The sequence below is a fragment of the Xiphophorus couchianus genome, chromosome 24 (genome assembly GCF_001444195.1).
Source record: "Xiphophorus couchianus chromosome 24, X_couchianus-1.0, whole genome shotgun sequence".
NCBI classification, from domain to species: Eukaryota; Metazoa; Chordata; class Actinopteri; order Cyprinodontiformes; family Poeciliidae; genus Xiphophorus; species Xiphophorus couchianus.
The window spans coordinates 9581568-9725746 of record NC_040251.1 but is presented as its reverse complement, the minus strand read 5'-3'; the positions used below and the strand labels follow the sequence as shown (position 1 = coordinate 9725746).

At 38.1% G+C, this 144179-nt stretch overlaps 2 protein-coding genes across 6 annotated transcripts; one reads left to right on the top strand and one right to left on the bottom strand.

Annotated features, from left to right (window-relative positions):
- The first annotated feature begins 8072 nt into the window (after positions 1 to 8072).
- On the top strand, positions 8073 to 21017 carry znf217 (zinc finger protein 217). Of its 5 annotated transcripts, none has more exons than XM_028011392.1 (6): positions 8211 to 8395; positions 10861 to 12195; positions 12320 to 12427; positions 13725 to 15023; positions 15149 to 15277; positions 19673 to 21017. In XM_028011392.1, the coding sequence occupies exons 2-5, from the start codon at positions 10899 to 10901 to the stop codon at positions 15259 to 15261; spliced, it is 2817 nt and encodes a 938-aa protein (XP_027867193.1). In that variant the 5' UTR covers positions 8211 to 8395; positions 10861 to 10898; the 3' UTR covers positions 15262 to 15277; positions 19673 to 21017. The 5 variants fall into 5 exon arrangements, with proteins under 5 accessions (XP_027867191.1, XP_027867193.1, XP_027867194.1 ...); XM_028011393.1 differs by lacking the exon at positions 19673 to 21017 and adding an exon at positions 15407 to 16564; XM_028011390.1 differs by lacking the exons at positions 8211 to 8395; positions 19673 to 21017 and adding an exon at positions 8073 to 8193 and having other exon boundaries at positions 15149 to 16564.
- A 43580-nt stretch (positions 21018 to 64597) lies between these two features.
- tshz2 (teashirt zinc finger homeobox 2) lies at positions 64598 to 119608 on the bottom strand. Its single transcript, XM_028011513.1, has 2 exons — positions 118871 to 119608; positions 64598 to 68355 (listed from the first exon to the last, which is right to left on the bottom strand). The coding sequence occupies exons 1-2, from the start codon at positions 118908 to 118910 to the stop codon at positions 65315 to 65317; spliced, it is 3081 nt and encodes a 1026-aa protein (XP_027867314.1). The 5' UTR covers positions 118911 to 119608; the 3' UTR covers positions 64598 to 65314.
- Positions 119609 to 144179: the final 24571 nt, after the last annotated feature.

The following is a 144179-nucleotide window of genomic DNA, read 5'->3' as shown; positions in this document are numbered from 1 at the left end:
TTATGTTGCCTTCCAGACTCTAGAATGACACAATAACAGTTGTGATATATTAGTTTATTTTATAAATCAAATCAAAATAGTTTATATCTTTATCTGTATCTGTAATCATCAAATACTAAGACAGCTGTTAACAGTTATTTTTAATTGTTTTAACAATTGTTTAATTTTTTTAAATTAAACAATTCCTTAATTAATTGTTTGTTTGTCTTTCAATACATTCTGACTCAAATTGCCTTTTGAGAACATTCAGTATCTTGATATGGCCCAAAATGAAAATGACACTCCTGGTCTACTGCATTGAGTCATTAACTGCGCAGGAGTCACTCATAATAAGCATGTGTGTAGTTGCAGTGGATAGGAAAACTTCCCTTTAACAGGGGATTTGAGAAGACAGAGCAGACACACATAAACACAGAAGAACTGATCCAGGAATACTTCAAAAAGTAAAGCTTTAATAGCAGCAGGAGCTCATTTAGCGGCTTCATCAAGGAGTCAAAGAGCGCTAACCAAATGAGCTCTGAGCCTGTAATAAAATCCATGCGATACAAAGTACATAACAGTTAGTCACAGCAGCTCCATCAGTTGCTTCATCCAGAAGAAGAAAGGAGTTAAATACAGAAGACAATCAAGTGTATCATCTAAGAAAACATGGAGTTATTTGCAGCAACAGCTCAGCTGATGCCCCACACTAAGAAAGTATGACAGCTAAACAGAACAGTGGGCCAGATGTAGCTTCTATGAAGAGAAAATACAGAGAGAGATCATAAAGTTTATGACAGTAGAAACTGCAGACAATTCATAGTTAGAGTGTTGCAGTAGGAAATAGCAGAGTGAGGGAAGTTTGTCCTCAGACTGCGTAAGCCTACAGTAGCATAACTATAGTGATGACTCAGGAGAACCCTCATAACTATACTTATTAACTAAAGAAGATCTGCTTTGCCTTCTGCTTTTAGAAATATGACAAATTCTGAAGAAAGATAACACCAAGCATATTTACATTTAGTACAAAGTCCAGTAAGTGACTGATTAAGCAATTTGTTTTAAAGAGGCTATGATCCAAAGAAGAAAGAATCCCCCCTGCCCATCCTAACCCCCCCAAAAAAAGCAAAATCCAGGTTTACATGTCCTCTACCAGAGGCATGGGAGCTTACCAAAACTCACAGTACTAAAACTTTAGCTGTGCTCTATGAAATAAAAGTTTAATCTCTTTAAACACAAAAACATTGACAAACAAATTTGTGAAAATATTTAATGAAACACAAACTACCATCATTTCTTATGAATAGTTTAGTTTAAACCTGTAACTTTAACAGTGTTTTATATTTGTGACAGATATGTTTGATTTTAACTCTAAGGCAGACTGAGTTGAAAGCCAGACTTTCAAGTGGAGAAAGAAAGCAATGGTATGGTAATGTGACCTGACAATTATAATAAACAAAGCAGCAAATCTACAACACAATAGACGAGAAAAGGACTGAAATGTGGTAGGAACTTCAGGCATGTGTGGTGAACAGAAACCTCAATGATACATTGTAAAGAGTGCAACAATGTCTCCACTGCAATGTGAAAAAGCATACAGATGATCACTTCTACAAGCTACTGAATTATAAAAGGTTTGCTGATGACTGTGTGTTGTGGAGGCACAGAGCTGGGAGGTCTGACAGGAGCTAAAGCATCAGCTTGTAACGATGGCTGTGTTGGCTGCTAAACAATCTGAGGACTGAGCAACAATTCTAATCTGATTAGCAAACTAATGGCAGAAAACATGCATACCATCTGTACTCCTCCATAGTTTTTCATATTACCGCCACAAATATTTATGTATTTTATTGGGATTTTTTGTGGTTTACTGCTTTGCATAATTGTGAAAAAAGCATGTGTGACATTTTATGCCCTAAAATGGTAAATGCACTGCAACAAACACAAAATGTTACCAAGTATTTTTGGTCTGGTTTCTAGTGCAAATATCTTTTAGACACACAAATTTAGACAAAAATAACTTGAAAGTAACTTTTCAGAAGAACTTCTTTTAAGTCAATAATTCCTTAATATTGATGAAAAGGTATTAGTTCCACTGACAAATTATTTCACTTATAGCATGGGAAAAATGTCTTGTTATAAGTGAAATAATCTGCTATCTTAACTACTACTTTTTTATAGTAGACGTTAAGCTGGCAGATTAACTACTCTAAATCAATAATTAAGAATAATTATTGACTTAATTATTATTAACTCAATAATAATTATTGACTTTATTATAATTTATTATTAATTTTAATAATTAATTATTAATTGGTAATAATTATCAGTTATTGTTGATAATAATTAGTTATCAATAATAATAAATTATTGACTTAATTATTATTAAGTCAATAATTAAGAAATTATTGACTTAAACAAGCTCCTATATCTTCTGAAAAGCTACTTGTAAGTTAGTACACTTTAAATAAGATATTTACACTAGAAACTAAATCAAAAATACTTGGTAAAATTATGTGTTTTTGCAGTGTAGGCTGAACTTGGGGTTAAGTTGGGGTTAAGTGCCTTGTCCAAGGGCAGATTTACATTGGGGAAGTTGAAGTCAAATCAATAACTTTCCAAATTTAAGATACTTTTCTTCCACTGACCCACACCATCCATTCCCTTCAGCAGTCATCTAATTAGTAAACACCTGTGGGTAATTTAGCCTCAATTGAGCTTTGAAGCCCCAGAGGTTTGTTGGAGAACATTGATGAACAATTACCATCATGGAGACAGGAACACAGTCCAAACAGGTCAAGATGTCAAAGTTAAAGTCAGGATTCGGTTCAAAACACAGCATCGCAGAGACAAACCTACAAAGCCATTGTCTTTCTAAATAAACAGAAGACCATTACTCATCCAGGCAACCATGAGGACCATGGCAAGATTTCTGGATTTTTAGAAGAAAAGCACAAGAAGTTTGTCACATGCAAAGTAAAAGGCGATTACTGACATGTGGAAAAGGATGTTCAGGTCAGATGAGATGTTTTGGTCTACAAAATGTTACGTGAGGTAGAAAACAAACACTACCTCACAAACACTGAGGTTTTCTACCTCAGCGTTTATGAGGTACAACACAAACACTGAAGACATCAAACCCATGTTGAAACATGGTGGTGGCAGAATTATGCTGTTGTGAAGCTTTTCTTCAGCAAGAAATGGAAGCTAATCAGAGCTGGTGATTAGACAAATGATAAAATACATCAAATTCCTGGAAAAACTGTTAGAGACTGCAAACAACATCCCCAAAAATACAGTCAGAGCTACACATCCTTGTGATACCAAGAGTTTAATCTTGGTAAAACATTAAAACTGATAATTGAAAAACACCCTGTCCACTTCGCTTTGATGAGAAAAATAAACAACATTTCCAGTATCTAGATTTGCAAAGCTGACAGAGATATCCTCCACAGACCTGCAGCTGTAACTGCAGTGAGGGGTGTTTCTACAAAGAGTTACATTAAGGAGTGGAATAAAATTACACTCATATTCCAGATTTTTATTTCCACTTCATTATCATGCATCCCCCTTGCTATCCAAATACGTCAAATCCCAAGAAAATACTGTACATTGTATATATTTGCATCTTAACTGACAAAATGTGAAAACGTTCAGAGGGTGAATACTATTTAAAGATCCTGCAAGTGTTTTCAAACACAGCTCTGTCCGCTAACTGAGAGAGAAGTCGCAGTTCCATTCAGTGTGTGTTAAGGAGACATACTAATATTCTCACTCATATTTTTACTCTGATCATATCTTTCAGTTGTAGCTTCAAGCTGCTGGAGGAACAGGAACTGTCTGTGGTTAGAATCTTTGAATGATTGCTATTTTGAACCTCTGAAATGCTGCCGTTTTTGAGGCACACAGGTACATATGTAAACAGTGCTTCTGGAAAGTATTCAAACTTTTCTATGTTTTATGTTACAACCTTACTGCAAATTGTATTAAATTAATCACAATTCTTCACACAAATACTGCATTATGACAATGTGGATTTTCTTTTGAGTGATTTCTTGGTGTTCTATTTTTAATAAATCTGCAAACACTCAAAAACCTTTTTCCACATTATCCTAATGTGGACAGAATCTCAAGGCAGAATTTTGCCTTGAGATTAATTTAATATAATTTGGAATGAGGCTGTAACAGACAAAAATGTCGGAAAAGTGAAGCACTCTGAATACTTTCCAAATGTTCCGTATTGTAATAATAACTCAAAATCCCTTCACAGTAAAGTCAAGTGCTTAGATGCAATTTTTTTGATAATTATGGGCTGGATTAGGACTTTTACAAAGTGATGTCTGCCAATGCTGTATGGTGCTTTGCTGATACTTCACATTCTGAGATGGTCTGTTGTTCATATAATTATATGGAGCTCTAGGACTCTGCCTGAGGATTACAGGTTTAACTTGTTTAGCTGGGGCTGTTTGGCATGTCTAAATTCAGGTGTGGTTCTTGTACTCTGACATATTCAAAGAAATATTCAAATAACACCACTGTATTTTATTTATAAGTATTACTTTGCCTTTTAAATTGTGTCTTTTAAGAAAACAAGTCAACTATTTGATTAAAATAAGCTTTTTTATTTTTGTATAAAGCACTGTTTGCAACTTAAAGCTTTTCCATCAAAGTTGCTCTTTGCTTTCCCTGTCGTTTGTTTTCTGTGTAAGTTCCACATCAACTTTCTAAGAAGTCACGGTGGCACAGAAATAGTAAAAAAAAAAAAAAAAGTCTAAATGCCAAAAGAGCAAAAGACAGCAGGGCTCTTGCAGCACAACAGAGGTACCTTCCTTCCTAACCTCTTTTAGACAATTTCGCCACATGAAAGAGAGGAAATGTTTAAACTGTGAACTTCTTAAAGAAGGAGCACTTTTTGTGTCTGCTTAAATTTCTCCTCTTTTTTTGACCAGTAACTCCACTGCCCGGTAGCTTTGAATCAACATCACTGGGCCAGGGGTGAGAAAGGAGATTACATATTATCAGAGTCCTTCAGAAGCGGCACCAGGATTATGAAAGAAGCCAGGCTGCGAATCTGGAGAAGAACAATGCAGTCAGCTGCTCCTGACAAGCCGAGACAAAAACAAGCCATTCCCCATTCGTGGATCCAATCCCAATCAGGGTGGGTGTCCACTGAATGCATAATCATTCATCTGAGCAGTCCGTTTATATCAAGCTAAAATGTTGCTAAATGCAACATGATACTCAATGCACATGTGTACTTTTAAAAAACACAGGAGAGCTGCACAGCTCTGGTGAAATGTCCCCCACCAACAAAAGGTAATCCAATCAGTTAAAAAATAAACGCTGTTTCACACTTGTTGATTTCATTACCAACACACGGTGATGAATTTTAACTAAACAGCTGCAGTAAATCAATAAATTCCTATTCCTTCACAGTTAAAAACAAACTATGCCCAACTGTAACTAAAGTGTCTTGCAAAGCAAATCTTTTGGCATTTTTGCAGTCCTGAGGGATCACACTGCTGCTTTAGATTGATAGCTTTTCTCAGAGCCTTTGTGGTCACAGAACAATAGGAAATGAGCGGGAGGCCTCGACGTGTCACATGCGGTGCCTTTGATTAACATACTAGACTTGTTTGTGTAACAGGATCTTGGGGTGAGGTAGAAAAAAAATACTAAAAACTGAATCACAGCATTGGAGGGGGTAGGAAGATATTTTAATTTGACTCAGAGACAGAGAGTGAGTCAGTGTGCCGAACTATTATTTTAGAGGTTCTGCTTTAGACTGATTTGAGGTCGAGATTGAGGAGAAAACACTTAAAAAACAAACCTCCGAAAAGTCATTGATGCTTTGGAATGTACAGTGAAAAATGTTTGCTCACTTACATTTTCTTTATTAATAAATCTTCCAAATTTAACCATTCAGAGGGGATTTATTGTTACTGTGTTTGGGCTTAAATTCACAAACTCACTGGCCATTCTCCATTCTGCAGCAAAATTCACAGTTTCATCAAATATTTCAAGTTATGCAAGTCCTGACCTGAACTGAGGCAAATCGATTGGTGGCCCTGGATTCTTGACTTCTTGGATCATCCATTATGGTGGTGCTGGAGTAATTTTGGATGGATGAATCCTGTTCCTAGAAAAGTTTAGCTAAATGTTGTGTCAATTTGTTTACATTAAATCTGACTGTAGTTTGCTGGAGCCACAAAAGTTCAGAGATGACTTTTGTTGCCCATCCTAAACTGATGGATGTCAGTGGCTTTGTTTCTCAACTTTTCTTTAATTTCTTCCAATCAGAATATAACTTGACTTAATGTCTTGTTTTGATTGTTGATTCTATGTTGCATTGTTTCTGTGTTTGATATGATGTAAAGCACTTTGAAATGCCTTGCTGCTGAAATGTGCTATACAAATAAGATTTGATTGATTTTGATTAAGTGGCTTTTTGAGAGCTTTCAGTCAACTTCATGTTGTCAGACAGGTTTTAATCAAGGGAGCTCTAGATTCTACAAGCCAGGCAGTAACCAGACCTGGGCGGGGCAAGTGAAATTGAATTCAGCTTTTCCAAAAATGTGGTTAATCAAAGTTAATTAATGATTTAACAAGGAGGCACAGTTGTACTTTTACTGCGTTGAAGAGCTTTTTCCGCTTTTAATGATACATTATTTGATAAAATAATTTAAAAAGTTTTTATATATGTGTATATTTGCTCATTGTTGTCTGGTATTATGATTTGTTTGACAATCCTAAACATTTAAGTGTAACAAAACAGCTTAAACTAAAGAAATCTGTAAACGGGCGAATTTGTTTTGTTTTCTATTTTATTTATTTGTTTTATTTTTTCTTAATCTTTTCACATGCTTATTTTTCGGTTACACATTTTGATGACACTGTTTACCCAGACCTGTAAACCTACCCGTGTTTTCACTACCTAGTTGACACAGCATTGTCCCCACCTGTAAGGTAGCAGCAAAGAAACTCCAAACATCTTTAAATATATCTTGGCAAAACAGGAGGCAGTTTAAGAGCTAGCAATCCTCAGATAGTTTTGCCAAATGGAGTCTTTGTTCCATGTTCTACTCGGGAGTGGTTACAGATAAAAGTTTTCCTCTTTTTTTTTTTCTCCTTTCGGGGGAGGGAGAGGGTGTCTCCGTGATGAGTTTACACTACAAGTCTACTGAATATCTCCATTGACTGAAAGATGTTGAGCTAGCATCAATGTCTTCTTTGGAAAGTTTTTTTTTAGAGGTGGAGGAGGGGCGGGTTTAGGCTGCATGTGATCTTCTTTATCTCAAAACATCTGTGTTGCAATAGTGATTTCTCTGTGTTTTTAATATGTGTGACATATGTTAATGCTTTTTCATAATAAAATCATCCTTTATCATGCCCATTGTGTAAGGAAGTATATTTCTGTGTGTAGAATCACATTAAAGTGGATTTGTAACTGATCTCCTTTGGGTGGGTTAGGCTGATGAAATAGGAAGAACATGAAATTTCCCACAACTCAGCCAACCTGCTTCTGCATCTGCATTATAAAAAAAAAAGAAAGAAAGAAAAAGAAACCTCATGTAACAGTGAAAGGTTTAAGGAACCCCTCCCCCACCTCCACATGGTAGCTGATGCATGACATGAAAATGGAGGAAAGGACTACAGTTTAGGTGAGTTACACCTCAAAGTGTCACGTAGCCTCGTGTCAGCACACTAATTCACTTTATTGTGACAATTTACCCCTTTTTTCTTCTTAAAAACGGGACGCTTTAGCAGCATGCAAAGTCAAAGCAGTAAACAATGCAGAGCTCATGGACGCCACTGTATAGAGGTGTAACTGTTATAGTGAGTTTTGGAAAACAATCCGATATAAGTGTAAAAAAATGAAATCTTACCTGCGCCATTATTAAAGAAATGTTTTATAGGGATTAATATTATAACAAAGAGATAACTACTCCCATATTTTTAAGTGTGTTTTTTACAATGTGTCATTTTTCTGTCATTCATGGCCACGTGACTGTCGTGTGGGATTTTTTTTTTCTTCTTCTTTTATGGGGAAGGGGGTGACGCCGTGCACGCGCTCTACCTCCCCCCCACCCCGCTACCTCGAGACAGAAGCTGAGTGGCACAGCGCACGCGCCTCAGAACTCAACAGCTGCACGCAGTGAGGAGGAGGACTCGCCAAGTAGAACAAATATGATTCACATTCAAACAATTGATTAGGTGAGCCGTCCACCAGCACACACACACATACAGAGAGAGAGGGGGCGAGCGAGAGGGAGAGAGAGAGAGAGAGCTCTGAGTGAAATGAAGAAGCTACCCGACACAAACAGCAGCAGCAAAAAAAGCAGCGTGGCGGCTCACTCCTTCCTTTTCGCTCGTAGTATATCACTATAGTTAATACTAATCCGGAAATTCGGACTTGGTAGGTATTGTTTGGTGAGTTTCCACAGTTTGCTCGCAAGTCGTGAACAGCAGACAAGAAAGTGGTGGTGGTGGGGGGGGGGGGTAAATGTTTCCTAACTGTTTCTGGTATGCTCAAAATTACTTAACACGACGGGTTCATAAATTATGTCGGTGACCTTAGCGTGTTGTTGTGGTTCAAGTTTTAGAACAAACGGTTTAATGTTGCCATGGCATGCGCGTTGTCGTCTCTTTTGAACTGAATTCTTTGTTGTTGTTGTTTTTATTGAAGTTAAATTGTGACACAAAACTGTGTGGCTTTTTAAAAAAAACCAAATGAACTCCTCGTGTTTGACTTATAATGCACACATAGAAGCGTAATAGCCAGACTGTTAAAATAAAACATTTATTTTTGTTTGAGTTGTATAAAAGTTAACTGCTACTTGTAGCATCCCCCCCTCGCGACTCGATAAACGTTGAGGGTCTCTCTTAAACCACATCTGTGCTTTCTTGAATAACAAGGTGACTAACAGGAACACAAAGCCTGCGTGTACTTAAAAAAGCAGAAGAAACTAACAAAAACGCTCAAGGTCCTGCTTGTTATCGAAAGTATACCCTGAGGTCAACTGGATAAAGTGGCATAACATTAAGTTATAAACTTCGTGTCAAAAATTATTAAATATTGTCTAGATTTGATTTAGTTTGGATTTGATCTTAAGCAGAGTTGGGATTTTCCTGTTAACCTCATTTCCTCTTAAATAATGATTCATTTTCATGCAAGGTTTTGCTACATTAGGTTTTGCTAGCAGGAACAATAAAACACTTAAATTAAAATTGTTTTATTATAATGACACATTTAGTTTGTCAGTCTTTTGATGAAAATGTAATTTAGCTTTAGTCCTAATTTAATAATTTGTTGTCAAGCTGTAGCCCACTAAACTTTTATGTTTTAACAACAAACTTTTTAATTTACTAAATTTTAGTCATAATTTTAGATTTAAGTTCTGCCTTACAAAGCATGTTTTTAATTGGGGAAAAAAAATATTTGGATTTGCTTTTTTCAGTGCATTGTATACAAACTGAACAAAATTAATTGATAAGCTAAGAAAATGCTAAGCTACCTAGCACTTGAACTAAGCATTTATCATAGTAAAAGTTAGATTTTAAAGTGTCTTTAAGATTGCTCTGCCACTAAATGTAATCTTAAAACATTTTTTTTTAATTAAAATAACTTTTCAAAAATATTGAATAAAAAAGATATAAGCTGAAAAATAAATAATAAACTCCTAAAATAGCATTTATCGTAACCTGTTAAAAATAGGAAGTGGAAACATTCTGCTAAAAAAGTTTTAAATTTCACATATTTTATAAAATAGTTGGGTCCTTTCCCCCCCACTGATCAGTTCCAGTAGAAATCTTCACTTTAAATTTCAGATTTATAATTAGTCACTATGATTGCTTGGATGACTTTTCTTTTTTATGTCTTCTGTCTATCTCTCATCTCCTACTTCTTTGCATAAAAAACAAAGCAGTGAGAGATTATCTTGTGCAGTAGTTGCATTTAGTATTCAGTGTTCTTGGTTTGCTGCTCTTCAGAAGAACTATTTTAGCTAATTTGCAGCATTTAGAAGAAAGATTGAAATAGTTTAAGATTCACATGCTTTTTCTGCATTCTGTTGACCACTGTTATCTGAGGAATCTGTAACTCACAAGACAGAGAAAGAAGAAAATACCAGCACCTACTGGTATTGAAATATTCTAGTTATTCAAAAAATGTCATATTATTGGAAAGCCCATAAGAAATTTGGTCATGTCTGTGTTTAATATGTATGAAATGGTTTACATGGTTGATCCAGTTACTCCACATATCAACCACTCAGAGCAATAATAGGAACTTCTTCATACACTGGACCTCCATATACATGCTGTAAAAGAAACAGAGGATTTTAATGTTATACATTAGCGGACCATCCCAGATGGGTCAGGAAAAGCCTCTTTGTGTTGCTTGTTTTCATCTTTTAGGAATTTAAAATAAGGAAATCCATGTAATAGGTGATTAAAACAAGAAACAAATTACATGAGCATGAGAAATGATAAAGAAAGAAGATAAACTGGTGATAAATATTCATATTTTTAGTATTAACAGCTGTAAGCTAATTGGTAAACCAAACAGTTTCCTGAGATTAAGGCTACATTTTATGTTAACACTGAGTCTTTCAGCTTAGTGTGGTGCTTGATGTAGTTTTCAGACACTAACGTTAGTTTTTCTGGTTAGGGGAATGTCTGCTGTGACATAAAGAAACATTTAGTTTTTATCAGTGGTCTGTACAGAGAGGAAATGAGTTGTCTGTGTAGTTGATTGCTTAAAACAGATGCATTTCCTGTTTTCAGTATTAGAAGGTTGTTCCTATATATTTAAAGTTGATTATAGGGCAATTAATGGGCCAATCTTGTTTCAAAATGAATAAAATCTTAAATTTTTTTTAGGTTCCTCCTCTGGACTGTGTGCTGAGCCTCAGAGGAAAATGCCAACTCACTCTTTACTGCCGTTTGTGGACAGCCCAGATGGCCTTCTCCAAGATATCCTGATTAGTAACAATGCAGGAATCCCAGGGCCTGGTTGCAGCATGACACCGCAGAGTGCTTGCACTGCGAAGGCCATGTTACAGTCTGAGGACAATGTCCAGCTATCTTGCATGTTTTGCGACCAGGTTTTCACGCATCAGGATGAGCTCGGCCCGCACGTGCTCACACATCACCCCACTACGTTCTACGAACCCACGGTGCTGCTGGTCGATGCCGAGTTCAGGGTCCCCGGGGAGAGATCCCGGCCCAAACCCAGTGTCCTACCTGTGCAGGAGGAGGCGGCAGCTCCTAGCTGCATCGTTTGCGGTCAGGTGGCACACGATGCCAGTGAACTGGAGACCCACATGAGGAAGCACAAGGACTACTTTACGTACTGTTGCAACATTTGTGGACGGCGGTTCAGAGAGTCATGGTTTTTGAAAAATCACATGAAGATGCATGTGAAACCGGGACCAAAGAGCAGGGCTGTTCTGGACCAGGAGGCCCCATTCACCATTAATGGCATCACCCAGGAGCCATCTTTGGAGCCGGTCCTGTCTGTTTACAAAATGTGCATGGTTTGTGGGTTTTTCTTCCCTGATCATGACAGTTTGGCAGAACATAGTAAGGTTCACAACCGAGAGGCAGAGCTAGGTAAAGATGAAGGCAAGGAGAAGATTGATGGTGCTACTGAGTCCCACAAACAGAAAACTTTTTTATGTAGTCTCAACCTGCAGCCTGCCTCTGAAAATAAAAGTTTAAACAATGCAAGATCGTCTAAGTGGATTCCCCAGCTGGATCCCTTTACTACATATCAGGCCTGGCAGCTTGCGACAAAGGGCAAGATAGCAGTTGGTCCTAATAATACTAAAGATATCGGTCAAGAACTGAGCACAGACAACGAAGACTGTGGCTCTGATAAAGAAGACATGAGTGTTATATGGTCAGAAGGTCAAGGAGACAAAACTGTGAAAGAACTGCGGTCTCAGCCGCAGTCTGCTACTGAAACCTCCAACCCACCGCGGAGGTCACTCATGCAAAAACATAAGGACAAAGAGAGGCCAACCACTTGTGAGGAGTGTCACAAAACATTCAGGACCTATCACCAGTTGGTTCTCCACTCCAGGGTCCACAAGCGTGAGAGAGGTGGCGAAGATAGTCCAACTTCTTCTGCTGATGTGAAAATGCCAAGAACAGTCTCACAGGACCTGGCAGAGGAAACACACGAGGAGACCTTGGAGGAAAACTTGATTTCAGGTAAAACCGGAGCTCTGTTTAGGCTGCTACAAAGTGCTCCATCTGCTGACAAGATGGGTAATTGCACCTAACTTTTTTTTGGTTATATATTCCTTTACTGTTTTTGTTGTTGTTGTTTTTTCAGGTGAGGATGGTCTTGAGCGATCAAAATACAGGTCCAAAGAATGCAGCTATTGTGGCAAATCATTCCGTTCGAGTTATTACCTCACAGTTCACATGAGAACTCACACAGGTATTTATATATCAATTTTGCTTTAATTTGTAACCTTAAAATATTATTGATACATCTTAAAATGTTCCACATTTTGTAATGTCACAACCACAAACTTGTAAAAGTTTAAAGGTTTTTAATGAGAGTTTATGAGAGTGTAACAGAAAACATTGATGAAAATGATACATTGTTTTTTTTTAAGAAAGAAGATTCTATGGCATGCTTTTTTAGCATCCCTGAGGCAGTACTTTTGGTGCAGCTATACCTGGCACTTTTTGGTGCACATCTCTATCAGCTTTGCACATCTTGATACAAAAATATTTTGCCCATTCTGCTTTGCACAATAGCTCAGTCAGAAGTGACGAACACCAGTTTGTTTATGGCCTTTATCCTGCTAGAAAGTGAACCTTTGCCCAAGTCTGAAGTCTTTCACAGCCTGTAACTGTCTTTCTGCCAGGATTTGCCTGTTAATTTACCATTAACTTTGAGCAGCTTTTCTGTCTTTGCTGAAGAACAATATCTCCACCACATGGCATTTTGAATTTTTACATTGGTCTTGTTTGTCAAGAGCACTTCCACACATTTGCTATGTCTCCTGTAGTCCCTGTGGAAACCTGCAAACAATGATTTTGTTCTTGCTGCTTTTTCATAGTAGCCAGATTTGGAGATTTCATAACTAACCTTCGTATTGCCAGCTTCTATCACTTGAGCTAAGAGTCTCTGAAGCGCCTTCAGAGTTGTCAGGGTCTCTTGATATCTCTTCTCTGATAAATGCTCTCCTTTCCCAGTTGGTCAGTTTAGATGAATGGCCATATCTTTATAAGTTTGCAGCTTGGCAATACTTTCTCCTTCGTAGTTAGATTGAACAGAGCTTTATCAAATATTCACAGTTTGGGATATTGTTTATAACCAAGTCCTACTTTAAACTTCTCTAATGGTTTATCCTACACGGTCTGTTTTTTCACAAAGCTGTTTTTTCTCAAACAATTTAAGGCCTGAGGCCTTCAATAAATAAACACAGACTTTATCAAACCTTTAAACTTGATAAGTGCTGTACAAATGCAGGCCATTTATCGTTAAAGGGAGCTGAATATAAATGTATGCCTGACCTTTGAAAATTTTATTTATAAAAAAACAAAGTTTAAACATTTTTCTACTGCTTGGAAATTATGATCTATTTGTATGGGTCTCTTGTCTAAAATGTATCTAAATTTGTGACAAATCATCCCTTTATGTTGCATGCAAAAAGGCATGATTTTAAAATTAATCTGCGGTTCCTGCAATCAAGCTAAAGCGATTTAATTTGCATATTTTCCAGGTGAGAAACCCTATAAATGTGTTTATTGCAACTACGCAGCCGCTCAGAAGACTTCACTAAAATACCACTATGATCGTCGCCACAAAGACAAACGATATGTGGAAGCCTCCAGCAGATCTGTACCTTTACTACCTTCTCCTGATGGTAGTCCAGCCCCAAGCAGACCTAAACTCTGGGATTCAAAAGCAAATGGAAGACCTGAGGTTAGATTTGATAGCTTGGACATCAAACCAGACAAGCATATTGTGCAACTAAACACAGAATGCAATGATGTACAAGTAGAGCAACAACTAGTGGTTAACCTGAAGAAGGAAAAGGAGGAAAAGAACGAGAACGCTGAGGCCCCTTTAAATCTGTCGTTGAAAGTGTCTGTTTCTATAGCTGCCGAAGCCAGATGTGCATTGACGCCAAATTTATGCTCATTTTGCACATATAAAACTCTTTACCCTGAGGTTCTGACAATGCACAAAAGGTTGATACATAAAGACAAATCAGATGACGCCAAAAAGAACGAATATGGAGGCAATGTGAAACTAAGACGTTATACAGGTTGCCCCCCTGCTCTGGAGGGGAAAGACGTTACTCCTCTCCAGATCACTGATAGACGCCATCCTCGCCGGACCAAATCCCCGCTTCCACAACCCTCCAAACCTCCAGAAGGTCTCCCAGTAAAACAGCCTCATGGCCCAAAGTGCTCACCGGTCCCTACAGCAGGCCGAGACGTCACGCCAGGGTTTCAACCTTACAGACAAAATGCTGAGTCCCATGCCAACCAGGAATCCTCCAGGTACACAGAGGTTACGAGGAAAACCAACACAGGCAGTAAGTATGTAGCGGACAGGACAGCTTCTCTGGACAGAGTGGGAGTAAGCGAGAGGAGCTACCCATCAAGGAGCGGCGCCCTTTGGCACTCAGATGCTGCTCGCCTGTGTCTGTCGAGCAGATTTGGGAGCCTCCCTCAAATGGATTTTGGTGACCCGTCTGGCAAGAGATTGAAGCTTTCTGTACCAACAAACAGAGCGATTGAGACTGGTGAGAAAGCGTCTTTTAGAGCACCGCCACTAGACGGACCCAGTAGGCTGCTACTTCCAGGAAGAAACACATCGCAGGGGCCAGGCCCATCCTCGTCGTCCGAGGCCCTGTATCCAATAAAAACTGGGTCTGCATCTCTGGGGGGAAGTTTGGAGTCGGAGTGGAACATGATGAACTTTCTGCACTACACACCAAATGACCTGGCATCCCTCTACCACAGCACACCAACAAACCCCAGTCACGGAGGACTGGCTAACCCCAGAGTTGGTATGTCTTTAATTTGTACACTAAGAGGGAAACTTTGTACATTTTTACTGAAATTAAACATCAGTGTGTGTGTATATATGCATAATCCATGTTTTGAAGAACTAATATTAACTATTCTTGCTCAGGGGCCAGAACTCTACTGTACCAACCCTTACCAAGCCTACCCAGCCTTCCAAGGAGAGACCCCTCAACCTCTTTCCCACACCAGCGCTACGGGACCACTGACAAGAACTCCTAAAGTAAAAAGCAAAAAGGTAAACCACTGGAAAATATGTGCAACAAATTTGTTTTGAACTTCAAACCTTTTTTTCTTGCTTTTGCTGTTGTCCTTCACTGGATTGAAACTTGTTATTCGCAATATAATTTTGTTTCCCTTTTTCTAGATGTAAACAGAGCTGCTACCTTATTTTGGAAAACTTTATCGAAAAAGTATTTAATTTCTGCATTTATAAAAAGAGACTGTGCTCAGACTGTGCCTTTGTTGCCTTTAATTTAATGTAGATTCAATAGAAGACATTTTGTGTTGTATGGATATTTCAGGGGCTGAGAATTTCATTATACAGTTATTTTCTTATCCAAACGGGATAAGCGCACAGATATCTCTCCACTTGGTGTACACTGGGATATTGCTATCAATTTAAACATTTATCTAAAGTCATATTCTACCCACACTAATCTTTAAATATCAGGTTATGTTACAACAAAAGCAGTGCTTAAAATTAGATAAAATCTGCCTGTATGTGAGACAGGGTTTGTGTGAACATGGCGGCTCCATTCGCCTTCAGGCAGCGATTAAACTATTTTGTTTTTGTCTCTTCCGAAGCATCACAGAGTGAGAAGTTTGATGGCCTTGGTCCATTAGATTACAAGCAGGCCACAGAAACTGTTTCCTCTGGATGCTCTACCTCATGTTGCTTTCTGTACACTTAATTATTTTTAAGGCTGCTGTTGCTATAACGTCAACTGAGCTTGTGTACCTTGATAAATGGAGTATTTCAGAAATCGTCAAAACCACACGTAACACACTGACGCACAACTACATCTACATTTTTGGTTGTGGATTAACTTCATATGCTTCAAGCAGAAAATACTTTAGTTACAAGATTCTTTTAAAAGAGTACATTTAATCATTAACCTCTAGTGCCTCATATCCATCAGCTGCATACCATGGTACGGTTTGTAACGAAATGATCAAACCTTGTCATTTGATTGGTGCAGATTCAGTCTTGAAAGTGTGTAGTTTCAAATGACCTTTTATGTGTGTGCCTGGGAAAAACAACAACCTAAAAGCAGCTGTTTTGATTAATGATTCAATTAAATGTGAACTGTGAAGAAAAGAGTCTCAGGTTAACTGCTTTACTTGATGCTCAGGCGTCGCTTGTGTAATTTTGTGTTTCTGTTGCATTGAAATGCCTGAGATAAATGTGGGTTTTTGTATTTGGCTTGCATGTAAACTTAATGTAAAATTGATACTATTGTTTTGAGATTTGTATGACATTTCAGTAATAAAAATGAGAGGCAAAGAACTTGTCAAGGTTTTCCTCCTCTGTCTGGCCTTTCATTTTCTCTTGAGATACTTTGAGTAGCAAAGAGCTTTACATTCATTCATAGGATAAACTTGCAGCAAAGCAAGGCAAGTTTATCCAAGTTCAGGCAGTCACCAGTTTTATGCATTCTCCTAAATTGGTTCATCTCAGGAAATTTGAATATATTCAAACTGTTAATTTATTTCAGTAATCCCACCTACAAAGAGAAGTTCTTACAACGGCATGTTAAGGCCATTGTAGGAGTAAATTTCTGCCAAAAGTTTGCTAGAAAATTATCAGAAATTTTGAGATTCATCTCATGAATTGACTAGAAAAAACTTGGAAAGCTCTGAGTTTCATAAGTTGAACAGTTTTGTCTCCAATTCACTTTAACCTTTACTTTCTTGCTTTAACCACCAGAGGGCAGTATTTATTCAGTCTAGATTGTTGCCTTCGGTGATATGTTTCTTGAGCAGAGTTGCAGTGCAGTTGTATGCTGTAAAATCCTACAGAGTGACTAAGCTTCGAGTAGAATTACAGAGCAATGGGGCAAAGTGAATCATACTGTATATATATCTACATACATATGTCTGCCTTCATTCTGAAAAGTAAATCTTATTGCAAAAAAAAGAAAAAACTTAACAGATTATGGTAATGCCTACGCCCAAAGTGCTGATGTCTCATATGTGTTACAGCACAGCAGGAGAATATTATATTTATTTATTGAATTGCTATTTGTAAAAGCAAAAGGAAGAAAAATAATCTGATAAGTTTGGAAAAAGCCTCTTCATCAACGGAGACATCAGTACACTATTGTTGACTTTTCTCTGTAAAAGAAGACGACTGACAAAACTTATCCCTGCTGTGTATTCTGTAAACAACAAACTGCAAGAGACAATCTTCTGCGCACTGAACATTTTAAACTTCGATTCTTCCTCTCTCCCCTTCATCAACCCCTCCTCCCTTTTTGAGGAGACCACATCTGTTTGCTGTCTGTTCCCCTGGGCCTGCACTGTGTAATCTATTGCATTAGCTCACATTAGTGCATATCGCCCATGGGCCTCGGTAATCACAAACGCAAAATGAGCATTTCACTTAGCATCACCCTCATGTTTCCTCACACTGTGGCAGACCTAGAGCAAAGGCGTTCTTGAGGACGCGAGTCAACAACAGCTTATGACATCCGTCCTGTTACACCCGATCCCCACGTCAAAAGAGTGTGACGGTTTTCATGTAAAGCTTTGTTAATAGGCCAAAATAAGGAACACTTTGTTTCCCATCCTCTGCTTACTTCCTGTTCTGGATCTTTTTCTGTAACACGAGAAGCTTGAGGAGAGGTAACGTTTCTCCCAGAATCTTGGTCTGACTTCAATCATTTTTAGACATCGCGGGCCCTTCTCTTCCCTTATGCTTTGTTTTGTCATTCTGCAGGAAGCAGACTTTTATCAAGTTTTTGATGCACATTTAAAATATAGATTAAAGAAATCAGTTTCACATGTTTGAGTAAAAACTTTGTTTTCAATCTGGTTGTTTGTGCAGGCAGAAAAAGTCCAAGGCATAAGCAAATGAAGCTGCTGCTACAGGCATCCAGACCAGTAGGGGGCACCCAGGAACACCCTACATCTCAAACAATACTTTTCATAAAAAATCTGCATTGTTTGTGAAGCTCAGGCCTACTTTTTTATTTGCTTTTAAGGGTTATGAATAGCAAAAATAAGAGCACTATAAGTATTGTAATTGTCATGTGTGCCCTTCATTTGAAGACCAAAATAGGGAAGAATAGTTTTGTTTGCTCTTTTTTTTTTTTTACTGTAGTATACAATCTCCAGAAAATGCAATATTCCTGCCACAATTTTGATCTGAATATAATTTTTCAGGGACTGAGTGCAATTCTATCATTATTTTTACTGCAAAATAATTATTGTTTGTACTGGTCAACATCATACTTTAGACAAATTATTTAGCAATATAAATATTAAACTTCATGCTTGATTTATATTTTAATTCCTAATGGGACATCTGTGCCAAGAGAGACATTATAACCAAATAAAATCTTAGCTTCTGTTACAAAACCTCCAGCCATAAGAGGGCATCCAAGAACACTCAATAAGAATACAAATTTCAAAACATTTGTCAAAAACTTGATTCTGACTTTTAAAATTTTCTTTGCCGGTCAATGAAAGTGAACTAATTTACTAATGAACTTAGTAAAAAGACAATCAATATGTGATTTAAAAAATCATATCAACATTACTCATGAATAGCTATAATTTACTGTTTAAAGTTTAGAATGTATTGTTGATATTTTATAATTTTTTTAACTTGTTCTGCTTGTGTCAGCTTGAGTCAGTGTTCTTGAACACTAATGTGGCAAATTTATCAATAATATAACTAAGCTTGAATCATTGCCTTTCAGTATTTATACAACTGGAACTTTTTTAAAGTTTTGTCACATTATAACTGAAAACTTTAAATAAAATTTTTCATTTCTAAAAAGTGTTGGGTACATTTGTATTCAGCAGTCTTTCCTGTAATCTTGCCTTTAGAAATCACGTAAATCAAGTAACGAAAGTTCAATTGTGTCAAATATAAGTATGAATACAGCTGTTCTATGAAGACCTCAGAGGTTTGTTATGAAAGCTGTGGCCTGTGGTATTCAGAGTGAATTCTTTGTAGAAGCACCTTCTGCTGCGAGTCCAGGTCTTTTGGCTTATGTTTCTACCAGCTTTGCACATAAAGTGTGATGACGTCTGTGCTTTATTTCTCAAATTGGTTGAATTGTATATATTCTTAATGTTTGTTTTTGTTATTGTTGTCCATTTGTCTTGTCCGCTTTGACATATGCTGCTACCTTTCTTTCACCCTGGGAAACAGATCTGGATCTCAATGGGTTTTTTATCTGGTTACATAAAGGTTTATTAACAATAATAAAAAACAGAGACTGACATTTTAACCTCCGTTTGGACACAGAGTGTCAGTAAAAAGCAATTTTCAAGTTTTGCTATTACATACTAGTCAGGTTATATATCTAGTAAGCTATTCCATTGCATCTGTGGCTATGTGTTAAGGTGAGCTCTCTCCCTGAAAGGTGAACCTCTTCCTTCTGTCTCTTATGTTTTTCAGTCTCCAATAGATTTCCTGTAGAATTGTCTAGAATCTTCCTATCAACTCTGCGCACCTCTCCTGACCCTGCGGATGAACAACATCCCCACAGCATGATACTGCCACCACCACATATCACTCTGGGCATGATGTGAGGCTACAGAAGGTCAATGTGCTGACATTAAATTACACAGAAGAAGCAAGTTAAAAGGAAGCTTGTTGTACTTGTTTTAAATGATTCCTAAATGAAAATAATATTATAAAAGTAAAACAAAAAAATAATTGTGTCATAAACCATTCCAATAAAATTTTGCTTGAAGCCCCATAATACCATAGGGGTGAGTGTTATGTGCAATAAACTAAGACAAAAATTAGGCCATGTTGAACTACTTTCTCTTAAAATTCTAGGCATTTGCATCAAATACTTACATTTTATTTAAGAGATTCCTTATGTTGGAAATGTTTTATGCTGGATTTTTTATGTTTGATTTTATAGAAGGTTATGTTTAAGACTTGCAGATAGAAGCATTTGATATTGAATATTTTTTATATGCATATGTGGCTGTATGTTTTTCTTCTTCCCCTTTAGTCTTCTCAATCCTTTTATCACTCATAATTGTTGCCTCCAGAACGTCAAATTGCTTGAATTAGCAATTGGGCCAGCACAGCAGTTATATGGTCAATTGTTGAACATCCTGTCAGACTTTGAGGCTAAAAGTCTGCTGTGTCTGCGATCGCTCATCATCGTCACCCCATTCCCTCTGAGGAAGAGGGAGCGATGTAACGGTTCCCACAAAAACAGCCCGTGGCCTAAGGAGAGGGATTTGGGTGTCTGGAGACAACAGAGGCCATATGGAGCGGGGCTGAGATAGCAAGGCGCATGTACAGAATAATGGATGATGTGTCATGTTTCATGTTGCAGAGAAGCCATCAGGAGACTTGGGTTGGGGGAAATCAAAAGGCTCACACACAGCACAAGCGACTGTTGGACCATTTAGCATTTTTTGATTATTTTCATGCTGGGAGAGCGCCGAACATATAGGCCTGATAGATGAGGTCTTCTGTTTTCAATACCTGTGGTCTGTGTAGGTTATTTATGAGTGAATACAGTCAGGATTCAGAATGGCTATTATATGCAGGACTATTGGAATGATGACTTTACCAGTCTGATGAACAGATCACCTGTGTACTGAATCTAAAAACTACTCAAGCGAGTCACAGAACCAAGAGCAACTATAAATAGAACAACTTTATCCAAAACACCAATCAACCAATCATATATTTAAAAGGCATTTTTATACAGTCAGCTGTAACACAAGTTGCTATACTCAGGTTATAAACCATAAAAAACATGCAACAAAAACACCAGAAAATTAAAATAAAAAAAAAATTAAAATAGGACAACAATAAAACATCACCTTGTAGAGCTGAGCACCAGATACTGATTTAAAGAATGTGAAAATAAGAAAATCTAAAGAAAATCTATTTTTTCCATGTGTAAATATATATATATATATATATATATATATATATATATATATATATATATATATACAGTACAGACCAAAAGTTTGGACACACCTTTTAATTCAATGAGTTTATTTTCATGACCATTGACATTGTAGATTCACACTGAAGGCATCAAAACTATGAATAACACATGTGGAAATATGCACTAAACAAAAAAGTGTAAAACAACTGAAAATACCCCTTATATTCTAGTTTCTTCAAAGTAGCAATCTTTTGCTGTGATTACTGCTTTGCACACACTCTGCATTTTCTTGATGAGCTTCAAGAGGTCGTCACCTGAAATGGTTTTCACTTCATAGGTGTGCCCTGTCAGGTTAATAAGTGGGATTTCTTGCCTTATAAATAGTCATGAAAATAAAGAAAACCCATTGAATTAGACAGGTGTGTCCAAATATTGGTCTGTACTTTATATATATTTATATACAGTATATATATATATATATATATATATATATATATATATATATATATATATATATATATATATATATACAGGTATATACACAACAGTAATCACATTGTAATGCAGCACCTTCATCCCTTCAGTAACAGCCCTGCAAAGGACAGGGTGGACACAGAAAAGAGGAGCATATGCCACCACTGCAGTGGAGATAAAACCTCCTCAGTCCAAGCCGATTGCCACAGGGGCCGTGTATACAGAGTCCCTCCCCCTTCCCTTTTTTATCAGCCCTACCTGAATGTGAAATAAGCCGAGCACCTCCTCTCTGTTTTTCTCCCAGTGTCAGAACTACGTTTAAGTGCTGTTTCCGATACCCATGAGTAAGCCCCATAAAAGCCGCCCCATCGCCGCAGCGTTATTGTTTCTTGCGGATGATTGATTGATGGATGAGGGCTGACACTTCAATGAAGCCATTTCCACTGGCATCTCTATCCGATGATGTGCAGCGTATATTTTCCATCCACGCCTCATTGCTCGCCTGTGTCATTCCTGGAACTTCATTTACACCATGTTCCCTGAAGGACCTTTTTTAGCCCCATCTTCCTTTCTTCCCCCCCCTCCTTCTGCCTGGCTCCTCTTTTTATCTCTTTCCTTTTCTATGCCATAAAATAATGCCGTTTCTTGTTGACACTGGAGGGCCCTGGAATCATTCGCACAAAATGATAAAACCAAAGGCGTGGAGGGGTTATTTACAGCATGCGTAACACTGACAGAGTCCCACTGTTCTGCTTTTTTGCTGTCAGAAGCCAAGTCCATGCTGAGGCGGAGCAGAGTTGTGATAAACATATCAAACATACCTGCACCGTATACACAGGCGCATTCATTTGCTGGTATCTCCTGAAGGCATGCAGTGGCCTCCAGCGTTGCAGATTCAGCTGAGAGCCTGTCCGCAGCAGCCTGAAAAACATGTTAAAGTGTATTAGTTCGATGACAGTGTGAGGTGGCTTTTTTTGAGACAATTGCCTGTTTTTGCTCATATGGGGAGCAGATGGTAAGCAGGCATCAGTGCGGCAGGCTTTCTGGGAGGACAGCCATGAGATTTCCCCCTCAGGTGCCATTGGAGCCCCTTTAGAGGAGGAGAGTGATTGGTAGGACATGGCACCCCTAAGCAAAGGCGTTTTTCCCCCTCAAAATTCCCTGTGTTTTACAGTTTTAAACAAAAACCCATTGTGTACGACATGTACAACATGACCCAGGCTACATAAATGTTTAAACTGTAACCGTTGGCTTTATTTCAGGACAAAGATGTATTAAATAATTTGTTTCTTGTATTTATGTAAAAATTGGTACCTTTATTTGGACCAAAAAACAGTGCTAATTGGGGTATTCTTTATTATGTTTTGCGAAATTAATAAATTAGGTTTATAATACCTTCATTGTTGCAATGAACCAAGCCAGTGGTGTCCAAACATTTTGCCCCAGGGGCCAAAACTGGTAAACTTTAACTTCTGGTGGGGCACAAGATTCATGAAATTAAGCATTTTTTAAAAAAAATAAAAAAATTTAGTTGCATCTGCTCAACAACAAACAAAACTTTTATGGAATCTGTATATCATAAAAACAGAAAAAGGGTTACAGTTATCTACCGTAATTTTGAATAAGTCTGAGGACACTACTAAACCTGGTTTAATGTAACTGGGTATATTTAATAAATAATTGATATTTGAACAAAACTCATATCTTGATTTTATTTGCATATTTGTGAATTATGCATAAGTTTGAATATTGCTTCATTTGGAAACATTTGAAAGTTTCCTGACATGTATAAATAGCTTGATAAAATTACTTGGAGAGTGAGTTATGTGCAAGATTGTTCTGTCAAGATGTTATAATGGAAGTTAGAAGGAGAGCAACTTTTATCTAGGAGATGAACTTTGAAACTGGACTGGTCTTGTGCTTTTAGTCATAATGTTTCATATCTGCTCACTTCTGGTTTGTTGCTCTCATGAAACCCTCCAAGGTCTTCACAGGTAACAAATATTTTATCAGTTATCAGCTACAATGCATTCTGGCATTGCTACTAAATGTCTAAAAGTCGGTCTGCTAGATATCATTGTGCAGAAAACAGTCAAAGAGCTGCCCTTAGGCCATTTTGGGATCTTAATGTGTTATTTCTTGCCATCACTTTAGTGTGAAAAAGCATGTGAAGCATCTGCCTTTCAGCACCTTGAGATCAAAATGTACCCTGTAGTAGACTGCAGGGAAAATCGGAGGACACAATGCACAGTTTACCACATGATGCATTTACCAAAGCCCTGTGTGGGTCGGCTTGGGTGTGTGTGTGTGTGTGTGTGTGTAGTCAGTGTACCTGACCTTGGCTGCTATAGGACACTTTGGTTCATCAGGAAAGATGATTGTTTCCTTTAAAAGATATTAGGAGGAAAACGTCTGAAGGAAACTGACATGGCTCCCTGCATCCCTGATGGTTTCCACTCCGTTTCTTTTATAGTCCTTCAGTAGGTGAGGGAATAGTCTCCCGCCACTGTATTTATATATTAAGCAATGTCTTTCCCTGCAGAAACAAGAGTGTAATATTTTCTACACGAACATGTCATCCTTTATCAATAATCACCTTGGAGGGAGAGCTGCTCTTGGTGAACAGATATTGACCTCTGTGGTGATGAGGGTACATTACCAGTGGTGATCCTTCACCACAACACAGAGAGCAGGGCGACGGCCGCAGGAGCAGGTCGCTTATCGACTGTCACTGGATCACAGCAGCACCATGCTACAGTATATCACCATTTCAGAAAATTAATCTTAGATGAGTGAAAAACCTTCATACAACTTGACAATTTGAGCTTTTTTTCCTGTTTTTTTACATTTTGTCCCCCCAAAAATCTCAATATATATATTTTTATTGTAGTATATGTGATCCAATATTTTACTTTTTTTTAATATATTAAAAATCTGAAAAGTGTGGAGGACATTTGCATTTAGATCCCTTTGCTCTGATACTCCTAAATAAAATCCAGTGCCAGTAATTTCCTGAAGAATTTGCCTAATTGGTAAATGCAGTACACGTGTGTGTGATGAATTCAGTCAGTCATGTGAATACAGTCAGTATAAATACAGCTGTTAGAGAACATTGAGAAGGAACGCAGATGATAGGTTGGGAATAAAGTTTAGTATTAGATTTTTTTAAAATATGCAAAACTTTTCAAATCTCAGAGCTTTGTAATATCCATCATGTCATTATGAATGTATTATGACAGTGTTTTTCAAATTGTGTGAGACCAGTAGGGGGCAATAGGGGCGATCAGAAAAATGGAGGGAAGATGAGGGGGGGGGGGGGAAAGCAATATTTATATATTATTTATATATATAAATAATAATAAATTTTTTTATCTGAATTTTTTTTATCCAATCTATTTTTCATTCAGTATTATAACATAATACGTTGTTGAAATGATATTTGCCATGGTGATCTTTCTGATTGCCAGTCAAATTTATGAAGCTTCTTTCTCAAGCTAGCATAGCACAGCCAACTAAAATCAAAAGGAATGAAGCAGCATTTAACTAAATGAACGTAATAATTATTGAATAGAGAATAAAAGAATAAAAGTGACAAAATATAAATAAAAAACCATTCTAAAAGTTCCTTCACATATTTTTTTTTTGAAATGTGAAAAAGTTCAAGCACAATATTGCATCACTCAGCATAACCTGTTTGGTTAAATAACCTGTTTGGTTAAATCCGTCCCTTTAAGCTATTATCTTCTTAAAATAAAGAAAAGAAAAAACACAATATGTGCATGCTGGCTCTGTGAGAAGACGAGCCAAGAAGTCACAAAGCAATGGCCCTTCTTGTCTAATTCAACGTGACACTGAATAGTACACACAGAGAAACAAGTAACCTCAAATTGGGTTATTCCTCCTACCTGCCAGTAATCCAGTTGATAAGCACTATACATGTAGATTTCTGAGGAGCAGAGAAATCAGATTACTCAGAGCTGAACTGGGATTTTCAGTCTAAATTGGCTGTTCTTCCAAGGGCCCCCTCGTTCTAACAGGATGAATGAGGGGAAATAAATGACTTGACTTTGCTCAGATAAATAGTCTGCAGAGGAGCTCTGAGCAACGGCAAGCAATGCAGGCTTACTGAGCATACAGATATTCAATGTGTAGATACATTTAGTAGAAAAACTATCACATCTACAAAGCATTAAAAGATTTGAGGACTTAAGATGGATGTTGGAAAGAATTTTCTGCAAATCAAAAGAAGCTGCACAGCAACTGAAAACTGTTTCTGAGAACAATTGGGGAAAGTAAACCTGAAAAAAAGGGACTTAAGAAAATCTCTTAGGTCTGTTTCATTATTTTATCATAATCGCTTAACACAACTCTGAATTGGAGGTTTTGTGAGCTTGTAAAGCAAATATTTCTAGTGCTTTCATGTGAGGTTGTCATTTCAGCCTAATTTACTGACATAATGTTGTGTAAAGGTTTTAAACCACCCCTGTCTTTTTTTTCTTTTATTCGTTGCTTTCGAGGAGCCAAAACGTTTTGTAATCTTTAGCAAAGTGATTCTGATCAATTGGTTCCCAGACTTTGTGAAAATACGTATGCTTTTATTTTGGAGGAAGATGAAAAGTCTGCCGGGCCTTGAAAGAACCAACAATACACAAACTTAAATTGAAAGCCATGCCAAACATTGTTTAAATCTAGAAATTGTGATTTCAAAACTAAAATTAGACTTCTGCATCATTTAGTGTTTTCTTAAAACAAAAGAAAAATAATGGGGAAAAAAACTTTATTCATAAAATCATGTAACAGTTTTGTCAACTGCAGCGAGTCAATTTCTCTGTATATATTAAAAAGAAAAGGAAAAAGCTGCAGTCCTTTCCTTTAGCAAAAATATCCTTCATTAGTGAGGTGCTGATGTCACTTTTTCACAGTTTGGTGGCTCAGTGCTTCATTCTTCACTGAGGCTGTTTTTTAAAATAACTTCCCTGCTCGTGTTAGTCATCAGTTCAACATTGCTTGTAAAAATAAACAAATGAATAAATATAATCTCCCTCTGAACAGCCGTCTCACCCAGGGTGTGCACCCACATTTTGACACCAAGCTACCACAAAGTGGCTTAAAAAAACCCACAACCTGGATTTCTACACGAGTAATTTGGATTAAAATTAATGATCATTTACCATCTGTTCATTTCCTTATACTACCTTTATCCCTGTATTAGTTGCTTCTGATTTTCAGTGAATAAGAGAAGGGCAGTATCTTCAACAGATGTCCGTTTTTGTTTTTAAAGAGAAAATTGAAACCTGAATTACTTGTTAAGACATACAACGTTTTAAGGAGTAAGGTTACGTATCACAACTTGTCCTTTTCTCACAAATATGGAAAAACAATAATACATTTTCCAATGTAAAAAATAATATTGCTGCAGCTAGTACAAACCTGTAACAGGGCTTTTATTCACATCAGCTTAAGTAATGAAAACAAAGTGTTGCAATAAATCAAGAAAATGTTCAGAACGTGATTTGGAAAAGAGCCAGTTTCAGTCAGGAGTTGAACAGCACAGAGACGGTTTAACAATGAGATGATCTGTGTATATATGCTTTAAGTTAGCATTTGTAACTAAAAGCATATATGGTTTTAAATGTACGTAAAACGGTGTTACATTCTCCTGTAAGAAGAGATTGTCATGAAATCATCAGCAGAACTTTTAGGAACTTTTACTGGTGAATCAAGGTTTACCTTGATTGTTAATTTAAAAAAACATTGTCTGGGTCGGTTTGGAAGTTCTTTTATTTCTTCAACAATTTCTTCCAATACTCAGTGGAAAGAATTTACACTCATCATGGTAATTTTGCTCTTTTAAACTTCCATAGTGAAATTATTTAACACAATTCAACTTCACTGAGTTTTAAAATCAGGAATTTGGTGATTAAGTTTAAATTTTTTGTGAACTTCACAATATGGAAGACGATTAGAGCTGCTGAGAAAATAATCTTACAATTTTGAGAAAAAAAAGTCAGAGTTCTGATTGTTTTTTTAAACCAGAATTTAGAGATTAACTTCAGAATTCTGAAAATACTTTTCAGAATGTTGGTAAAAAAAATACTGAAAGAAATAGAATTCTGACCTTTTTTCCCCCAGATGTTTTAGAAAAAACCCAGAATTCTTTCTTCTTTGCAGGGCTAATATACATACATTCGTAATATAAATAATGTGTAGATTTAAGTTACATTTAAGGCAAGGATTTATGAAAAAAATGCCCTATAAGAAACAATGTTTTTCAGACAAAAAAGACAAAAGGTCAGATTTTTTACACCAACCAAAGGTAAGTTGTAAAATGAAACTTTGAAGAGAGGCAATGTATATTTATATTGGGAAAAAGGAGCAACTAAAAAGAGAATCAAAACATAATTGACTAGACCTTAGCCAGTTTGTGTCTGAGTTTCCATGGAAACTTTGTTCAGACCTATTTAGGCTTGCTTTTTAAAGAGAATTGATTGGGAACAACCCTGACCTCAACCTATTGATTTCCAGTTACTAAGGACCACAAGCACAAAAGAGATTTACGGCTCCTATCTTTACCAGCATCCCACTGCATGTGTTCTAGATGTGACCTTTTGAGCAGCAGCGACACTTAAAAATGCACGCCTTATTTGTAGAGTTTTTTCTCTATTATGGTGCATTTATTATCCAGCGAAAAGCAGTTTAAGCAAGAGCATCAGAATTCAAGCAGTTATGTGGCACTCGAATCCATCCGTGTGTGACTTGGGTGTTAACACCTTAGCATGATTTATGTCCCAAGCAGCATTTCCTTGCATCGCAAATAGCAAGACTTTCAGCTTCTCTTCTGCTGTTTTTGTATTTTCTCACATGACACATGAATCCCCGGTGGCCCTGGAAATCAGACAACCCAGGTGCAACACTAATATCCTCCCAGTATCCAAACATTTCCTTTAAAAATAACTGGCACATTGGGGCCCATAAATTAGAAGTGAACGCTGCTCAAGACGTCTGGCTTCCAATAAGACCATACCCAGAGCAATAAACTTTGACATTGGTGCTTGAAAAATGCCTGCCCTTTTTCATTGTCAAGTGTTACAAATTGATGAAATGAGTTCATCGATGTTCCCTGGTCATTATCTCTCCAGTGGCACTTTGTTTTACAGACAGAGGGAAAAGGAACAGTGCAGATTAGAGGCCCAGGCACAGTTTATCAAACAAAATCTAATATCATCCATAAGAGAAGAATCTGGAAATCAATACTTCATTACTAAATTGTTAGTGGGGATGAAGAGTAATTGTGTGAGTTCAGAGATGTGTCTCGGCGGCCGGGGCATAGGAAGTTCAATGTCACCCGGGAAGTGATAAGTAAAGGCACTGATGGGAAGAAACATTTCTTTAATGGGGGCTACAGGAGGAGGGCAGTGGCCTGAGCACAGAACAGACAATAGACACTAGTTTGCCATTGATTGGCTCGACTATAAAGATGAAATGGCTTAAAGAGCAAAACTGAGAAAAAGAATGAGATGAAATAAGAAGGAAAAATAGAATGTGACTGAGTACCACCTTCTGACTTCAACCTTCTTCAGTTTTTTATGCATTCAGGAGAATCTTCTGTTTTCTCATCAACCAAACAGAGATGCAGTGCAGTAAAAAAATAAAGAGTTTTGCTGCTTGCTACACTTAAAGGTCCCAGATAATCACACAAATTTTAATGCCAGACAAAGGTAACCTGACACTATGTTTCCAAACCCTTCTCCATGTTTGTTAAATCAGGGATTAATTTAAACTCTTTGTTTCAGTTTCATTTGTCCTTCTACCGTCAGACCTACTGAATGAAAAAAATCCATTGAATAGAAACTGTATGGCAACATGAAGTAGGCTAAGGAATCTCTAAAAGGAAAACAACAGAAAAAACTAATTGACTAGTTTGTTTCAGATCATTCTTTCATTGAACTGTCTACTTTTTACACGTTCCAAGATCTACTGAAAGATCCCTACATAAACTGGTTACTTGTTTGTATAATGTAGCTCTTTGATACAAATAAAACAGCCCCAGAACCATAAGGAGTGTGAGTCAGGAGATGTTAAACAAGCCTTTCACATTCCACAGCTAACCAATGAGACAGAATTAAAACAATTCTGCAAAGAAGAGTAGTCCAAAATTCTTCTGCTGCAGTAGCAGTGGCTACAACCATTTATTAAATGTATGTGAACTTTTTCTACTTAGTGACAGGTTCATTTGGCTAACTTTTTCCTTTACCCAGACAAAGTAAGTACAATGAAAAGTGTGGAAAAAACAGCAGACCACTTCATGACACAGCTATAGCCATTAGCAATACGTCCGTCTTAAATATGGATCAGCGTTAATGAACCCTTGCAAGTAACTTTGATGAAAGATCAAAGGCATACCGGGACATTCTGCACTGTTTAGAGTGCCGAACATTTGGCTTTATGTAGCCCTCTGGCTCCTCTTTTGTTCACCGTGCGTAGGGGGGCACATCAGTGCAATGAGCACATCACCCCTGTGCAGCTCAGCATCGCCTCATCTGTCTAAAAGCTTGTGTCTGGAGTCCCTCTGACCCATTCCCCTTGCTCGCCATGTTCAACCATGCAAATCAGAGTGCCTTCAGTTTGAACATTTATAAGATGAACCTGCAGCTCATGTCTGGAGCCACTGGGGGGTTCAGAGCGGTTGCTTAAAATATGACAGGAGAATTTGCAGTTTTGGGAAAAAGACATAAAGTGAGGCCAGGTTTATGTAAAAAATTGACTCAGACATAAAATAATAATGAATTTATAGAATTCAATTGTTTTAATTGTTTTAGAAAAAAAACTGGTGGCTAGTATTTATGATGTTGTCATATACACTTCTGTTGCAAAAAAAAAGAATTGTCAACTTAGTTTAATATATTTTGCTAGCAGCATGTTTTATTATGCTAACATAATAGTATTGGTTGGTATTTTTCCTTTAAGCATTTGCTGGTATGTTCACAGTATTTGAATCTAGTCACTCTTTCCGTTCTTAATTTTTGTTGCACCTGTTAGCAAAGTTGGTATTTCTGTCTATGCCTGCATTAGTCCTCTATCACTACTACAACTTGTATTATTGACACAGAGTGTAAAAACAACCTACCTACCAAACCTATGTATTTATTATCAATATGCAACATAGAAATATTGTATCTATGCAGATGATACTGAGCTTTGTTTACCTTTCATACTTTGATACAGAATGTGTGTAGATTAGCGGAAATGATTTTCGATCATTAACTTTCCTAGTATAGACAAAAAGCACACAATACAGGTACAAATTGACCCGCAGTCGGTGACATCCTTTGGTAGATGATTTATTTTCATACCCGATAAAAGTTGGTAGGGAAAAACCAAAACTTCAGAATTAGAAAATGGCTAACTGCAAAAATAACCAGGAGTTGCACCAATGCAACACATCAAGTGTTCAGAAGATGATGCCAAAGACACAACTAACAACTAATGACATAAATCAAATAAAAAGCAGATGAAGTCAAAACAAGGATCCATGTTTTCCAAAAACTTGTCAACATTTTGACAACTCTTCAGAGTTCTACATTTCTTATTTGTACTCTTTTATTTTTGGCAAACAGAAAACCTGTTTTGTACAGCTTACTGTGCAAAACTGTAATACTCGACTTTGAAGCATTAATTCTGATTCACAAAAACTTCTAAGAAATGAACCATTTAAAAGGAAAACTTCTAAAGTAAAACAAATGGGAAAAAATAGAACTGCTACAACTGCCACTAATATACTTTGTCAAAGTTTAGAAATAAAACTGCTTAGTTAAGCGAAAGCAAAAAAAAAAAAATCTTATGCTTATGAAAAGATCATGATTTTGCATAAAGTACAGGCATTTAAAACTCTGCACTGGTCCTTAGTGTGGGAGCTACTGGCTGATAAATGCTGTCATGACGCAGAACTGTGGTTCATAGAAACGTAAAGTAGCAACTCTTTTTCTGGTGATGGGGCAGAGTCCCTCATGCCAATCAGGAGAGTGAACATTCAGCCCGTTAACAGAGGAAAGTTTGAAATCAGTTCTCTGCAGGATGAGGGGGAAATAAAATTAGGTTTGGAAGACTTTTACATCTGCAAGGCCAGAACCATGCTGAACAACACAGAGGAGATCTAAAAACTGTAAACATGCCTTATAAAACTCCAGTGGAATTTGTGATGCAAAAATTTAACACCAGGAAAAATCATTCCAATTTTTTCCACCTTTAAAACTCCTGTTATGTTGCGGGTCAAATTGACCCGTCTTAAAGTTTAAACATTTTTTAAAAATACTGTAGTTGGAAGTATTTTTTTTTTTTGCATGAAACTTTTTCTATTTGTCTTAATAGGTGCACTCTACAAATAAATTGAAAATGTATTCATTTTACACATTTGCAACTCACCCTGCATCTACTTTTTACATAGATACTGTTCGGGTCAATTTGACCCAGCAGTCAAGTTAAAGTGCAGAAAAAGATAAAAAAAAAAATTCAATTCTATATGTTTCCTTGCAGCTATGAACCATATTTCATTCCCACACACACAAACACCAACACAACACACCAACATACATACAAGCCCACTTTCTCACTACTCTCTTTACTTCATTAGGAAACTGCGAGAAAGCAAAGGTGTTCATTCAATTTTTGTCGGGAATCTTTTCTGTTTCCGTGGACAAACTCCACCCACACTGAGTGACACTCAGCAGAAGTGGAGAAAAACATAAATACTCTCTGCATGACTCATTTATCTTGATTTTAATCAGCGGGTCAATTTGACCCTGAACACTATGTGTGTCTTAAGTTCAATTATAAAGATCACCCATTGAAAAAAAAAAAATCAAAGTGTAATATAACAAAATTTACCAAAGATCAACTGCAAGAAAATGATTGTTTTTATGTGTCTAGTTTTTTTTCAGTGGACATAATGAAGGTAAATTCCATTTTTTATATCCAAATGAGTAAATGAGTAAGTTGTCGTCATTGATCCTTAATTTCTGAGAAATAATAAAACATCATTGCACAAATATTGATTGAAATGGTTAGTATTGGAGTTAATAATCAGATACAAAAATGTTTTGGAGGAATCTTTTGGTTTCTGACACTATTGCATGATTAAACACTCCCTGGGTCAAATTGACCCACGAACATTATTGCTGTACCCAGAAATGAACATAACAGGAGGGTTAAAGTGGCCCATATGCTGCACAGTTTATCTAATACACCCAATCCATACACTCAAATCAACAAAAGAATGAAATGAAAAGAAAATGAAGGATTTGGAGTACCCGGTACCAAAAACCACAACTAGGTCTGCCAGGAAATCCATAGAGCAACCAGAAGATGGCTGTGGACAACAACATAATCTGAGTTGAAAAACTTTATTGTGGATTACTACCAAGACTGACAAATAATTACTGTAAAGTTGTGCACACCTTTTCCACTGCACCATTAATTATTCCCCTCAAACATAAATGTTTTATTTAAACCACACATGAAATATAAAATATTAACAGTAAAAAATGTTAAATGAATTTTCATGGTGTATGTTTTTTACATAAAAGATTTAAGAGAGCTGGTTACAGTTGTATATATACTGAAAAATGATGTAAAGCCACATATGGTGCAATAATTGCTATGATCCTTTCCATCCATCCATCCATCCATCCATCCATCCATCCATGTTCTAACACCATTGTCCCTAGTTGGGTCAGGAAGTGCTGGTGCCTATCTCCAGCTAATGAGAGGCGAGAGGCGGGGTCATCCTGCGCCAGTCTGTCGCAGGTTACTATAGTCCTTTAGGGATAGTTTTATTAATATCACCTGAACAATAAGAAACTGTATTTTGCACATCTGTTTGCACAACTGCAACAGCAAGAGTTGCAGAGCTCCATCTTCTTCTAGATTCTATGTTCAAATTGAGCTCAAACTTGAGAAAAAAACATAACTCATGTTTCGGTTCTTTGTTTCAGTTTAATTTTGTTCAACTGTTACATGATCTCAAGTTTTTCAAAGCTTTTTTGGATTTCTTCCTGGATCCATCCATTTTCCTATTTACTACAACCAGCTTCCCTGCTCCCTCTGAAGAGAAGCATCTGCATAGCATGATGCTGCCATGACCGTGTTTGCACTAGATTTATTTAGGGGCGGTTAATGAACCCAAATGTACACTACCATCAAGTTTTCATTTGGAGATTAATTTGGTCTGCCACATAAAATCCAAGTTGAAAACATTCAAGCTGACGGTTCAAAATGTAAAAAGCTTCATACTGTATGAATACATTTTATGTAAACACCTGCAGCAGAATTTTTTCTTTCTAATTAAGCCACCACCTTCCTTGCACAACAAATGATTTGTGATAAAACAAGCTGTAAGATCCACACGCTGCCATTTCTAGAGATGATATTTGAATGTTCAGCAAGTATACTGCTCCTTTTAAAATAAGGAGCTCCCTGTTGTTGACAGAGAAAAACATTTTTTATTTTTTTTTTTTGTGCAGGGCTTTGACGTTGGTGAAGTGAGGCTGACAGTCCAGTAACAGGGGCCGTTTGCTAATGATTTTTGAGCAGCCCCCAACCGAGTCCTAAATGTCTGCAATATCCATAAACAACTCTATACTGTCCAATTAGGCAGACAGAGATGTACTGGGCTGTCAGACAGATTTGCATGGCTAAGCACCTGAGATCCAAAGGATGATGAGGGGGATGGTTCACCGGCCAGAGAGAGAATGTGCACAATGGATGACTTTCATTACAGCATTACCGCTTTACATACACACTCATCCAATTACTGCCTGGATTAATTGATCGTCGTACCTTTCTTTTTCCTAGCAACAGCGTCGGAGCTGCTGTGTTTTTCTCCTTTCTGCTCTGCGTCCCCTCTCCCAGGTTTCCAGTGAGAGCTCTTCATAAGGAAAAAAAAAAAAGTCTGCGGGGACATTTGGAGAATGGAGTGGGGGTTTTGTTAGAGAAAGCCGTCATGAGCCACCACTGTGAGGACGGCCATTTGCAGGATCGCATACGTTGGGAATAATTAGAATTTATGTGTGCTCGTCAATCCCGCCTCAGCCTCTTTCGTGCTGTAGAAGAGCCATCAGTGGTCAGAAGGGTTCACCGGAGCATGACTCATCCCTGAGCGCGTTTGATCAGAATGAATTATGCCTTTTAGATTCATTATGGCACTTTATTTCTCCTCTCTGTCCTCCTTCCTTGTCCGTTCAGCATGGGGAATGAAATGTACAAGACAGCGTACATATTTTATTGTATGCATGCTGTCATGCACGCACGGTTAGGGATAAGAAGTAGGAGGAGGCGTTTCGGCCTAGCAACCCATTATAACACATTTTTCTGAACAGTTTTCTTTTTTTTAAAGGAGAGTGGAAAGTTTCACAGAGCAAAGGAGATGTCTGTTTAAGCTGAGAAGCAGACAGTTAAAGAATAAAGTAAAACTAACCAACAGGAATACTTCAGTAGGACATCAGGAAGCTGCTTTTTTATTCTGTTACGGGCCTATAGCTGTTAATGGGAAAGGATAAATGCTTCTGATCATCAAACAGATTTTAATATCTGACAAAATAAAATGAATACAGTATGTAGTTTTCAAATATTATTTCATTTATGACTGGGAAAAGCAATTCAAAGCAGCCTGGCTTTCTGTAAAAAATATAATGGAATGGAATATAATGGAATAAATGTTATTAAACACAATTTCACAGTCTTTTGATCCAGGTGTGATTACTCCCAAAATCCAAAAAATCACTTAACAAAATGTTCACCCTTTCCTGCTATTAACTTTTTACTTTTTATTAACACAGAAAGTACTCCTACATCAGTTCTGTTACTTTGTGTGTTTCTGCTCTGTCTTCTAAAACCCCCAGTTGAGGGTGGGACATGGCCACTCACAGTGAGTCCGGTACTGCTGGAGATTTCGTCCTGTTAGAGGGGTTTTTCCTCTCCACTGTTACTGCATGTCTGCTCAGTATGACAGATTGATGGAAAGTCAACAACTCAAGAGATTGTCTACTGAATGCTACATGTGAGTGGCTCGATGCAATCAAGTCAAAAACTTTAAACTAATTTCAATAATAAACTGAGCTCATCAGCATCAATTGGAATGTATGGGTGAATGAACTGAAACTGCGTTTTATTGTAAAATGCCTCCAGATGACATTTGTTGTGAATTGGCGTTTGCAGATGACATCATCATCATTGGTTTGACAGATGGTCAAGGTGCTGCTACCACTGTGAAGATAGTGAAATGCCTGCAGCTTTTTTCAGTGCTGCTGTTAGCCTCTGGGAAATTTGTACCCTTCCCCTGACTGATACCTTGACAAAATGGGATCATTTTGGTCTTTTGTGCTCTTACTATTACAATTTTCCCCCTTCAACTGATTGGTTTGTTTTCAGCTGAAACAGACATGATAAATACACAAGGCTGGAACAGTTTTCTATTTTGAAAAACCAAGGGTGTGTGCGCTTTTGAGATCTTCTTTCTGGAGAGCAATATAAATCAGTGTGTGAATGCATGGGTAAAATAAACGTCCAATGCTCAACTGTCCACCATCTTAACACAGTTAATACAGATACAGTGACGCATATCAAACATCCAAACAGTAAGACCACAACATCATTTGGAGAGAGCTGATTGCATCAACTCATTTCTGCATTTTTAATTGTTTTTTTTTTTTTTCTTCCGTGGCTCCACTTCCCTCCAGGGACGGAGCCGAGTCTAACAGAAAGGTTAGTAATCTCTGATGCAAGCAAGCTGCTAGATTTCAGATCATGTCAAGTCTTTCTCTGTTAGCGTTTTCTGCCTGGTTAATAATGTAGCTTCCCATTCCCCTCATTCATTTATGCAAGCCAGCAATACCTATCCAGATGTTAGGGGGGGAAAAAGTGATATCTGAAATAATTACTGCTACCAAGTGGTCAATCTTCTCTAACTGTTGTTTTCAGCCTCTCATTCAGAGCTTCATCAGTAATCAAGGGTTAATTTCACACCTCAGTGGATTGCCTGCCTTAATCTCTATTCAGTGTAATTAAATCTGTCCAATAAAAGGGAGCTCTTTTCCTCTTTGTTCTCTCACATCTCCTTCTCCTTTTTTTATTGTTTTACACCCATCACATCTCATCGTCTGAACTACAAGCCATCCAGTCTCGCTTGACAGGCAGAATCTATCCCTAAAATTAAAACATTCCTGACCGAGATTGTAAGAGAGGAAGAGTGGGAGGGAGGGGAAAAAGGGGGTGTATGCTGAGTTCGGCAGAGGGAAAGGAAGAAGGGAAAGCGAAAGGAAACTGACACATCTTGTGTCTATTTTACTTTCCTTTTTTTCTTATTTCAGCAGAGTGGAATGTGAAGATATGACCCTGTCAATCAAGACTTGTGACAAGTTTAATCACGGTGTGCCCTCCACAAAATCAGGGCTAAATAGAAATGCAAATAATAGAGCGCTGGGGCCTCTTATAAATGGTAATCAAGAGGACTAATCAACTGACAGATCCACAGATCTGGCTTGCTCAAGGAGTCACTCAAACTTCTTTTCTTTTTAAAAAACATTTTTGTGCAGGGAAATTAAGCAAATTAACATCTCCATTTGAGTAATTTTTACTTCAGTTACTGCATTTTATTAACTATTTATTTGATTAATTGACTGCCTTTTTTTCCCTCGCTGAGGAGGTGACAGAAAGTTGCACTTAAAGCTCCGCAAACGGGTATTTTCCTTTGAGAGACAGACCAGGCACCAGATTTTCTGAACAATGTAAATGAGCCTTGCCAATACACTCCTCTGTGATCTGCCACAGAAGTCAAGGGCTCCATGACGACTTTGAAATGTTGATTCAGTCGAGAGTGGTGACTTCCCTTTGCACTTTTAAACATACAGCTGATCTGAAGTTTCATGTGTGCTTGAAACTTGTGAAGGTTGCCTTTCTCCCCAATTGTCAAAGATGTCAAACTTAAATGTGAAACTCTGTCTTGCCCTGACTGCATCAAAAGTCAAAGCAGTTCTTTCTTACGGAGTCCATAAGATAAAAGATAAGGGGAAAATCTATTATTTTGCCAGTTCTATTTTTCTTTCATAGCACGCCACATACACAATTAGAATTAGATACTGTTAAAGCTTTAGGCAGCAGTGGTTAATGCATAAATTGTTCACTGGGCGAGTCTCACCCAAGTGCAAAAGTAGCACAAATTTGAGGTGTTAAAGTTTGGCTTTATATTTACATTTATACCAGTGATTTATCCAATGAGGAGGGAAAACCAACAGAGATGCTGTTTGAGAGAAGAAACTTGAAGACCCAACAAACCGGCACCTATGATGGAGACACTTGGGTGCAGCACTGTACACAGTTTACATGGAGATGTAGAAAGCAAATAAAGTAAGTAAAGAAAATGACTTTTTCTGTGAGTTTTGTTAAGTGGAACCACAAAGAAAATATATTGCAGAAAAATATATTCACAAATCACAACAAAACAGAGGAAACAACTTAGCACAGCGCCTCAGCAGAATCAGAATGTTTCAGAATACTTGGCTGAGTGCTGAGTCAGCTACTCCTTAGAAAATGAACATTTTCTGTGAGGAAAAACTAGGTCTATGGAAAAATTATACCATTTTGCATATTTTGTTGGAAGCATTTGCAGAACATTATTTTTCAAAATAATAGCAATTTTGAAAAACCTGGTTAATTATGTGTTCTAATAGAGCATAGAGTTTTTGCTTTGCAAAAGTGCAGGCTGAGATGAATATATGAAACAATGTAAGACGGATTACAGTATAATGGCAAAAAAAAAGAAAAAAACATTTAAAGTTATAGAGTATAATTAAAGATGTTCCAATTTTTATTACTTGACAGCAACTCAGAGCAGATGAGGTTTTGCCTTGATTTAAATGAACTCAGTATTTCAGCATTCTTTCAGTTTTCTGGAAGTTTGTTTCAGATTAGAGGAATAGAAAAACTAAATGCTGCTTCTCCAGGTTTGGTTCTGATTGACTTGAAGCAGTTTTTCTCCCTTAGTTAAAGGATTTCTCTACTTTGCAAAGTTATGACTGTAATTTTGAAATTTAAAAATTACAAAATAAATTGGAAAACATAAAACAAATGTTATCTGGCTTTTGCAAGGTTGTGAGTTGTCGAGGACCCAAATGAGACTAAAACGATTTTATGATTTTATGACGTTTTTGGTATTAAGACTGCCTTAAAATCACAAAAGCATTACAACAATGTATGTACAAGTCAAACCTGGACTGGTTATAGTATTTGTGATATAGTTTGCAAAAAAGGGAGAATAATGCTAACAATCTAGTCTCAATGTGTCTAATGAGATGGATGCATCATTACACTCTTACTGTTCAGTTTAGAATAATCCAATTCAGTTTTGACCAAATAAAGTATATTAGCTTTTGAGTTTCAAATTCTGAAATGCAGCCTAGCTTCCTTACAAAAATTGTAATAAGGCCCTTTAATTTAGCAAATCATCAGAAACTTCCAATCAGAAACCAGCTTTATTAATTTCTGTGTTTTCTTTAAGCATGTACAATATGCACAACATACAGTGAGCTCAGTCCCCATTCACTGGGCATGCAAATTAGCAAAGCAAAATTTAGAGCTTTGGCTTTATGTTATCTTTAATTTACCAATTTGGTGGAAAAATAAATTCAAAGAGAGTAAATTGGATTTTCGTCAGCATGATCATACATCAGTTTCGGTGGTTTGGTTTGTCACTGAGAATAAAACGAGTTATACGGCACGTCAAACGGATCAAACATTTTAAAGACTTAACACTTCCTTCGATCCCTAATGATGGTTTACAGGCCAATTCTCTGGGGGGGAATCTAAGTGCTTCCAAGATATAACATCTTCACAGGCAATCCACATAACCCAGAGTGGCAACGCCAAAGGGAGACTTACACACAAGCCAAAAGAGTGACTAAGAGACATGTCAGAAGCGCACATCACATATAAATCTCTGCAAACAGAACATTACAACATAAAATCCTCTTTCACCTTCGCGCAATGACTCATCTCTGCAAATTACAAAATTTAGGCATAAATCTGAAATGTTAAGGTTTTGCTCTAAAACCCATAACTGCTCTCTTTCCCGTCTTATTGGTTAGCCAATAATGCACATCCAGCATTTCATTTCACATTGATAAAAAACTAAATCAAGAATTTCATCTGTGATGTTACAGAGGACATTCAGCTCATCCAGCCTCACCTGCAGAGGACAATCAACATCCAAACAATGGAGGAGCCAACAGCAGACATCATTAGGCTTCTTAACACCTCACAACACACAGACGGATTGACATCCAGCCAATTTGGCCATGAGCTGAGAAAAGCTACTAGTAGAGTGCTAGCTCACAGTGGAATAATGATGGCCTAGGCCTGTCTTGGCCCTTCAGAGGCCTTTTTTGATCAGCAAAAGCAAGAATCCAGTGTGACGTGTAATTCAGTTTACATTCATGCACATTACTTGTGGCAGATGATCAACACAGATGTTATTAAATGTGATGCACATCAGATTTGCAGAACAACACCTGTCACCTGTCAGTCAATGCATTCTGCAGTATAGCGCGCGCTGAGATTAAAAGCGTATAAAAACAGGGACAAAGAGACTTATAAAATCAGCATTTCAGAATGTATAATTTGCTGACAACAAATTACACCATCAGTTTAAATTAAGAAAGAAACAGCAGAGATCATTTGGCACAGAGCTGAGATCTGCTCAGGCCTGTACACAGCTGGATGGACAGTATGAAGACAAATATACAGGGGAATGATGCACGTTATTTATAGCATCTAGATAACACATGGTTTGGAAATTGACAGGCCCCCCTAATGATGCTCCTCAAAGTGGCATGGATGCAGACGAGTGGACCTCTTCAAATGGGAGGCCAATCCCTGCTGACACAGGGGATAATAGCCCAGCATTGAGCCCATTGTCTGGGAACCACACACCAAGGCATTTGGAACCGAGCAGCTCCTGTTCCTGTGGACAAATGATCCGCACTCTGCCAGGGGATGTCAGCCATCAGGACTCTCCGTCAGTCTGTTCACATGAGGAATGGTGGCAGAGGCCACTTTCCTTAACCCTGTTAGTTTATGAATAAATACCTGTGTAGAACCAAATATCCATCTGTCTACCTAGTTACCTAGCTACCTACCCACCTATCTTCTCTACTATTGTAGCAACAGATTATGTAATTAGTTAATCTTCGCTGTTTGGGTTCGTTGTCCAGTTGTATGATCCAATTAACCTCTAAAAGTCAGACAGATGGTCTCACATTTGACTGTAGCGTTCAAGCCCAAATCGTGAAACTTCCACCACTGTGCTATAAAGTTAGCAAAAGATGTTTGCGCTGGTATACTTTGTTTGCTTTTTACCAAATATACCACTTTGCATCATAACTGATCATCTCAATTCATTTCTTTGAAGCTAATTGACTTGACTGTACCCCCAAAAGAGGAGATCAGAAAGAGTGTAGAAGTGCAGAAGGGTCAAGATGGTTTCCATTGTGTACTAACGCATGTTTAGGTAAATTTGGGGCTTTAACTATTAGCGTAGGCAGCTATAAGCATTTTTAAAGGGGTTCTCAAGTATTTGCAGATTCCAGCTATTCATGGGTGCTTGAGAAAGACTGTAGCATTTACTACACTGAAAGTTTGTATCATGATAAATACAGCACTGGGTTCTTTGGCATGTCTCTGACCTCTGTGCACTCTTAATTTACTGGGACCTCCATTCTAAATGTTTGTGAACAATTTTTTATACTGTACAATACGAAGCTCCAAATAGTCTAGAAATAACCTCATAAACTTCTCATGACTGTTGGTCATGAATAGCTTTGTCTAGTATGTACCACTTTTTATCCAAAACAAAAAACGGTACTTACATACTTAGACACAAATATTAAGAATAACACACCAGCAGTGAGGCACGGTGGTGGTAGTACGTTAGTAGGGCTTGCCCAACTTCATTAGAATCTTGACAGCTTGCCATAAATGATACAACCTCAGCTTCTGCCATTATAGAATATTGTGAATTAGAATGTCTGGCCATCAGTTTGTGACTTTAATCATGAGCGAACGTGGGTTATGCAAGAGGGAAATGATCCAAAGCACAATATTACATTTGTCTCTGAATGTCATGTTAGAGTGGTCTAGTCAAAATATATACTTAAACCTGACTGAGATGCAAGTGTTGTACTTTAGACAGACCATTCATACTCGAATCTCTCCGTTGTAGCTGATTTATAACAATTTTGCAAAGGAAAGTGAGCCAAAATTATTCCACAGAAACATATTCAGTTGTTCCTGATATTAGCTTCAGACACTTATCACTCTCTTCAAATAAGGCCAGAGTTACTAAAAAATATATTTTGCAAAGTTCATTTTTCATATTTTCTCAAGGAATCTTTGATTTATTTTAAAATTTGACTATCTATCTATCTATCTATCTATCTATCTATCTATCTATCTATCTATCTATCTATCTATCTATCTATCTATCTATCTATCTATCTATCTATCTATCTATCTATCTATCTATCTATCTGTATCTGTTTGTCTGTCTGTCTAAAGCTGGATCTGTTATAATTGCAAGTAAACAAAAGAAACACTCAGCAGCCATTATAAACCCACCCACAGCTGCCACAGGGACCTCCATTAAGCCCTGCGTTCCTGAGATGCTCTGGTCTTATCTGATTCATCAACAAGACGCTGGCTGGCATGATTTATCTATGCCACTTACTTGTTTTCATTTTGCCCGGGGGCTGCTGCCAGCATCGGGGGCTTCTTTTTACAATGTGACAGCTCCATCTCAAGAGAAAAGACTCCCTGTGCAAAAACAGTGCATCAAAACAAATAAGGCCCAAGCCACTTAAGAGAAGTGGCTGGCTCAGGACCCATTTTCACTACATGTCAAGCAAATGATGCAACGGCACGCGCAAATCTGCATTACTTCTGTGCTCATTCTCTTTGTCTGCAAATTCCCCGTATGAGCCCGAAAATAGGGTTTGAAAATAAATACCCCAATATATGCCTGCTTCTCCTGTTCATTCAGACAAACAATGACTGGAAAAATTGCAAATTTGTTATTGATTATCTGTATGTTTTTGTCCGTACAGCTTTTTATTTCTTATGAAAATTCCCCACCTTGTAGTTTACATCTCTCTTCACCTCCTTTGCTGCTTAAATCTACAGGCATCGGGACACGCTTGTACATTAAATAAGAACTGTCACCCTGGGCAACTTGCAGCAATGAAGCATTTATTCTGCTTCACATTTCCTGGCACTTAGAATTATTTCCTTCATGCCTGATAACCAAATTACAATATGGCAGGTCTCCCCGGAGCCACGGGATTGTTAGTGCCAGCTCACAACATACTTTCAACTGATGTGGCATTTCATGTACAGCTGCCAATCAAAGGCAGCAGAAGGCTGAGATGTAAATGAGGGCGGGCCCGATGGTGTTCAATTACTGCTCTGAGCTCTGCATAATCCCCCTTCCTACTGACTGACTGACTGACAGCTCCACATTCCTCCTCATCCCCAGCTTTCTCCCTAATTTCTCCACCTATGTTTGGCCTCACATTGGGACACGGAATCAGACGTTGAAGGGAATACTGTCATTTCCGTTTTCATTCACGATCCTGCATAAAAAATGTATTGTCTGAAACGTGAGGAACAATAATGGAGAGGAAGGAAGAGCACTGCCAACAACAAAAACCACACAATCTGTGAGCTGTAAGCTAAAGACCGATGCATGTCAATAAATCAAAATTTGGTCTAAGAGGTAATTAATTTCAATTATGCAGTGGACGTCATCGTTTTTGGGGTTTGGGCTTTTCTGTGGAACGTAACTCCAAATTATTCACAAAAAATGTTCCTATTGAAGGATTTTTTCGTAAAGGATATCTAAGATATTCTACAAAAAATGCAGCTTGTGAAGCTGAAATACCTGGGAACAATGCTACTTGACTCTCTAAGGTAGCATTGTGTTTGTAAAGCAGCCAAACCTAGAGCTGCTTTCCTGATTGGCCATACTCCGAAGAGCTGAGATACGGAAGGCTGTGTATGTTAGCTTCTGTGGAACAGCCAGGGTCATTTCCACCGTGTGTATTAATGCATATTTTGGCTTATATATCTGTGGATTTTCAGCTATTTGCAACACATTCTGGTCCCTAATCCGTGTGAATACCAGAGGTCCACTTTATAGGGGCACTCTAAACCTAAATAGCTAATGCATATAACAATCTATCAAGTTTTTTTGTTTGTTTTTTTTTTACAATTACTTTCATTTATATAAAGATACCGTGAACTGTGTCACAAAAATAAACATCTGGCAACAAATCATTTTCTTTTTACATATATTTTCCTATTTCTCTTCTCACTGCCATCATTGCCTTCAGCAGAGCTGCGAGTTAGCACACAATCCCAGAATGCAATGCAGTATGACTTCAATGAGCAATTAGCAGTTGCTCCATTTCACTCATCTGCATTGTTGGATTTTGTCTCTCTAATATTTCTCCCATAAATTATTTATTTCAATCAAGCCATCACATTCATTTGTAAAGCACATTTCAGCAACAAGGCAGTTCAAAGTGAAAACATAAAAACATCATAAATACATCATATAGTCAATGATTGCGAAAACCAGTAATAGACGTTGCATTTTGTCAAGTGTCATCATTAAAACCATCATTGCACGTCAAATATGTTGGTCACTGTTCCTTTTGTTGTGGTTCAAAACCAGCTCTAAACAGGGGAGTTTTTGGTCAATCTAGCACCACGGCACCGACGTTACTAAAACAGGCATTAGTACATCTGGGCATCAAGACTTCCTGGAAACCCAATGGACTTTCTTACAAGTACTTTTTTATTTATCAAACTTTATCCTTCCACTAAGCTTCCCTCAAATATGCTTGGATCCAGCCCTCTTTAAACAGCAAACATTTGAGGTTTTCCTTTCCTTTGGAGGGTATCAACTAAAGTCTGATGGACAACTGTCATGTCACCAGACTTTCTAATGATTATGTAGGGCATGTAATAGTTATGATATCACTTTATCAAAAGTTATCTTAATTGGTTTCAGTGAGTCCTTTGTGTCTCCAAGTTTAAGTAGTTATAGAGAATGGATGGATGCCTAACACATATATATTTGTGTAAGTAATCTTTATAATATTTGAGCTTCAGTTTATAAATGTAATAAATTAACTACATTGATGATATTCTACTTTACTGATAGTCACCATATGCCAGGTCAGAGTCCTTTTGTTTCCAGAGTATAATTTTCCTTTTTTCATTTTGGAGAACAACAGAAATTGCAACAGCTGAGTGGGCAGAGACAGTCTTAGCATCCTACCCAGCATCAACCTTTGGTAAATACTCAGATTAAGAAGGTCCATGAATAGTGCTGGTATCTTCTGCTCTTTCTGTCATAAAGACGCCTTTAAATTCCTCCTAATCCTCATGTTAAAGATGTGCCAGCTGAGTGGCTTAGGCAATGTTCTGGTACCGACTGACAAATGTTGTCATTAGACCTGCAGGATTCAAAATGCTATGCTCTGCTCAGTACTCTTTTAATACCACAATGCATCATGGGCTGTAATTCTATACAGCTCACCTAGCTTCGTTTAATTTTAAAATATCAAATTGTTTTCCTCCACACTCTCTTGATTTCATCTGCAGTCGTCATCGCCGGTTCCCCCTCTCCATCGTCTGTCTAAAAAGGGGCACTTTTGTTGCATTCCAAGAGGTTGATAAATCAATCCATCAAAAAATTCTTTGCGGTGAAACTCAATCAAGAAAGGTCATGTCGGCGGGAAAAGAACAGATTAAATTAGCATTGAATTAGACATGGAAAGTGAGCTCTGTCAAAACCATCACTGTGCTCAGCACAATTAGAATATGTTAATTATGCATTTCATTAAGGGGCCTCAGTGCTCTTTGAATGTGAGATGAAATGTCACTGGTGTAGGCAGCCGAAAAATGGAAGATTGCCAGGCACAACTTTCTTTGTGCAATGTGTGACACCTTCATTAACATCAGTGATTGCTAGTCTGATTAGACTTTTTGTATTAGTTTAAGCCTTTAGGCTTTCAAATGCTATGCCTTTTTTCTCCTTTTTGATGTGGCAGCTAAGACCCTTCTCTGTTTCCAAGCAGATATTGTCTGTGGTTCAGTTCTTTGTTTAAAATCTCAAACATAATGCCATGACACAGGACAAAACAGCACATTGTCTTCAGGTGGATGACGGCATTTACCTCGTCTTTGTTTCTCATAATCTTGGGTCACTTTCAGAAATGTGGGAGTTTGAGAATTCCTGTACTGAATATTCAGTATCAGGATTCTGGGGTAAAATACAATGGATATTGATAGGAAGAAGGGTATGGAAGAATGGTAGGTAAAAAGAGAGGGAAACAGGAAGGTACTACAAGTTTTTAAGGGTTAAAAAACATTTCTAGAAGCAATTCAGGGTCAATTATTCAACTAGAAAGACCACTACTGAAGATCATCCAAGACGATTGCCAATTATCCCCTGAAGTGAAAATTCCAGCAAGTTTATCACAAGGTAAGACGATGCATTGCTGAGACAAACTGAAAATAAGAAATAGCATTTTGGCTTAGAGTTGCGCCAGTTTGAATAAAAATACCGTATTTTCCAAAATGACATGCCAACACACACCTCACCTGGATTTTCTAGTAGTCACAAGATCCAGGAACTGTGGTACTGACCAAGAACATCAAAGTATCCGATACGTATCGGTCTAACAGCTGAAACTAGATGCATTTATTATGAGGATTGCATTTCTGATGTGATTACAAGCTTCCAGTCAGGATCCCGATCCAAGCATTTATTCATGCGATTAAGAATTAGCAAATTATATCATTTAACCTTCATATTCAGGGGGTAAAAATTATCAGAAAAACAATTGGTCAGTGTACAAAAAGTAATGATGAACTAGAATGTTTCCAAAAAATGTAGAATTGTTACCTTCACCATTTGAAATTATTATTTCCATGAGAGAATAATAATAATTGTATATTTTAAACTACGAGCAGAATCAGCAGAATGCACTAGCAGAGTGCATTCTGCTGATGTAATGAAGAAGTCAAATCTCATCCTATTAAAGTGATTTTTGAGAGTTTTTCTGTTGCTTTGTATATTTTTTGGAATGGAAATGAAACAAGTTGTTGTTTCCTTAAATATAATAAATTATTCAAAGGGCACCCCATGGCCCAATGGTAGAGCAGGCTAAACCAGATCCAGAAGCTACAGTCTTCAATGCAATTGTCCCTGGTTTAATTCCCAGCCCCAGCTGGATTTCCTTTCTCTCTCAGACCTTCTTCCTGTCCAGCTACATTTGTAAAAAAAAAAAGGTGACTAGTACCATAAAAACCTTTAAAATATATACGTATATACAAGATCCATTTAGGATCGTTACTGGTTCTGCTAAACTTTCTTTATCTTCTTGTTTTACTTGTTTAATATTTTATTTTCTCTTTTTGTAGCTGAATTTTCTTGTTTTTTACGGCTCTCTGAATGGAAGGTCTGACTTGGTACTGTTGAAAACATGCTGGTTTAAATGGTCAGACCCCATTTGCCAGTGCAAAGTTGCAAAGGCTAGCTGTCTGATTAAAGGTAGTTGGATCTTGAGGTTGGGGGCAGAATAGAGGTGATCAAATGTTGTGGTTCAGTACCATTCATACCATTCTGAGTGCAATTTTTTCTATTTAGCTCCACAAAGTCCTTTTTGTGCTACATGTGAAGAAAACTGACATTAGAAAAAATTTCACTGAAATCTTTGTGATATTGTGTTGGTGTCCTTTTAAAAGTCTGACCCTCCTGATTCTGGTTCTGAGCAGTGTTTTCTATGCTCAGAGATAAAACCACCATCACATGATAACCTTGGTATTCTTTTTGTACTACGTACATGTATACACACATACCTATTGCCCATTTTGGACCATAAAGTTGGATGGAACTGTATTTGAAGTCTTTTCTGCAACCCACCCTAGGATGTCTTTTATCTGGTAATTGGAGCTAAATAAGTTCATGTTAACATACATCTACTATTAGCTCCAGCGTTTTATTTCCCAGTGTGGCCCTCGCATGTGAAGATGTATTCACATAACCGCTGTTTAGTCTGCTTTAATCAAACTCTGGTTCATTTGCCTAGAAAGTGATGCTCACCAAATAAAAAAAACCAAAACAACTCTGGTCCACCTAAAAACCTAGGTCTGAACTCCGGTGCAGTTTGAATGCCTATTTGAATGCCAAGCGGACCAGAGACCATTCCAAAAGTAAGAAGTGGACTACAGCACAGGGTGTTCTGATTAAATACAACCAAAACAAACATGCAAGTCTAGCGTTAGCAGGAGAAATAGCTCTTGGTCTTTTGCCGAAGACAAAAGACTGTTAAAGTCTGACACCACTCCATTTTTGTTTACATTTCATAAAGCAGGAAGTTGCACTGAGTGTCTTCTGCAGAGGTTTTTGTGTCCTTTCCTTCAGTAGTTCTTGGTGCATCGCTACCACAGATCAAGGGTAAACAGGTTTTTTCAAAATGTTTGGTTTATTTAACAAATTAGTGTGAAAGCAAACTGCTCCAGCTGAAATTGTATCAAATGTTACAAATTTTGTCCCCAATGGAACAAAGTCTACATGCTTAGACATCTTGTGCACCATGAGATGATATTCTACATAACCTGATGGAAGAAAATGTTCATCTGATCTTTTACATCACCAGAACTGCTGCTCACTGGATATGTTTTCTTTTTTGGCAGACTATTCTATGTAAGCCAGAGAGATGGTTGTGAATGAAAATCAATCAAAATAAGATTTTTAGTATTAACCTGTTTACATTTACTTATTGTTGAGATTGATATTGCTTGTGCACTGTTCTACCAAACTTTCAGTCTCTTGTATGAGGCCAAAAAACAAACACTGAACATTGAAAACTGAACGTAGATCAGTGGTTCCTGAATAGTCGCTTAAACTCCTTTCTGAACTGAATGCATTATGTTACTGTGATTTGATTCTGATTATTTATTTTGTGTTAGACAAAAAATTACATCATTAAACGTGGTGTTCATCTGAAAACAGACAACAAAATTTTACTTTAAGATGTAAAAACCAGAAGGCTATTTTTGTTACATCCTAATGCAAAACACCAGACCTTTTTCATGTGCCTCCACCTAGAGATACTATTTTTTGTTTCTATCATTAACTTCCAAGTGAACTTCAAAAATATACCACACATTGAGACAGCTGACAGGTCATTACACTGCATTTTGTGGCAATCAAACGGAGAACATTGTGATACGTAAGTGAAAGTTGCCTCATCGCTGCGGTTTCCATTACAGATCAACCAACTTTGAAAACTTCATTAAAACAAAATGAAAGCATTTCCCCTTGCACTTAAATGAAATCGACATGCTTCAGGAAGAAATGATGAAAGCTAGAAGTGGGAGCTGTCTCACAATCTCAGCGCCCACATACTTTGATGGCATAAGACAATCCTTGCATGCCGGAACTTTATTGTAGGAATGATTGTTTCTGGAAGACCCCATCTCACAGATGTAATATAGATGTCTTGAATGAATGACTACCTGCTGGTCTATCTCTGTACTCATAACTGTGAATATACAGCACCTGTGGAATAGAGCTCCTACATCAGGAGCTACATCAGAGGGTGAGGGAGGTGTGGATTAAATTCTTCATGCCTTTATGGGTTATTGTATACCGGTTAATGTAAAATCATTCACCGCTGGCATATTTTAGACGAATATCAAGACTTCCTTTTCTTATCAGCTTAACCACAGAAAGTGCTCTGCGGAGCCTCATAGCTGGTCCTGTGAGGATGCATTACAACGTTTGGCAGTTCATATTTTCTGTAGCTACTGTTCACTTCAACCGCCCCGCACGGTCAGCATTACTTTCCACATGAGAGATGGTTCAGAGACACCCGCCATGGTTAGGGTCCTGTAAACGATGGACTCAGATCATTCATTGTCTGAGCTCAGTTCCAGTTTTCCACTTATTGGGATCCAGCCGGAGCATCGAAGGCTCTGGCAGGAGCACAGCTTCCATCTCAGGTGGGAGAAATTCAGTTTGTTCACAACTTTTCCACAGGTGTGTCATTTGCCTTTCTTGTCTTCCTGTCAAACGCTTGTCACTTTAAAACCTCAGCTGCTCCGACAGCCGCTATCCTCAGAGAAGTGGACTAATTAAAAGGTATCAATCATTTGTTTTGGGTCTTTTTTTCCCCCTGCGTTTGATCTGATAGAGGCGTCAATAACTAAACGAACAATGAAAGCGTCATGTTAGAAAATAATCTACTTACAGGTCTAGAACTGCAGAGTAGCGCTCAATCAAAAGTGAAAAATGGCCGACTCTGTCCAAAGCCTTAAATGTATTCCATGGCCGGAGAATGAACTCGCCGGCCATGTGACACATGATTTACACAGGAAAAGGCCTGTGACTCTACCATGATAGATCTACGCTCAAGTCTGCCTGGGCTCACTCTATGACATATAATCCTTCTCTTTTAAGTTGTAAGATAAAGATAGATAACAAAATGCTGTATTGATTTCCCTGTCTGCACAGTAGCTGGCTTTTTAGGACTGCACATATGTTGCTCTGAGTCTTGACCACAGTGATTACTTCTTCTGCACTTCATGCTTTAGTTGATGTTTATATTTTCAGCATTAGCGTTAGTTTGATGTAATGACATTTCATGTTCAAATAAAAATTAAATTAATTCCAATCTATTTAACTTTCGACAGACGCAAAACATTTGTGTCACCACCGATGCAGCTTAAAATTAGAGAGGTTGCCTCAGTCTGACAATAGTTTTTACGAGGTCAGTTTGTTCTAGTTGTGGGATACAATTATAGAAATTATAATGTAAAAAGCTACAGTTTTCGGTTTTGAATTTTTCTGTTAGGTTTGGTGGACTGATTCAGTATGTAGACATATGCGAACAATCACATCAGAGAACAGAAAGAAAAACAATAGGTTCTAAAAATGTAAAGGACTCTTATCTTTTCAGATTAAGTTATTTTTTTTGGAAGAGTTGAAGCTTTGTGGATTCTGTCATGCACTGACCAATCACCAATCAGGCTTTACCATAAATGTAAGCGGGTTTGTGGAGAGATGATCAAACACATTCAGTCAAACACTTGAAATTATCCTATAAAGAGTAAGCTTTTGGTTTCTGACTGTTTTTGAAAAGTTTTTTGAAAAGTTATTAGAACCAGAGCCATGATTTCATGTTGTCTAGTATCTCTTAGTATACAGAAATTAAAATCTGACCAAGACGTCATCATTATCAATATTTCTACTTTGGATGACTCAGACAAAAAGTGCATGCTCTGCCAGATAGATGTGATGCATTTTAATCTTCTAAAGCCAGGCTGTGTGTGAATCTGGGTCTGGAAAAGTGAGCAGCGGCAGGATGTCATGTCACATTACCATACATGATTGTCATTCCGCATTTAATTAGAGTTATATCACACCAGAAAAAAAAAGCATTAAAAAAACATGCCTAACCGTATTCTAATGCTGGCTCTCTCACGCTCTTATGGGTCATTTGACAACATCCAGTAGTCTTTGGGTAAGAGATGGGCGGGTATTTTAGCTTTTCCTTTGCTTGGGGCCCACAGACGCAGGCTCTGTTTACAGGCTGGGAGAAATAGCTTAAATCTGCTGGCGTCAACGCTGATTCATGTCAAACTGAGTGGCAGGTGACCCAGGAGCCGGCAGCCAGACACTGAGACGGATTACAAGTGAGCAAAACGCCAACAACCTCTGGCCTGCTGTGGGGCAACAGATGACTGTAGAAGAGGGCAAAAGGTGGAGTCCCCCCTTCCAACTCTCCATCTATCCATCAACCCATCCCCCTCTTGGCCACCATCCACTCACACTGACTGATAGACGAGGGAAAATGAGAGCATTCACTTGTTAAAATAATACAGCTCTGTCAGTCACTGGTCACATGTTGCAGATGCATTGCTCCACTTTGCAACTGCATTTTATTGCATTTGGAGGGGAGGAAGTGATCTCAATATTTTCACAGCTCATATACAAAGCACCTGATTTCTGAATTGTTCGTCAATCAAAAAGGGCTATTGTTTCCCCGACCGCTGGGTGCTGTGGGAATTACACTCCAGCTCAGGCCCAAGTGGTGAGGTGTTTCTGGCTTTAGGGCCAGCGAGGCTGCAAGGAAATAATCTAATAATAGGAAGGTGTGAACAGCTCACACTCTTGGAGGAAAAATACAGACCAAAATAAGAGGGGGGCTTCTGCCAGCCTACAAATTCTTTTTTTACTGCAAGAAGAAAGGGGTGGATGTTCTCCGGTTGACATTTGGCAACAACAGAGCCAACAAACCAGAATCCTCCTGACGGCGTCTGAGGGGACCAAATCCAACCCATTCCAGTTCCGGTTGTTAGTTTCACAGTCAGGACAGCATTGATTGTGTACCAATTTTTCAGCCAGTTTTCTGCAATTTTTCCCTTTTACTTGAGTATGCAGTTATGTTGTCAAACAATTAGTAGAAAAATGACGATTTGAAACAAGTTTTAGATGTGTTACATTTTGTTTCTCTTTGGAAATCTAAGTGATCTCCCCAGCAGTGTGTAATTCTGATTGCTAGTTATTAGACAAGCGCTAATACAACAGTTGCCCCCTGAAAATAATGATTTCAGATTTTTTGGGGGGTGGCAGGGGTCTGACATCCAATTCCAATTTTTAAAAGTACTCACACTCCTTGAACTTTTTCACATTATGTCTTGTTTATTGGGATTTAATGTGCTATGTAAACAAAGTGTTTACATTTTGTTTGCATAGCAAAATGTAAACATTTTGTCACTGTCATTTTTCTACAAGTTGTTTGACAACATCACTGCACACTCAAGTAAAGGGAAAAGACCATGAAAATAGTACACATCCAAACTTTTTCACCAATCACAAAAGTATGGCATGCAATCCAGCCTCCCTTACTAACTAATAAAAAAAGTCAATTTGCATCAAATTTACTCTCAGTATGATTCCGGCTGTTCTGTGAAGCTGGAGTATTGAACAAATAACATAATGGAGTCCAGCAAACATGTTGAAGAAAGTGGTCTAGAAAGTACGGTTGAAATCTGACCCCAAAAATACAGAAGCTTAAAGTTTGGATGGTGTTTAAGTCTTCTTTGCCTTAAAGGAAGACATTGCTTGAGACTCGATGGTTCCATCTAGTTATAGGACTATCATTCTGTATTGACATAGCCATATGTAGGACCGTACTTAATCCTGTTTATGACTCTTATTGATCTTTATGCTCCCTCTCTTGATTTCCTCAAAGGAATCCAAGAAAGGAATCTGTGGCGTTATCAAATTAAAAGCAGTGGTATCTGTTTCCTACAACAGCAAAAAGTATTTTAGCTTGTGAAATTCTGCTTTTTTATTCTTCAATCTCTTGCATTTCTTTCCATTTGTAGATTTGATCAGTGCTCTTGGATATTGATGTCATTAATCTAGAGAACAGGATGTTTGCAGGGATTTCAGTGTTTGGAAGGAAAAGTCATTTAAAAAGTTTCTTCTAACTTTGGCTTCCAGTTGTTATTTGATGGACACAGAAGAACCAGTGCTGGTTTAAGAATCATTAAGTCGCAATAAAATTACAAGAATGACGATAACATTACTCGATGTTTGCAGTCTAGTCAATAAATGGGATGTAAAATGTGACCTTTGCACAGAGGCCGTTGGGTGCTTGCTGATGCCCAGGGTGGGACTCATCTCTGTAACCACATTAGTTAAAGACAAGCAGAGAAGGGTCAGGAGGTCATCGTCATTTCACATATTTTTGTGAAACAAAGCTACATCAGTTGGATTACCACTGTGATTATGACTGGTGAAAAAAGGTGAATTTTGCCAGTAGCAGAAGGCAGATAACTATTACAGTTTATCCTCAAATAATATTTAAATCCCTTTTGTCACCAGCACACTCATAGGTTGTGGCATTTTTTCATCCTTTATTAAAGTGAGTTTCTATATTCTTTAACTCTTTAGGAATATCTAAGGAGATGAATGGAACATGATGATCTGACACTAAATGAGAAAATCAAGCAGTATAAAGTGTGACTTATTTAAATAAATACACACTTTCAGTTGCAAATAGATTGTTTATTGGGGAGTCAATTAATCTGCTTTCTTTACGTGGAATAAATATTGATTAAGTAAAGAAACTCTGGCTTTCAAAGTTAGCAGCGTAACAGGCTTACAGGTGCTGAATAAGATTATATTTTGACATTTTCTGCAAATATCTTAGTACACTTGAAATAAGACAAAACTAACTTACAAATGACTTTTCAGCAAAATATAGGAGCTGTTACAAGTTAATAATTGATTATTATTTCACTTATAACACAAGCATTTTTCCGATGGTATAAGTGAAATAATCTGCCAATGGAACTAATACATTTTGATCAATATTAAGCAATTATTGACTTAAAACAAGCTGTAATCTCTTGTTGAAAAGTTACTTATAAGTTAGCTTTTAACTTAAGTCAGTTTATTAGATCTTACTGCTCTACCTGTTGTGATTCAAAAGGTTTTGTAAGGACAACCTTAACATATTTTCTGTTATATTTAAGGATTTAAAAAGAACTGTATGGTCTCCTTTAATTTGAATAAATCAAGTAATTGTCGCTTCTAGAGCTCAGAAATTATCTTGCAAGAATAAATAAAAACACATTTCACAAATTAATTACTATTAATTAACACGAGGTGCTCCAAAACCAACCTGCTTATTTAATATTTTCCCATCTCATTTTTAGGTGCAGCTGTTTTATTGTGGGTTTTATTTGTTGCACCTCTCAGCGTAAAGCATTTGAATAAGTGAGTGACTCACTGAGTCAGATCTGAATATCCTCTCTGCTCCTGTCACAAGATCCAATATGATCAAACATGCTTCCAGATATAGAACTTATTTGCAGCTCATTTATGGATTACTCAAAGCACAGGCCTGTTAAACGAGTTGCATGTGTTTGTAATCTCATAACGAAGCCCTCTAATAAGGGAATGTGTCACCTATGTCTCTGGTGTCTGGTCATTTTGCCTTTTTCTCTGCTAGTCCACAGATGCTCGAGAAGCACAGGCAGCCAGTCGGCAAGAATTAGAGCAGCGTCCATGATTGTGCTGACGTCTGCAAGGGGCCGGGTTGGAGATTAAGCCCAATAAAAATGTGTGATTTGTTGCTTTCATATTTGGAGGATGTCAGCTTCAATTTGAGCTAGCACACTGCCTCGAGGCAGGCTGGGTGACAAACATGAAGGATGCACTGATGAACTGCTGGCAATCAACTGTTAGTTCTCTCATCCACTATACGACGGCGGTGAAAGCCTGCACACATTGTTAAACAGAGGTTCGACATCATTTTATTTGAATTTCATGTAATAAATCAGTTAAAAAGCAAGGAAATTGGATTCAGTTAGTCACCTTTTGTTCATCTATTTTGCTGCAAATCAGAAGCCATTTCTTTGCTTTTGTCACACTATTCTTCCATAAGGAAAAACATGCAATTTCATGCTGTTTCACAATCTTTATTCCACATTATATATTGTTAAAGTCCCTCAGTTTAGCATTCATATACAGTATGCGATCATTTCATGCACTTTATATGACAATCGGATGCCTATAAGGATGTTAGGATATTTTAAAGGTGCACATATCAGCACATTTCAGAACCAGAAAACCTCAAAATATTAAAAGTATAAATCATAAATCAACCACATTCAGGTTTCCATAGTTTTGTTTTTAACAGAAAAGAAATGTTAAAACACTATTTTCTAATACAAAGAGCCTTTTGAGTCATGATCACTAAAACTGGTAGGCAAAACCACAAAAACATGTGTTTTCTTGACAACGGAGACATGTTGAATGGACTTGTGACACAGTACCGTGGCATCACAGAAAATGATGTAATGAGAACTTTTAAAGATCAGCTATAAAGGACATGTGGAAGAGCTCCATGAATGTAAACAGGTGAAGAGGCTGGATTTCATCTCACACATAGTAAACAGTCTCTATTTTGGAAACAATTTTTTTTCCCATAATTATAAAGTCTGTGGAATCTTGGATTTATGGAAAAGAACAAACCTGAGGGAAGATGACTCAACAGGCTATATAGTTAGTTGAGTGGGTAGAAAACAGCCAGACCACTGTCACAACCACAGCTGTTGTTTATGAGCATTTTCTTTATTACATAACAATGCGCTTTCTTTTACTGCCATTTTTACTTTTTATGTTCGTTTTGTCTGCAGGTCAATTTGGCTTATTTTATAACAAATTATAATATTATTGAAAAGTTCTTTAGCTTAGCTTAACTGATAGCGTGAAACACATCAAGCAGATCGTTGCTTGCTGTTATATATGATTATATAAAGCTTACATGACATTTAAATTAGAATGTAACATCAGGCCAAAAAATTGTTACACAGAAATGTGGGCTTTATAAAAGGTTTGTTTAATTCCTACTTGATTTTTTTAAAAGGTATTTTAATTTGAAAAACCAGCCTCACCCTTATTTTAATGACTGTTTACAGCAGCTATTGAGAACTTTACAAAAGTAGGAAATTGAACTAATCATACAGGCAGCTTCACTGTCAGCTACATGCATTCCAGATTTATCCTAATTATTAGTATCAACTGGTAAAATAAATAAATAAATAAATAAATAAAGGAGAAGTGGAAGAGACAGTAGCTAAACAAAGATTAGCTACTGACTTGCAGCAATCACTTCTCCTGAATGAGCCTGCAAGAGTGGACTGTTGAATATATTGAATCGATAACTTAGCAGCAATCCCTCATACTGAGCCTGCATGCAGCATCAGCAGAAAGGATGAAAACGAAACATCCGCTAATATATGGAGATTCAAATAAATCAATGCTGAGTCTTTCAAAATTATCCTCCTACATGTCAAAGCCATGTTAACTAACTTCATTTGTGACATCTTTTTCTCTGTGTCTGAGTCAAATGAACGACAGAGTTTGACTGCAGTTGCAGCGTTTCAACATGCCTAACATCCATTATATTATGGCTGTTGGCTGGAAGTGATTTTTTAGGACCAAATAACATGTTGTGTCGAAACTGACTTCTAGAGATCCAGTGACACAACAGACATATTTGAATTATATTTCAACAGTTATATAACTGGACCAAACTTGTACAATGTGGTTCACAGTTCAGATGGGTTTCTACAAAAATATGATGATACGCCTTAACAAGCCTATTCAGAACCAGAGTAACTAAGTCTATTTTAATCCTACCATTGTTTTTGTGTTTTGAGTAGCAAAAGAAAAAGCAGTCCTTCTTTGTGGATGAATAAAATATAGACTGGGCTAATGATAAAAAAACAAAACTTTTAAATTCCTCTGTGGGATGCCGGTTTGTTTGGTCTCCAACCTACTACTCTCAAACTACACTTCTCCTGGCTTCCTCCTGGTCAAGTTATAAATCTTCACTGTATGAGCCACAGTTTGAGCTGTGGAATTTGCAGTCACTACTTTTACCTTTTGTGGACATTGTGTTTTGTACCTACCTGAGTTTTATGCTCAATGTAACCGTGTTACTCTTTAGGGAAAGTTCAGCTGCCTTGTACTTTTTCTTTGTACTTTTCTCAATTTCAGTCATGAAAATTAATATAATCATAGTAACAAACAAGCCTGAAGACAACTGAATAATAAAAGTTGTAAAAAATTATATGTCAAGTATTCAGCTGTTGTATTTTACCAATACAGCTGAGTCTGTTTGATTTACTAGATTGTCATTTATGTTACTAATGTGGAGATCATCATAACAAATCCATATTTCAAGTGGTAGAAACATTTATTAAATGTTTATGGCATTCAAATCTAAATTTAAAAAGTAAATGAACATAAAAAGGGCCTGCAAACTGAAATGCAGCCCTCAGAATCGGGCTTACTGGCAATGATTCAGAATTTAGAATATTAATCAATAATCCCTGTTCGAAGCGTGGCAATAGTGAGCATCTATAATTATTAAACAATCATTACACAAGAAGAGCAAAAGGCCAGAAAAAAAGTGAGGAGAAATAATTAAAAAGCCAATCAGGCAGAGGGTCTGAGTCATCTGAACACGATCGGGAGTGAGGACAGACGGATGGATGGACTGTTTAAGATTCTGGAAGTTTGGAAATATCTCATGCATTATAGCTGAAGCCCCACCCCTGGTTCCCCTAGTTTAATCCTTTTTGCAAGTGCTTCATCAACCTTCAGCTTTTCTGACAAGACAGAAGTTTCAGCATGTATGATTAATAAGATACAAATGTGCAACTGATATTTGATAAATGACTTGGGTTTCATATTCATGATGTACAATGAATATGCAGCACCAGGGGCTTAGGCCTACTTGATTGATCAAATGTATTCCATTCATCACTTACTTTTGCTTAATTAGCATATTTGGAGCAACACCATTAACATGGGAGGACTATGGGCTATTTGGTAGATATGATGTATGTAAAAGAGCAGACATACATGCAGAACTCTTTGTCTTGTGGCGCTTCTGTTTCCAGCCGGGAGAATACATTATACAGCAGATTTGTACACTTTCTTATTAAACACAAAGCAGCATTAAAATATACGGTTTTCCACTGTATTTGTTCAGCCACATTTGTGACTAAAAATGATGTCACTCCATCTTCAGTAGTTCAATTTAGGACAATAAAATGTTAGATAACTACTTTGCGAACAGGAACAGAGAGATTTAATGCTCTTTCTGGGATATTTCTCAGAGGGGCGTAATAACCTGGGGACTTTAGGGAGAATAAATGGGAGAAAGGGGAGTTAGGATGTGGGTCATTATAGCTATAAGTTCTAAAGCCCTTCATTAAACACATGAGCTAGTCATTACCCTGCTGCAGCGTGATGAACATTTTGAACCCGTCTCCTGCCCCACCTCCGGTTTACATGCCAGATGATGCAGTGAATCCATGCCTGTCTGGCACAGGGCAAAGCTAAGTCAGGCTCAGTGTAAATGTTTCCTGCGTATCCAAGCAGACAAATTCTGATGCACATTTGCCCTATTACAGCACATCAGCGTCAGCCGGATGCATGCTAGTGCAAGCACGGAGCGTACACTTTATCATTATTTGATAGTATTTTTAATGACAGACTGACAAAGGATTTGCAAATGCGAGCCGCCGTCAGTTTTCGTGAGACTGGGTTTAACTCAGACTGCAGAGCGAGAAATACCCACGTGAATAATCTGATTTTTCAGCCAGGCAGCTAAAATGGCTTTGAAAAGTTACTTATTGGAAACAGCTTTATGTTTTGAGTTAGGCTATGTGAAGTTTTAGAGGTATACCACAAGACATCGACATCATCAACATAAGGTATGCTGCAGAATACAGACTTTCTCTATTCATTTTACTGATCATTTTTCTAGATATAATCACAAATAAAACTGTCTAAATCAAGATATGTTTTAAAATACATTTTTCAATATATACAATTAAGGGACTCTTAAGGGATTCTTCACATGTTAGAATGATATTGGAAGTAAATTTAATGTTTGAGCTCTTGTGTTTTGAAAATGAGAAATGTGTCTTGGCCTTGATACAATCGATGGGACGAATGGGGAAAATAAATAATTTTGCGCTTCTCTACATTAGGAAGAAAATTTGATATTTACTGGAGACCAGCTGTTTCTGATCTAAATTTTATTTTATCATATACTTTTTAGTCAAATCCATATTCCGTGGAGTACTATCAAATAAATCATAAAAAATACATCTAAAAGAAACAAATGTTTCTCATCAGATATGACAACATAGCAATATAACACTGTTCCATTTATAAAACCAGAACGGACATATAAATTAGCTTAGTAAGAGAAAGTAAAAGTTTATAACAATACATTGTTTTTAATGTATACCATTTTTAATTTGTATTTCTGTCTTTTCTTTCTGATTACCGAAAGCATAGCTTCTTTATTATAGACACACAGGAGTCTGTTTTGTGGGTTTACTGGTATTTCTGGTTTCCAGTTATTAATCATGGTGATGTGATCTCTCATAGTAATGTCAAGTACCAGATTTAGCCAAATGACACTTCTTGTTGCACCGCTGTGATACATTTTGTTTTTTAATTTAGCACACTGTAACAGAGTGTTTACTGTTGGTCACTAATTGATTGGTACAAAGTTATTTTTGATGATGTTAACAATAGGCTTCAGCAAAGAGTTAGCTTGTTTGGAATTATTCAAACAGCAAATTAGCCAGTGTCTTGACCATTTTGCAGCTGCATGTTGGAAAAAAATATATTTCCTCCCAATTCAGTATAAATAACAATACTTATATATTTTAACGAAATGTAAAAAAAAAACAAACAAACAAAAAAAGGTACAGGTTAGCAAGGAAATGTTAACGGTTAAGCAGAAAAACACCTGGCAGGCCTAACTTTCAATGGAAGACAAAACAGAGAAACAACAGAAAGTTATTAGAAGCAATAATTGCACAAAACAGATACTGGAGCTGAGTGAGGAAATTGAGCTTATTGAGTACTAGGGGTTAAATAAACTTATTAATATACCAGTTGATAGAAATACAAACAGTTCAAAATTTAAACCTGTACTACAATTTTGATGCAAGTTAAACGTTTTACATTGAGATGTCTGGTTGATTTTCAGGTGGTTAGTCCTAACTGGTAATCTGCTTATCAGAAACAAAACAAATCTGATCTTTTTTCTTTAAATCTAATTAAGCTATTTAGGAAATAAGCTAATTTTAGAGTCAGCTGGTTGTTTAAAAATGAACTTTGTAAAAAAAACCTTCTGGGATAGAAAAACAACTTTATTATCTGCTATTCATCCAGATTACCACAAAAGTAGTATAAATCCAGCAGGAGACGGCTGGACATTTTGCAGCAAAGTGGTTTTGTTTTTATGCACTAGCTGGATCTGGAAATGTTGACAGCTTTTTGGAAATCTGAGGGTAAAGGTAAGGATCTATATTCTCTGGGGGATACGTACAGGAACTGGGATGAATTCAGCTGCTAATGCTAACAGCCTTAATTGCAAAATATAAGATGTCAAAGACAGCTTAAAATGTCACCTCTATGATCATTTTATCTTTAAAAATAACAGCAGCTCCTTTTAAAAACACATAGTGTGTCATCTCTCTGTCTAATGTAAATAATATTACACTTTAACTATGGAAAAGCTTCTATAGGGCTCTAGATTGGTAAAATGACTGGATAGAAAACATTTTATAGCAAATCAGAGATTGTTTTGCTAAATATACATTTAAAAACAAAATATTTTTATGTTTTAAGGTGAGGGGAAATAAGGTCAGAAAGCTGTAACCTGTCCTAATATGAAAAGGAGAGGCTTAATTTGTACAACTATCTCTGTAAAATTGAGCTGTTTGGGAGAAAGTAGTTTTAGTTCAATAAAAACATTTTGTAAAGATAACTGATTTGATCTTTTAATGAAAGCTTAATTTTTATACAAAGTAGACAAAATATTGTTGATGTTAATTGCAGTTCTTTAAAAGAAACTGGAATAAACATCTAAGAAAAATTGAAGATCAAAACCTGGACTTAGATTCTGTGACCCATGTATCTCCAGAAACAATGATCTAAGAAATGCTCAGATATATAGAAAATTCACAGTCATGGTAAAAATGAAGTAAACCTCAATTAATTTTAGAATTTCACATAATTCTAACAAATTTTGCTTGAATCTTGTGCACTCCAAAAAACATCCAAAAACTTTTCCATTTTCACTTCTTCTTTGATAAAACGACAAAAAAACAACAACCCTAGAATGACTTGAGGGTGTATTGTCGGTTTATAATGACTCTACTTTTAAAAAATGAAAATGAAATACAAGAACTCAAATTGAACTAAATACAGTAGTTTAGTCAGACATTGCATCATTTCTGGAACGTATTGGCAAATGTATATGTTCATTACAGGATTTATGTTTTTCCCCTTTTTTATTTTGACAGTATTTGTTTTCCATACATTTGTCCCATCCTCTGCTGTGGCTGCAAAAACGGATCCATTTTCCTGGTTTCCTCTGAACTGTGTTATGTCTGTTATTGATGGCAATCAGTTTGTGTTTGGGCCTTTGTGTGCCCAAAGGAGGCTGACTGTGCTTTGTAATTAGCCATGACATGCTTTATAAATGGTGCAATTAACAGCGTTTATATCCAAACATCCTAAATCAATTAATATAAAGCACACTGAGAATTATGAGCCTATTTCACTTGATTTTACGCAATGTTTAATCTGAAGTATTTTTTTTAAAGATTGAAAGGGAATGTGTTAATTTGAGAGGCAGATCAAACTACTATATTTGAAACAATTGCTTCAATAATTCACATAAATGCTATTGCTTTACATCTGTACACCGTTTTGTGTACAAACAGCAGATTTAATCAAAATTTAAATCAAAACAAGGTACATTTTGACAACATTTTGTTGTCAAATTCTCTATGCATGATTAAGTGTTTATTTCTTAATAAAATCAAACAAAAAAATTTTATTTTAATATGTTGTGTGCATCTTATTTTCAGTATCTGGTGCATAAACCCGACTTGAAATGTAAATGATTAACCAGTAACAGCCACAGTTGTGATCCGTTCCTGGACCAAGCATTCTGCTGCAGCTTAAGAACAATGCCTGCTTCAATATAAAATAAGTTCCTCCTCTAAAACATAATGGCCCTACAGACAAATCAGAGATCCATCGGCAAAGAAAGGCACTAAATAATTTATAGCTTTAATCTGCTCACTGAGGTGTGTGGTCTTTGACAGTAATTATAAATGCAGGGAGAAATTATAGCGGAATACTTTAACTGCATTAGGAGTCATCTGATGAACAACGTGATTGCCTCCTCATTTCCAACAATAGGGGGCAAGTCGGTGTCACAGCATTCAAATCACCACAGAGCCCATGTGCTTTTCCCCATTTACCATCAAATGTCACTTGCCTGTTATAAAACAGAGATTTGATGGGTGGAGGTAATTGAGGACTTGATTGCTTGAAAAGAGATGAATTGCATAAAATGTTTATGAATTTAGGAGGCAATTATTTTTAATAGCTTTGAAATAATAGAGCTGGAGGAAATATGTTTAATTGTTATGATAGTATCTTGCAGCGGCCGCGGCGGCAGCTTTCACGGGGAAGCAATAAAGTCTGACAGGAGGATATATCTTTCAAGTGTATCTAAAAGTCATAAGGTGAAGAGAGGATTGTGCTGTGCTGTAGAGGATGGTGCTCTTTGTCTTATATGTTTTAAGTTCTCAGTGGATACAAAAACATGATGAGACAGATACTGTGAGCTTCAGGTTAATGCTTTTATTTAGTGATGGACCGAACAATCAGTGAGTGATTGGAAAAAGTTTCGACCAGTGATCTTTATTAAATCTGTCAGTATTTAAAATTTCCACCATTTCTGGTCCGAAGAACTCATCAACAAACAGATCCACTTTGATTTTAAGATAAGTCTGAGAAAAGTTGGAGATACGTTCTGAACTGAAACTACAAACTGCAAAAAATGTGTATGTAATTTTATGTTTTGTATATAAAATAATTAAATGAGAATATGGAGGCAGAATCTGAAACTCTGACTTATTTGTAGCCATATTATTTCCCTTTGGTTTGAAACTGGCTTATTTTAAATGTTTTGCTTTCATTTATAAGAAATGCAGAAGTGGTGTCTGTCATCATAACCATTAAGTTTTTTTCTCCTCTTTATTATTTCCCCCCAGTCTGAAAATGAATAATTAACTAAACAAATACATAAACAATACAATTTGCTGCAGTATCTGCAAAAATATTTGGTACACAACAAAAATTTATTTTATTACGCCGCCTTTTGTCAGCCCCTCAGCTACAGGTGTCCATAACTAATCTAAACCTCACTACCGATGGTCTGAATACTAGACTAGTCTTGATCAGGTAGAGGCAAAGTTAAGTTTGTACTTTATTGATTGTTTTTATTTTTGAGAATACAAGTACATGAAAAAAGAAAATGCAGGCACATCTCAATAAATGTTCCCATCATCAAAAGACTAATTTATTTCATTAAAGCAATTCAAAAATTTGTCATATTTTGTATATATTCATTACAGAGTGAGAAATATTAAGTACCCATTTTTTAAATTTTTATAATTAAAGTATACAAAGTACCACTCCCCAACCACCAAAAAAAAAAAAGAAGTTTCTCAGGAATAAGATAATTTACATATCCTGTTTTGTTCAAGTATAGTAACGGTTATACCTGTTGATCGTTCACTTTGCTGTCACCTTTTCCTTCCACTCAACTTTCCATTCATTTGCTTGGACAAAACGTTTTGTGAACAACCAGTTTCTTTAGCAATGGCCTTTGATGGCGTTCCCTCCTTCTGTCTAGTACAATATCAGTGTGTGAGGAAAGAGTCTAGGTGTCATCGTTTAGGCTAAAATTATTTATACCACTTGAAGATTTAGATCTAAAATGACTTTACTACAGACCCCATGTTTGTTTTTTATAGGAAATGAAATAGACGCACTTCCCTGAGATTCAATCAGAACAATCTAAAAGACTGATATATCTTCCTGTAAAAATAACATGTTAATAAAAATAAAAGATGACTAAATCAACAAGGAGGATAAATATGACTTTCACTTTTTAAACTGAAATACGTTTACATTTTAATGACATTCCTTTTTAATCAGATACACCCAAGTTTGTTCTGTTCACTTGTGAAAGAAAAACATTTTTTTTGTTTCTCTAAAAGTAACGAGTAGGAAAATGCTATAAATTTAGATTTTTCTACATAGGTGTACACCTTTGCTTTTATTACTGATCAAATCTATGCAGAAACTTGCATGTCAGCTGCAAATTGTGTAAAAAAAATAAAATTAAAAAATCCCATCCACAAAACACAAATACAAGCCATTATCAAATGTTAACTCTTTATTTGAATAAGTAAAAAAAGGTGCAGGTAATCACAGGTGTCATGTTGTTCTCATTGTTGCATGAAACTGTCTTTTTATGTTTTCCTAAAATATATTTACATGTGAAATGTCCTTGCTTCCAAACGGTCTAATCATTTTAGAGAAATGTACATAATCCGTGTCTAAACTGGTGATTAAACATTTATTAAAGTGCTTTTTATCGTCTTCTATCATTGCAGCACAAAACATCTTTACATAGCGATATACTGTACAGTTCTGCATGTGTGTTATCATTTCTCAGGCTACCTGCTTCAAAAGCTGCACATCTGTGCAGATGTATCACAGAGGTCGTACAAGTAGTTCAATTAGCTCATTATTATTTTTTTTTCCTTTAGAATACAATTGAAACTTGACATATACAAATAAATAGTAGTCATAGCCAGGGCTATTGCATGCAAACATCAGCAATTATGTTTCTTCAAGCAGTAATACATTTCATTACTGGTGGTGCATTTGAGCTGGGTGCAAAAGTATCTCTTAGTGTTTCCGCAAACAACGTCTAACCAGTGTGTCTCCGCTGAACTCCATGAGTTTTTTTCTGAAAGTCATGTTGATGCACACTATACAACGCTAATTGAAAAATGGTTGAAATATCTGACCCGTGTAATAAAATGAAAAAGGAAGAAAAGGATAAAAGTTAGAATATCCATATAAAACATTACTCCTTGTCCATTTCCACATATTGTGAATGGTTATCAGGGGACTTGCTGTGAGTTTTACTCAAATGGAGCTTGACTGCATGATTGCTCGCAAATGTCCGACAGCAGAGCTTACATTTAAACTTTGAGTCAATGTCTTCCTCTGACACCAGAGAGTCGGTGGCTCTGATGCCGAGAGCCTTCAGCATTTCGGGCTCCTCCACCTTTGTCTGGTGCTCAACCGGCATTTTGCACATGTCTTTGATTTGGAAACCCAGATGGGATTCTAAATGGGAAATGAACGTGGTTGGTGACCTAAACTGGGAAGCACAGTCATTGCAGTAGAAGATCGGATGGCCAGTGTCCATATTCTTCAGGAACTTGGTTCCTCCTGTTTTCCTCAGCTGGTACTTTACATTCGCTAGCCAGTGGCTGATGGTGGTCATTGACAACCCAGTAAACTTGGAGATGTGCATCCGTTCCTGAGGGCCAAGATCTGAGAGCAAATACTTCCCCTCAGACGTTTGGAAGAGGCTGGAGGCAAACTGAGCTTGCAGGATGAGAAGATGGCGAGGATTCCAGTTCGATTGCCTGCCTTTGCGTTTGTGGACGGAGTACACCTCAGCAGACACGTCCTCAAAGAGTCTGACGTCCGACTCCAACTTCATGGTCGGAATCCTTGATGGTAAGGATGGTTTTGGTGTTGTGGCTTTTGGAAGAACCTTAACCATGTCAGCAATGTCAGACAGAGCGTATTTCTGTGGTATTGGTGTAGAAGGCCCTAGCAACAAGGTGCTTGCCTTGCTGTGCTTAGATTTAGTCAGATCTATTGGTTGGTCATCATTAGCCACGAGGAAAGTCTTATCAGGTCTGTTTCTTATAGGACGTCCGAGCATTAGAGGCGGCTTCTCATTGCCCCGGTTAAACTCAGCAAAAATAGACTGGGCGTGTGCAGATAGTTTATCTGCTCTTGAGTTATTGGGTTTATTTGCTTTGCCCAAATGATTGTTCAGAACTGACTGTAGCGCACTAAGAGGGTTTATGCCAAGCATATCTGGAGTGTCACTGAGAGGCTCTGATGTGGTGCTGCGTCCGTTGCTGGCAGCGGGGCTCGGCGTCTTGCCTCTGTCAGAGAAATCTGGGCTCAACTTCCCTTTGATCGTTTCACTTCCTTCATTCATGCAGTCTGCATCGAGCTTTGAAGAGGAAGAGGAGTCATCCTGACAATCGCTGTCATCATTCTCCAGCAGATCAAACTTAATATTCTGACTTTCTTTACCATCGCTAATGCCAACCTTTTCTTTTTTGATGTCCACGTTTTGATGCAGTCCCTGGGGAAGCTCAACTCCCAAAGCGCTGTGGTACAGTTTCCCCTTTGGGGCAATCGGCCTCAACTTGTGGTTAAATGTCTGCTTTAGCTGTGCAGGGGGAGACGCAGAGAGAGAGGTGTTTTTGATGATGCCAGAGAGCTGATAGGCAGCGTGGATGCTCGGGTAGGCACTCCAGCTTGGTGTCCCTGTTTGAGCCTTATTGATAGCAGAGGCCACTGTATTGGCTAAAGATTTTAGGATGTCCCCTCCTCCACCTGACTCTTGTTCAAGGTCTTCCTCGCGAAGATAGGGGTATTTAAAGACTCCATTACTTTCTTTTTGATCCTCATTCTCCTGCTTGTCATCTTTTGTTTCAGTTTCTTCCATTTTGTCTGATGTTCCTTCCCCCTGGCTATCCTTCTCAATGCTTCTAGGGGAGAGGTTTTTCGGCGACACCTTTTCTCCTTCAGTGTCGTTGGCTGCAGGCTCAGCTATGCCCTGGATCTTCTCCACAGCCAGTGGGTCAAGTGCTAGCTGTTTGCCCTTTTTAGATGCAGAGTTTGTGACTTTGATGAAGTGCCCGGTGACCATCATGTGCGTGGTAAGCTGCTGCAGTGTGTCATGAGAGCTTCCACACTCCATACATTTGAGAATTTGAGACTTACATGTCTCAAACTGCCATGTGTAGCTAGCTCCATTCTGATATCCGTAGCGATTATTGTTGGCGTTTGAAAGGGTGGCGGTCCGCTGTGCCTCAGAGTAGCCAGATACACCAGTGGTCGAGTCTGGAGAGCAGGGCCTTGTTGTTTCAAACACCCGTTTCTTTGCTGGTGGCAGCAGTTTGGGTGTAATCACTGGGATTGGCTCTTTTAAAGGCACTTTTTGGTAATGCTTAGTTTTAATCATATGCACACTTAGATCCTGCAGCGAGTCAAAAGAATGGCCGCAAAACATGCATTTTAAAACTTTCTGTGCATCCTCCTTCCCTTCCATGTCTTGCAAATTTCGCTTTCTAGATTTAGAGGATGAGGCTGAGGAGTTGCTCTGCTTGCTGTGGTTATTATCTTGATAGTGTCCGGTCTTGTTCATGTGGACAGTGAGCTCCACCAGTGTGTCATATGCAGCGCTGCAGTCCTTACAGCGGAAGCGGCTGGCTCCTGTGAACACTGAGCCACAAGGTTTGGTGGTTTGCCTATAAAGGTGAACGGAACTGAACAGGTTGGGCTTGGATGCAGGTTTCGGTGAAAGCGTCTGCTGCAAGGTCTTGGAGAGCGCGTCCTGGTGCCAGTCAAACTCATTCTTGCTACTCCCATTGGTGCTGTCACAGTTGGCTTTGCTAGTATTTTTGCCCACTTTTAAGTCTACACCGATTCCAGTCCAGTAGGAATCTGACAGAAAGTTTGCATAGGCTGCTCTCATTTTCTCCAAGCTGCTGCCTGACTCCTCTTTGTGTTTCGAACCACGACTTTCTTCATCCCTCTGGCTCTCTGGCGGTGAAGACGTTTTAAAGTCTGAGAGTCTGTCACTGCTGTCGCTGAGACGAGACTCCAACTCCAACTCCTGATTGGAAAGCACACTAATGGGGGAGTTCTGGTTGCTGTAGGTGTTGGTACTCTTGTTGTCCAACTCTCTGTCCTCACATGCCTTGGGGCTGGTCTTCTCTGAGCATTCTTCTTCGGTTTGAGCTTCAATCTCACCATCCTCTTCTGGAATGGACTCCTGGAGAGGAGCATCTTCATCTGGTTCGTACACTGAAAAAAGAAAAGGACAGAGAAAATGTGCATTAAAATACAATGTTTACCTCGCAACATCTAATTTATGCTTAGATTTTTAGTGTGTGCAACAGCGCCCTATTTAGCTTGGTTTTATGTTTGGAGGTCATTATACTGCTGAAAGACAGTTGCGACACATATTCAGTTGCACACTCCTCATTTTTACTTAAAATGTCTCGACTCCATGATGCCACGCATTGTAATTAGGTTCAGAAGGGCAATTGTAAGAAAACAGGCCCACAGTATCAGTAGTCTCTACTATACAAAAAAGTGGTGCTTTCCACATGTTCATCTTTTTCTTTGTCGGTTTCATTTTGCTGACGTTACCATCTGCCTTAAATTAACACGGGTAAAAACAGGTTCTCATTCAATGGAAGCCGTGGATTACTATCTAGCAGTTCCCAAACACTTGGATTTGTTGAAAAAAAGACAAAATTTTTATTTATTTTTGTTTTATTTAATTACTATTTATAGTAATTGTTAGTAAGGTGCCAAGAATTTTTAGAACTTTTTATTTTAATATGGGACGGTTTTCATACAGAACAATATACTCAAATGAAATATTTTTCTGAAATATTCAGTGCAAAATATGTTGTTTCTAGACTTTCTACACATCTTTATCACTGGTGGCAGTAAGAGTAGAGGTTGCTGAACATTTAAACATTCTGTGGAGTATCATGTAAATAGTCATTGAAGAAATATGACGTTAGATGCTTTGTGCTTGGGGAAGCTAGGAGAGCATAGCTTAACATAATGCTTTTACTAACAGATTGCTGCTGCTGTAACAGCACCATTTGATTCACGACCCGCCATTGACTTAATGCTGTGTCCAAGGGTTTCCTGGCCTCAAGTTGAGATGTTTACAACAATCATTGGCTACTGAGTGACAAAGGAAATTGATTCTTCTGGGGCCTGTTAAGTGTTATTGCAAATGACCTATTCCACTGTGATTATGGATGCCTCAAAACTGCAATGGAAATGTGAGCCTTCTGTTCTGGGAAACATCTCATCCTCCCTGAAGCTACGTGTGAGGAATGGATTTACACGAGCCGAGTTATTCTAATGTTCAGCATCAGTCCAGAAATAACCTAATAGGCCTGCATGAACAAAAGCAGAAAAACAGTACTTCATGTTCTGCTACAAATACAAGATCTTAATATTTTGTTGACAGTGAAAATTGAAAAATGTTGTTGATGCAGAAAAGCTTGTTGAGAGGCTGATTCAGTTATCAGAGTGTATTGTACAAAATTTCCGAAGATAACTGGCAATCTGTCACGTCATTATTTTTTCCCTGACAGTCTCATAAAAAGCAATTACTTCTTTCATTATTCATATGTTTGTTCCCCCAACTCTTGGAGCACAAACATTATTGCTTCAATTAACAGATAATTAAACAACAGAATTTCTAATTGACACATTTCCCATCATCCAATTAATGGAGGCTCTGACTCAGCACTCCAGGAATTTCCTGCAGCTGCAGTGTTGGCTTCATATGGATTAAAACAACATTTTTCTCTCATTACATGTTTGGATTATTTGAAATTTAGCCACTGACAGCCCCTGTCAATCATATCCCTGATAACACTATACTGCAGCTCTGTAAAAATGTATGCATGTTTGCATTTGTCTGAAAATCTATTCCCAATTGTAAACATAACGTGAGCAAGGGGCCCTTAAAGAGGAAGTACAAAAATATAATAGTAAAATTAGTCTAATGTTCTGCAACAACTAAGTTTTTACAAAAAAAAAACAATGTTTTTTAATAGCACTGTATCTCTTAATGACATCTGCCAATAAATGCAGTTTGTCAGGACTGTCGCACATCTTTTGAGATACTTTCCACCTCACGGTCATGCAAGAAAAATGGGCATTTTAGGAGAGACATGGCAGATGTGCTGGGTGTTAAATATGAATAGGACATAACAGCCCTGTCCAGGCACTTATGCATTTCATGTGGTTAATATTTCTCAGCTGAATAGAAGACTGTCCGCAGAGGGGATGGCTGCAGCGGAGCACTCAGGCGTCCCGCACCGGGCAGCCCATAGAATGTCTCCATCACTCTGAAAATAAGACTTTTTTCCCCCTGTATCAATATTTCACAAGTGCCTCGAGAGAAACCCTGGAGATGAACTGGTTGCCGGCTAATGGATGAAGATGGAGATGGGATTCGGACTTTCAAAAACAAACATGGGCCAACTGAGGCCCAGTGAACGAGAGCGTGTATGCACACACCAGCACACACTCACTCATAAGCATAGATGCGCTGTGACCTTGCTCAACTGCACAGGGTTGTTTTGATTGGCTGGATGAGATCAGGGATGGAGCCCAAAACACCCTTGATGCTAAGGGAGAGAGTTGTCAAGAGCACAGAGATATGCTTTATTTATAATCTTATATATAGTATTCACAGTGAAGGAGAACAGAAATGGCTGTGACAAGCTCCAGGTTGATGTCCTCCCTCTTCAAAGTTAGCCCTAAAAGTGAAAGGCTGCTGGGAATGTTCACCAAAAGAGGGGAGGACATCCCGTACGCTGGTGGCTCTTTTCTTATGCCCATCTTCTGGATGAAAGAGTTAGAAGTACAGTGCCTTGCAAAACTGTATAATACAAGTATTTTTACGTGCTGTCAAGTTAGAATTACTAATATGCTTGCATTATATTGTTTTTTGCAACATAAAAAATAAGTGGAATGAAAATATTACATAATTTTAGAAATAAAAGGTTTTTTAAACAAGATGCTTTGGAGAGAAAATGTGAATCTTCTCAAATTCTCAATTTAATTTAGATCCCTGCTTTGACTAGGCCATTCTAACAAATTAAAAGTTTTGATCAACAACTTTCTGCTGTACATTCGTAATTGTTCTGCTGGACTGTGCTCCCTTGTCTCTTGTGTCATGTTTTATACAATCATTAACATGTTTTCTTCTAGTCCTGCACCCCCATAGCATGATGCTGCCACTATCTTTTTTTCATGGTGTGGGCGATGTATTCAGGGTGATGTGGAGTGTTAGTTAGAAGTGCAGTGTTTGATGTTTAGCAGTTTATGATTGCTAAACATCAGAAACTGTATATTTTCACTATAGGAGATACAAAATAAGGCCTAAAATTATTCATACCCTTCCCAGATTTAGGCCAAAAGTAATCTTCCAATTTTACCAACTTCCATCTTTTGACTGAAAATAATGTTAACATTTTTGCAGAGGGAGGTAAATCTTAGGGTAATGGCAAAGAGACCGCCCAACCTCAAAGATTTGGAGTTCATCACCAAATACCAGAGAAAATGTACAAAAAAGTGGTGAGAAATTATACGAAGGGTTTGTCTGCTGTAACAAAAAATAAAGATGAAAAAAGATGTGCAATTTGTTGCTTGTTCACAATTACTCTTTTTTGAAGATTTTTTAGACAAAGTCAACATTTTTATTACTGAGTGATACCACATAAATATGACAAAAATTTAAAAAATAAAAATTTTATAGAATACATTTTGTGATTTGGATTTTTCTTGAAGGTATGCAGTTTTGTTCTAGTACCTCTAGGAATCCACAGTACAGGCTCTGACCCCTTACTGTACCAAATTTCATGCCAAAAATTGAAGCATAGAAATTTTGGAAAGGTATTAGTTAATAAAGTCCAGGCGAACCTTCCAAATGTGTTGTTTTGGAACATTTTGGCACCATGTGTGCAATTACAAATTTCTTTGTTCCTTGGTCTTCATGGAACTGTTCATTAATGTTCTTCAACAAATCCCTCATATAAAATGCCTCACATAAAATGGCAGTTAGTTATATCAGAAGTACAACTTTGAAGTTGTAACAAAAAGTGTAAATTGTAGGGCTGGGCATTGATTGCATTGTTTATCATTTGTCATGATACGTTTCTCATCATGATAAGAGTTTTGATTCATCAACGTCACAATAAATTCCAATTAATAACACTAAAATCCCCTCAAAATGTTCTTATTGTCAGGATTGACAGTTTTACTATTTTTCTCAATAAAACAATTAATAAATATCAATAAATTTGAAAGTACAGTAGCTTAGTGATACAAATCACACTTCTTTATGTGACTGGTGCCTTAAAGAAGCATGTTACAAATGGTTATGGTTTTCAAGAGCATTATTTATGTCTGTGGTTCTATAATTGCTGTAACACACAGTCACAGTCATACATTCACCTAAAAAAGAGATAATAAATTGTTCTTATTACCACTTTTGTCATTATCACAATAGTACCGCCAAATATCATGATAAAACTTTAAGTCCATATTGCCCACCCCTAGTAAATATATTTGCAAAGCACTGTAAAAGCCGAAATAAAGCAAAGTAAAAGTGCAATATACAAAGAAAGGTTTTCTTTTCCTGGCTAGTCACATGAACTTTTATTGATATTAATATGTATGTTTGTCCTATTCTTGGTATGTGAGAGTGGAATTGACAGAGATTAACAGCTGCCCTTCCTGCTGTTCTGTGCCTTTCTATCAGATGCCCTAAGCAGCAGACATCCAGAGGCACCAATTAACCTTCTGGAAGGGATTGCTCCGAGAAAGCTGCATGCCTGACTCTGTTTCCCGCTCTGTTTCTAACAGTGCTTTGCCAGCGTTTGATCTACTACGGCGCTGCAGCAAGTCCCAGTTGCACTGCTCAAAAACACGAGAGCAGACTCAAAGACAGTGACAAAGATCACTGACCTAAGATCATTGCTGAATATAGCAAGGCTCCAATGAGGCTCACAAAGCAGCATTGATCAAAGAATTCATGCACAATCTGATAAAATATAAGTCAACACCCGGTATTTTTATATTTCTGCCAAAAATAAAGAGAAGGAAATGCCTGCTTTGAAAATGAAGCCAAGTAAGACAACTCCTCGCCTGACCGGCCATAGAAAACAAGAGGCTGGCATGCTTGCCTGAGATTTAGCATGTCATAAACTGCTGTAAAGCCTCCAATCTGTGTCACGACAAATTTATATCTTCAGACAGAGATATGCAAAGGTCAAAAAACCTGAGGTGTTGATCGTAAATCAGACGGCTGAAGTGTTTATAACCTTTATCCGTTAGAACAGACTCTTGGCATGGAGAGGCCTGGATTTACAGAAGCAGCGGCCTGATTCTGGGCCAAAAGACTTTTTCTCTACATCCAGAGAGACCAGCTAGCTGCATAAAAATTACAGATTCATGGCTGCATTTCCAACTGGACTGGCGCTAAAAGGCTTACATGACAACATATTTATACCTCAAGTGTAAAGTATTAGTATCTTCATAGAATACAATCTCATATCCTTTCCAGTGAGTGTATTGAAGGGTTTCTAGTGTACAGCTCCCTCGACACTTATTGGTACTCCATGGTAGATATGCATACAAAGCTTTCAATAGATTTTGTAATCTTTAATTACAAAGTTAAAGATTTTGTACTCACACTGAAAAAAACTCACACTGAAAAAACCCCGAAATAAAATGCAACCTTTAATTTGAGGACATTTATATGCACTGGGGATTTATTTTTACATAAAAATGATACCTATTGGCCCTTCTATATTTAACACATTCACTCCCCTGTCAATAGACCTGTTTTTATAACATTTCACAATATTGGAGCAAAATGGACAGATGGACCTTTGACTATTATTCTTTGTAAAATGGCTGCCAATAGTTCTGGGTCCTACCCACTTCTCTTCAGCTCATGCCACAGGTTTTCTGTTGGACTTAGGTCTAGCCTAGAAAAGGCTATGAAGGAATGCCAAATCTGTGTCTGATGAAATATTTCTATGTTAATCTGGCCATATGGTTTGGATTATCATCCTACTGAGAGACGTAAAATAGATCTATTGTCAGTTTGCAGACAGTTGAAGGTGCCATTCACTCTACCAAGATTCCCAAAGCCGTTGGTATAGAAACGGGCCACAACATTACAGTTCCTCTAACATGATTGATACTGAACATAAAGGTTTTGCTTTCCATCAGGTTTACTCTGCGTTTTTGTTCCTTTGAAGCCAAGGCATCATACAACACTAAAGAAATTGAAGTCCCAGTTGAATTTGGCAAACGAGACATTTACGTTTGTGATGGTAGGATGATAAACTTGCATTGTTCCTCAGCCAGTAATTACATTTTTAAAAATAAGCTTCTTAATATTGAGACTGTAAAATATGCTAGATTTTTTCTAACCATTTCCTGATTTGTGAAGGTTAATCCTCAGAAACCTTATTTGTATGACATGTTTTCTTGTGTTTTCAAATTTTAAGAGGCCATAAAAGAAATAGAGTCCAGACTGATCACTTTAATCCTCCTGTATTCTTAACACAGCGGTCCTCAGGAGGATGAGTGGACAGGCTTTTCCTGTCGGACCGTCAGTTCCCAAAACCACACAGAAGAAAAATTCGTAAAAGCGCATGGGGGGGGTAAGCGTAAGAAACTTATGGGGTCAAATAACCCCATGTCTAAAGACCATAGGAGGGTTAAAACAGTGGACTATAAATTAAAAAATATCCCATTACACTTACTTTCTTTGAATTGCATGGAGTGTTTTTATATTATGCTGTTTGAAAACCAGTGGGTAAGTTTCCCCAAATTTTTAATTATGAAATTATGCTACTGTAATAAATGATGGATTTATTTTCAAGGTGTTTTTACAAAGTACAAACCACGGAATACTTCAGTTGCATTTCTTTTTCAAATCAATTTAAACTAAAGGTTGAATCTTTCTAACATTTTCAGCTAGTGTGATTCTATTTTAGGGCTTTTTACACATCTTTAACAAATCTGTCAATAAGTACGAATGACAGCTGTGAAAGAGTGGTTCCAACATCAGGAGAAACTTTTGTAATGATGAGAACATCAACATGCAGCCACCGTAAGGTCAACATTTCCTTCATTAATCTGACAAGCCTCAGAGAGTTAGCACTCTGACGAGCGTGGCTAACGGACAGCTTCAATCCCCATTGCAGGACTCTGTAAGCATCCGAGGTAACACTATCTTCAGAGAAGATTGGGTAATTCATAGGTGCCGGTGACAGGTCTGCACGTCTGTGCCACTTTCCCCAGCGCTCTCCGCTTGTCTCAAGCTACAGTTTTTGCTGCTCGCAAATCAATATCTCTTTTTACTTCTCATTGATTGCCTAGCGGTGGGACCAACCTAAGCAGGACTGTTATGACATTTCTAGATTTCCCCCTGTCCTTGGAACAATCAATTACACGAGCATGGCAATCAAAACCTCTTTGCAAAATGAACCTGCTCCATGACATTTTCATCTCCCAGATTTATGCCATGAGAGAGGAAGAAAAAAAAAAGAAAAAGAAAGAAAAGGAGGAGAGAGAGAGAAAAGGAAGCCTGCTGGATGGGCAAAACACACTAACAACACAGGTCAGTCTCCAGGCTGTCTCAGAAAATCTAAGATCGTGTTTCTTCTTTCTCGTGTAAATTATAGAGCCAGCTAATTGTGCCTGTACGTTCTGGAACTCTTAGTCACAGCGCTCATCTGCCGTTATAAATAGGTGTGAAATGTCAGTCAAAAAGTACTCTGAGTGCAAAAAATAATTCCCAACAAACTTTTCTGTGCTTGCAACACTGAAAACAGGATGGCATGCTTCCCAAAAAATAAAGACCCAAACAACAAAAAAAAACAAGCAAGTCACCCTGATGTGATTTCTTCCGTGAGCTATCATTAGAACGAGACTCACATGCCACCAGGTTTAAATATTTGACAGTGATATCTGACTAACTCTGCAAGAAGCGTGTGTCACGATCAAATGCATGCATTGTCAGAGATCCAGATGATTGCCTTGATGACATGTCTGAAGTTAATTCTGAACCGAATCACATGAGAAATGGTGAAGACCTAATTTGGAGCCCCGGAGCCATCTTTAAGGATATATAAACACCTCTCTCTGGATTGTTCCCTGTCAGGCAGAAGGCACCCCGAGCCCAAGGACACTGCGGTGCGTCGACAGAACCATCAAACTCAGAATGCACCCTTTTACAAAATTTGTCTGGGGGTTAATTGATATCACAAAGAGAAAGAGAGTTTTCAACTTGCTTTTAAACAGGAGTGTGTCATAAGATCTCACATGAGTATTATTTTCTAACACTTCTATGCTAAGTGATTCTAGTGATAAACCTCAATACAGAGCAGACAAACTGTAACTGAGTCTACCTCTTGTTGTATTCTAACAGCACACTAGTATGTATTCCGGGAAAAAAATACTAAACAAAAAGAAGGATTAGATAATATGAAGTGGGTTTAAAAGGAGCCACGAGCATCCAGAAAGTGGTTTTGTTGGATCTTTTTAAAGCTCTCAGTACAAAACCACGAGATGGAAACAACTCTCTCAGTTAATTTTTGTATGCATGAAGGAGATGTTACTTAAAGCGCATTACGTACTTCACTAAACACAAGCTATTCATGCAGATAAATGCCTCGCTTTCACCCACCCTCAACTTTAATATTTAATAGACTAATATAATCAAATGAAAAGTCGCAGCTTGGAGAAAAAAAAAACAGAAAAAGAAATGGACAACTTGAGGACAGATTGTGAACACAACAAATGGCACAATGTGCTCAGATGGACCCCGAGCCAGATTAATAAGATAGGATCGCAAATATGACACCATATCCTGCCATCTGGCTGTTCATTTGGGCAAAAATGATCACAATAATTATGGCAATTAATCAAAAGTGTTTTCACAACCAGCACTCTGTTAACTAAAAACACAGAGAACCCTGGAATACACAATTAACACATTAACATTAGGCGTGCTTACTTTCAGTTACTGTGGAGCATTTTTCTGCTGGTTTCTAAAAGCCTGCCTGTGTATGCTGAACGGGAGCTAATGGTGGTATTAAGTGAGCCAAACCAGGCTGTAGCACCTCCACTCCAGGAGCTCCTTCTCTCCGTGATGTCAGTGAGCGACGCTGCTCCTTTTGATGCCTGCTAGAAGCTTCTGCACCCATCAGTCGGCCCCTCAGTCTAATTGGAAGTGAGCGGTGGGAGAGCACGGCGATCTGCACTCCAGCACCCAAGTCATCATTTTAAACTTGCCACTGCTGGCACACATTGCATGCTGCTACCTGGTGTAGAAAAAAGTCTTTTCAGTGAAGAAAGACAAAAATATGTCCAACAGTCCCACCCTGTCAAATAGACTAGTTGGACTAATGAGAGGGAGGTCTTTAGCACTACAGCTACATATGTGTAAATCTGCAGTTAGAATTACTATGTACTTTTGAAAATAAATTCTAGTGAAACTGTGCCATCTTGAGTTTGTATTTTTAGAATTTTTAACGTTTCCATGTATAAAATACAATGTGTGACAATTCAAAGCTGCTTTGACAACAAGCAAGGACTTAAAATGTATATTGAATAATTTGAACATAAGGACTTATAAGGCTATGAAGTTGTCCAACTACAATAAATAATATCTAAGGGCAGGAGTTTGTCTGAAGTAATTTCTGGTTTGATCGCATATCATTCTCTGCCTCAAACCGAGGTTTACACAGTATAAGTTAGAAGGTGAAAAATGCTTTTTATATGTAGTAAATGAGAGAAAGATGGAAAGAAATTTAGTCATATGGGTATGAAATGATAATATAAATTGGTAAAGGCGGAAAAATTAAAACTCAAAAATCCTTCGTCTTTGTTTTCACAAATAAACTGGATTTTGTTAACGTGTGGCAAGAGTAATAGCCACTCTTAGATAAGATAAGATAAGATTTATTTGTCATTGTCATCAACAGATTACAACGAGATTGAGATTTGGTCGACTCGAGTTAAGATGCAGTTAAGAACTAAATTGTGATGTTGTAAAGTAATAAGATCTCTTCCTAAATCTTATTTCTTCTTCAGGAAAAATGACAATTTAATTACACACGCGATGCAAGGATTTTTCAAATGATTAATCTCCATGGTTTATCAAAAATACCAATACTGAAGCCTTCAAAACATAAATTATGACTTCAGATTATTTTTATGTAATAACCCTGCTTACATGACACGACATTAAACACAACTGAGTTCATTAGAAGAGGATAACAATATCCTTACGCACACAAAAATAACCAATTTAGCACTTTCCATATAAAATGTTTCCTTACCATGTTATTTAACATAGTTCTGCTTAGTGCATAATTGTTCAGGTTTGATCAGACTGAGTTCTTTACATTTTGGGAAGATCATATTCAGGCCTGTTCTTGAAAAAAAAAAAAACTCTTAAAAAAAATCCTCTATTGGCGATGCTAATGAAATGCTAACTTTAACGTAGTGTCAACAAACACACAAATAACAACTGAAATACAAAATTTTGACACACTGAAAATTATTAACTTGTACACATTTTGTTTTGGTCTGACTAATGAGTGTTTCAGTTTTTACTTGTTATCGTTAGCCAGCTCCAGTTAGCTGCCATTAGCAACCAGCATTGTACAGCAGTATATTATTATGGTGCTTATTTTACATTTAGACCAAATAGAATTGGTCTGTCAATGTTGAGCGTTTCTATTAAGAATCCAAAATTATGCTAAAAACAACTTGAAAGTAGTGAGTTTTGTTGAAGCTAATGTAGCCTGACAAAGTCATGCTAACTGCAAAAGAATAGTGCTTTTTGAGGTAGATGTCCTCAAGCACTGCAATGTTTCAATATCGCAAGATCTCAGTGCACCTCTTATATTTGGTCATGCGTTCCATAGTTTAAGACTGATGCTCATATTCAATTTTTGTTCAGTTTTCAAAAAAGGGCCTCTAAGCACCACAATGAAAACTTCACACTATTCACAGAGGCACATGTCTTCAGATCCACTAACAATCTAACAATCTACATAAAATGGCAGCAACATGGTTGTTTTTGCCATTCTTTCTTGTCAATAATTTAAATTAGCGACTGCTGAATGAGCTGTGTATGAAGTTCTGTATGAGCAGTAATAAATATAATATGAACACAGCCTGTCCATCTCCTATTTGTCCCATTTTTCCAACATGTGGAGATTTTTCTAAACAATCTGATGAATGCGTAGGAGAGTGTAACATCAGTGGAGGAGTTTATGGATGATCCTGAAGATAAAGTTCCAGCTGGAGGAGCAGGAGCAGGACAGCATCGGCTGCAGTGCATCTTCCACCATAGCGGGAGGGGAGCAGCGGCGCGCCGCTCTGTCACTCGCTTTCTGAAGAGCCTGTGACACTGCTCTCCACGAGCGACATGATGAGGTCTGATGGTTCCTTTCTGCAGAATAGCAGTTTACCCCTCGTTCACCCTTATCAGAGAGTGAACCCATCATCTCGCTGCACGCCACTCAGGAGCGCCTCGCATATTGGAGCTGACCAGTCGAGCAAACAGGGCGGTACTAATAAAAGACCATCTTGCTTCGGTTCAAATTTCCCTGATTGAATGTCAGTCAGGAATGTTTGCGTGACAGCGGGGTAGAAAGTGGGCCATCATTTAAAGGAACACCGCCATGAACACATGATGCCTTTGTTCTCTGTTTATGAGTGAAAGGTATGATGGCCTGCAGCCACCTAGCATGCTGTTTGTTTTCCATGCAAACTAAATAAAGCACTTCTCAGTTTCTACTTAAACATTTCTGCATCAGAGCTACACATTCTGATTAACTGCGTTCAAATGTTTATTTCCTTGTTTGCACTTTCATTACTTCATTATAAAGTACCGAATGAAGCAGCCCGCCTCCTTGGCTTTCTGCTGTGTTGCATTCAGTTTCCCCCTGAGAGCTGTGGATGTATATACAGTGCTCACAGGCCCTGCATCATAAACTTTGCATGAACCCTAAACGCAGGCCCTCCCAAACAACACGGGCCCTCCATCAAGGTCAAGCCCTGATAAATCTGATAGTGCAGCTGGAGGAGAATGTGTGTATTCTATTAGAACAATCTGCATTTCACTAACTCTTCCCAACCGCTCTATTCTGGTCCGAATCTTTCATTAGATTCTGGACGGACTCCACCAGAAGCTTTTCTCTAACATGCAGCTTATGTCGTTTTCAGTAAACAGAAGCATTTTTTATTTTTTTTTTTTCACATTTCAAGTTCATTATACAAGATTTCTACTTTTTTCATTCATTAAATACAATGAAGCTACAGAGTGAGAGTTTGCAGCTGAAGCGTGATACTGTCAGTTTCTAGAGGGTGGCAGTGGGGGGGGGGACCAAAGGCTGCTTCATGGTAAACATAAAGGGAGAGAAAGCGAGCCAGCCCAACCTGGAGCGCGGCGGGACGAGAAAACAAGCAGCAGCCAGAGAGGCAGAAAAGCTTCAAAACAGCCACTTCCCTCCCTTATTCACATTAATTTTAATGGCAAATTTGTTGTCAAGTGTCCTCCGTGAAATGATTAGGGCCCGCTGTTTTTGTGAAAAGTGCAAACTTCTGGATTTGCCTGCCGCGCCTTGTCACATTGACAGGCTATTCTGAGAACAATGGCTGCCCAAATAGTGAAATGTGTTGGCACCCAATAGTTGAAAGTTTCCCCTCAAAAACGGGCCTGCTGCTGTTTGTGGTTGTACCGCCGCGTTGATATCTCGATGTTGATTAGAATGAAAAAAGCAGCCAGTGAATTGGGCTCCCCAGAGCCGGCACATAAAGCACTGCGAGAGATTGACAGTCGCTCCATTGAGCCAATTATTTGTGTTCATGAGACCTTTTTCTATTAAAACTGGTTAAAGACTCCAGTCATTGTTGGGGTGTCTGAATTAAGCTGCTGGTGGAGTTTACGGAAAACCAACAGCAGTTAATGGCAGTGCTGCCTACTTAACAGCGCTTTTACTACATGAACTAATCACAGCTATAATAATGTTTCCATTACGTGTTAAAGTTGAGCAGTGCTTTTTAAAATAAAATGCATAAAAGGCAAATCATCCTCAAGTCTACAATAAAGGAAATGCAATAAAACCAGATCAGTAGGGCCATATGTGTAGCATTAATGTAACACCGCAAACATATTGGTCAAATATTGCTGGTGGAAAGAGGAAATATTTTCCACCTCTCACTATATCCTCATTTAGCCCTCAAGTCGACGGCGTGACATTTCTGAGGTGTTCGGCTTTAATGGAGGAGGAGTAGGCTGCGGAGCCCTTTTATTCATTGCATGGGAAAAAGCGGTTAATTTATTGAAAAAAAGGTAGGCAGACGAAGCAGCCGAACGGAACTGATACCCCGCGTGGCTGTAGGTTGTGCACCGAGAGGGAGGAGACAGGAGAGCAAGAGGAGGGAGGAGTGGGGGAGTTGAGTAGGGGGGAAGGACGCCAAGGAAGGCGGAGACCAGAGCGACAGAGGAACGGCTAATGGAAATGAGTGACAGGCTTTCAGAATGATTTACAACGGGTGGCGCTGCGGCAGAGTCGGCGCTTGATGGATGATCCTGAAAGACGGAGACGAACCATAAATCATGTCTTTGAATCATTGACAGAGATAAAGGAGGGGGAGAAAAAGCAATGGCATTGACGTTCATTCTTCCAATAATGTACATTGACGAGTTACACTACGGAGCCTTAATTAAAAAGTGAACACGGGTCTTCTCCCTCTCTCGACTCCCCTTTTCTCCTCCTCTTGCCTCCCTCTTGCCTCCCCCCCTGTGCCTCCATCCCTCTCTTCTTTCTATTGCGATATCAATGGTAATTAAAGATGCAGCATCCCCGGCCCATGTCCCACAGCCACTTCCTCCAGCTTCCAACAGCAGCCAGATTAGATAAGTGCCTTGCTAAAAGATAATGTCACCCCTCAACAATATCAGGATGAGTCCGGCTCATTTGTTTCTACATCTGTACGGCCAAAAGTCTGAGATGAGAAAGAGACAGGACATAAAAGAAGGAAAATAATCATTTTTAAAAAGTACTCACACACTGGTAATGTTTAGTAGAGACTGTAACTGACTGACTTTATGCTTGACCAGTGAACTCAGTATCAGTAAGGTAATTTTCTACATATGCACAGTCACAAGTCTAAGAATATACCGTATTATTACTTCACTTATAACAAGACATTGTTCCAATCTTATACGTTAAATGATCTGCCAGTAGAACTAATACCTTTTCATCAATATTAAGTAATTATTGACTAAAAACAAGCTCATGTGTCTTGCTAAAAAGTGACTTGTACATTGGTTTTGTTTTAATTGAAGTGTACCAAGATATTTGATCTAGAAACTAGACTAAACATATTTGGTAAAATTGTGTGTTTTTACATTTGGGGACTACTGAGCTGTGTTGACACTCGATGTGGAAGCTGTAACTACAGTAAAAAGTCTCTAAGTTACAGTATCTGTGATGGATATTCTACACCTTAACTGTTGCATATCTAGGATGAAAAAGCAGCTCACATACAGCGAACCCCTGGTTTTTGTGAGCTGCCACTAATAGCTAAAATCTGTGAATAATCGAGCTCACGCATTTACCACAGACAATAATATTTACAGTCTTTCTGATTTCTACTTTTGGGGGTACAGCCAATAAATGGTGCTCATGTATTGGATGCTTTGCAAAAGTAACATGTATTTCAGCTTCCCAAGCTGCATTTTCTTTTAAATATATTTGATATATGTAATGAAAAATATTCTGGAATATTCTAGAGTTGCGTTCCAAAAAAACATCCATAAATAGTAAAGTTGGGGTCCACTCTATTCTTCAGTAGGGATGCACCAAAAAATAAACAGGTGTCTTGAGTTGGTCGACTTTATGCCAGACTTTACTTGATCACTGATTAGCTGGTCAGAAACTAAATATGCAATCCTGCTTTTTAGAACTAGTGAACATACAGCTTGCAATGCTAAATAAGCTAGTCATGCTAAATACTAATGTAAGACTGTTTTAGGCTAACCAATGGAATTAGGAGATGTTTGCAATCTTCTAGAAACAAAGATAGCTAACTCAGCAAGTAATACAGGAATTGATAGTTATCATTAGCAATGCAAACTGTGCTAAAAACTAATAAACTTGTTAACTCTGGGACTTTTGACAATGTTATATTAGTGGAATTTTCTTTTACTGCAGAGCTGTGTAACACCTACTGCTCTCTCTCACAAACACTGTGATGTAGCTATCAACCTGACAAAAATAATGCTTTTTAAGCATGGAAAGGCTTCTGGAAGCTTTGTAATACATACAATAAATTAATGAATTATTTAAAAATCTAAAATGAAACAGTGACGAAAAAGAATGAAAGGTTCTTAAAAAAAAAATTTTTAGATATAGAAATATCTTTTACAGTATCTTTTGAAGGTGTAAATAAGAGAGATGGTGGTTTAATGTACAGACGCCTCTGGTCTGTAACCTATGGTTTTACTACTAAAAAATATTTATTTTTCATGTAGCTTCACCAATTTCGATTTTTATTTGTTCAAAATCGCTGAATTTTCTTATTTTCCCATTCAAATGCTTGGAAGCGATGCCGGTGAGGCAGCAGCGAGCTCTGCCTCACCTTGGATTGCGCAACCCCTGGCTCTGCGCTGGCTGCTAAGCGGAGAGAGCATGTTGCTGTACGGCGTCAATAAAATGGTTTAAACAAATTTAATATGTGAACTTATTTCCAATAATTTAGCTTATGCATATAATGTACAGTGCTTTTTGTCCCCAACTGTGTTTGTGTAACGTGTTTCGTGTAATGAGCGATTATAAACGGCAGAGAACAGGTTCGAGGTGAGGCAGGCAGTTCTCTTACCTCATGGCAGGGGGTGCTCAAGATCCCAGACGTTCGTCTTGTTCACTCCTCAACTGCCGAGTAAGTGACAGCGAGCTAGGCTAAACGATTCGGGAAGCAAGTCAAGTGCAGCGATAGATTATAATAGAGATAGTGATTTTTTTCCTCTCGCTTATCCCGACTTTCGACATGGATGACTACATTACAACACTAAAAAAGTTTTCTCAAGTGGACTTTCAATCGAAGCAGGAGATAATAACCAAAGGAAGACCAACGCCGGAGCTGAAAGGTTTGTATGTGTAAGGATGCAGAAGTGAAACATAACCTATAAACTGCTGTCAATCTATGCATCTATTTGCAAATCTGATTCTGATGACGTCAGTGTCTCACCAGCTATGAACCTCACCGCACGTCACTGCTTTTGAAAGATTATTTGTTTTTTAGAATAAATACTTCAGTATTAATACAGTAGAATGTGTTTTGTGGAAATTAACATCCCACCTTTTCAATGTATCCATGAACTACATAAAAATACTTTGTTGTCAAAACATAAATTGAAACTGGCTGAACCTGAATCAGCAGGTCAGAACTTCACAATCAGCATCTTTGATCGGTGGATTTCTACTCATTAGTTTTACTTTGTGTGGACATTTAAGAAAATAGAGACTTTTAAAATCTGTTTTCCCAACATCTCTTTCTCAGGAACCGTGGTGCTGCTCTGCCTTTAGTGCAGATGGCACTTTGATAAGCAGGAGGAGCCCTTCAGGAAGCACAGAGGCTGAATGAGTGGCATTCCACATCAGCTGAGCTCCCTTAAAGTGCACACAATAGAGCAATGAGGTGAGAGTAATCCTAAACATCTGTCTTGTGTGTTCTACACGCACAGGCTGTTTGTTCAAGTTCAAGGATAGACATTAGCTAGATCAAGGGGTGTGGGGGTATTCAGAGAGGAGGATGTATCAATTCATGCACTAGTTCTCCGAAGGGATTAAACAGGGTCTTTGCCGCCTGTCCCTCTCTCTGCTCAGGCAAACAGAATGAAGAGGGCTGCCCTACTAATGCAAATATCCCCTTTCATGACATTACAAATGAATACTTAGATCTGTCTATATGATTGGTTTAAACAAACTGGAGGTCTGTGCAAAAAAAAAGGTGCAGTTTGTTGTTCTGCTACATGGTGACATTTCTGGCGAGCTGAAATGGGAGCTGGACACTTGGTGGTCGTCGAACGCTGGAAGACCGATGGCGGTAACCCTGGTCCTACAAAAACCCACCCTGTCCGGTCTGCCTGTGTCTGCATGTTTCTGAATGATTCATGCTGCCGCTCAAACACAAAAGCTAGCACATGATTCCAGTGCCATTTTCATCTGAAGGCTTGAAATTGTTCATATCATGTCTGATCGCATCCTTGCATCAAAACACCGCTTGATGGACAAGGGAAATAATTACTTGTCATTCACATGTCTGGGCTTTCTCTTCTCGCCTCTTTTGTTGCTGTTAAACATGTTTCTCTGTTAAACACTTTTCCTTCGCACCCTCCCCCCTTCCTGTCCCAAACTCCAAAACAACCTTGACTCAAACTTTAAAGTTGAGATGAAAAAGTGAAGATTTGCTAAATCCTCACACCTCTACGTTTGTGAGAACTGACTCCTCAGCTGAATGAATCAAATGCTCCGAGCATAATGAACTTCTTGGAGTCTCTGTCATTAGCAGACAATAGCTCCAGCTGATCTTAAATGGTCTTAAAAGATGATCCATAAAGTAATGAAGCCAGCTCTGCTGCTGGCCTGACGCCCGAAACGGGACATAATCAAAGCCGCAGGGGACACGCCGGAGCTACTGTTACTGCTCAACATCCCTCCACTTCCCCACTGAATGCTCTTTGAAGGATAAAATCTGCTTGTCATTATGCTGTAGATTGTGAATATTCAAAATTCACTGCATGCGTTTCAAGGCTGTCAGCCGGGAGCACAGAGCGCCTTCAAACCCTGCTGGGTCTTCTGTAAGAGCAGCTTGTAGTGTCCAAGGCCCACCCTCCTCCTGACTCTTCTGCCCGGACCACCCTGCTTGCTGCGTTGCACTCCATGACAGGACGATGCGGCTCAGTCCTTGGACCCATCGCATTGTTTTTCTTGGACCATGGTGAAAGCAAATAGCAGCTAAAGGGCCCCTGTGCTCAGAGTAAAAAACCAAAAACCCATGCGGTCGTTCATCAAAGCCAAGACAAGTCACTACTCCCCCATCAAACCCTCCCCATATCACCCCCGGGGGCACAGCTATCTCCAGCCTCCCCCACTCTGGGTTTTAACTAGGACTCCAAATAATTCCAGAAATGACAAATGATACTTATATCTCTGTGCCTGTGCCGAATCAATAAGCATGCAGAACAACTATCCATCTTGAGAGGTATCGACGTACGCGGCCCCAACGTCGGCAGAGAAGCACTTGGTGGCTTTATTCGGGGAGCTGCGATGGGCGGAAAAAAACACAACAAAAAAACACAGCCCGCTCTCCCACAAGTGGTAGCAATCCAAAATCTATTACCAGGAAGTGCAGCATGTGGAGAGATTTTTCCCAAGAACAAAGATCATTGGGTAGAGAAAGCGGACTGATCATTTGTGAACTGGGACGGGGCTTATTTTGACAGAAGCACCTGCACATGTTTACATGGCAGTTGTGTGCCGGTGTGAGCTGATGGGTGGCGATACAGCCCCCTCTCTGGTGCTCTCCCCCCAAACCCCCAGCTGGATCGGAGCAGCTGACAGATAGCACTTCAGAGCAGCTTTAGCTGCAGCTCCCCTTGAGGGGTGTGATTGATGACTCGCGCTGCCACCTAGATCCATTTTCCCCTCCAATCTGACTCCTCACAGGTAGCGTGCAGTCCTCCCTCCTTCTCCTCCTCTCTCTTTCTCTCTCATCTCCTCTAAAAATTTGAGAGGGCTCATTTTCACAGAAGGAGTTTACCAACAGAGCAACTTCAAAACATCTCCTTTGGACAAATTAAAAACAGAATCGTACAGAGGAAATAATTGGGGATAAATGCCTTGCACAGCCGTTTTGAACCTGAACATTAGAGATCAGAAAAGTATAGGGAGAAAAAAAAAACTGTTCGATGTTTGCAGGCATAATGTCATTAGCAAGGAGAATGTTAAGACCCAAGACCCCTGCAGGTCTGAAGGCATTTAAGAACAGTTAGCTAAGCCATCTGGTAGACAATTACACGGGAACAAACACACCGCCTCAGCAAATAAAGCTCAGCTCATCAATCACCAGAATGGCCAGAACTTGGCCTGTTATTCCCTCTGATTTAATAACCCAGTGAACTACAGTCTTATCCAGTCAACTGAAGAGCATCCTTACATTCACCAAAAAGCTCACAACTACAATGTCCTGCCAAAGTATTCATACCCGTTCAACGTTTTTATGTTTTCTAACATTAAAACCACAAACTCAGTTTTTTTTTTTTTCAGATATGTGATGGACTAACACAAAATAGGATTCATGGATTCAGATTTTTTTACAAAACAAAAAATTAAAAGTGTATGTTGCTTTTGTATTCAGCCCCATTCACTCTGAAAGCCAATGTACTGATTAGACCTGAAGGAACAACGTGGAAAATATTTTGGTATGGTTGTGAAGATGCTTTTCTTCAGCAAAAACATGGATGGTTGTAAAAGTTCATGGGAAGACAGATGAAGCAAAATACAGTGGGAGCACAGTATTCGTAGGGGTTAGGGACAATCGCCACCTGTGAAAATTCACACCTACTTGATACTCCCTCTAAAAATACTTATAACTGCCTATTTGATTTGTTTAAACCCCGAATATACCTAAATATGCAATAATATCCAGAGTGGAAACCTCTTAGCACTACCACAGAAGTAAATATTCTGCTGCCATGGGCACAGTCAATCAGCGGCAAGGTAAATAAAAGGTGCTTCTGGATTGGCTGCTTTGCTAATGACATCCAGTAGCTTTGTGCCTATGTATTTCAACTTTGCAAACTGCTTTTTTTTTTTCAAATATTTTGGACATTTTCAATGATAAAGCAAGTTTTCTGCTAATAACTGAGGATTATGTGAATCTACAAAGACTGCATCGGGAATTGGCAGGTTTCCTCTGTACAGGGTAATTTTGTGCAGAATATAGGCTGTAAAAAACTAAGGAGAAAGTACACTCAGCAGGACAACAATCCTGGACATACACCCAAAGCTACAATGTAACGGTTAAGAATAAGACATAAATCTTTGTTTGTAGATGTGCAAAGCTGACATAATCCAAAAGAACTCCAGCTGTTATTTTAAAAAAATAACTTCTACAACTTATTTTATACTCTTTCAATTTTTCTTTTTGGAAGAAATAAATTTTCTTCCACTACTTTCTGTTGTTTTACTGCACACATTTCTAATTAAATACTATAAAGGATGCAGTGTGAAATAAAAATTTTAAAAAATTAATTTTTGCAAAGCACTCTGTGTAACAATACATGCTTTTATTTTTGTCTATGTTAACCTCAATATTTTAAAAATAGAGTGGAAAAAACTTGATTTTATGCAAGTACAAACCAAAGACAAGTGCAAGGTTAAAAGTAAAAACATTAAAAGCCATCACTGTTTCCACATTCAAGTAGTTTGCTTAATTAACATTTGCCCTATGATTTTAATTGCAATCATACTTCCCCGTGGGACCTGGATGTGGATTGTCTAGTAATTGCAGATGTTTATATATGAGATGGTGACCCGGTGTCAAGCCTATTCCTGAGAACCACGGAACCAAACGAGGGGACACACTGTCACTGAGTGAACACTTAGATTTTATTTTGTCAAGTTTATGAAGATCCACTAAGCTGAAAACTAAACTAACAGCACAGTATCACAGGCTGAGAATGAAAACAAAACCATAAATATAAAAGAGCTGCAATTCACTCAGATGCAGGTCAGCCTTTGTCAGCTCCGGTTGAGAAAAAGAACATGTTCATGCAGTGTTTGTGGGTTGTGGCCTGGGCGGCCTGTGTGGAAGAAAAGAAGTAGGCCACCGCTGCGGTCTCCGATTCTCCTCAGTACACGCGTCACCTGCCAGCTCATGTGGCCCAGCGGAGATGTGAGCAGGTCTGGCAAGAACCAAATGTTTTCATTTACCTCGGGGGCATCCGTGCTCTCCTTTAGCAGGCGACGGCAGGCTAACATGTCGAGATACCAGTCCAGTCTTTGCCTCCGAGAGAGGTCGGGTTCAGGAAGCATCAAGTTTTGACTGAAAGGAGGGAAGGCTGCCCCAACCTCTGTGGTGAATACGCCGCACAAAAGACAAATTTGATCATCAGGGCGTGTGAGAATGCACAAAACAAGAAAGCAAAGGATCAACTTTGATTCATGGCACATTCCAACACCTTAGAACTTGAAAACGTGCTTCATTACACCTCTCTGCTCGGGTTTGATCTGTGCTCATGTTGCTTGATCGCTCCTCAGTCTACTGGGCAGCAGGGGGTGGTGGTGTTTCTCCGGCTAACCCTCAACACGTCTATTTCTAGCCCAGGACTTGCTGACAGCACGTTTAACTTTGTGCTCCGCACATGAGAGACAGCTAACGGTTACTGACAGCTTAAATGCACCATCTCCCTACACAATACCTTATTGACACGTTCCACCTCTCTTTCAGATAAAAAAGAGAAAGAGAAAACAGAGATGGTAGGTACAAAAATATTATAAAGAGAAGGCTGACTTCCAGCCAGCTTGTGGAAACCAGTAGCTCCATTGGGGAGGCTCTATGGGCAGGGTGGGGCTGTCTATAGAAGCCTGTTTTATGATCTACTCCGCTTTGCATGTGTGTTCACAGGTTTCTGAAAGTTACTCTCAATTAGAGCAGCAGGGGTTAGGAGTATGTTTTGCAGAGGATAAGTTAAAGCTTGACACGTTTATTTCTGCCTGGTGCAGCTGAGGAGCCGGTGACAGCCTTATCAAAAGTCGTTTTCTTTGATCACCCAGCTCCAAATGTAGGAAGTGGTAACCGTCCCTGACAAGTGAAGAGCAAAATCTAAAGGAGCACAAAATGTTTATAAAGCCTAACCTTAAAGGGATAGTTCAGGATTTTTGAAGGGAGGTTCTATTATAAGATTGTACGCAGTTAATCTAACAGCAGATGGTAACTTTATTAGGATCTTCATTTGGTATAAATTCAGATTAGTTGGAGCCAAAGCAGATTTCTGCTGTCCTTAAACAACTCAAATCTAACATAATTTATGTGTGTGATCATTTAAACCATTTTCATGTGTTTCAGCAGTTATTTACAAAGACGTTCATTAACAATTTAAAAGGCAAAAGCAGGTAGGAGACATGTGTCACCAATAATTATTGAACCATTTCCAAAACATTTGTAAATAATCTAGCTATTAGCTGTCCAAAAAGTCATTAAAAGCTGCTGATTATGCATTAAGGAAGAGGTAAAAAAGTTAAAATATCTAAACATATATATTCTGCCAATTTTGCTATGCCATTGTTGTGTGTGTTTTTAGTTGTTTAGATCACTTGCATAAATCTAGTTTGGTTTTTATTTTAATGTCTGCATTTATGTCAAAATAAATTTTAGATTTTATTTTGACTTATTTCAACATGTCAAAATAAAATCTTCACTACTGTCAAAAGGAAGAGGAATAATTGTTAACTATGTAAATATTAACACAAATCTTTTACTTTTTAAAAACTTTTCTAGAAGATAATTACTCTAGTCGGAAGAAATGTGAATGTACTGTTTTCAGTATGTTTCACACAGACGATCATTGATGGGACGCCACCTCTAACCTCTGTTTGCTGTGTAAATTATCATCAGTTTCTATGTAAATTACCTTCAAATGAAAACTAGTTGAGGGGTGTGAGGATATTTTCAACTAATGAAAACATAGACAAAACTTGGTTTAGGAGAAATATTTTTTTGTGAAAACCAAAAATTGGTATTCACAAGTAGAGTGAAGGTTTCAGAAATCTCAATCTGTTTTTTTTTTATCTCCTTTGATTTAATCAGTCCATATATTGGTTTTTCATTCCAGTCTAACGTGAGGCAAAATAACTGCACAAAAACTTTCATTAGTGTTCATAGAAACAATCTATTTTTAAATTTAGACCTAAAGATGATCAAATGTAGTTCAGTCTCTTTCAAAATCTGAAATATCCAATAGGAAATGGTGACAGGAAGCTATGAAACTGATCCTAATGTTAGCGTTATTAATAGGTAATGTTTAGCTACTGACAATTTTCACTTTCTGTTGCTTCTGCATCATAACTTTACAATTTTACAATCTATTCAAGGTCTTTTAATCCAACCTTAATAACAGAAAGTTTGAGAAGCTTTGAAACCATACATTTTTTATATCTGCATCATGGCTAGCTTAAACTGTTATCTAATGTATATTTTTATACATTTTTAACATAATTTCACTCCAAAAATCTTGAACTATCGCTTTAAAGAATTAAAAGCACCATGTGGTGAAGAAGAAAATGTCATCACTTAGAATGACAATAAGAAGCTGACAAAAGAAGCCCTAATCACATTTGTAAATTTAAATTAGCTTAGAAATAATTCACAGAAAGAGTAAGCAGGGATCTGCATCAAGCTGAAATCAGAGGAACGTCCTAATGAATTCCTCAGGACACAATCCCTAATTACGAGGGAAAATGCCACGTCCCTTCACAGTTCGTGGGGTAAATCTTATTTTTGAGACGTTTAATGACTGATCCAGCCAGCGAGACGACAGAACAAAGCGCCGTGGCGAGGAGTTACTCATCTCCCCGTTGAAAAAACTCCTCCGTTTAATGATTCACCGCTAAGGAGAGTCCACACACTTCCAGAAGAATTCAAATCCCTTTTCCCACAGCCTCTTTCAGTCCGTATGATAAATGACACCCGTCATTCCGTCGTTGCCAAACAGCACAGAGGGGAATTGTACTGATATATGATTCACAAGAACAGGAAATAAACTCTGCCTTTCTCTCTAGCTCTCCCTCTTGCCAAGTAGGACGGACCTGGACAGTGTCAAGGATCTTTTGGTGGAGGCGGTGGGACAGGACTGACGGCACCCAAGCCCAAAAAGGGAATAGGACAGTGGGTTTCCAAAGTGAACTCTCCCCTCTCTCAAAAGCCTGCAGCTTCTGGTGACTGATGAAAGGCACAGCATTAAAATAACACCAGCATCTCTGGGAAAAAAGCTTAGGAGGATAAAGAAAAAAAAAGAAATTAAACAGAGGGCAAATTAAAGTCTGCAATTACCAAACAGGGGGGGAAAAATATAGATTGAGCAACCTTCTTCTGCCCCCAATTACAATGCAGCAAGCGAGGCTAATTACTGCGCCTTGATTATTTCAGATTTCTGACTGATGAGGGTGACAACGACTTGAAGAGATGAGGTGCAAGTTCAAATAGGCCGAGTACACACAGACAGAAAGTATAGCCCGCATTAGACATCTCAACAAATTAAAGACTTTCTGCAGCCTGCTCTGATGTGACTGCAGTCGGTGTCCCTCTGCTAGAAACAGACGGAGGGACGCATCTTGCTGATGCTCGCCTCCAGGCTAGTCCCTCCAGGCCAGTGCTCAGCGGCAGGCCTCCCACTTGGGCTCAGAGCGCGGGGATGTGCCCAGGGCCAGGACCAGCAGCACTCAATCACCCAGACAGCGACATCCTTTCGCCATCACCATCAGAGAGGCCCCTTTGGGGTGGTGAGCACGAGTGTCGAGTGGAGAACGGGGGGGGATATTTATGGGCAGAGTGTTCCCACACACACACACACTCAAAACCATGAGATTCCGTTGATATACTGAAGGCTGGACTGTGAGATGGAGCCATAAAGTTCATCTTCTCCTCATTTTTAGCCCCTAACCAGACCCCTGGAAGTGCTCCTCTGAGTTTTACCGGTTGGGACTGATGCACAGAGCAGACGGCGTGCGTCAAGGCGAACGCAAACCACCATGTTGAAAAGATGAACCGAATGATCAAAATAACTCAAAGAAAGCAGAACAAACACTCCTCCTTGGGATGCTTCCGTCCTGCGTGAGGAACTACACATGTTTACCTAAGAGATGCATTTCACTGCCTCTTTACCTTTGATTTCGGAGCACAATAATTACAGAGGAAGCCACGTACGACCCTGTGGCAGATTAGGGAAGTGGTTTGGAAATAGGTTCAAATTGTTGTTCTGAAGTAAAAGAGGCTACTTTGCACCACCAGGGGTTTCTTTCCTCAGGCAGGCCAGGGGATTAAAAGAAGCCATAAAAGGTCTCTAATGGCATCAGTAATGTCTCGCTGCCTTTAAAATTGGTGAGAAAAACATCTGCTTTGCATTTTTCACTCCCCTGCTACTCATTTGTCTTTCAAACTATCTGAGAGAGTGCCACGGTTTCATTGTGCTCATATTTCCTCAGAATAAGGTTATTTTACTGACTTCATCCGACGGGTGTTTGCATTAAATCAGGATTGTGTTTTCACATGCCAAAACAATGGCAGAGTCGCCGAGGTCGCACACTGAGAAACGGCAAACCATCTACGGCTTGAATCAGTCTGACCACAGTGCCTGAGTTTCATTGTGAAAAGTTGTGCTTTAGTTTTAAAGAAGCAGCAGCCCCCCTCAATATTTATTAAATCCTGTGGTAGAAATGTATTTATAGCTTTGCACTTTAGGAAATGAATCTTTTATTGGGGTTAGAAGCTGACAATTTTTAAAAATCCAATGTTAAGTTTAAGAACATGTATTCATTGGGGAAATAAATGCTATGTTAATAATTTCTTAACATATTAATACTCTGTGCTCTTTTGCCAATAGGGCAAAGTTTAGTTTTCTCCAATAACATTTTACAAGAGAAGATCTTTGCACAGTATTTTAAATGTCCCAAATGCAGGTCCTGTTCTGTGCACTCTACTTTTGAGCTCACCCCAAAACATTTCTATATGATTTAGGTCTAGGCACTTTTATTTTTATTGAAAGTTGATTTTGTGTCAATTTGATCATGTGGGTTGAAGCATCATTGTTATGAAACACCCACTGATGACCCACTTTCAGTATTTCTGCCAGAGACCAGCAGGTTTGTGATCCCATTTAATTTAATGATTTTTCCAGCACCTTTCCAAGTAAAATAAGCCCACAGTATTATGCAACCTCCTTCAAACTTCACAATGGCCATTAGGTGTTCTTAAATGTATTTAATCTTAATTTCACTCAATTTGAAAAGTGTCTCAGAGTAATGGATCTGTGAGTCATGTCATAATTACAATATAGATAAACAGAAAGTCAAGGAATAACTGTGATGGTCTAATTAAAAGTGCATAATTTATATTATAGCAGTTTTATTTACATAGCACTAACAACAATGGCTGCACCATAGTGTTGTTCTGTCTGGCTAAATGGCACTTATTGACACCAATAGGGAGCCAATTACTGTCTCTTGAGTCATTTTGTAAAAAAAAACAAATACATGTGATTTTTTCATACAGAATAAGCATATTTACTTGTGCATATGTATTAATTGTTTTTATCTTGTAACCAGGTTGCTATGTATTGCAAATTTTTGCTCAGGTCCCTCTTGAAAATGAGATCTAGATCTCAACGGGGTTTACCTGATTAAATAAAGGAATATGAATATTCAAATATGTGAATAAATACTTTTGGATCCTTACGATTCCTAAAAACCTAATGACAAACTTGTTTCAGATTATTTGAGTGAATCCACCAGGTTTTTTCAAATAGAGCCTCTGTCATGCCTTACAGTAACCATCAGGTGCTTTTCCATTCACGTTTTGTTTCACTCAATTTCATTTCTTGCAGCTATTTTGTATCTTATGAAGTTCAAATCAAACTACTTTGAATGGGATGTTTTCTATTGTTTCCTAGTTTGAAGAATGGATAATAGAAAACAGCCTCTGTTTCATCCCATCCCAAAGGAAGCATGACGTGATGGATTAAAAACACCTTAAGTTACATTTATTTTATGGGAGGGAAGTAAATGTGTTTCCAGTGGATTTATTAAAATAAAATGTCAGAGTTTTTTTCCACATATAATAAATGTACTCAAATAAGTAAATCAGTGTGGAGAGTGCTCAATGTTTAACTTCTTCAACAAGACAGACTCTTAATTCACACCTAGGTCACATAACAAGAGTCCGCTAAGAGTAAACACCTTGATTGCTTTATGGTTGGCCCTCTAACCATTAGGGGTGCACTCTTCCTGCAGCTTCAGGGAAACAGAAGCCCCGCTGTAATCTTTCCCTGCGAACCCTTTAATAAAGCATAGCCTGCTTCATTAACTTCCTCTCACAGCATGATTGATCGGTGCCAGTCACAGAAACCCCATCTTCGCTCTGCCCACTGCTCCTCAACCAACTAAATAAAGCACTCTTTTTTTTATTTTTATTTCCAGCCAGCTACCACCCATCCCACGATTAAAGGAGAGTATTCAGCACGAGCCAAAGAGGGAGTGGCATCAGCTGTGGATGGCAACGCAACAGTGTTCCTTTTGTTCAAAGGCTGGGTCAAAATCAATTTTATGGGATGGCATTATAGCAGGCCTCAGTAAGTACGTTTAATTCAGGTTTAGATTCAGACCGCACACATGAAATAAAAAAGCCTTCAACAATGAGCTCCTCTTATTACGCTGACAAAGTGCAAAACAAATGCAGCACCAGTGTAAAAAAATAAAAAAATCAAATGGGATTAAAGGTGCCGTTTATAGACAGGATGAGTCATTATTTTGCCTGCTGCTTTAACATGTCCCATTACTGAGCGACATTCACTTTGTTTCTTTTCCACTAATTTTGAGCCATAACTGTCACAGTAGGATGAATATGGAGATAATCACTGAGAAGGAAATAGATTAAATTGAAAAAGTTTGATTTCCTTAAATTACATATTAGATATTACCTGAGGAGCAAAACCCAGTAAAGTGAGGCCTTAATGGCAACATGAGAAACTGCACATGAATACTAATTCAGAGGAAATTACGCACACACAACATACAGATAGCCACTACACAACATTCTCTTACAAAATGAGAAGCTACATATTGATGATGCTACTAAAGTGAATGTACAATCTAAGCATTGGGAAGGAAACATGTACGCTGGAAGATAAGAGAGAGGGTAATGCAGCATTACAGTAATAATGACATATTTTCTTGTCCTCATTTAGGAGCTGGACTCCTTTATGTTTTTTTGTTTCAGTGATACCCACAATGCCTGTGTGTGCTGTGACCCCCCCACTGCTCTACGGTGGAGCAATAGAGAGATACAGAAGTGCTAGATGCTGCTCAGCTGCAGTGATAAAGTCAGTAATATCGCTATCTTGCCCTCCTCTCCCAAGGATCGCTATAAAACCTATTTCGAAAATTGCGCCCATATATTCAGCGAGGACAGTTGGCTCATCACGTTGACAGTCCAAAGTTTTAGGCTGAATTACACCGCCGTCATTCAGAGGGCTTTATCAAAGAAGGTCGGTAACTCACAGACCCAAATCTGTGACAGGTTGGGCCCGACACCTCTCCCTTCCCTCAGCCCGCCCGCCCCGACCCCCGCCCCTGCAGGCAGCTGGTGGGGTGCGCTGCCACTGAAGCGCATGCTGCTGACGCTAGGGACACAAGATGGTGCCGGGTCACAACACTGAGAGCTGCACACCACCCAGGCAGACAAGCACAGGAGTAGAACTCCAACACACACTGTCAGACAGGTCAAGGATGGAGTAATCTGAAGTAATATTCTTGATTAATCATTTTAAATTACCTTTAATTCATCTGTTTCACTTTTTGCAGATTTAAAATGGCAAAATCAATACCGTCTAGTTTTGCATAGTATGCAGTTTTTTTATACTGAAATACTGGAGCTCCTAATGAATATCCTGATGCTTATCTGCAGTTAGCTATAGCTGATGCCTCTGTGTGTAACTTTTGAATAGACATTAATCAAGAACTGGGCTCTTTGCTCTAACTGGTAAATTGTCAACTTTTTCATCTCCGATTGGTGGAAGCCCTAAAATCAGATCTTTTCCAAAATCATTAATGTACCATACATAGGTGTAACTAGTTAACTTGTTAAAATTGTGGATAATAAATCAGTCTCAAATTTCTGATAGATCCAGATCCATTTCTAATTTTTAGAGGAGATTTTTATCCTTCAAGGCATGATTGTTAAAAATACAGAGTTGTTACTTGAGAATAGTCAGTTTAAAGCTAAATTAGACACGTTATGTTTTCCTTAGCAGGGTAGACTGCACTTTAGTTTTCTTTTAATCCAGGAGCTCTCCTGAGGGACACTTTGCCCCCTTTTTTCTACAGTTTGAGGGGTGATATCACCTCCAGCTGTTTACAATTAACTGGACCTTGTCCTGTCGCAGAGCTTAAGTTTTACTTGCCCTCCTTAAAGCCTGTATTTTCCAGATGGTCTAATACAAAGTTCCCTAAGCCCAACACAGGGACCTGCAGGACCAAGAGTTGTATCAATCTGCAGCAAGGCTTCATGGAAAGAGTAATAATACTATAAACTGTTGGTTTGGCAAAGGGAAAAACATTACACTTATAATTTTCACTAACACTCATCCCCTGCAGCTACATGAACTGTATTCATTTTCACAAATTGCATTACATAAATGCAAAGAGGACACCGTGCCCATCAAAATACAACCTGCACTCTGGGGCTCAAGAGGCGCTGGCTGCTGGCTACGCAAACTACTTTGCTGCACTCGTCAGCAGGAAAAGTGTGCTTGGGTCAGAGTGATACATGCCCACTCTCTGCGTGGAGTTTAAGCTGCACAATTTAAAAAAAAAAAAAGACATAACAAAACAAAAACTTAGACCTATCTGAGAGCGACAGCACTGAGATCCTTTGCAGCTTGCGGACGTCGTATGACAGGCAGCAGCATGAGAACCCGCATGCTTACTGTACGGTGGGATAATTCTGCTATCAGACACGGCCCAGATTTAACACTGAACAATGCAGACCAAGTACTGAGCTCTTCAAATTCACGGCAGAGGGAGCCGCCAGAATGAGGCGGGACAGAGAGTCATCTGTCCAGATCGCCACTTCAGAGACTTTTTCAGGTTGTAGAATTTTTTATTTTAATTCAACAAAAAAAGAAAGAAACACAAAACAAACTGTTCGGTGATGCATAATTTATTACCGTGCAATCACTGCGGTTTCTGTTTGGTGCCGTTTCTGCTATGATTTTGTTGAGAACTTTTCATGCGCGGGGGTCATGAATAACGATCAGCGTGGGATTGCCTTTCAGCTGTGGGCAGGAGAGTATTCCTCTACACCGAGCGCCACCGCTCCTTATCCAGCCAGAGGTGGAGATGATCCTCTCTCTATTACAGCTCGGCTTTTCCCTTTGTGTACATGTGTGTTTGGCGTCGTCTCGGCAACGGGGAGTCGTCTCCTACGTCGGGCTGGGCGTCTCCACCCTGAAGGAGGCAGGATCCTGCCAGTCTACCACAGGTTTAGTTAAGTAGGCACCCTGTGTGAGCGAGTGCGTGTGTGTGTGTGTGTGTGTAGAGTACATATGGCGTCATCAAAGCATGCCAATAATTACAGAGCTGGGTTATTACTGTACGTGACTGTTGTTTTCATTAACATTCATTTCCCGTCTCCGGTTAAGAGTAAATACCCACCCACCAGTGTAATCACAGGTTTATTTCAAACCAGTGCAGCTATCTCCATAATTTCATCAAGCCCCCATAACTTGACAGGGGATGTGATATTTATCTTTCAAGAAAAAGGCCAGAGGAAGCACTCTGCAGGAGGTAAATACAGACGACAGTGGAATTCCAGTCATTTAATGAGTTTGTTCAAACACACACACACTGCAGTAAACAGGGATCCACTTGAAAAAGTCTTACAGTGATGTATTATATCACCGACCTTGTGATTTTTTTATTTTTTTTATTTCACACGTCATGATGCTAACGACTTGGAGCTGGTCATGACCAAATGGGATCGCATCTTTGCAGATTTACGTCGCATTGAAATGCAGGCAACCTTGGCAGGAAATAAGAGATTGGAAGGGGGGCGAGGGTAGAGGTGGGGGGGAGAGAAAAGCCGGCCTTTCATCATTTTCCCCAAATCAGAGGAGGAAATGAATATGGATACCCTCAGGCGTGAGGGGAAGGAAATTCAGGGGCTGATGAGGTCCCTAAAGGATGCGTCTGGACAGTACCGGAACGTTTCAGCTGGGTCGCTGCCAGGGTGGGAGGGCTGCCACAGAGCATGTAGGAAACTCATGCAAACAGCAGACAAACACAAAGAGGAGGGTGGGGGGGGTATGAACTGAAAGGACACATAAACAAAAGCATGTGCTGATAGACGCTGGATGGATGAAATGCAGTTTTGCTGCTTTCTACTGTAGAGAAATAACACTATGAGTGTCCTAAAAAAATAAGTATTTTGTCACATGGGCCAAAACCATCAAGTCAAAAGGACCCGAGGACCAGAAAAATGTTTTCCAACTCAAAAAGAAATGGAGCGTGTAATACTTTCAGGATTTAAGTTGCCCTTTATCTGAAAGTTCTTACAGTATTTAGTCAAATTTATCAAGTGTATTAAAAGCAGATTTGGGTGCAGCAAAGTTTGCTTTTTGAACAAAACATCACTTTGTATTTGTCTTTAAATAACTTTTAAAAACAAATACAAAGTGTCTTTAATATTGTATTTTCTTACAATATTTTCTATTGTAATATGTTACTTTGTCTGTGGTCGTTTTGTCCTAATTAAAAATGGAAAGTCTCTATCTACATCAAACACCAATGCTGGAGGGTCAAAGTTGTATCATTCTTGAACTGAAGTCAGGAATCACACACAATCAATCAAGGGGTTGAAAATGGTCCCGGGGCCACACTTTGGACACCCCCAAAGGTATTTATCAGCAGCATTATATTGTGGGGGTGTTTTTCTTCTACAGGGAAGGAGGAAGAGAAGTGATCGGAAGATGGTTGGAGTTAAATACTGTCAGGACCTTTTGTTGGTTTGGACCCAAATTCAGATATGAGGGGGTAGGGGAAAGGACACACAGGTGACACTGGGAGGAATCTGACACTGATTGACAAAACTGAGAACTGTTTACGCTGAGGTTGATTACTGGACTGTTACACAGGTGAGTTAATGTGCAACTTAGGAGGGCAGAGGGCTGAGGCATTGAATACATTTAGTGAAAAAAACACAAAAAGAGTCCAACACACCATGAAAAATAAAACAATCCTGGAAGATATCCTGTAGGAGGTTATGAAAGACTTGAGACTGAGCAGAGTTTCACCTTCCAGCAGGACGATGATGGTAAACGTCCACAGAGCCAAAAAGTATGGCCTTGTCAAAGTCTAGACTTAAATCCAATTGAGTAGTCTTGAAAATTAATGCTTAGAGATCCTCTCAATCCATCCTGACACAATTGCTGTTATTTTGCAGATGCAGAAGTATCTGGGTTTAGATGTGCAAATCTGGTAAGGATCATACCCTAAAAGACTTGCAGCTGTAATTGGAGAAAACGGTGGTGCTGAATATAAATTCAGATGTTTACTTATAAATCCGAAAAATTGAAAAGTCATATATTCTTTCTCTTCTACTTCACAATTCAAACTAATTTGTGATGGTCTATTACTTAAAAGCTTAATAAAACACAGAGAAGCATGGTGCTTATAAAAATTATATATGGTTGGACGTGACAAACATTTTAATCTAAGGAAAGTACAACAGTAAAACTCACACACATGCACTAGTGTGGCACTTTCTGCCTTAAATCTCTGAATGCTGAGATAAACGCAGCTATCACACTTGGTAAATACTCATATGGCATCCAGCATGTGCTACTCGCCTCACTGTGGTGTGCCGGGATGGAGCAGGCGAGGCTTAAAGAAAATTAAACTGGTTAGACACACTGAGCCAGCGGCCGAAGATCAACAGAGGGGCTGAAGAGTCAGGATGTCCCCCTCCTTAAAGTGGGTTAAAACTGATCCCTCACACATCCAGAACTTATTCACACAGGGAGAGGAGGACACCCAGTTAGGGATTAAAGCAATCTGCACAACGGTGAAAGCACGAGTAGCGGCTCCACAGGGAGGAAAAGGACATGCCATGTTCCAAAATATGTAAATGAGCTTTACGATTTGCATTTTTAAAAATAGTCACAAGCAAAAAAATATTAAAGTCCAAGCAGGTCTTGAAAACTGTATGTATTTATTTATGTCAGGATGTGAGAAAACACATGAGCATATTACTTATTTATAGAGAGCAACTTGGATAAAGGTTAGTTTTACATCAGTGGATCTTTTCATCCTCAGTTATCGACTTCAAAATTTCTAATTTAGTTTTAAACAAATCTTCTTACAAGTTGAGTCTGTGACATTACAGCTAAGACTGAAATATTCAAATGATTAAATTCAGACAAAAACAGTCATTCAGCATTGCCCCCCCAATATGACTGATAAAACATTATAAAAACAGAAAATGTAATTAAAGCACATTTATCTGAAGGTAGATAAAGAATCTGCATATGAACTCACATGTCATAATTGAAATCTTTTCCATCTTCTAACTATTATGACTCAGTTTGAATAGAAAACAGGGAGAGAATCTAAAGAAGCCTTGCCCTTGGAATCTGCCTGTTTTCAATAACGCTTTTTCTTTTTTTAGAAACTGTTGAAATAATATTTTTATTTAATTTGGAATTCACAACTACTAGCAAAATCATATCAGATTTAATTAATAACTTTAAAAAAATGTTTGCTTTTTGTGTAACCATGTGATTGCTGATCAGGATCTGGTTGTCTGGTGTTAATCACTTCTCTTTACCCGTGATATACCACATGATGCATGATACACGACTAGCCAGAAAATTGGCCTGATACCAAAATTGTGGTAGAAAATTGGTTCAAAATGGACCAAAAATTGCACAATGTATGCCCAGTTTAAGTGTGCATAACAATGACCTTGTACCATGGACTTTTCAGTTAACAGACCTAAGTCATAAGGCGGTAGGATGAGGAGAAGACTGGATCCAGACTCAGAATGATCTGGATATAAGACGCAGAATTCAGGCTCCATCCTTGTGAAATGTTGCGTGAGAAGAAAATGTGCAGTCTAATTAATAACATGGGAATAAAAAAATTATGGTGCTAATGATCATCTAACAAATGATTTCATGTTTAAGATATATTTCCTGTTGTTGGATTTATCCGAAAATCTGTAAGTGCACTCAAATTAAAGGTTTGATTTTAAAACATGAACATTAACTGTGAAAGGAACTGCTTGAAACATTTTACTTTAACCCTCATCTTCTATTTTTTTTATTCTTCCACTAAAGGTACTAATTATGTGGCATGTTGACAATCTTGTCTTAATTACAGCCTTTTGTGCAAGCAAAAAGCTCAAAAACAAAGCAGAATTAAGAGAGTTCCCATGAATCCTGTGACTCCTTTAAATCTGACAAGATAATCTTACTCTTACTTCTCAGTTTTTTCCCCAACAACCATTCCCTCTTACGAGTAAAAACCACCAGTGTGGTAGTGATGATGGAGGAGATTGTACTTTTGTTATTTCCAGATCCATCACGGACCAACCACTGCACCGCTGCGTCCTGCCCAGGTCACTCTGTGTTAAAGTCGGGGCCTTCGGCAAAAGCAATGATCTGCACGTGACCTCTGCTACATTTTAGGGATGAGTGGGCCCCAGGCGACAGTTACCACGGATACACAACACGGCGCAGAGATGACACGTCAGTCACTGACACAGTGAGTGAGACGGGGAGTTGGAAGGACAGGTAGACATTCAGACTGAATACGAGCTAAATATAACAAGAACTACTTTGACAGAAGGACAAATGGCTATAGATAGAGAGGAAGGGCATGCAAATGGACCCATTTTACAAAACACATTATATATAACTGATTAATAGGATTTAAATTTGACAGCTGATTAGTTTTAAGGTGTGTCAAAGAAAAAAAAAAAAGAATCTTGAAAATAATCCCACATAATTCAGGTTCTTTCAGATTTGAACACAAAGACAGAACAGCGAGAGCCGATTCCCCCAGACAAAAACGTCTTTAAAGTTCCCAGTAGACTGAGTCTCTCACTAAATAGCTTTGTTGACTGCAACAAAACTGACCTCCTACCGCCACAGAGAAAATGACCACTTTCTCCCAACTTCCAAATGGCCAGGAGTTTGGGGGGTGGGAGCATGAGAGATACCGCGACTGAAAATACAACAGACAATTGCTGACTCAATGTTTGTCAGGATATGGGAGGGAGGAAAATGTGTCCTTGACACCTTAAGCGGTTTTGGATTGAACACGACTTATTTTGACAGTTAGTTCTATATCACTGACATTTGGGAGGCAGACACAGAGAAACACACACACACACACACACACTTCAAGACAAACATCTATTCTTCAAAGAATGGAGCGACACATTGAAATCATGCTTTAAAGCCACTAGAAAGATTTCTTTGTAACATCAACCATTTTGATAAATGTTTCCACCCACAGACAACATGTCATGGTCAGTTTTCATTTTGTTTGCAAATTTCCTTTAAATCATTACTTAATTAAAATACAATCTACCCTCCTAAAAACAAACTTTTCTGTAGAAATGGCTCTGGTGACTTTAAGAAAGACATGAGAGAACTGAGCTGAACCCAGGTGTGTTTCTAGTTATTCATGTTTTTAATCCGATCAGCCCTTTAAATACACAGGTGGGCAAACTTCAGCTAATCCAGGAACTCATTTTTGTTTAGCAATTTACAAAAATTGTTCTAATTTTGAATACATTTGGCACACTTAATATCCCCAAAGTAATTTTTTTTCTGGATAATGTCTACAGCACTAACTTACTTGGCTGTTTTGTAAACTTTCAGTTGAATAAAGCTTTACAATTGCGTTAAAGTTTTGGCTATTGGTTGTTAAATAGTTATATTCATGCTCTTATTTTGAAGTGGGTGAAGAAGGTTTATGCAGTAGTTCCATTTCCTCTCCTCACGTTCTCCACCTGAGATGCGGTGCAGCAAATGACGTTTATTCTGTACCCAAAATGCAGCCTGTCAGTCTACAGCAAACAGTTGAAAATCTACTGATTTTCTACGTGCTTTACGAAGTCCTACCATGGTCTATTAGGCAAAATCAGCCACAGAGTTAGCAGTACTCAAGAACTATAAAACTGAAACCATGAGTGAAAGCTCTGTTCCAAACATTCACTTCCAGAAGCACAAACCACACAGGTGGTTATGCAATAATACATTTGATCCTGTGAAGTGCTATGTTCTAACACATGTTGTGTCATTGAGCTATAGTAAATGGTAGCATTTAGTGCTTTAGGGTTAGTGCAACTAACGTTTTAGTTAGCCTCCTTCACCACTGTTTAAATATGTTTGCCTGCATTCAGCAAGACATTTAACAGCATCTGAGAACACTGCATGGATATCTGGGTAATTTAGGAAATAAAATACAAGGAAATTGCCTATGAAAAGGACCAGTACACTCTGGAATGACCAGATGTGATTATTAAAATCTTCAGCAATCATTTCGACCCAATTCACTATAAAAACCTTATGGTCTCTTTGATGCCTTGCATAGTTAAGATAATTATTTGGTCCCAACGCGGTTTCCTCCAGAACTGCTGTATTGCTCACTGCCTGGCAGACAGACTCATAACAAGCCCAATTGTAGCAGTTAGTCCCACTATGTCTGCACCTGCAGAACAGCTTATACCACAAAGAACTTGAGTCTGGCACTCAGACTGTGGTTGCACTTGAGTTTCAAAACTCAAGACTTCAGACTTGACTTAGATTTGAAGCCTGAAGACTTGAGACTTGTCATAGACCTGAAATGGACTCAAGATTTAGATATGGAATTTCGGGAGCAATTAAAAAAGTGTTGACCACACGACTCACAGAAATTTAGGACTCAGAATATAATGGGCTCTCTGTAGTGTTTCTTGACAACGTGTCAATAAAAGTACATAGACATGGCTTAAAAGTTCCTCTATTTTTATTTCATAGCATTAAAACCCATCAAGTGGCATTTGCAGTAACTCAGCCACAAATTGTTACCTTGAGAGAAATGTGCGTTTCATTTATTAACAAGAAATGTTTGTGGATCATGGGCTGTAAATGGTTCATAAGAAGTCCTTAATGTTTAATGAAGCATCGTAGTAATAATAACCACACAAATTCCTCTTAAGCTGAACTTTATAATGAGTAACTTTGGGTTATTTCAGAAGTAAATAAAACTTCTCTACCTGCAGAGATATAGGCAAAGACTTGTGGTTCTTTAAAAGAGAAGCACTTTGTTTAATTGACTCAGAGATTCAGCATTAACGTATTTCTCCAAGTATTTTTTATTTTTTTTAGAACAAATGCTCATTTATATTTTTGTTGGAAACAAAAATAATCCATGGTTGTTTTATTGGATGTAAAACTGAAAGTTCCAAAAAGTAAAAGTTTTGTAATTAGGCCTTTTCCACAGTTCTATGTTTCAGTCGGACTAGCAACCGATGTGAAAATGTTCATTTAGGTCATTACAAACTTGAGACCTGTTAATGTCTCAACAGTACCAACCAATTGCTTAACTACTAAGAGTGATACGACTTGAAGGGCGCATTAAAACACCAGTTGGAAAAGGTCAGGCTTAGATGAGTAAAATTAGGCCTGAACACCTTGCCACCCAAATCAAATTCCATTGAAGCTACTCCTCTAGAAGCTCGACTGCCATAGCCTTTACTATTGATTTTGATCCTCTTGTGATGTTCCTCATCAACCAAAAAATAAACAAAACCCAATTTTCCATTGCTTTCTTCAGCATGCCTTAAAAGAAAGTAGAATTTTGTAAAATCCAGCAGTGAAAAGTTTTCATTGTCAGTGCACACAAAAAGAATCCACCACTGGATCGGATGTTTAAGAACAAAAACTTTTCGCATGCAAGGCACAGTCGTGACAATGACCAGGACCGGCCAGGTTTTATTGTGATGTGTACACCTGCATTATCATTACCCCCTTAATGAAAAACAGCAGCAACACAACACCATTATTTTCTACACTCCCCGAGGGCCAATGCAGGCTCCTTAGATCCTTAATCCAATCTGTTTACACACACCCACACACACAAACACTTGGCCTTACAAACTAAGAGCCATAAAATATGACTGTAACATATTGCACTATTATAGTTTGCTTTTAGAGGCCTCACTGTCACTCAGTTAATCTTAAGAATGCTGTTCTGGTTTACAAGTAACAGCTGAAAATCAAGAGAAACATGCTCCCATCTTGATAGACAACATGACTTATAGCTGCCCTGGCTAGCAACCTCTCGGATGTCTGACCTGAGATATATGACGAACAGGCAATCGTGGGAGGACACAGAGTCCCTGAAATTCTTGTAAAAGTGGGGAGGGTGATGAATCTGCATCTGCTCTTAACCGTGCAGACACACTATAGTTATCATCAGTGAGGTCACGGGGTATCATCATGTGTTTGGTAGAGGATGTATAACCTTGAAAAAGAATGAAAAAAGAGATGCCAAAATGCTTCAGGGAAGCCAGAAACCAAATGCCAGATGGATGCACTTTACTAAAAGCCTGACCACTGCCGCTGCTCAGTCGGTTGCGGCCTCAGCGTCGTGAAATCTGGGTGACGATGACATCACCCCACGCCCACATGAACCATGCATGTGACGTGGCGGTGTGCTCCCCACCGGCAGCCTTTGGCACAGTGTTTGTTCTCAGTCGAGACGCAGTTGGGCCATAATTAGACATGCTGCTTCCTGTACAAAGACCTCCCTGTGTAATATTAATCATGTGAGGATAAAGTTGTAAATCCATCCCCTGCGGAAATTCCCCCGTCTTTCATGTGTTCTCCAAATGGAGAAGAGGGTTATTTTTGCTTCGGTTTGAAAGAAGCCACCCTGGCCTTGAAACATGTGGCTAATAACAATTCCAATGCAGTGTTTTGTCAAAGAAAAGACAACAAAAAAGGCAAATCAGATCAACGTGATAAGCTGAAAATCACCCCCAGCGACCTGATCTTCAACGTGTGAGCTATGATGATGTGAAAAAATATTATGAGAAGATTTTATGGGGTATTTAGTGAAATTAGTTCATCTTCATGGAATATCATGGCATATAAAATGCCGCAGAATAATATTTTTGGTTTCCCAGCATTCATTTTCTTCTCTAAATTAGACCATTCGTCATGCACTCATTACAAAGACAGTCAATTTTGAACCAATTCCAATTGCCTCTAATTTCTAACTGAAATAATGCAAGATGCACATTTTTCATCCGCCTGACATCCATTGACTTTATTATTGTATGAAAATGCCGGAGCGGTGCTGCATAAACACTAAAAAAGTCATCATATTTCGCATTTTGAGACGGAGTTTACTGGTAGGTGTTGCACTCTGCACACAATCTATTAAAATCCAAATCAAATAAGAGAAAAGCTTTTTTCAATCATCATGCAAATAAGTGCTATATTAGAAAGCAGAGTTTGAAAAGTTGTTTGTTTCGTTCACTCACTTTTGCTTCAGAGTAACTGCAAAATTTGGCTTGGAGGTAGCGCAGCTGACAAGAAATCACTTTAAGTAGCTGCAAAGAGCACGGAGTCCGAGCCATAGGCTACAAAACACCGACATGTTGTGTGCTTCTCCTTAATCAAGCTGTAAGTACAACAGAATTATTCTACATTCATCACGGACACCTAAGCTGTCACTGCTGTTTAATGAGTATCAATTAAGCTGTTTCAACAGACTAGCTCAGCACATACTGCAGACACAAACAGGCAGGCACAGCCCTAAGGAGAGGCTTCTTAACACCGAGCCACATTGGGCCTCAGACATAATTTAGGCTCGAAAAAAAAATCTGAGAAGAGATGTACAGAATTTCCATTTAATATGTTTTAACATTATTCTGGCATTTTGTCCCTTTTAAAGCACCCACATTACACCTGGGTACAACTTGGTATAGATTATTTGACAAATGCAAAATAATAATAATAATAATAAAAAACATTAAATGTGAAATTTATCTATTATGCAAACACATAAGAGGCTACATGTTTGCATTCAGGGATTACTTTATCAAAAAAACGCACCTTTTAGTGGCAACTTTCATTTTATTAGAGTCTTTATTTTGAATTCAAAGTGCACCTCAGAGATGCATGGGGCAGAATAATAATGTGTTTAATAGAGTGCATGATCCACTGGACCCCCTGCTATGGGGAAAAACTAATTCTTGTCACTTAACATTCAGTTTGACATTAAAACTTGTTTGCTGCTAACAAAAATTATCAAATGAGGCAGTCAGTATTTGAAAGCTCTGCTAATTAGAAAGCTGAAGTTTTACCCCTCAAAGCAGATCTTCTATAGAGAGAAGAGAAGCAACACATAACTTATTGTGCTGGTTTTATGGCACATTGGAGTCTTTACTTCTCTATTAAACAAACTTTTGAAAGCTAAGACATTGGTCAAAGGCAGTTGGCAAACTAATTTAAAGTCTGTTTATTCACTTTAGACCAGCAGAAAATACGTGGTGATTATTTGATATCCAAAACCCACATGACATCTTCTGAGTTATTAACACTACCTTGACATGAGTGTCTAGTACGCAACGTTTCAATTCGAAGCAGTGGACACACTTATACAAGATAAAATAACTTATCAGAGCCCAAAATATATCAATCAACATCTAAATGGAATTATCTGATAAATATTTATAACAAATTTAGATTAAACTCTGGCCCATACTTGTTTTGCTTAATTTAAATACAATCATAAAATTCATATCAGGATGATATAAATTCAGGATATATTATTGGGATGTTTAATCTCAGTAAATTTGATTATTTGTTTGTGTTACCCCAAGATAGCTTCTTCAATAAAGCATACAGATTCAAATTTTATATATACATCTCTGGAAAAATATTAAGAGACAACTGTTAAGAGAAAACCTCTTGTTTATTCCACCAAACATTGATTTCTTAACTCTTCCTGAGTTAAAACATTAGTATGAATGTGAACTTGAACTAAATGAATATGAACTTGTTTTCTTTGCATTATTTGAGGTGCATTTTTTATTATTTTGATCATTTGTCATTTTCTGCAAATAAGTGCTAAATTTTGCTTGGAATTTCAGAGACATGTTATCAGTAGTTCATAGAATAAAAGAACAATATTCATTCAACATATATCTATAAAATGTTGTATCAGAGAAACCGATTATTTTAAGTGGTGTCTTACATTTTTTCCAGAGCTATAACAAGAAGAAGAAAGTTTTACAGAGTTATTTTTTTTCACCTTTACTTGTACTGCTAAATCTCATTGAGACATGAGTTTTCACTTTCAAGAGCGACCTGCTGATTTGGTGCCATTGTTCTGCTATAACTGGTTGATGATCTCTATCACAGGACAGCTTGGCAGTATTAAAAGGCATAATGTGGGAGACATTTTTTTCGCTGCCAGAGAGTGGCTGGATTGTACAGAGAGTGAAAGCCTCTATTTGACCCCAGAAGAGAGAGACAGACGATCAGAGGCCATCAAGGTGAACAGCAACGCTGGAACATTGACTGGATTCATCAAATTAGCTTCCATGTAATTGTACTGCATGACGACTCGTAAAACATGTCGGCCATAAAGCTGTCAGGAAGCCATCAGCTTGGTGCTAAATGAAGTTACAAAAGGTGCAAGGTTCACAACTTCACACAGTGGAAGAATAAAGCGTCCAGCAGCACAGAGACTGGCTGTGACCTCATCATTTGTGGTAACCATAGCAATCAGAAAACCCATACTGGTTGGGAGTTGGTATTTATTGCTTATTAAAACACAACAATTAGAAAAAATGTTGTCACTACTAGTCCAATAAGCTATTCTATTTTTCATTAATAATAAGCGAAAGACATCCTAGATTTGGTGTGTATTTTGTATGTGCAATTTAATACTCACAATTAGATCTGCTGATTTCGACAATGCACCTCAGCAAAGACTTGATAAATAATTTTCCAAACCTCCACAACACCTGACTGCATATTTAGCAGTCTGACCTCCCAGAGACTCGCGGAGCATGCAGTGTGACGGCAGTTTACCTTTGTAATTGTTACAGATCACGCCATTAGCACAATATTGTCATAGCTCCTGCTCCCGCAGTCTGTAGCAGCTGAGGGTTAATTTGCATAATAAATCTTAATTGAAGCTCATTAAGGATTTGATAAGAAGCAAATCAGGTACACCGCCGGATAACTTAAGATTAATGTTTTCTCCGTCTTTAGGCGCCCGCGTATTAAAGAGAAATGTCACGTTCATTAGCAGAAGTTTAACATCGCCGTGCATCAGGTGAAGTTTAACTTTAGCAGTAGGAATAGGCTGGGGTGAAATTCTCAGGGTAACAGTAAAAATAAAAATGAATGTGTAACATAATTTTCTTCCTTTAATTTAGCACAGGATAGCAGCAATTTCTAATTATTGCTGCTAAATTACATTATAAAAATGTTATCTATAACTTGGCTCAAGGAAAATTAATAACAAGCCATTTTCCTTGAGCTGGGGCATCTGGCTCAAGAAAAATGAGCCAGAAGCCCCCGGCTCATTTTGGAAGTTTTTCCAATCAACAGATTTATTTTTGCAGAGCTTTACAATATTTTGAATTTGTTGCTGTCTGTGTGGAATAACACAGAGTCAAAAAAACTTTTATTAACTGGTCGTTAGCAGAGCTATCTGCTGATGTAACAGTTCTGCAGTCAGCTGCATAATAGAAATGCCAAGTTAGTAATAGCATTAATGGGAGGCATTCCTTTAGCTTCCACCCATAACTTTTCAAATAACCAACATTATTTCTGGTTAACTACAGAAATGTACAGGAATAACTATTCACGACTGTTGTGTAATCACCTCAAAATTCAATCACCATTAAAAGCATATATAATAACAATGATTTTACACACTCCAATTTTTTTCTGATCTATTAAACGCAGTATCTCTGAGTATATAACAGACATTTCAACCACCAATGAGTGCTAAATGTTAAACACAGCAGCATTTTAGACTTTATAACTGCCAAGGAAGACTATTAAAATTCAGTTTGCCTTCACGAGGTACGTACATAAACTACAGGAATGGTCCGCTGCCACAAAACAGCTACAAGGTGAGTTATTTCTGTTTGGATGTATGTGGTGGTATTTGTCTTAATAACTGGAACATAGATTAAACTCAGTCTTCATTCCAATATTTTATGATAATTTTTGATCATTCTGTTGACGACATTTGAGGAAAGATGAAGTTTCTTGTTTCCTCGTCATGTAAAGCAGCTTGAATTGCTTGTTGCTAAAATGTCCTACACAAATAAACTAGCTGTGTCTGTTGGATTTCTTCCCAGCTTGCCAGAATTACCAAGGGTCTGCTTATACTCCAAGATAATACACTTTTTTTTTTAGCTGAATTACCTCCATTTTGTTAATCGCATTAATTCATCAAAGAGACAAAGACAAAACTTCCTGCAGTCCTCCACAAGAAAAGCCCTTCGCATAAATGAACTGCACATATAAGATATTTAAAAGCTAATGAAACAGCTTAGAGTTTCCTCTTTGCTCATATAAACTCAACAGTCTCAATGCAGGGAGCTCTGTGTGTTCAGCTGCAGACTGTAATTGTCTGTGACATCATTAAACAAAGGTAATTTGACTGTTAATATAAATAACATACTATATGGTATTATTACTTCCACCGCTACTGCTACTAATAATAAAAATAAAACTGATTACATTTAAGCTGCTCTTGTGCATTAACTTCAGCTTCTAATAACACTCCTCGCATTATTTTAACACATTTTAGCAAAACTAATATTTAGAACTGTGATAAATTTGCACACAGTGAGCCTGATCATGATGTTAAAATTTCCTTTTATTACTCGCTTAGCCGAAACAGGTAAGGGAGGTTCAGTCCAGGGCAAATCTGCTCCAAACAAAAAGAAAACTTCCTCTGGCACTTTCAGAAAAGAACTGTAGGAACAGAATGATGGAAAACTTGTGATTTTAAATGCCGTGGGTATTTTTAAAAGCTTGGCATGCTTACTAAAGGTAACTGGTCCATGCTTCTTTTTTTTTTAGATTGAAATCCTGATTATTTTAATTACAGTTTGGAGAAATGCATTCAGCGTTCTTCCATTTGAATGAAAGCACAAGAGGAACGGCAGCCCGTTCGCTGCCTGTCTGAAATCAGAGAGGCCTGATTTTTAAAGCTCCTAAGAACCTCTTTCAGAAAGACATCTCCGGTTAGGCTAACCTGATCCGGCTGTGATTGTTTTCGAGAAACCTCCAAACCATATGGCCTGCATACATGCCCTCTGCCTGACTACGCATGTAGGTCAACTACTACAAGATGGATGTCTTCACTTAAATCATCTCAACTTTGTATGGACACAGATTATGTGTTGACACAACTGCAGAGGATATAAATTACAAGTTCTAAACTGTAGTGGGAAATGAATATCATTGGAATAACACAAAGCATATGAGCTGCAGTGAGTTTTACCATAAACCACGACAAACCATACCTGCTCTGTGGAAATCAATAGCAGGCCCACTGTGCTACTGTATTAACTGCAAGCTTGCCTTGCACTCTTATCCTCTAAATCCACATAAATGAACAATCTAAGCTATAAAGTCTCCTCCCCATATTCCTCTGTAAATCATTATATCTGTAGGGACCTCGACAAAATACCATAACATAATTTCTTTTGTACTTGGAATGTCTGGCAGAAATAATGAGTTTCAGCCTCCCCGCAATAAACTCTCCCAATATTCCAGTTATTGTCAGGCTTAATGAGTAAAAGAGAGGAAAAAAAAAGAAAAACATAACAAGAAATAGTGGCTTTTCTGCAGCAATGATCACACGGAAACATTATCCACATGAATCACCTCCGACGGCATATCAAATTGTGTCATTTGCCTGGAAACTAGTACAGGTCTCAGAGGGAAGGAGAGGTGAATGAGCGGTTGCTGTAGAGAGGTGCAACATGGCGCAGGAAACTTGCCTTGAGACCCATCATAACAGGCTGGGTTTTTTTTCCACACAGGAGAGCGAGATCACTGCGCTCGAGGGCAACGGGAGTCTCGCTTCTTATCACCTAGACAGCGCACTGCCTCGTTGGCCTCGCGCGCAAACAAAAGGCTTCCACAAAACACTCGCTATCTAAACTTGTCACCTACATGTATGATAAAACGCGCCGAGATCATCCTCACGCCACCTGACTCCATGCTACATTTTTTTCCCTGCTGCAGACACAAAACTAGCTGATGAGGAGAAAGTTATTAAGGAGCGTCTCTATGGGAGCGCTTGAAAGTTGGAGAATTGCAAGCTTTGCAACAAAGTGAAAGTTTGCTTTTGCTCACAAGCTACTAAAAAATTTCAAGGCTGGATTTGATCAAAACAAAACATCCGCCTTGTTGACATGAATTCAGAGAGATGCTGCTCAGAGAAAACACACACTTTTAATGACTGCTAATGATAACGCTCCCCTGTAACTTTATCTAAAGTTCTCTTAAGGCTATGAAAGAAGTACACTAACGAACCCAAAGGTATGTGATCTGGTGTTAAACAGGTTTTTCAGAGCTGATAAAAAATGCATCTTAAAACTGCTTCAACTGTAGCATGATTTTCAAGGCCAAACAGGAGGCTTGCCTCCCTGTTTTTATGGATTCCTTCCTAAATTAAGAGGATTTTCAAACATCAAAAAGAAATAAATGAGTCATTTGTTATGTTTTCACGAATCTTGCAATGATTATTACAGTAGAAACATCTGATAAATAAGAACAAAACAATCCTCTTTACCTACGCCAGAAATTAATTCTGCCTTAAAATCAGAAATTTTATTTCAACTCAAATATAAAAAAGCAAAAACAACTTCTTAATTTTAAATTTTGTGATAAACGACCCACACAATATCAGAAAAACATCTAATTGCAATACTATTTCTAAAATGATCACACCAGTTCTGATTAACCTACATTTCTCTGGCTCTGTTCTATCTGTGCCATTTCAAAACCTCCTCTCCACTCTGTGAGCTTTAAGACCTCAAACAGTAAAAATATACACCAGGTTGTCCATTAAGGGCAATAGGAGTCCATACAAGTGGTCAAATATATTATTGATCTGCATAGCAGAAATGCATGAGGGTTGAAATATAATATTCAACCGAATATTGCTTCCAAGCAGTGATTGCAATTTGCCCACTGAGAATTTTGATAAATCCTAATATAAAACAAATGCAAAAAAAACAAAGTGATCAAAATTATGTGTGTCCAAATGTTGGAATGTGACATGGAATAAAAGTGGCTGCAAAATTTATTCATTTCTCACATTTACAGTAATTACTTTTAAAAAGGAGCATAATTTCTATCACCTTAACGGCACTGGCAGTAATATAGCAAGACAATGTGCAAATGTGACCAGAGGAAAATAGATGAATACATCTCCCCCTCCCCTGCTTGTTGCTGCTCACTTCCAATCAGCTGAGTGAAAGAAGACTATCAGACATGCCCTATGTTTACAACAAACTTGAATTTCGCTGACATGGAAAGTAAAATACCACCATTATTAGTTTCTAATAATGTTATGATGTTATAATACTACAGGTGGAAAACTACCATTGGCATAACTGTTAAGCAGCAGACTGCAGGCTAGCTATCTCAGCAAATAGACTAATAACCTGCTAATTTCAACATATTATAATCCCAGTATTACTCTATAAAGAACAAATATGCTAAAATAAATAAATAAATAAATACAATAAAGTAAATACTGTGCAATAAGCAACAATTGAATTTAGCAAGAGTTCTATATTTTTTTGTAAATCTTTATATCACAATCAAAATTAAAATAAATATTGTAGATTTAACTGAAAGAATCAATGTTTGCTTATTTTTGCAGCAGTATGAATGTTTATCATAGCACGAGGATCCCATGCTGGCCCAGGCTTCATTCGAGCAAATACTTAAAAATATACTTAAAAGTCTCTTACAAGAGTTGAATTGTGAGATTACTGAAAGATTTTCATTCAAAAGTGGCCAAAGTATTTCACTTTCCACTGTAATTCAACACAAATTGTTTGTGAAATCATACCCACTTCAATCTAAGCTGTGAGAACAGAAAACAAACGATCTCAGAACCCGACAGACCCAGCACAATCCGGACACAGCAGACGTGGATTTAGAGTCAACATAAGGTCCTTTCAAACTCAGGAGCTGTTGAGAATATTTACATGAAAGAAAGAAACAAAAAATAAAATAACAAAAGTAATAAGTTTTCTAAACACGCAGGTTACTTTTTATCTGCTTATTTTTTCTCAAACTTCTTTGAAATTTAGTTGACCTCTGATCTAAAGAAAAAGAGAGACAACTGAACGAGTCCTAATCTGATATTTCCAGGCCTTACATTTTCTGCTGCTTTCCCCGCAGATTTTCTCATCCCGAGCCTACTTCCCTTTTTCTACTTAAACTGGATAAACAACATCTGCCTTGATCGTAGGATGTTTTTCCTGAACAAACCACTTAGGAGGAGTTTCTGCTAGCCAATTCCCACAAGCTGCTGTCAGTCACTCGCTGGCACTGCAACACTTAATGCCTTTGTCTGTTCTCCAATTTATCTTGTTAACAGCAAATTGGGCTAACGGCTTGAAGCACGGAGCTATTGTAAAAAAAAAAAAGAAAAAAAAAAAAAGAAACTGTTAGGGGAGTACTCCCACGGCCACAGAATAACATATGGCCCCCTTCACTCAAAAATGCATCCCGAGCACTTATAGGGCTTCGTGTTTACACCGTATATAAACCTGATACACAAATTCCATCTTGGACACGGCGGCCTGTTAGCCTCTGGCTTTGTGATGCCTGCCCAGTAATAAAGCAAAGCTTTAGTGCAGCCTATTCTGCACCGGTGAGTAATTGGCATTCTAAATTACCATACAGACCATGTTTGCAAAGGAAGTAAATCTGTGAATAACTGGCCTTTACTTGTGCAAGCATTCACAAATATTACTAGGTATTTGTGGAAAGGGTGGGGGGAGGACGAGGGTCGTGATATTACAATCCTTAAAAAAGGACAAGCAAACAGGATGCTGAATCCGGAGGATAAATGTCTAAACTGGCAATGGGGTTCGTTTTGGAGGAAAAAAAAAAAAAAAACAATTTTCACCAAGAGAGAGATGCTGCATCTTTAAGAGCGCCACCAAAGACAAAAAAAAAAGGAAAAAAAAATGAAACCTATTCCTTTGCATCTTCCATGCTCTTATTCCAATACTGCTCTCTCCTTGTTCCCCCTCCACACATCATTAAACATATTATTATAACATGACTGTCAGCCCGCGCCTCTCCTCGCTCCGTTCTTGCTCTGCCAGGTAATCAATTTGTCGTCACTCTCTGTAACCCCAGTAAAGTCATCAAGTGAAATGAGTTACAGCTGCAAAGAGCCTTCAAGAATACAGGAGAGAGGGAGGGGGGGAGAGGGGGGAGTAGTAGTGGGGGGGGAGTGGAAAGGGGAGGGGGGCAAAAAAAAAAAGCGAGAAAAATGACAACACAGCCCAGGAATATTCCACCACTTGATAGCACATCCCAGGTCTTGAAGATGAAATATTAATGCACAATTTGTTTATCTGCGGGCCCACATCTCTCCGGTGCCGAGCTGTTAATTTTCTATCGGCACAGACAACGGATCAGTCAGTCATGAACTCTTCACAGCCATTACCGGGAGACATTTTGATTAAGTATTCCTAATGTAGTGGATAGGAAAGAATGAAAACACTCTGCCTGCCAACTTTTGATTGACCATTAAGCCACTGATGAATGTGCCTGTCAAAGAGGAGACAATTACCTCAACAATGAAGAAACTCTTCTGGAAGGCTTATTTCTCTGTAGGGCTGACACATTTACCAGAGTACAGGCGAGGCAGCTGAGAGCGTGTAAAGGGATCACTTAGGCATCTTCTCAAAAGTTCTCCGAATAAAAGCTGGGGGCATTGTTTTGCAGAAAAGGCGGCTTTTCCGAAGCCTCGGGGTGTGAGGTGGGGGGGGGGAGAAAAAAAATAGTTACTGTGCGAATGTATGGCGATGTGAGCGACCGTGTGTGTAAACTGAGAGTGTGTCAGGCAGATAAGGGTCTCAGTATCTTAAGCGGCTGCAAAGAGATGCTATTATTTGGCAGAGAACAATCGCCATCTGGTTGCTACATCCGCAGCCGTAATAAAGACTGATAACTCCTCGACGCACCACAACCAAGTAATTGCATCCTCAGAACGCCAGAATGCCCTTGATCAATCTGGGTTTAATCCAGCAGCTCCATCACTGCTGAAGCTGTTTGTTTTAAGGGAAGTTTCAGGAAAAATGGAGTGCAGGAAATGAAAGAGGCGGCGTTACGTTGAGTTTTGTGACTGTGGTCAGAATTTTTCTACATTTTTTTTTCTATTGCTGTAAACATGAGATCATAAAAAAAGCATCAGAAGATGAAGATGATGAATTCCACAAGCAAATGATGTGGCCTTCTGTACAAAAAAAACAAAACAAATCAGTGTGTTGTAGAGGTGTGCTTTACTCTTTTTCTCCTGGATAGACCTCACGTAAGTAAGTGTGTAAGTATGTGTGTGTGAGGGAGTGCAACCCATTTTCCATTTGTCCATAAGATTATGAAGAGTTCATACAGAGTTCATCTGCTACGGATACAGCGGCAGCAGCACATCTTTCAGCCCCTCTCTTCTTCATGCGGGTCAAATCGAAACACCCTCAGAAATTTTGCTGTTTTTTATTCAGCTGTGAGAAAAAGTCTCTAAACAGTGAGTGAATAAATGCCCTGCAGCTGCTTTTAGCATGATAAAGGAAGAAATAAACAACAATTATGCCTTTAACTCTTTTTTTCGACATGGGCCGGGTATTCAGGTATTGACTTTTCAAATCACTTAAATTTTCCCTGAATACGTTCCTACGATCTGCTAAAGAGAAAGAAACAAAGTGACCAGATTATTTCCCCGACTTTAGAGTAACCTTAACCTTTCCCTCCCCCGCCTGCTGCTGCACACTGCCAGTCAGCTGGCTAAAAGAAAGGAACTACACTTTTCATTCACTTACAAAAAAACAAATATTCTAATTTTGTAAATATCTACAATTGTGAAAGTAAAAACTAAACGTTACTCGCTGATTTAAACAGCAGATAGCCCAACTTACCCGGCTAATAGCATATTATTATACTTCCACTGCTGCTCAAGAAGACAGAGCATAACATAAATGTTTAACATTCTGCAAAAAACTACCACTTAGTTCTGTATCAGCTTTTTATGTTTCTGCTTAAGTCTAATCCTCCTAATCAGAATAACAATGAATAAATATTATATGTATATATATCATTCCTAAAGTACAAATCAGTATTATTTACTTTAGCAGCTTTAGGTTTATGAAAAACAATTAGATCAAGTTATGTATTTTATTTATTGTTTACCAAACTCATGACTTTATTTATCATCATATTACACCCCCACCCCCCCCCCATAACTGTTTGAATAATTAGTTTTATGCTACATGTACCCCCCACCTTGCTGCTATCACATTGGACCTGAGCCCAAAGTGAACCCTGATGGGTCCCATCCGGAGGTCCCTGAAGAAAATACAGCTGTTCGGAGTCTGCGTTCAGATTATTTACAGTTATATAACTCTGTCCTGAATAAACTACAAAATTCCTGCTTAGCTGGGGGCTCCTTGGGACACACAGGAGGAAGGAGGCGGAGGGGAGGCGGAGGAGGGTTGGGGGGGTCCCACTGGATTAAAGTTTGAATTGTGTTTAAAACCGGTTTCCACACAGAAAAGAAAAAGAAAATCCCACTCGTGTTAAGAAGGTTCTCTTTTTGTCGCTTACCCGCAGCCCGTTTGGGAGCCTGCTGCTTCCTCCGTGGCATTTTTGCTTTTCTTTCTCTTTCTGGAGTCGCAGCTCACTTCACTGTGTCCAGGTGAAATCTGAATGCGGTCTGTACGATAGTCCATGCATACACGCGCGCGCGCGCACACACACTCAACCGCACGCACACGGAGCAGAGAGTGCGGAGTGTGTGCTAAGTCTCTATTTCTCCCTCCCCGAGTTGCTCGGTGCGTTTTTTAACAAAAAAAAGAAAGAAAAGAATCCAAAGAAGGGCTCGTTTTCAAAAGCGAGGAGCAGATGTTTCAACCGCGGGCTCTCTCTGTTCACCTTCCTCTTCTTCCTCTTCCTCCGGGCTGCGAGTCGACTCTTTTCACCATCCGCTTTTGTCCATCAGTGCCTCGTACGTTGATCGATGTGTGTCAGTCAGTCAGTCAGAGAGTCCCGGCAGAGCGGCTGTTGTGGTTTTCTTCCGTCCGTGGATAAAAATGTGCGCGTAAAAATGAAGAAAAGGCGTTCTGGTAATGGTACGGTGGATTACGCACGGTGCAGGCGGAGGGGGAGAGGCGATGCCAGCAGACATCGATCCATAGAACAAACTGAACATTAAAAACTCCTCCCTCCTCGCCTGGACTTGATGATGGCAGCGAGACATTTGTTACACTAGATAACCATGAGTTTATTAAAGGAACAGAGGCCAGAGAAAAGACACGGGAGCCGGGGCTGTGTGTGCCGCGGCTGCTTTCTGTCACTCTCTGCTTTTCTCTGGCTTTTCTGCCTCACAGCTTCCGCTCTGCTCGCTGGAAGAAGTTTGAAATATCTCACATAAAAAAAAGAAAAAGAAAAATGAATGAAGTTGCTCGAATCACACGCCGGTCGTAAGAACATTCAGGTAGATTTCAATAAATTAAAATATCAAAATATCACTGAAAAGCTCATTTATATCCATTACAACTCAAAAATGCAACTCCGTCAAATGCATTACACACACAATTATATATTTCAAATCATTTCTTTTAAGTTAGGTGGAAAAAAAATAACTATAAGAACATACAATAATCTAAAAGATGTAATTGCTAAGGAAAGTCTACGCACACAGTGTTGCAATTATGGATGGAAAGTTGAGTGGAAGGAAAAAATGCATATTCATCAGTTCATCTAAATACTTCAGAATATCACCAGAAAGCTCATTTGTTTCAGCAGTTTAATTCCAAAGATGAAACTCCTCCACAGTCATTATAGTGGTATGTTACAGCTCTTCATTTCAGTATATTTTGATGAGCAGGAATCAAAAACTGAACTTTAAAATGATTTTTAATAAAAAAAATGTTTTAACCTTCTAAAGGCCTCTACACTCACAACAATGATGGTTACCCTCACTTACCTTGACATTGCGAACAGTCCTCAAGTTATTACTTATATTTATATTTAAGCACTTATGTGTGGTGAAACAATAAAACTTACAACAAGAGAGAACATTCTGGTTTCCAAGAATGAAACTAGAACACTAGGATTACCCATTTTCATAAATAAAACTTTAACAAATCATTAAAAATAACTTTGTCCAAGTTTCTCCAGACCATTTCTTTGTATTAGGATAAAAGACAAAATTTTATTGTGAAAGACAAAACGCTGTATGAAATCGCAGTTATCTTATAGGCTAAATATTTAAGATTTTGAGAAAAAGAAGTCTGTTATAACAATAAAAGGCCCTTTTCCTTAGTGCTTTAGTGCTTACAGTCTAAAGAGGCAAGCGTTGTCCATCAAAAACATGTTCAGGAATAAAAAGATGGATAACGTTTTTGTTGTTTCAAGTGTGCCACCCCTGACATGATGCCACCCTGGACACTGAGCCATGTCACCCATATGAAAAACTACAACTAGTCAAGCAGAGGTTTTACTCTTATATGTATAAAAATTTTAGGAATCTACCAAAACTTGAAAAGCAAAGCCAATCAAAAGTCAGACATACAGGAAAATAAGACAAAGGATTATCATAGCTATAAGATTTTAACTCCTTTACTAAAAGGGACGGAAAAGGAAAGTGAAAGTTGTTTCAGTTTACTCCTTACCATGTTATTCTAAAACTGTTTTCTTCACTCTTTACACCTAAAACAATATTTTCCTAAAGCATTCTTTCACACCACATCCTCCTTATGTGGTTGTTGCCCCACAAAGGCTCGCTTTCTCTTTTAAAAGCCTCTCATGACCTAATCAAATATGAAGCTGAGGTGATGGATGACTTCATTTCAGAGAGACAACACCCCTCAGAGATCCAGGCTCGCCCCGCATTACAAATGGCTTCCTGATAATATTCCATCACCCTATTTTGTGTCTGTCACTCATTTCACCAATGATACCCGAGACCTCCCGTGAACTCCACCTGAACTTGTGCGATCAATCATGGCTCAGATCAAGCTTGAGCCTTACCTGTTTGACAGCTCCTAACACCCTGTGTGTACACAAAGCGTACGCGCAGCGTAGCAGCCGTTGCAGCGGTGCCCACCGCTGCCTCACCTTATCTCTCCATGAAAGGCCTCGCTCCACTGCAACCCACACCCACGCTGTATCCGTGCCACAGCTGCCTCTCCGCGCCTTTACGCCCCAAACTGTGGAAAAAAAAAGAAAAAAGTTTCTCATCATTTACAACTTTTTACCGGCCACTCATGCGTGACATCCGTGTGCAGATGGCGGAGTCTGTCATTCTTTGAGTCTTGATGAGCTTCTCCTACAATCACACGCCTGCCATTCGCATACCTGGCTGCGTTAGGAATTTACTCAACATGTTCCTTTTTAGTTGTTTATATATATATATATATATATATATAAAGTTGGTGGAAAGAACCTGTGGCTTTCATCACACTCATTAGCAAACAGAGCTGCTTCTCTAACAACAAACAACAAACAACAGTTTGACCATAATTTGCATGTACAGTTCCCTGCACATTTTTTGGGACCACTGATCAAGATTTGTAAAAAGCAGTAAAATACAGTGATCTTTTTTTTCAGAAACATTCCACATTGATTTTCTTTTTACTTTAACATTTTTATTCTGAGATTAACATTTCACATTACAAAATGTCTTCTTTAATTTTTTTCTCCATTAGATTCGTCCCTGATAATTGTAAGATTTGATCAGTGTCGGTATATCCATCACTTACTGCACAAAGGCCTGTCCTCCTAGCCGCTCTTCAAAATGGTAAGACAAGAGAACATGCCATACATGGATATTGGATTTTCTGAAAACGGCTGCACAAAAACATTGGCAGTGTTTTCAGAGCTCACAAGAACTTTTGAGCCACAGTTTGGAATATATACAGCTCTGGAAAAAATTAAGAGACCACTGCACTGAACCTCATTGAGGAATAACATTTGGTTATTCCACCAAATGTTGATTTCTGAACTCTTCCTGAGTTAAAACATTAGTATTGTTGTTTCTAAATGAATATGAACTTGTTTTTTGTTTTTTTGTTGTTGTTTGTTTTTTTTTGCATTATTTGAGGTCTTTCTCGTTTTCTGCAAATAAATACTAAGTTTTTGCTTGGAATTTCAGAGACACGTTGTCAGTAGTTCATAGAATAAAAGAACAATGTTTATTTTACTCAAACATATACCTATACAAAGTAAAGTCAGAGAAATTGATAATTTTAAGGGGTCTCTTAATTTTTTCCAAAGCTGTTCCTGCCTGCAACAGTGGGTGTTGTAGCCATCTTTTACATTTGCATATTTTATCATGTACTGTAATCATGGTAAATAAAAAAGCATAGATACAATAAAGATACAAGTGTACCCTCATACCACTTCTATCTTTACTAATACCTCACATTAGATTACTGTTGGAAATGCAGGAAGTTGCTATGAAACTCTACTTAAAAGTGACGCTGAAGTCAAGAATACAATGATCCTTCAACTTCCTGCTGTTGTTTTCAAAGTCCTGTTCATTCATTCTCATATCCTACATCATTTTCAGATTCATTATTGGCAGACATGTCACTCCTCTTCAGCAGTATGAATCATAACAGCAGCAGCTGTAATCTCTCCAGCTCCAGGCAGAATTTATTGAGAATGTTCAAAAAGTAATTTTTGATTATCATATATTTATTAGGAAGTGTCACAAAGTATATCAGAAAACAACTGAAAACATCTTGAGATATTTTTTTAAATAGCAAAACAGTGTCCTTAAGGGTTCAAAATGCTTAAAAATGTCACTGAAGTAAACCAACCAGTGACAAACTCTTAAGTATCACTAAAAAAATGGAATTACGGATTGATAAACAAAAGTTTTGCATTTTCAAAGGTTAAAAAAAAGTTAGAATAAGGTTAAAGGAGAAGCAGGTCGGTCAAGATGTCTGACTGTCCAGTGGTTTTTCCCAAACACTACTGTATCTTGTCATCATACAGTTAGGTGAAACACAATGGAGGAAAATTAAAGAAGATTTCCAAAGCTAGAACTGCAGCAAAGCTTTCACTGTTTAATCATGTAATTGCAACAAAAGGGGATTTGATCAATTTAAGGCTTCTCTTTAGGTGGACGAAGAGTTGTAAAGGGTGTTGTATGTAAACCTGGGTCAGTTCTGGAACAGTAAGTGTGCTCTCATTCCTTGGAAAACCAGCCATGACACCTCGGAAGAAAGAACAAAATCGGCCTTTTATTTACTGTCAGCAAGGTGGTTTTAGAGCATGTCTTTCATTTGCACACTTTTGACCTCTGATGTTTGCTGTACGGTAGTTTAACTCAGTTTCACAGTCTTTTTTGTTCTAAGACAACAGAACATCCGTATTAAAGTTAGTAGTGGGGTTACCCTGGATTGTATGTCTAACATTCAGACAGTAAGCTAAAAAAAAATCCATAAATGTGTTTGAAGACATTTAAGGTGACAATGTTTGATGTCAGTGTCACACAGCACGTCATTTATTTTCAAAAAATGAATAATCTGAGAGGGTTGTAACTTCTGGTATGAGTCTACAAGTTTATTTAGAAGGATATAGTAAAATCGTCATGATACTTATTTATATTTTTAAAGTTAAAACACATGACCTGTCCTGGATATTACATATGTATAAATTCATTAAAGGAGCAGTATTATGTATTTATCAAAGTGTCATTTTATAGCTCAATCAATTAACTATGTCATCTTCAGTTGTTATAAAAATGCTATATAGATATCAAATATGACTTAAAAAAAAATTTACTTCGTAATTTAACACCTTGAAATTGTGCCACTGTCTCTTTAAAAACTCTTGCTCTTTCTGAAACTCCGCCTTCAGGAAGTCATCACAAAAAGACTCTTCTATTAACATTTAAAGTTTTTATCAGCACTGGACTGAGAAGTAGCTCCTCTAAAGAGCCCAGCAGATGCTCAGTTCCACCAACTCTTTATGAATTGTTGCTAGTTTGAAGGAGCTGAGTGAGGGAGTTTTGGGGAGGGATACTCTGTGAGGCGGAAGCTCAGAAGCTTGGAAACTGCAGATCCAAGGAGGAGCTGCTTCTCGGTTCCACCAACCTTTTTACACACTTGACTGGTTGAAATGGGAGATTAATGAATTTCTCAAACATGAATGAAAGAATCAAGGCAATGTTCCAGGTATATTTTTGATCAGGGAATAAAAGTATAACATGACGGAAAGGTCCAAAAAGTAAACTTTACATGATACTACCCCTTTAAATATTATCTACAATCAAAAATTTATTTGGTGTTGTTCATGTTTACGCTACACTTCTGTAAGCAGATCAAACCATCAGGACAGTTTTCTGCAGTTGCAGCTTGTTTGCGGCGCTAACACATGAGGCCGCCCAGTATGAGCAGAACAAGCTATTCAGCTAACTTAACAAAGCAATACAAAAAAAGCAAAAAGGAAGAAATTCAGACATTTTGTGGTTACACAGACACAGAGCAAGGCATTGCAGGGACTTAAAAGTGTCCCGATCACTTCTACAGTATTCCCACAATAGTTCCTCTGTTTTCCCACTGCAAGCAAACCCCATCATACTTCACTTGCAACTGAGCTGAGGGTTGTTGGGCCGCATCAGAGTTTAGATGAGCTTTCACACCTGTCCAAACAAAGCAGACAATCCTAGGAAATAAACTCTGGTCAGTGCTAAGCAGACTAAAAACTATTAAAGCACCCAAAGAGCTATGTTGGTAGGGGTCCAAATCTCCAGAATGTAGAACAAGCTGACTGGACAAAAACAGCGATCAGAACCAAAACAAATGGAAACACGGCATAATATGAAAAATAAGAATGTAATGTTAAATTAAACTAAGTTAAAACTGAGATTTGAGCAATGTCATCAATATTTACCTTCCATAGTTTGCTAAAATAGTTGCTAGTTACAATTGTTAACTACACTTGTTAATGAAAGATAAATGAAAAGAGATTGAATAATAAATCAATAACAATATATAGACACATGATCAATATCAATAGATACCATGTCTGATAGAATATTCAATCATTTAACTGAACTCCGATCCTGAACCGCATGGCATTCTGGAGGATCTAGGCAGTGGAAAGGCTTCAGCTAAGCAACTTTGGTGGAATCAACTAACTCACTGCCTCTTTAGTTACCTAGCATCTCACTCACTCGTTGGTTACCTAGTAACAACTTGTTGAGTAACATGTGCAGCAGTCATTTCACGTTTTGCCACCATTCCTCTTTACTGTTAAACAAAAAACAGTATGGAGTGAAAACTGTGGATAAAACAAAAAAAGTTGCACCACTAATTTGGCAGTATATTAGATATTTAAAACAAAAAAGTAATCATTTATTGATCATTGACTGATATGAAACGATATATCGTGATATGATTTTCAGCCTTATCCAGCGCTACTGTAGCAAAATAGCAAGAGAGTCATACAAATTAGTGGGATGAATTGGAAAAGGGGTAAATTGACTAAGATTCAATTCTCCTGGTGTGCAGAATCGTGCTGTGTCTCTTTGACATTAATTATGATATTTCCTTCTCAACTACTAAAAGTGTATAGCTGATTAAACAAAGACATTGGTTATGAAAACCCATGTCTTTCTTTAATTAGCAATTAAACAAAGACATTTTGGAGAAAAACATCCACTCCCTCTAAAGTTTCATTAAGGTGCAGTTTGATGTATTGTCCTGTTCAATATTTGCACAAAAAGCAAAAAATCACAATTTATAGTAAAAGATTTGATTTTAACCTCATTTTGTGTTGAAAAAATTTATATTTCAGAATTTCTTACATACATGCTGTGTCTCCCTTTTTTGTTTCGGCCTTTGAGCCAGGTCATAGCAGCAGCTTGGAACTAGCTAGCTTGGAAACATAGTAAAGCCTTTAGCGGCTTAGACACATATTTCCCCCCAGGAGTTGGAAGCAAGCAGCACAGACCTAAAATCAGACTGAATATTGACATCAGATAGTTAAAAACACAACTGCAATTGAAAACTAATTTTGCAGCATTTCTCCTGAATGAATAAAGACAAAGGGGTTTCCTTTTATGCTAATCATGGCACCTTTCCAACATATTTGCAGGAGCATTTTGTCTTTATGGGTTGATGTCTTTATTTTAAATTTTTCAGATGAAAACAAATGGGTTTTTTCTCAAAAGATTTCTTTATTTCTAACATCTCTTTATGCAGTAAGGGCACCATCTGAAACCGTCTTTACTTTCAGCTGCTGCATTCAGAAGACGGACAATGCAGCAATTAAGCTGTGTTATTCCTTTTTCCTCATCTCTGACATTTGTGCCTGTCTCCTCCCGATCAGGCTTTTCAGACGAATTTAATTGGACGAATATGAGCTCTCATATGCACTTAACAAGGAATTCAGACTGTATCCTAGAAAATCTGATGTGAAATGTGTCAAGCTTTTTCAGAGTGTCATTAGGAACTGAACAATTGTGAAACGGCTACATTTCCTTTCATTACAGATGTGTGGTTTGGAAAACTCTCTAGTAGGTACGGGTCTATACGGGATTTCTCTGTATAACCTTGCATAAAAATACCAGCATTTTATTACATCACAAAAACTAAAAAAAGAAATCTGACATTATCTTCTTTTACCTACTGCTGCTAAGACAATGTACTGGCTATAGCAGTTAATATGTTATCTTTAAAATGTACATATTATATATTATAACACACAATGACGATAAAAGTAATTCTGATTCTATATCATATTATCAACCAAACAAGTTTATTTGTATAGCATATTTCAGCAACAAGGTAGTTCAATGTGCTTTATATTATGAAAATATATTATATTATATTATATTATATTATATTATATTATAGCTTCTGGTTAATGTAAGATGGGGCTATGGAGCTCTAACCTGGACAACATTTCTGCCATGTCTCTTTATGGTTGTTGTCTGATGACAATTGGCCTTAAATAAGGCAGTGAAACCAGCAAAGCTTTTATTTTTTTGATTTATTTTATGATGACTTGTTGTTATGCTCTTGGAGTTATTTTAATTTGGACACTGTGAAGGATTTTTTGATTTGTTCTCCATTGTTGGCTAATGGGTTTTCTTTGTCATGTTGCTTTTTTAGATCTTTTGGCCTACTTCATGTTGACAGACAGAAAAAGTAAAAACAGAAGAAATCCGTAAGATAAAATACTTTTTCACAGAACTTTAGCAAATCCAAGACACCATAGAGCTGCTCACATGAGATTTCTGAGCTCTCTGTGAATCCTAAATTCCTGTAAACCCTTTGGTGGATCCTCTCTGGTCAAATTTGAAATTCACCACAACAGTTTTTAATTTCTTAAAGCTCTCTTCACGTTACGTGGTTACAAATTTGTTATATTCTCATCTCGATAGGGAGTCTAATTATAATACCTTTGTCACAATCAAAGGAGGGAGGCTTTAAAAAAAATCCAACCTGTCTGTTCTCTAACGATGAATTTCTATGTACAGCAGACAGCCTGTGATTGAAGTCTGGTTTCATAACATTCAAAGAAGTGTCGACAACATACACCTACAGCTAAAAGCAGCAGCTTGATTTCAGTTTGTTAAGGCTTGTGAAACCTTACCAGTGCTAAAAACAAAGAGCTGTTAGAAATTCTATGTCTTATAAAAAAATCTGAGAGTTCCAGCTGCGTGATTGACAGGTGGTTAAAAATAAAAAAATCCCCAAGCAGGACGACGTTGAAGCAATTTAAAGACGAAGGCTTAATAAGAACATGTTTTAAGTTTGAGGTGTAAAGAAAAAAAACATCAGGCCAGATGAATATGATCCGTAAACAAACAATTAGTGCTTTTGAATTGCTGTCATCGAAGTATAGTTTTGATGAAAACAGTAGATCATCACAAACCTGTAGTGATTTATTCTAATTATTGGAAACAGTATTTTTTCTTAATAAACTGTACTAAATAATAAACCGGATCCTTGGTGAAGATCCAGCCACCGTCTATACCCACTTGTGCAGATTTTTTTTTTTTCCACCAACGCACTTTTTAGATTCCCATAGTGATGTTAACCCACCTGAGAACTACCATCTAGTTTTATCAAGCTTTTATTTATTTTCACTTTGAACTTAGGTCCACTCACAGAATGAATATGTGAAATAAAAAAAATAAAAAATTACAGATATTTCCTGCCATGTAATTTTTTAAAATTAAAATCAGACATCGAATTGAAATCTGAGATATTTTTTTCAAAATGGGAAAAAACAAATGGACATGCTAATTTTAATCAGATTAAATATTGTACTCAAGTAAAAGTAAAAAGCAGTTTTCGAAGAAATTACTCAAGTAAGAGTAAAAACGTATTAAAGGCTACTCCAAATCATTTTTTAAAAAATTACATCATCAGACAGACTAAAATATTAAGTTATGGGTAAATTTTGGTATTTTAAAGATCAAAATTAAAATAATATAAATAGTAAAAATACAAAATATCAAAATCGGGCAAAAGAAACATTAACAACTATGTGTATGTGTGTCTGTATATGATATATGTTTTTCTAAAACAGGTTTGTTCTTTATTCAACAAATAAAAAACATAAATATCTTATTTGAAGATATTTTATTCAAGAGTAGCAATATTTACGTAAGTATAAGTAAAAACTACAGCATAGAAAAATACTCCAAAAAGAAAAATTTTCTGAAAGGTTATTCAAGTAAATGTAACTGGGTAAATATAACTAGCTACACCCCAACTCTGATCTGAATAATTCAGATAATGACTATATGAAAATAACTACCAGCCTGTACTTGCCCATATCTACAGTTGGAGTAAAAAATAAACACAAATTCAAAGCAAACTCAAGTTTGTTTACAGTAAAGAGGGTGGTAAGAGAAACAAAGATCAAATATCAGGCGTGGGAATAAACCTGGAAGGTGCAGTATAAGGAAATGTTTCCTATGTCTGCACAATGACACAAAGTGTCCAGTTGGACTGAGAAGAAATGGGTATTTCTGCTCAGACACACAGTTCAGTAGGGACTCCTTCCTGCAGGAAGAACGCATTTAAGCTGAAAGCTGGTGAGCATGAAGAAGCCAGAGTGAGTGTTGCTGCTGTCGAAAGTGCAGTTAAAGGAGCTTTGTGGGACTCAGCATGTTTGTCCTCAGGGCTGAATGTAACAGATGACAGAGATCATTGGAGCTTTTTTCGCATCAGTCACAACTCTCTCCTTTCCCCAGTTTTATAGTGTACTGTGGAGACGCAGACACCGTTGTGATATCTGTTGCGCTGTTTGTAGCTAATGTTGGTAGCTGACAAGGAGCTGCTTGTCGCTCTAACCATGACACATGCTAATACGTCTCACTCATTCCTTTCTTATTCTATTGTTTTGGTGACTATTTTTGATCCTATACTGCTGCAAGCAGTCTGTATGTCATGAAAGGGAACTTGCACAGATATATAAATCTATATGTGTGTAATTTTTATTCAAGCAGTAGAATCCCAGCACATACTGCAAAGGGCACTTTTGTGAAACACAATGGTCACAACAGCTATGATGATATCTGCATTTTAGGTCCTAAAATTGTAAAAGGAAACAGAAAAAAGTCCTGATGTTCAAAATAAAAAGTTACATATAAAATAGAAACTAAAAGCTACGTGGTTTCTTTTGTAGTCTGACTTGAATCTGGTTTAAAAATAAAATATGTGGAGGTAGTTGGAGATTAGGGTTATGGCAAAGAGACTTCAAGATGATCACCACAGATAAACTGTCAAAGTAACAGTGTAACGGTTTAATAAGTGTAAAGACAATCATGTATTTTTCTTTATCATGAAGAGGGGTATCATAAATTTTCAAAGATTTTTAATCAAATGTAAATAAAAATTTGGTTAAAAACAGAGAAATTGTATTTTTCTATCAAAATTTAACATTGTTTTATTATCTTTTAATTATTTTAACAAGATGCCTCCATTATTCCCTAACAGAAACAAAATTCTTGGTTGATTCATCACTTTAAGGGAATGAAACATTTTGAGGTTAATTACAGTTGCAAACCTCTTGCCCTTTGCGGTAGTACAACTTCTCAGAATCAACATAGAAATTATACACATATTTACTGCACTTCAAAGGATTAGTATTTTACAAAACATGTTTTCTTGAGCAAAACTGTTTTATTGATGAATGATATATGAAGACAAAGAGGGTTTTAAGTGAAATATATATTTTTTAAAAAGCCTAAAAGTGAATACATTTATCCCATCTCATTTGCTTTAGCCATTATGTTTAATATCCACAATTTGTTGATAAACAATTTGAGTGTTTTGTAGTTTCATAAATGTAAAATAAAATCTAAGTATACCAGATTAAAAAACAAACAGTTCTCAAGAGGGAAGCGGATCTGTCCAAAGAAATCAGTGTGACTCCTTGGTCAGTATTTATTCACCTGTCTCCATGGTAACTAATTGTTAATGACTGGGGGTAGTCTCTGCTGTTTTTTACTTCTTCTAGTTTTATATGTGATATGCACCACAGCATCAAGATAACAACCACTGCTTCATAGTCCAGAGAGATGCTACAAGCCTGCTGCACAGCTAGCTTTCAATCCGTCCAATCCATTTGAGGTTGAGCTCTGTTGCAGTGAAAGATGGGCCGTCTTTGAATGTGCAAATCTGGACATAACTGATGCGTCCAGCTCCTTTTCAAAAATAAAAACCAGGTATTACTTTCCTTTACCTGGTATTTGCATACAATCCAAACAAAAACCAATAGTTTGTTCCTCTAATATGTCAAAATGTGGTCCGAAGGTTAGTGATGGTAAGGCATTGTATCTATTGTGAAATTACACTATGACCCATGTAATAGTACAACACACAACTTACAACACACAATCGACGCTTCGTCATAAAGCATTTTGTTGTAAAAAAAAAAAGTGTTTGAAACTGAGTCCGTCAGCCTTTTCCAGAACAAGTAAAAGCAAATAGGACATGCATGGAGGATTAATGGCCACCTTTTTAATTTAACTTAATACCACCCATACAAACACCCTTTCTTACAATGCTGCTTGACCTATTTCTTCTCATGTAATATATCGTTAAAGCAGCCTTGTGAAATAGCTTAATTATTCATGCTTGATTTCAAAATGAAGAGCTTTGAGAACATGGCTCCACGGGAGGATTGACACACGCAGCAGTCCTCTTACAAGCACACACACTGAGCCACACTGGGGCCCCACTTGCTCCGAAGGAAGAAAAAAAAGAAAAACCTCACACAGCCTTGACTGACTTCGTCCACCGTGTTGTGCACAGAGCATTAAAGCAAGAGTGAAGATAAATGCGCTGTCAGCGGCTTTAATGATTTATTTCAAACATTTCTCTCGATCCAATAAGGTTACAATCTCTGGCAGGTAATTGTTTACAGAGAAATAGAGGGCATTTGTTTGTTTTATTGAGCACTGAGCAGAGTGAATGCGCTTAGCTCAGAAATGGACGCTTCGTCATAAATATCAATTCATTGTTTGAGAGTCTGTGCTTGTAATTCTCATCGCACCCAAAACTGCACATACAGTCAAAAGTATCTGCCCCGCAGGTTTGGCTTTTTTGTGTGTCACACTTAAATATTTCAGGTCACAATATTTTTTTATGTCAGATAAACTATTAAATACGGAAAAAAAAAAACATTCAACATTTTCACAGAATGATCCGGTCTGAAACAACAATTGCCATCTAAACCAAATGACTGCTTGTACCATCAAGCATTTGTGATTACAGACCTCACTTTTTAGGATTTTGTAACAGAGAGCAGACTTCGTGGTTCCATCAGTTACGCCACGTCATCCAGCTTGTGGAGCAACAAAGCAGGCCCAGACCATCACACTACCACCGCCATGTATGACAGCAGGGACAATGTTCAGTCTTTGAAATCCAACGTTTGCTTGGTTCGTCAAATGTAACCAGACGCACATCATCCAAAAATGTTTCATCTTTTTCTGGTTAGTCCACATCTAGAGGCGAGGGCAGTGCGTAGCTGTTCGGACCCTACAAACATAATGTGTTATTGTGTCCTTGTTGGACTATGAACTCCTGTCATAGTGGCCATTTTTGCCCAGATTTTTGCTCATTGTTGAAGTACTCTTGGAGGTCAGACTGCCACTCCATTGGTCCATCTTTTCTCCATTTGTGGATACTGACTTTTAATGTGGTTTGGGGGAAGGGTTTGAGTTGAGGTTGTAGATGTCATTATGTTGTCATTATGTTATAATGCGAGAAATTTACAAGAAAGTACTAATATAGGAGCACAGCAGGAAAGAGAGGTAAAGTGCAGAAGTTTCCCGGCCAAAATGGGAAACTTGTTAGGTATGTTTACAGGCAAAGCAAATGAACAATAATAACCCCATGATAAACAAAGGTGCAGAGAGTTGGATGGAAGAAGAAGGGGGTTAAATACTGATTCTTCAGTATTTCCTCCTTTACTCCCCTTTGCCAGGGCGTTGGGTCTTTTGTTTGTAGGGTCCGAACAGCTACGCACCGCCCTCGCCTCTACGTGAGCAGTTAGGTAAGGCATCAGAGCAGCCTGTCACTTGTCCCTTGCTATTGCTTTAGTCCGCGTCGACAGTTGTGTCCACCCTGGGTTTGTCAGTGTCTATTCAGACCTGACCTGTCTTGTTCAGCTCATGGCAGAGGATGCTGATGGACATTTCCAGTTCTCCTTCTCAGTGTCCATCACTCGGGCGCGGGATGCATCTCTGACGCATCTTAGTTTGAGCTCCTGAAATTTGTTGACAGTTGCAGAGGGTGGTCTGCAGTTCTGCCATCCTCAATTACGGCAGATGTGATGTGATTTTGACTTGAGGGATGTAGGTTGCCTGCTGTGCATAAATGTTCAATTGCGGTCGATCGATATCTTGCTAATAGGTTTTGAAAATTGAAAACAATGCAAATAGAACAGATGTGCAAACCCCGCTGAGGGATTTTGAAAAACAAGCCCAAAGGGCTAAGTGAAGGTTGGGTAGGTGACATCATTTATTTATTTATTTCCAGTCCTGGCGGATTAGATTCATTCATCCTCTTTCATGTTTGTTGCTTTGCTGCCAGTCAGTCGCCTGTTTGTTCTCTTAATTTCCTGCGAGTCGCTGATGAAAAAGAAGGAGTATTTAATTAGCACTCCCTCTGTTCTGCTGAAACTGCTAGTGTGCTTTTTTATGGGACCAGGAGAGGAGCTGAAGTCTCTTTCTAATGGAGATGGAGACAATCAGATAACCAACACTGCCACCCATGCTCTCTTTTCCTCTTCTCAAAGAGGACAACTTCAGCTTTTAATAAACATGTAATAAGAAGGAAAACAGCTGGTAGCTGCATCACAGATGGCACCGTTCTTGGCATCTCCAAGAAAGGGACCGCACGTACAGATGGCTCATTATTCCAGCATTTGCTTATGCATATTGCACAAAATTTTATTCCAATGCTTAACAACCAGTGTAAGCAATACAGGTGTTGCTATTTTTCACAAGGCTCCCCTTGCAAAGCGAAATAAGCAGACGGCGTCTTGGTTTGGTCATGTCTTTTGATGTGGATCAAACTCACACGAGCCTCTAAGAAAAGGAAAAAAAACTTCTCTGCATCAATATTTCATCACCGTCTCTGTTTGTGAGGAGCGCCACGCTAATCTGCACTCAGGTGCGATTCGTGCCTAAACCAGCTGTCAGTCTTGCCGTGACTGCAGCTCTGTTTTCAGAGTGCACCTTTGTGTCGTGGAGGTAACAGTCTGCGAATACCTCAGCGGGTCGTTGATTAAGACAGAGGGAGAGGTATTGATCACAAAGCAATGGCAAAAAAAACAAGAAAACCCAAACCAGGCACAGCTGGCCAAAAGCAAAGCTAATCACCTGGATCACTCATCCTTGACCTGTGTAAAAACTTTTGACCGAGCGTTTTTATGCGAAAGCACAAACTTCTAACCCCTTTGCATGTTTCTGAACTTTTGCATCCTCTGTGTATTATTTATATGCACTCAGATAGAAAATGTCACTGGTGAAAAATAATTTGACTGAAAACAAGGCGAAGGATTGCGTCCCATGAGAGAATAATATTCTTTTGTCGAGGCTTTTTTTAGGTTGACTGTTTTAAATTACAGATGCTCTCTAATTGGCCACGGTCAAATAAAACCCGCCTAATGAGGCATTGCATTCATTTGCTTATTTCCTTTCAAGTCGTTTCCCTTTGTATCTGAGAGCAAAAAGTCTGCTCTTGTGCTCGCTGTTGTTTCGGGTATTCTTAGTCAAAAGACTCTCGTGCCTCCAATGAATATGTAAATATTTATTTTTTCTGCAGCAGAAGAGTTGAAACAGTGAATTTACTCATTAGCTATAAAGAGCAGCACTGCTATTGCACTACTAGTATTATGAACACCAGCTGCTTTTTGAAGAATAATTCAGAATTTTTTAAAAGTGAGTTTATGTTAGAAAGTCATTAGCAGTTGAAATCTTTCCTACAATAGCTAAATCTGTTAGTGTCTTCATTTTTATAGGAATCCAGATACTTCTATTTGTACCCTAAAGTTGGATTTTCAGAGGTCATAAAAGGAAATACAACAAGAACATCTTCTAAAGTCGACATTCTGACGTTGTCACAAAGCAACCCTATTTCTAATATGGCTTCCCTCACTGTTACACTTAATGAAAGCTGCAGATCTAAATTACTTATTAGCACTTCTGACAGTCAGCATATGATTTAACAAATAAATGCATAGAGGTGTACAACTAATGTTGATTAGCATGTTTATTTACTGTTTAGGCTGATTTCTAATATGTAAACATGTCTATAATACACACATATGCATATTACTATTATTATTATTATTATTATTAGTGCACAAATGTACACAAAAAGAAAGAGTAGAGGTAAAGAGCACAGTTCCCAGTCAGTTCGGACATTTGGTCAGGAGATACGGACCGTAGATCGAAGAAGACCGAAGGGGCCTCCTTGTGGACATTTTCTGGGGTCACCTGACGTAGAGGGGACTTCGGAGCAGATCCAGAACCTGCCAGAGGGAACACTTTGGGTACCCATAAGGGGAGCTACGGAGAGGAAAATCTGTTCCCTTCTCAAATGAGTGAAAAACAACAGGAAGATAAACTGAGTGTCAGTTAAAAATATCTGAACTGTCCCTTTTATGTAGACATTAAACAACAAAGGTCTATATCTCACTTCCTGCAATCTCCATTACGTGATGAACTTAGTTCGGACTCCTCCTTTAACGTGATGATTAAGTGTGCTAATCACAAGTGAGAGTGAGACGCAGACGCTTTTATTCCTCTGCATGTGTGTGAGAGCGTGTGTCCTGAAACATCCCAGGGATTTTCTTTCAGACCTCCTCACACTTGACACTCCATGTATGCTGGAGCTGTCCTGTCCAATTTATAACAGAAGTCAATGTGACCTTTATCCCGGCAATGATTATAATGTACTTTAGCACATGTCAGTCTCAGGTCAGGATCATCCCCTGTGTCATATGTTTTGTCTTGCATGTAGCAGAGCCACTGGGGGCGTTCTGCTGCTCCTCTGGGCTGCAGCAGGTTCCACTTTAAAGGGAAAGCAGACAGGTAATAGCTCCAGGAATCATGTAACATGTTATTAGAGGCCTGTTTAATAGAATAAGCTGTCATAGATCCTTTTCTTTTGCTCTGTTATATCTTTGTCAAGCATAATGCATTCAGTACAAACTGCTTTAAAATCCTATTTTAACAACCGCAATAAAAATAAAAAAAAATTCCTATTATAGTCTGCAGCCAATGCAGAAAACAAAGGAGGCCAAAAGGATTTAGCGTGCTTAAAAGCATAGGTAGGCTGCACAAAATAACTGTCACATGTTTTTGGCTCTGATTTCGCCCCTCATACTCTTCTTATTGCTCATCAGCTAACTTGTCAGGTCTGCTACATCCCTTTGATGGCATCACTGACAATTAGCAAGACGATGCCACACAAAACCATCTGGACAGGCACATCTCTCGTTGCTGAGGGAGACAGTTCCTGGTGTGACAAAAATAAATCTCAAGGTCAGTGGCTGTCACTTTTTAAAAAGTATCAGATTCCTTCAGAGGTAGATTTATGAGATTGGATTTAATTTGAGAAGGTTTATGGGCTAATGACGAGGTGTCTGAGGCTGCTGAGCAGAGAGGAGGAATTAAATCAGAGAAGCACGCAAACCTGGCCCTGTTTTTGTTTTAGAAAATGTTTTATCCACGTTTATAGACACAGGGTTGGAAAAAAATATTTGCCCCCTTCCAGATTTCTTCTAGTCCTGCTTTTACTGACACACTTTTTGTTGTTTCCCACTGTCAAAGAATGTGGGAATATTATACAATGTTAACCAGAGTGAAAACAAAACAGTTTTCAAATAGCAATTTCATTTATTAAAGCTACAGAATGTAACTTTTATAAAAAATATGCTTTTTACATATTTGTGTATCAAAATGTCATGACATTTCTGTGAGACAATCTGTGAAAAGATGGAACTCTTCCACTTCTTCCCTGAGTTAAGAAATGCAACGCTCCCGACCAAAAACGACCAATCACAGCCAGGAGGAGGGTCTTCTCACTGTCAATCAACTTCATGTACTCGCTGCTAAATGTGCTAGAGGCAAAGAAGCAATTTATTATAGGAAAACTATCGCCTGAGCAGTTTTTAGCTATATGGAAAGGGTAACAAAGTCATTTCTAAGGCTTTGTGAACCACAGCAAAAGTTATTATCCACTATAAGAGATAAGATAGAGCATTAGTTTACCCTTTCAGCAGTGTCTGGCACAAATAACTTAGCAAACAGGTTCAAAAGGAACCCAGAATAATTCACAAAGTCCTCCAGGCCTTGTTAGCTTTCATTGATTCAAGGAAAGAGACTGAGCAGGAATAGCATCAATGAAACCGAAACAGAACAAAAAGGCCCATCATATATTTACAAGAAAGCAACATCTGGATGATCCGCAAAGCTTTTGGGGAAGATTCTATAGACTGCGAGACAAAAGTGGATCTTTTTGGAAAATATCCAGCCTTATATTTAGTGTAAAAGTAACACAGCATTTAAGAAAAATGACCATCATATCAATAATAAAATAATGGTGGAAGACTGATGGTCTGGGGCTGCTTTGTTGCTTCAGGACATGGATGACTGGGCGTAATTAATGGAACCATGAATCAGTTCCAGAGACATGAAGCTCAAGCACCCTTGGGTTATGTAGAGGGACAATGATCCAAAACCCACAAACCTGTCAGGTTCTTTGAGCCAAAGAAGGCTTGGAGTGACCAAGTTAAAGTCTGGATTTAAATGCAGGGCATTCATCCTCAACAAATCTCCAGTGCTCCTGAATTAAAGCGTGTCTACACCAAACAGTGGACCAGAATTCGTCCACAGTGATATGAGAGAAGAGACAGACAAACAGGCTGCTTGACTACAAGTCTAAATATGATAGACCTGCCATGCCATTTTTCCAGGACACTCAGAACAAAAGATCAATTATCAAGACGAGTGGGAAATTGATTTTTCCCTTGCCCATACGCAGCACGTAAATATATGATGCTTTGACATACCTCTTTATATTGGATCTGAAGGGCCCCGGCAATGAAAGTCAGATTGGATATAACTCTGTTAAGGCTCACTCAAAGCAGCACAAACTCAGCACAACAGCAGGGTTTGAGGTTTGAAATGTTTCTTTGCTTTTGTAAACAGTAAAACTGTTACATGCACTCAAAGAGATATTGAACCATATATTTTCTGTTAAGGTTGACTCCGGATTTTGTGTGAATTTTTGAGTCTTTGTCCTGACGTAATAATTCTGTTTCTATTATTGCTTGCAAACTAGTGACCTTTATCTGTTTCATGTAACAAACCTAAACAAGCAAGAATTTTCTCAGGTCTTCCATGAATGAACCTTGCTTTTACAGGGAATTAAACAATAATCCTAAGATCTTCTGCCTCAGTGGTATCAAACATTTTAATTGTGAAACCAGAAACAAGACAAAGAATTTTGTGTATATAATTTTGGTCTACTAATTCAGATAATTAATGGCCTTGATTTCTGCTTTCACAGGGGTTTATTAAGCTATGAGGGCACATATACCTAAATCTGACCTAATTTACCAAACTTTGACTAGAAACATAATGATCTTTTTTTACTCATATATTTGTTTGTTGTTTTTATCTGATTTTCTTGCTCAGTCAGTTCCAGGTGAATTTAATTCTGAATAAAATTCATACTGTTTTGTTGATGCATTTTACTTTGTGAATCTTTCCATTTGTTATGCAGAAGGGTTAAATAACATGTAACTATAAAAGTAATTTAACAAAATTGTACATGAATTTAGGCTTTTCTGTCAAAGTGAACAATAAATGCACACGATGATTTTTTTTAGAATTATGTTACCCATTTACACTGCCTTGTCAATGTCCTTCAAAAACAACTTTTCCTTCCTTATGTTTAGAATAATAGCTTTTAACACAATGTAATGTTATCTTTGATCAGCCTTTCACCATTTCCAATGACTTTATTTTTGCCGACTGGCTTTGATCAAGGTTGAAGGGGCAAATGGATCATTAAGCAGAAAGTAGAACACACTGTCATTGTTTTGAAGAACATATTTTATGCAAGCCCTGCTCTTGCAACAGTAACTCATCCACAGCTCTTCCGCCATAGCATGGTCCCATGATGCTTCTCCGCTTGTGTGTCCATACATCATGTTTGTGCATGCTGTACTAGAGCAGATCCCCTACAGAATAAGCTCCAGTGTGTCATCCGTGCAGAGTTATCCCTCACCACTGGCTGACCGTGGCATTATTCCGATGGGGACTGTTTGACTAATAAGCATTTTCGTTTCACAAGCGCTAGCTCTAGTCAATGCTGCTGCTATGGAAATATACAAACTCTATCAGAGGACACCTTGGATGAAAATGAAAAAAAAGGTGGCCAACGCTTTTAACAGCAGTAAAAAGATTTCTTCGCAAAAAAACTCACAACGGTCAATAAGAAAATATCTACACTGTGTTTTTAATTGAGGGATTTGCAGAGTATGCTGTGATGATTTACACATCGTTGCACTTTTTTCTGGTTCTGGTTCTACAGAAGAATTCTGGAGACTCAAACGTACAATAGGAGGTTGCGGTCTCATAAAGATGTAAACACGGTACTTGATTTGAAATGCATTAAACCAAAAAGGGAAATTCTGCTTCCACATTTCAGTTGCCCACCTCTCTTCAAGAGGGATACTTTACAGTTGAGAAAGTGTGGGCATTTACAATAAAAACACAGAGGAATTCTGCAGATGTTACATAAATGCAGATAAACTAAAAAAGTACATATGCTTTAGAGTATACTTAAGCTAAGTCCATGCATTTTATAGCATGAGTGGTCCCGGGAAACAGAGGTTAAAGAAATCAGCTAGTCTGCAGTATGTAAATTAATATTTTGAGTGCATAGAGTCTCTGAAGTATTGGGAAATTATCTGAATATCTTCAGTGGTGCGTTTCTGTTTTACCATGCTCAAGTTTAGTAGGAAATCCAAAATAAATTATCTTATGACCATCTCTGCTGCTAAGTCACTTTTTTTTCATAACCACCACTGTCAAAATATTTTAACTCTATGATAAAACCTGGATCTTCTTCTCGCACACACAGTAAAAGATATCATACCACTCTTTTTTAAATTTTTTTTTATTATTGGCTCTGTGAAATTGCCATTTTACTCATAAATTGTATTTTTTATGTTGTTTGTATAAAAAATACAAACAACCTAGAACTTTTTCTCAATTTGCTACAGTAGAACCACAAACGTCAATGCAGTTCATGTAATAGATCAGTGTAATGTAATTTATTATCACCAATGAATTAATTGATTTGGATAATACCTACTTCTATGTGGTATGTCTATCAGCTCTACACAGCTATAGACTAACATTCCTCCAAAGTCTTCTCTACAAAATAGCTCAAGCTCAGTCAGATTTGACAGAAAGCTGGTTAACATTTGTTTTCAAGTCTTATGATCCTCAGTTAGATTTAGGTCTGGGCCATTTTAACATACAGATATGCTTTGATCAAAACTGACTAGATGTTTAAACTCATGTGTGAGTTTTCCTTCACACATGGCTGCTTACCGGCAGAAATCCTCCGTTTAGGGTATGTGGCTCAGTCCTCAATGTAGTTGTTCCTGGTTCGATTCCCCTTCTCTCTCTGCCCTTCTTCCTAATGGATAAATGGTAATTGGACATGCTATTGAGAATACTGAGAATATGGTAATATTTAATATTTTAACACAAGAATAAAGTTGTAATTTTATGAGAACTCTACACCAAACTGCGTTAAAATGAGGAATACTGAGCATCTTGTAAACTATATTTGGCATCGGTTTTAGAAATAAGAAAATACTTAATCTTTAAACAAATCAGCATCAAATAATCATCAATCAAGAGGTTTGAAACGATTGTTTAAACGAATGTCCGGTTGCAATAAAGAGCCACTGACTTGTCACATCTGATTTTGATTCTATTGAACTATTTTTCTTATTAAAACAATTTTTATTCTCTGAATTTTCCAGGAGTATTGCGTCTTCATTCTGCCGATAGAATAACTGCTCTCAGAATGTGGCTGTTCTCATAATACTATGACTTTATTCTTGCATTTTCTTTTACATCTCAGTCTTCCCCTAACACCCCATCATACTTGTTTTACTAACCTCTGCAGCCAGTTTTCTTTTTTACTGTCCCAAACTTCTCCATCTTTCCAACATGGACGTAGATTTGTTTCAAAATATCCGCGCTTGTATCCTCCTCCATCAGTGGTCACTGTCGTTCCTGTCTCGGCTTCTTCTACTGGCCGGAACAGGCAGCGTGTGGGTTAATTTCAACTCTGCTGCCACCTAGTGACTGGAGGTTTGTTTGTCAGTTAGGCACGAATAAAGACAATAACAAAGTCCACCTGAGCTCCACTATTTGAGAAGTACTGCTTTTGGTGATGGCCATACTTTGATAAGTTAGCTGTGTTGACATTTTCCGATAAACAGTGCTCAGTTATGTTAGGCGGTTGGAATAAATTCTTCCTGCTTTACATTTCTTCACAACTGTGGCCCTTTTCGTCCAACAAGTTCCTCTTTTTTTTTTTACAAAAATAATCTTCGACACACCTCTGAGGCCTTCACAGAATGGCTGGTTTTAAATTACAACGGGGGAAACTGAGTGCACTGGATTTTATTCAAAGTAAGCACAAATTAAAATCACATTTTTAAGTGATTTATGCTGACGTGCTACTTTGTGTTGGTCTGTCACATAAAACCCTTATATTTGTAACATGACCAAATGTCATGTTACAAATTAATGTTATGAGAATTAATACTTTAATTCTCCTTTAAGGTATTAAAGGAGAATACTTTAAAGGAGTATTAAAGGAGAATTAAGACTTTTACGCACTAATTAACTTGTGTGCTTCTTTGTTTATGGTGGCCACATAAAATGTTTTGCAGCACATTCAGATCCTGAAGCCTGGCGCAGCGTCATCCCTGTTAGTCCCATCATGGTGCAGGCCTGCCTCTGCTGCCGTCACCACAGCAGACCACCCTGACAACATCTTCCTCTGTTGTGAGTCTTCCCTGCAGAAATGCCTCTCAGCACAGGGATTCGGTCCGTGGAGGGTTCCATCAGATGGCGCATAGCATCCCGCAGTCTCTCACGCTAGGGCTTTGGTAGAAGTTCAGCACACATGAGACACCATCATTTGAAAAACATCTGTCACTCTGACAAATAATAAGTGCACAGTGCCTCCAGGGAAAAGGGAAGTGCAAGCTCCATATTTTATTTCTTTCTGTATAGCACTGCGACTGGCAGCGTGTTTTTTGGTGCGTGTGCCGAACTGTACTTTATACCTAATGCTCACACTGACAATTGACATTTTAAGGACATTACCCTTCACAAGGCGACCTGGACAAAAGGCAGGGAGATTTATCTGCCGGGGCGGGGCTGGTGAAATATTTTGATTTACTTTTTTTTTTTTTTTTCCCCTCTGTGCAGTTTGAAATGAATGCTGAAGATGTACATCACACCCCATTGCTCCAAGCTCGTTTGAGCTCTCGGCAGAATAGCCTGATGACCTGAGATCAGGTAGGGCTATAACTCCCCGGGGAGCTTGCTAAGCCAAGACAACGCTGCTCTGCTTTCCTTTTCTAATTCTGCCAGTTCTTCCTGGCTTAATTGAGAATTTGAACAAACAAATTAATCATTGCAGCCCATAAAAATGACAGGATTCATGCAGTAGCATTCTTCATTCTCTCTAATTTGTTGTGTGTTGTCGTCCCTCCACCTCTCTTCCTGTGCCTTTTCTCAATCCCCCACAGCATTTTTTTTGTGCTGAATCCGCTGCTTTACCCCCTTATGAAAATTACAAATACTTGTCAAGGTTAACGAGTTAATATTCTCATTCAATATTTATTTTATGGGCGAAAGAAAGCGTCTCCCTTCAGCGCGTCCTCTTGCCGAGCGAAGATGGGTTTGTTAATCAAAATGACAAGGACAGTGTCCTTTTGATAATCCCCTGAATCATCGGGAATAAAAAATGAACTTTATTAATCAGCGGCCTCTGATTAATTGTTATGAAGTGTTGCTCATCCATTTCCCCTGCATTTCCGTAATTTTCACAGAAGCCTAACAATCTCCCAGATGATTTGAAGCCTTTTGAGCTGGCGTAGCATTCAAAGGCGCAGCAATAAATAGCTGGGCAGCACACTCGTCCTTCCTGGATGAGCCACTTCTACAAAAACACAACGCCGGCCGATTCTCCATCTATGCTTACAGCGCTGTTTTTTGTTTTGTTTTTTGGTTGTTTTTTTTTTTTTTAATATGACTTTTTCTCAGCTTCTGAGTTTGCATTCTTTGAAATTGCTTTGTCCTAAAACATCAATAATGACACTAACACCAGTTTAGCAGCAGCCATCGGTATGTTTGCTTTCTGACTGCATTAACACTGCAGCATCTCCCCATTTGCTCACTGAATGCAAAAAATGACTGTATTGCTCAGCATGTGAGAGCAACCCTAAAGTTTACAAATGAAACATGAACTAACCAAACATGTTTGTAAAGACCAATAAATTACATCTAAAGCATCTAAAAATTAAAATGAAGACTTCCCCACAGCAGAACATTGATACCCGTATCTTTATTCTTAAAAAACTTGATAACTTGAGGTTTTTGATTAATATGTAACAATGCATGTCATTTTCACAGTGAACGGCGCAAGGTTGGTGTTCTGATGTAATTTAAATGAGCATATGAGTCATGTGGTGCTCACTTCCTCTAAAGTCATGTCCATGAAAGGGAATATCCAAACCACAGGAAAGTTTTATTCAAGAAGACTATCTTTCTTCTTCTTTCTGTCTCCTAAAGGCATTTCATACAAGAGGAAGGCAGATATCACTCAGCGGCCAATATGCATCAGCAATATTCCTCTCTATTTACCCACAGGTTATTAGCTTTATATTTAGCACAATGTTTAACAGTCAAGTGATAGGAAGTATACATTTAACAAGTGTGCTCTGGTTATTTTAGCCTCTTCAACTGATTTAAGAAGGCTGGGTGTCTCACATGCAATTAATTGTGGAGGTGTTTTATCCATCAGAATGAATAATTTAAAAGGAGTGTTAATAGGTATCCCAGACTTGGCCGAAGGAACAGAGACAAAGTGTTGTTGAAAGACATTTCATTACTTCCCCTCTGATGCTGCTCTTCATTTGTTCTCCTGTGTCTTTTTTTGGGTCAGTCTGGATGCAATTAAGGACAGCAATAAGGCAATGATAATGATAATAAATGACAAATTTCATTAAAAGATGAGTCACATTAGGAAAAATGTGAGATATCAGATTTGTATGACTATTAGATTTGATTTATTTCTAAACTTGATTATTG

Bases quoted from the DNA above. Each gene is read 5' to 3' on its own strand.
- znf217 (XM_028011392.1), top strand. From the start codon at position 10,899: ATGCCAACTCACTCTTTACTGCCGTTTGTGGACAGCCCAGATGGCCTT. The intron at 12,428-13,724 runs GTATTTATATAT...CATATTTTCCAG, and splicing joins TCACATGAGAACTCACACAG to GTGAGAAACCCTATAAATGT. The intron at 15,024-15,148 runs GTATGTCTTTAA...ATTCTTGCTCAG, and splicing joins ACTGGCTAACCCCAGAGTTG to GGGCCAGAACTCTACTGTAC.
- tshz2 (XM_028011513.1), bottom strand. From the start codon at position 118,910: ATGCCACGGAGGAAGCAGCAGGCTCCCAAACGGGCTGCGG. The intron at 68,356-118,870 runs GTAAGCGACAAA...TTCTTTTTTCAG, and splicing joins GGCTCCCAAACGGGCTGCGG to TGTACGAACCAGATGAAGAT.